Here is a 142,355-nt window from a genome sequence, read left to right as displayed (position 1 = left end):
CAGAATGTCTTCTATTAGCATGCAGGGGCCCTTATGTAATGAATATACTTTGCATGATCAAATTATAAGCCCGAAATTCAAAATATGTGCAGATAACCAGAACCACTCTGTCAACCCCTCTCACTTATCGCCTCCTGCATCGTTTTTTTTTTTGTTTCAAATCCTACCAGTCACTTATACTTCCATTTACATAATGTCCGATGAGAAAAATTTGTCAGAGGGATTGCAATTCATATCTCCGCTCCGTGCGCTCGCTGGCCCTAATACTTCAGTTAGCTACCTCACATTTACATTTCAATCAGTGATTATAGCCTCTCCTCCTCTCACCCCGCGGAAAGTAAATACAGGACTTCAAAATATTGGTCTGAGCTGCATTTGGCAGGGACCAGAGGGACGGCATGAATATTCTGTTTGGTACACATTTGCTGCAAGTGCATCCTTTAATAGCTCGCTGCTCTTTGTGCTGCGCACTGTGCCACTGAAACTGCCAGGAGCCTCAGACGTGCTAAAAGTGTCTCATTTTGGCTTAAAGTGGCCACCAAATGCCGTGCGACGCTGTTTAGTGTCCGGCGCACTCACTATTTACACTGATCACTCTGTTCTGTTTGTTCAGGCACAGATTCAAAGCTACTGCCTTATGTCTTCACACCCTGGGGTTTGTCTCTCGGTACGTTTCTGAAAATGACACTCCAGCGCACGAGCGCACTTCCTGCGTGTTTTCATACAGCTGCAGCGATTAAACACATCGGCGTGGAAAAGGTCAAGCGAGTGGAAAATGTGTGTTTTGTTGGTTTACTGTTAACCGCGACTGTGAGATGAGCGTTTGACATGTTTGTTCCTTGGTGTTTTCGCGTAGATGGCTCTGTTTAAAATAAAGGAACAAAATGCTGTGTGTGGTGTGTGTGTGTTTTTCAAAAGCTGACACCCACACAGGCAGCTGCTGATGACAAATGCTGGGCTCCCTGCAGTTGCACTGAAGCCTCGCACAGAAAGCAGGTTATATCTTCACTGTGCTGGAAGCCACAGTAGGAAAGTCTGCTACATTTGGAAAAGCTCACTTCCATGTCCTCCACCACTGGACGCCTGCTGTCTGTTGACTTCTCTGTCAGTGGTAACCCAATATCCAACCTAATGGGGAAAAGTCTGTCAGTTGATGAGTCATGGAGAAGCTCACGATCATTACTTTTTAATTGCTCTCCGAGTGAAGTTTTCTTCGCGTCGGGCCCGGCACTATAAGGTGAGCAGGGAACTGTGAAGCACGGAGGAGAATTGTTTGTGTGTTTTCTTGTTTGCTTGTTTTGGAACGGCTCTGCGACTCATCTATCACGGAGCGAGTAGAAAAAAAGAAAAAAAAGAGACAGATCATAATAATCACACTTTGCCACAAACTGCTCTCCGCGGCCCTCTGTTTTCCAAGTCTGGTTACACACATGTTGGCTCTGCAGAATATTCAATAGACATTTATAGGAAATAAATTAGGAGATGAATGCAAACCATATGGCATTCAGAGGTTTATTTGTAAAGCCCCTGCATCAAAGCTTTTTCCAGATCACACCATATTAGCTATGTTTTTCCAGTCCAGCAAAATCAGGAAGGTAACCACAGACTTCCCTGATGGGAAACATATGAGCGGCAGTTCGCCGAGACGAGGAGCCTCATACATGGACGAGGCATCATCAGGGAGCATCAGTAAAAACAATTATTCCCTGCATGTCTGGATGTCATATGTCACCCCGGGTTGACTTTTATAGGAGGGGAGAGCGGTGGAGCTGCGTCACTTCTTGGAGAAAACCTTTGTAGCCTCACAGTGCCGCCACCCCCCCGCTAGATTAACACTTCTTTGCATGTGAGGCAGCCTGGATGCCTGTGTGGGGTGTGGGCTTGAAGACAGACAGGGAAGCAAGCCAAGAGGAAACGCCAGTGCCCAGGGTATACACTTCCACCCCTGCATGAGGGCAACCCCCCCGACTTCCCACCCAAGCATTTCATATAGGCCAGACGAATTTACGGTTTCATGCATTTCAGTGTGACAGCAGCAGCCCTCCTGTGTGTGACGGCTCCAACAAGCAGCGGTCTGCTGACACCCGGGGTGGTTTCTCCTTCTTCGCTGTTGATCTTGGGCTCGCGCTGCACACGCTCAGAGGGCCTGCCAATGTCAGACATGGAGCTCCACACCGCCGAGAGTCCACAGCTCTTTACCAGGGAGGTATCATTTCTGCTGTGGAGGCGCAAGATGTCAAGAGTGAGCTTGGTTTGCGGTTGCTTTTCCAGAGCTTCAAAGTCTAGAGTCTGCATTCGATGCAGACTGTGGTAGGATCCGGTTCTTGTCAGCATAGCGTGGGGTCAGTCTCTCTTTCTGCATTGCGCACACACATAAGCTCCCTATGTGCTCAAAGTGATCAGAGCCTGCTGAGGGCCATCGGGGAGTTTACCTCGGGACAGACAGAAAAGCACTTCCAGGAAAAGAAAAGCCGGGGATTCCTGCTGAGGGAAAATGCATCAAAGCGCCTGACTTAAGGCTATAATTAGCCGCCGCGGTGTTTGAAATGTGGATGAAGTCTTTGGAGAAACTGAATTGTTTATTTATTTGTTGTTGTCGTCATTTTTTTCCCTCCAAATGAGTAAATTCACAGGGTTTGAGCGCGCTCAGGTTTGGCAGCGGTGCTGGGCGCAGTTGGTGTTCATTAGACGATTAAGACAAACATTAGAGGTGCCATGTCACAGAAAATTACTTAGTTTGCGGGAAGAAAGTGTTTAATTTTTCCCTTAGTTCTGTCTTTCAGGTTACGTAAGCGATTCAGATGATGTATGATATCCTAAACTAATACAAATGTCTCCTGTCTAGTAGTCCAGCCCCGCCAGCGCCCACGCTGCTGGCTTTCTTAAAAACCACGGCCTTCAGAAAAAACTTGGTGTTGTCCTCCCTTGAGAGAGAACAGAGGAAAAAAATCCTCTGTTCTGCTGACAGCTCTCCGCTTCACCAGCTTTTTTTGAATAAAACGATTTATAGATATTTAAAAATTTATTGATGTTTTCATGCTCCGTATGTGTGTGCGGAGATTTTATAATAAGGCACATTCGACAGCATGTTCCCCATTGTAAAATAATCTCCGGTGCCACGGATTTCATGAAAAGGAAAACATTACTAACAGCATGAACATTTTTTTTAAGTATGAATGATATTTGCACAAGTCAAACTGTTTCACAGCTCCGGTTTAATGTGGAACCGTGTTCCAACTAAGCACTGCTGTCAGAGCGCGCAGGGACCGCAACCATCGGCTCACATGGAAGTGCTTCGGCTCCGAGCAATCACGGCTCAGTTTACCTTGGCTACTCTATACGTTGCACCTTTGCAGCACCTCATCAACACAACGAGAAACAGAGAAAGTCGTTTCTTGGCAGCTGAGGAGCCGCCTCTCAATCGGTGGAAGCACGGCTGCCGTCGCTGTGTGGGAAACATGCGACGTCCCCCGTCGAGTTAGCTTTATCACATCTTTACGCTGCCATGTTTCTCGAAACAGGATCAAATAACATTTAACTCTTATTTTTTTTCTAGCAGATGAAGTCAGTATGCAAAAGCTTAAGAAAAGCCACCTCACCACATGGGAGAAACTAAAGATAACTCTGACAGATTTAAATGTGAAACAGGTATTTGCGTGCTGTCGAAACCAGAAGAAGTGCTTATAAATATTCTCGGAGTGATTGGATCCATAAGGTGGGTAAATTTGTTTCTGTTTTTTCATCTACAAAGGCAGAAGGCAGTAGCAACTGGTTGCTTAGAGAGGCCTGCCAAGTCCAATGATATTCTTGGGCTTAGATCAAGTTTCCCTAAATATGGACAACAGATTCGTGCTTTTAAAAATAACACATTTATATTGTGCCACAATGAAAGGAAGGATATTTGGAAATCATAACATGTTAACACTAAAAAATCCACAAAAAGGACTCCAGATGACAAGAAATCCGTTGAGTTTGTTACTGTGTGCGTCTCATCGTAGCTTCGTGTGTTCATAATAATCGGCAACGACCCACGGGAGAATTGACTTTAGCAAGGAGACGTACTGGCAATTTAACACCAATTTATTTAGCGTTTGTGACACCTAAACAATAACTTCATGTCAGCTACATGATAAATTCATGAATACTGATTCAGTCCTTATGTCAGCTTTCATTAGCCGCGCGTGCGAGCTCGCTATCACTTCTGGTATGAAGCTGTGAAAAAATGCATTTGCACAACGTACAATTGTCGCGGAGAAAAAACCAAGATAAATGTTTTGCTTTTAGTGATGTCATGCCTGTGAATGCATCTGCAACTCAGATGCATTTAAACATTCTTGGCACTTAAAAGTTCTCTATTGGACGTGAGACGCATGAATTTGATCAAATGTGAGGGAAAAGGCAGCTTATCACAACTGATACTTGCATTTTGCTCCACCAGTGTCCTTTTTCATGGCCTCTTCCAGTGGAATTGACACTCTCAAGTGTTGATGTTGCTTTGCTGAAGGAAGCAGCAGGATGAATATGGAGCTTTACAGGATTATTCAGTGTGATCTGATTTCACCAAATGCAATAAAAAAAAATTGGACCACATTTCATTATTCAGCAGAACAACTCTCCCAAACACAGAGCCAAAGCAAACAGAAAGCTTTTCATGGAGAAGAGGTGGGATATTCTGGCCAAGTCATTCACATGATTTTGATCTGACTGAGCTGCATTCCAAGTGAAAACCAAAGTAAATGAGCTAAGAGTGACTCGGAGCGCATCTTCAGGGAGAATACAAGCATCCGCTGGTCTTTGTGGGTAAAATGTTTAATGAAGTCACTGACTGAAAAGCAATGTTCTGGGAACAGATTTTATTAAATGCCTAAATTTCAAGTAGATTTAGATCTGAAACATCTGGGAAATGTAGCCTTTCTAAACAAACACCGCTCAAATTAAAGCTAAAGTTTGGAGCTTTCATCTAGTATCCAAGATTTGTCATTAAGGAAAAAGAAAAACAGCTCAACAGTTGACATACTTACACTCTGGACTGTATCTTCAAAGCAAGATGCTATATAAAAAATATATATATATATATATTTAAATCACAACAGCTGGCTCAAAGTGCTTTATATTGTAAGGTAAAGATCCTACAATAGCAGAGAGAAAGCCCCATCAGACAATCTCCTATAAACAAGCATTTGGCAGTAGTGGGAAGGAAAAACTCCCTTTTAACAGGAAGAAACCTCAGCAGGTAGGGGCGGCCATCTGCTGCGAGAAGAAGCACTCAGTGCATCATAGGAAAATCGCCAGCAGCCTAGATATATCTGAATAACTCAGGGAGGTTTCAGGGTCACCTGATCCAGCCCTAACTACAAGTTTTATCAAAAGGGAAAGTTTTAAGCCTAATCCTAAAAGTAGGGACAGCGTCTGTCTCCTGAATCCAAACTGGGAGCTGGTTCCAAAGAGGAGGGGCCTGAAAGCTAAAGGCCCTGCCTCCCAGTCTACTTAAAGTTGCTCCACATCATCGCCTCTGTTTGGTTTCCTGCGTGTGAACTGAGTTACGTTTGAACCATCGATTTCTTTTTTCACTGAATAATGTGACGCTGAGTGTCCCTTGAATTTCCCTTGATATTGTCTCGCTTATTTGCTCTTCCATTCGACTCCACTTGAACATCCTTTCTCCCCAAATAACAAGCACAAAAAGCACTGATCCTCATCCTTACTTAAACCCCTCTCACATTAATCATCAGTTCATCAGATCACTTGTCTTTGTGTTTGCCTCTCACGACAGATGAGAGTCACCTCCAAATAACGTCTTCATCGCACAAGTGCCGAGCGCAGAAAGTCTCACAGTTACCCGTTTCTTTAACCAATGTCACCATCTGACAGCCTTTCAAAGTCAAACGTAGCGTCTGCTTCAATAATTGAAGCTGTTTGTATTTCAAATAGAATATTTCATTTACAAAAAAAAGAAGAAGAAGAAGTCATATGTAGAGCAATACCGCTGGATAGACGGCTTTACATTAATGATAGAAAAGAGTTACTGCAGCAGGCGCACCCCCCACCTTTGAAACTGATTATATTTTATGATTAAAAGAATAAAACTAACTGAATAACCCTGAAAAACTCCAGTTTTTATTGACATTTTTTTTTAACCACAGTGGATTTTGGCTTGCAAACAACACGGGCGATTCTGTTATTGTTGTATTCTTTAGATCAAAGGAGGCTTTAATAAGGCCATTATAAATACATCTGAAAATTCACTCTGATATTCAGCAAACAAATCAATACAGGATGTGCACCATTCATTGGTCTTTTATTGCAGCACTGTAGGCCGTCTCTGAGGTACCACGGAATAATGAAGAAAAACCACGCAGGGCTTCTGTGCCCCCGCTGTGTTCAAAGTCAGTCATATCCATACTTTATAATTGAAATAAAGGTAATTTCTCCATCCATTTGAGCTGCGCCTTGCATTCTTCTGGTGTTGAATAAAATAAACATGCAATCATCAGGTGGCGTTTCTTAAAGAATAAAGACACAATTTGTGGTCATTTCATTAGACAGTGGCAGGCTTCGCTGTCCCTCCGTGCTCTGCTGCTGAACCCAGAGGTGAAGCTGCCCTGGACTCACTCATAACTGACTGGCTGACATTTCAGCCATGAAACTATGAATCAGCATGATACACCGTATTGATCTCTTTTACTACCAGTACATTTATTGAAGCCATGGCTCAGGTGGTGCTTGACCAGCACTTTGAGTCCTGGGTGCCTCCACCTGCCGATGTGCCCTCCAGAGTGACCCTGGACCCCAACTTTCTTGTCGACGAAAGCTTAGCTACAGTTAAAAACGGTAATATATTGGTGCAGACCAACACCATATCCTCATCATTTATTAAACAGCCATAGCAAAGCATGTCCCTTAACCTGTAACCTCTGTTACTACTGAAGCACGATGATGGCTGATCTGGCCTCAACGCCCCAGTCCCTCACCACACTTTATTCCTTTGCAATATTGATGAGCTTGTAGCCCCCTTAGTATAGGAGCATGGCCTAAAAGCCCCCTCTCCTGGACCCGAGACCAGTGTAAGAGGGAAGGTGAGTCCTGTGGGCACCATGGGTATCTGTGGGTTATAGTTGGCGGTAAGAGGAAGGAGAAAAATGTGAAACAAGCTTGATATTCCATGAACACCTGCATGAAAACAGCAGGATGGCATGAGACTAGAATCTGTTTGTTAAATTTGATCAATGGAACTCAAACATGGAGACATGGAAACCAGAAGCGCTTTCTTTATTATTCCTGATATATTATGAAACTTCATTTGTAAATTTGAATAAATAAGATGAAGTATTTGTCATTTCTTGTGTTTGTCAAGCATCAAATTGACTTACACAACTTGAAATTACTCCCCTTTGTTTTGCTTCCAGTCTCAGTTCCTGCTTTCTGTGATTACCATGTCATTTTGGTTCCCTGGATTTTATTTTTGGACTTTACTCTGGCTAATCTTGTCTTTGGTTACACCAACCCCCCTACAGACCACCATCACATATGGGAGGCCATAGCTGCTATGATGATGATTTTATTCTCATCAACTGATGACACCAACATAACACTACAATCAAATGAAAGGCCTTCCTCTAAAGTACAGTCTTAGACTTAAAGTAGTGGTGTCATTTATCTGGGGAAGGTAGCCATCTGCTGGACTATGTTCTGCTGAGAATCACTGAACCCTTCATGTAGATGAGCCTTTCATTCATATCACCTGCCTAAATATTGTTGCAGACATCTTTACATGCCTCCTTGGCATGTAGAGCTGTGCTTGTCCTCTTTCAGTGGGATAATGTAGCCTCTCACATGTAGTTGTTTTGGGAATCTAACACAAGTTCAATCTGTCTTGCAGTCAACCTTTCCAGCAAGTTCTTGTGACCATGCCAACATGGTCACCAACCTTATTTTCTTAACTTCCTATTCGATGTGGGGTCACAGTGGGGCTGGAGTCTATTGCAGCTGTCATATTGTGAAGAGATAGCCAGGCTATTGCAGGGCTTCGGGCTTGTCATGGTCCCGGGTCTTCTATTCACTTCAATTTTCTTTATACAGCGCCAAATCACAACAGTCAGTCAGTCAGTCACAACAACAGGAGCGTTATATTTTAAGGTAGACCCTACTTTAATACATATAGAGAAAAACCCAACAATCACATGACCTCCTATGAGCAAGCACTTTGGCGACAGTGGGAAGGAAAAACTGCTTTTTAACAGGAAGAAACCTCCGGCAGAACCAGGCTCAGGGAGGGGCGGGGCCATCTGCTGCGGCTGGTTGGGGCGAGACTCTGGCTCAGTGTTTATGGTTTTTGAGTATTTCTATTCTTTGTTTCTGTTTATTTCTGGTTATACTTTAGTGTTTTTGAGATCTTAGGTTTTGCACTGTGTCTCCTGTATGTTCCACGTGTCACGTCGAGTTAAGTTGTGTTTTCTTGTCTACGTTTGTGTCTCTCCCCAGTCAGTTGTGTCTCGATGTCGATGTTTGTCACTCTGGCCTCTGTGCTCCATGTTAGCTCTGTTTTTCCTGTCAGCCGTATCCCCTTGTCAAATCCGCGTCTCTGTGTTTTGCTTCCTGTTTTACTTTGACAGTCTGTGTCCTATGTCAGTGTATTCTGCTTTATTTCCTTCGTCTCGTTATGTCAGATTAGCCCCAGCTATGCTTCCCTCCTGTTTTCCATTCCCCCGTATTTAAGCCCTGTGTTTTCCTCTGTCCATTGTTGTGTCGTACCATTACAATGCTGTGTGTTTCCTGCTGTTCCTGTGTGTTTTCTTGTTTCTAGTTTAGTTTTTCAAGTGAGTTATTTACAGCCAAAAGAAAGCTGCCTCTTTTAGTTCGCCCTTTCTTTTATGAGTCCAGCGTTTGGGTCCTACATCCTGCCTGCCACATAGCAAATCCATGACAAGGCTAACAGAGAGGCAAACAACCATTCACCCTCACTCCCAGTTTCAGATCTCCAACTCACCCAACATGCATGTATTTGATCTGTGAAAAGAAGCTAGAGTACCCAGAGAAAACATTTGCATGTACAGGGACAACCTGCAAACTTCACAAAAAAAGGCCCCAGCCGGCAGATCCAGCCATTGCTACCTACTGCACCACCGTGCCTTGCCAACCTGCAAGACTCAAAGGATCTGCTGCTAATGTCTTTGTGCTTGATACCACACCTTCAAAAGTTTTGATATCTCTGTGGGTCAGAGCTGAGCTAAAGGATCATGGTGTGGTTTTAATGATGCATTTTGTTAATGTAAAAAATCATTCATTCCTACTTAAATCTTTTGTGGGGTATAGAGTTAGTTCAGTGGATAGTTCCTGGATAAGTACAGATTTAGATACACATTAATATTATATAAAAGGAAACAGAACTTGATGGCTATAATGAAACTAATCGTGTCACTTAGGAGATTTATGAGTGATCTACAGATCTTTGGGCCCATACTGATAATAATCAAAGCTGCGCTGTGATCCTGTTTGCAAGTTTTAAAGTGTATTATTTCAGCTATATTATATTAATATCAATAACAGCATTCACCCAGACACATTTTTTCTGTAGTATGTCTGAATCCTTACACTCCACAACCCCAGACAACACTGATTACAGTATCAGCTTCCTCCCTAACCTACAGCACATGACCGCTACACTCCTCACCTCACTATTGTGCGCTGCAGTGTATAATAAACCTTGTTTGAAGTACATTAACCTGCCTCACAACAATGGTAATGTGCACCCTGAGGGGGATACAGGCGTTATTGACTTCCTGGTCCTGGAATGTTTTTCTCCTCACTGTTAACTGAATTCACTTTTAGTTTGCAGGCACGTGCGTGTGAAGTGGATGTATGAAGGATCCCATTCTTTAAATGTATCAGCAAGGCCTGGCTGCTGATTGCAGTTAGGCCTGGAGTACATTCGGACCTATGAGGCGTTAGATAGCTGCAGTCCTCCAGCTTGAAAAACTTCCTGATTGAATAAACTGATGTTAAAAAAAAGGAATTTAATTTTATTGTCAAAATGTTACAAATATCAATCAACTTCAGTGGAATCTCAGAAAAGTCCAAATTTCAGTGGCTGAGAGGGAACAAAATGTTTTGATTCTGCTAATCAGCTGAGGATTTATGTTGTATTCACAGTGGCACCGTTTTACACAGCGTGAGTTATGTAAAATCAATGATACTGCATTGATCAAACTTTCTTGCCTTTACAAATCAATTTCAATTGTCCAAGAGGGAGTAGGGTTATGAGCCGAAGCTCCTTCTGCACAGGCGCTATCTCCAGCATGTTACACTTGTTAGTTGGATGATTTTGTACTTGATTCAGCTAAAAAATAAATAAAATAAAAGCAGCAGATGGACATGCAGCTATTCAAAGCACAGGTAGATTTGTAAAAATAAGCCTCCTGTCTGAGTGCTGTGATATATACTGGAGATATAGACATATTAGACATTTTTGTATAATGACGCTTCTTTGTGATTTGTGCAATAAACTAAAACTGTACAAATCTAATTACTAAATTTAAGCTTTATATCCCCTCTATGAGCAGCATGTTAGCACAGGCTGGTTGGATGCTTAGACACAGATGTTTCCACTGCCAACTAATTATTCCACTGCTCGGACTGAAGGACGCTCCAGCTACGTGAGGCCAGCGGACTCCATGAACAGCAAGAATGACGAAGGTGTGACTTGACAGGTGCAGCAGGGTCAACGAGACGGCAGGCCGCGCAAACACACGCTGCTCTCGCCGGTCACATTAAGTGGAAACACCTGAGTTACTTCGGAAGATCTCGAGAGTTCAAAATGAAACCAACATATCGAATAAAAACAAACAAAGCGTGGCAGGAAAAGTTGATAATTAACATCGTGATATAATCCTATAAAATTTTAAGTCAGCTCACAAGCATCCAGAATTACTTTAACCTGCATCTTTTTCTCATTTCAAAATGTCTACAGCTTGTGTTTTCTATTATAAAACGTCTATTTTTCCTTTTTTATCTCATGCCAATTTTGTCTCTTAATCAAGACAGGCTGGGCACGGCCAGGTGTGTGATTAGCTGGTGTTCTGAGTGAATGAGGCGTTATTTGTGCAGCATGAGGTCACGGACTGGTTGTCCTCCAGGAGACAGAAATCTCTCGTCTTCTCTACGGTAGTTGCTCAGCACTAAACAGCAAACAGCTTCAGCAAACTTGCTTATTGTCTGAGTTTCATTTGCTGTTGTGTTACGCACAAAAACAGTTTTGTTAGGATAAAAAAAAGACATGGTTTAGGTTAGAAAATACACGTTCACAAGCCTCTATTTTGAAAAATAGCACAAAGGGATCCTGCCCAAGTGAACTGGCAGTGAGACTGCCCCCAGCTTTGCACGTGGCTGTTGTTGCAGATGTGGTATAGGTATTTAAAAATGATCTGCACACCATTAATTGTGAGGATTTAAGACGATTTCTCCTTTGGGGTGATGCAGTTCACGATACTGAATTCTGATTTGGCTCTAACGGGGATGGTGAGTATCCAGTCGTTAAGTCTGACGTCACTAGCCGTGTCTGGACCTAAACTCTGCTGCAGGTCCATATATCAAACGATCACTATGGCATTACTGAGAGTTGAAAAACTGTCTAAAGTCTTTCATCTTTAATAAAATGATCAGCGTTCTGCTCTACCAGGTGTAACAATTGAGTTTAACATCCAGGCATCCATGAAAACGGAATTTATGACATTTAACGGAGTTAGAAGTTAGCAGGGAGTTAGCTTGCTAGCTTCTATCTAAATACAATATAGCATGTCCTGACTGCGGGGTTTTGGAAACAAATTAAAACGTACAGCTCTGTTATCACTTCCAACATAAATAAATACAGAAAACTAAACAGCAGTGACGTTTGTAGGGTTACTGAAGTTTGGCTAGCTGGTATATAATGATGTGCTACGTGACCGCTAGCGACACAGCTATGTTAGCATAATATAAACAAGCTAACTTTTTTTCCACTCGATAAAAGTTAACGTGAGTGTTCTCGGTGGTCAGGAACAAATGTAATCGCATGGCAGGATGCTGTAAAAGGACCAAACTTCAGCCAGGAGAACAACTGAGATAATCCATCCACAATACGAGGTTAGTCATTCATATGCATGGGCTGGGCTGTAGCTACATCCTAAGGTTTTAAAAACTGAGCTTAAATAAATGATTAGCGGTAATAAAAGCCGAGGGAGGTCAACAGTGATCACTGACTGTTTTAGGAGCTTTTTGAGATCAAATAGAAGAAAATACAAAACATTAAACATGTTAACAACACAAAAGCCATATTAAACGCAGACTACTTTAGGCCCGGAAGTAGGATTCGTCACGTCATCACTTAACGACCGGATTGTGGTTACAAAGAAACTCTGTTTATGGCTCACATAGAAACCCCTAAGAGAAACCTTTCAAGGTACCGAAGCTGAACTTTTCTCTCCAAAAGTCAACTGCTACCCATATTTTCTTCGTTTGGGTTCGGACTCTATTATCACCATTTTATCATCTGTCTGTTGTGCTTTTCACAGTCCAGAGCCATTCACTGCACGCTCCTACTGTGCAGACACAAACCGTAGCCTCTATAAAGTCATCGGCATTACATCACGTTAGAGTCAAGCTGTTATGTTCATCAGCTTCTTGTCATCGTCCTTTTCTCTTTGATTTTTGGATGTCATTTAAATAAAAACCAAAAACCACTGTCTTTTTTCCCCAGATGTTTGAAAATTAATTCCAAAAGCTCTTTGTGGAGTGATATAATTTCTAACAGCTTCAGCAGATCTTTCCTTGAAGCAAATAATCCAAATCTGCACAACATTTGGTTAATGTTTTTTTCCCCTTCTGATGGTTGTCTTCACTTATTTTCACTATTTCTATGGGTTTCAAGTCACCTTAAGGATAAAAAGCACATATTTATCCCTTTCACATCAGCATACTTTATAAAAAAAAACACCCTGTTGTTGTAAAAATGTCATTATCCTCTGAAAAGCATTAAAGATTCATGAACCTTCCAACAGAATGCAGTGCATTTGTGGAAAAACTATGAAGTACAATGCAGCTGCGCCACTGTGGAAAGTAAACTTTTGAATCAATTCACGCTTTTAGAGCAAACACACGAGGACAAGCTTCTGAACAGGTTAAATCCACAGAGCTGTTTATCAAAATAAGCAGCCAGTCCAGAGTGGTCAGCCTATTGATTTTCCTGCCAAATATAATCTGTTTCACCATCATAAATCTGTGTCTGACATCTGCACAAAGCCCCATTTTAGCCAAACACTGCCAAGTAAGGCTGTTTATTCACCGATGGCCTGATAGTCTCCATGACAACGCTCACTACAATTAGACAACTGTAATCCCGCCTTCAAACATGCACACAGTTAATTATTTCAGCACAAAGTGAGAGGCAAAACGCGTAGAGGGGAGATAGAGGCAACTGTGGAATCCTGGCCGGCTGCTGTCACTCCTCCTCTACAGTGTGTGTGTGTGTGAGTGTGGGTGTGTGTATACACAGCATAGCCAGCCTTTAATGAGGACTGAACCAAAACTAAATAATAGGAAATGAAGGATGAGAATGAGAAACAAAAACAAAAGTGTACAGAGAAGTCTTTGTTTTCAGTATGCGTCTACTGAATACACAAAATACCAGAGTGTCAGTTCACACAAATCACACACACAAGAAAACATTATTAATCAACTACCTCTATCAGCCATGCAGAAAGTTTTGGTTTCATGTGTGTCATGCTTTTACCACAAACAAAGGAATGGAATTCCACTTGTGGTGCTGTGTGAAAAAATAAAAAACCCCGCAGCAATCCGACAACAGCCATTTCTCTCTGGGGAACAAAACCAGGACCGGTTTCTGTGGATAATGCACAAACACACTGTTTATGATTTCTGAAAGGAAAAGTTTTCTGTCTAATTTCGGATTGTTTCAGGTCAATACTGCACTGTTATTATTATAGGTTATCATCTCATATATTTTGAAAAAAAATTTAAAAATCTGAAGACTTAATGATTTGCCTTGTTTGAAATTTGAGTACTGCAAAGTACTATGAAGAGAACTGTGTGCCTCAGCACTGGTTGAGGTCCATCATTTGTTGAACACAGACAAGATTTTTGTAGTGCAGACTTCCAGCTGTAAGCTTTGCATTAGCTGTTGAGAAATTACACCTGCTTTCATACAAACACCCCCATTTTCAGAAGTTCAAATGTAATTGGACAAACTGACTTTACTGCAGTTACAGCTTCCACTACAGCTGCTTTAATATAAAATGTTAATATAACATAAAGCAGTTTTTAAACATGTTGTTTTTCTGCTGCAAAGTCGCATATATTAACATTTGAGTCTGTGGGAACTGATTCACTGCTGGAACTACCCCCAAGTGGCCATTTGAGGAACTGCAGTTTTTAGCACTTTATTCTTCATTTTTGATTGGATGTCAATAATAATTGTTCCATCAACAACTGACAGGAAGGTTGTAAGAGTGTAATTTTACAAAGCTAACAAATGAAATATGAGATAAATGTTAATGAATGATTAAGACTATAATAATTCGGAGAGGATATTTCTCTTCCAGCAGTTTCTTAATATTAGCTAATATTGAGAAATTCCCATAATTCTTATCACAAGCCTGCTGAGGATTTCTATCAGCACTGTAGTGTCTCTTTCATGACTTTCAAGCATGTTAGAAAGTGGAAAACTAGAAAACAACAACATTATTGTTTCTGTCAGCTGTTGATAGATATTTCTGCTACTTTTTAACCTTAATATACTGCTTCAGCTGTAGTATCCGAAAGCACTTTGAAATCCTTACACACTATTCTTTCAATACTTACTTTATATTTATATGGAAAGATATTTGTAGATATATGTAAGGAAAGAGGCATTTTACTGGGATTTGATCATTTTGTTTACATTACACCAGTCTATGAATAAAAAAAAATCACTTGTAGCTTGGTTAAGGATTTGAAATGATGAATTAACGTTCATCATTGTGGTCTGTTCTGTCAGCCTGTGTTTTCTCAGTTGTTACCTGTGCATGCACTCCTGTTTTTCCACAGGATGCAGCGCCACATGCTTTCTTTCTTCTCCAACTTACTTCAAATGTTGACTCAGACAGCGCCCCGTATTCCCCGGAAGCCCTCAACAAGCACCATTTTCTCCCGCTCGTACCGTGTTAACAGAAAAAACTCATTTGCCATGTATTGTTAAAATTTTTATTAATAGCAATTTATGTCACTCAGACAGGGCCTCTGCAGAGAAAGAAAACATTTGGGCCTTGTACGAATCTATCACTCAAGTTGTAATAAAAATTTGTTCTCATGCAATATAAATAGGCCTCGAGTCTTTGGGTAGAGAGATGGGATCTGTTTCTGTGAAGGCGATGGGCTGGCTGTTTAGAGACTCCCCGTAAAACAGGTCATGCTGTTCACATCATGAAGCCTCAATCACAAACAAATGTTTTATTTAAAGGGCCAAAACGTTGTTTACTCCAGTCTGCTTACTCTCCTTCCCGTCTCTTCCTCTCCCGCCTGGGTGCGCTCTGTGTGTTCAGCACATTTGAATGCTGGAAGCATACTAAGAGGAAACAAAAACACTCCTGACAGGAAGCTCTACCCTGTCATGTAAAGGAACAAATAGGTGGGCATGTAGCTAAGTGAACAAATTGCACTGACGCAGTTTACTAAATGAAGTATTCAGGGAGTACAAATGTGTTAACCGTTGCAGAACTCGGGACTGCTGTAAATAACCTCGGCAGCACATGTTTGCTGAGTGGACAATGCGAGTAAAGTACAAGAGAAGTATCTACTTCCGCTGCATTTGGGATACGGGATGTTAATGTGGCGCTGCAGCCTGTTGGACTGTCAACATTTGTCGGGTTATTGTGAGCATGGTGAAAAAATATGCCTCGTCACAATCCTGCCTCTTGTCCTATTGACAACATCTGTGACCAAAAGCCAATTTTATTGACAAATCTGTTCAGGAGGCGCCTGCTGCCAGTGTTAAACTATTCATATGGTTCCATAATTCATCAGCGTTGCTGTCTCTGAAAAGAGACTTGCACTTGCAGACTTTGGGCAACATATATGGTTTAAAAGCAATGCTACTGCATTTAGATATATTATTTTAAAGAATTTATTTTGTATTTGATCTAATCCACACAGGGTCAGAAGTATACATACAGGCTCAGGTTTATGCATACACTTCCACCAATATTTGGTTAAATGTCCCTTAAGAAGTTTCCCCTCAACCAGATGCTTTTGGTATTTGCTTGGTTCTGGAATCATTCTGTCTGGATATCTGACCAATCTAATTCACAGAGTTGCAGTATACATTTAAATTGATTGGTTTCCTGGCATGGATCCAGCTCTTTGTCTGGCCATAAAACATGTTGGTAACTGCAAATTTAAGCATGCTTGAAGGTGTTAACCCTAGAGCAGGGGCTTCTTCCTTGATTGGCACCCTCTTGGTCAGTGATGAGGTAAAACTGGCTTCACTGGCTAAGTGATGCTCCAACAGTTTCCAGTTCATGGCAAGTTTGAGCCTTGGTGGTTCCTGGGTTGTTCCTGAACAACCTAACCAATTTCCTCTCATCTGAACATGAGAGTTTGGGTCTTCTATGGACTTTGGAAGTTGAGGGCTTTAGTCAGTCATAATCACTGACTGACTACAAGTTAATAGGCCTCGCCAAGTGAAAGGACATTGTACTTATTAAAATGTTTAACACTCTGTATGTATATATTTGAGCTTGTATGTAGACCTTTAACAATGTGTGGATTAGTGTGAATTCAAACTTGGGCACGCAGTTCTTGTTGTTTTAAAGTCATTAAAGATGAATGCTCTACGATCATTCCACCCTGGAAAAAGAAAAATTCAAAGCCCAAATGACCATGATATTCAAGCCCATGACACGTGGCTGTAGACTTCTCATCGCAGTTGTATATATATCGCTCTCATAGCAGTTATTTTAAAATACAGCTACTAGCATGAAGAGCCTCTTACCAGGCAACCAAAAAAGGACTAGTAAGTAATAATGTCAAGCACTTACCTGCCAGAACATTATGTCATTTTTACAGCTACAATTTGGACAAAGCCAAATTAGCTGTTTGTCTAAGTGAAGCTAAAACATTTAAACTAATACTTAAATGAAATTTTAAAGCAATTTTGGAAAGCTATGGGCTAGACTCTTGAATTAGCATCTAGGGGCAGTCGTTTTTGGGGGCTTCACCGACCTGTTGTGACTCCCAAGTTGTTATATACTGATTCTCAGTCAGAAGTCATAGGCTTCAACTTGTAAGACAATGTAGGTTATATGGTTAAAAGTTATAATTGAACTCAAAACTATGATGTTTCCCATAATGAACTTCCATCCTCGGCCTCACCTGCAATCTATTTCTGCCATTTGTAAGTTTTTGTCCACGTGACGGTCAGCACCACAGCAGAGAGAGCCAAAACTTGGACTGTACATGTGCTTATGTTCCACTTTACTTTGATGACATTCGCTTTCAAACACAAAATCTTCCCATCTTCAGCAAACGACATGCTACTCAGAAGCACATTAGAAGCGAGTGTTTCATTAGTGCGGCTGTTGTTGTTGTTCACACTGGAAGGCTGCTGTTTTGCATATGATGAGATGATTGTGTGTGAGGGAACGAGTGGTGCTTAATGTGGTGGACAGTGATCAGCGGCGGCCCCCTCCCCCACCCTCCTCACACCCCCTCTCAGGACCGCGGGCCATCTCATTTAACAACCCCCCCACACACACATTTTTTGGACAGATCGCTGCAGCTCTACAGTAAATGTGTCCTGCCTGCAACACTCACCCAACGCACAGGAGCATGTGTGCTACTGAGGAGTACTTCTAACAGGTTAAAACATCTAAAAAAAATCTTTTTTTTGTTGTTTTTTTGCTTATTTTGTTTGTTTGTTTGTTTGGATCCCCGTCAGCTTCCGCTGCAGCAGTTGCTAGTCGTCCTGGGGGTTATTCTCATGACTAATTCATGAGATGCTGAATTATGGCTGACAAACAAGAGAAATTTAAATATGACAAGCAATAAGCCATAAAGGTTTGTACTTCAGTGCAAACTGCAGAATGATTGGGGGGAATGGCGCCTTCGGTTCTTTGGCGCCATGTGAAAATCTGACAACAGCAAGTGACCACGTCAAATACAGCTATACACTCTGTTCCTTGAGGCTTTTGATGTGTTTGTTTTCCCCCCCCTCACCACCACCACCGCCACCCTGCCCCCACTCTAACAGAGAAAATATGTGTTCATAGCTGCAGGCCAGCAAGATGGAGTGAAAGCGACTGAAGGGGTGGGAGGGTGAAAACCCAGGCAGGGGTGCCATTCTGCTGGCCAGAGTCTGGCTCTTCACATGTCCTCCTCCAGCACTCACAGCAGCACCACACAGTGAGACAAAAGGTGAAGGGTAGGCAGGTCATCTCACACACACACACACACACACACACAACACTTTGCTGCGGAGAAAAAAACCCACCTTTTTTCTCCATCTCCCTCTTCATCTGCCTCTCTCCTCACTTCAACCCCATTCACCGACAGCAGCGCCAAACCAACCTGCGTTCACTCTCGAGCAAACGACGTGAAGGTTAACGGGCCTCTTATCCCGCCTGAAACAACAACAAAAGAAACGTGGAGTGATAGTGGCGCTTTTGAATAGTTCAAAAGATGTCGGCATGCATAAACCCCATGTCTGTCTTGATCACAAAGGAGGGTGACATGGGGGAAAATAGCACTTCAAATGATGCAACAAGACAGTGGCGACAATTTGCGGGGAGTTGCTGCAAACTGTGATCACATGTGTGAAACAAAGACCCCTTGACATTTGAAATAGATGGTTTGTTTGAGCTAAGATCAATGCTGTTGGCGAAGAAGAAAGAGGATACAACACTAAAGATTTTCTTTTTACTGTTTTTTTTAAACAACTTCTTTCTGCCTGATATGTACCTGCTAAGCAAACACAGCTTAACTGGATTTTTTCCCTATTACACTTCTTATTCTGCAAGCAGTTCCTCTACAGGCTTTGAGCAGAGCTTCTCTCGGGGCACGAAACATCAGCATTATTGTTTGACTTCCTTTCCTCCCATTTTCCACGATTTCAAAGGAGTTGTGTTTATATGATGGATCTACAGTATTGACTGAATGATTTCTATATAGCGTGAATATGCAAATATCTTCTCAAACGGTAGAAAATACATATCCTACGTGCAATTATGTAAATTGTCTTTGGTTATTCATTCAGTTATTCACACTTGTATTCGCTCATGCATTCATTTGCTATATTAGGGGCTGGCAGTGATGCCCTGAAAACGGCAGGCTCTCTCCGCAGGCTCTGTGGACAGACAATAGGCAGGGAGAAAATCCCCCTCTCCAGAGTTGTGCTGCAAGTTGACCCGCTTATGGCACGCAACGCCATATGGAGAGCGATTGCTTTGAAGAGGCCTGCACGGCCCTGCTCACCGATACACGACAAGGAGCGCACGTGCGTTCCTGCGCACGAGTACACACCCTTGACCTCACGCACACGTGTGCGCTACAGTTCCACTTTTCTTGTCTCCTGCTGAAAGTCGCACACTGGGATGCTGTTGCTCTGCTACGAATGCAGTCTTATGTTTCGGATCTTTTCAGGAAACAAATGGCACTCTGAATCAAAAGTGTCATCAAATCTCTGCTGCTTAGCAAGAAGAGAAATTAGGTTTTGACAAGCAATATTGGACAATGAGGAAAGCAATCTTCATGAGAAACACTGATGCGGTGAAAGATGGAGGAAAGACATGCAACTCCAAAGCAGATCAAAACAAAGTTTAATCGTCGAACGGTTCTGTTTCCTGCACGAGGAACAAGTAAACTCATAAATATGCTTTCTGGGCCCACATGGGTGGGTCATTGAAAGGATTGATTTCCACGAGGACTGACGTGAAAAATGTACGCATAATGTTCACGACACATGGTTCTGATCAGACTTTTGACCTCCACGTAACCTGCAATCACTAATATGGAGCTTGCTTCCATATGGGGAATGAGTGCTGTATTAAAGGTGACATGCAAAGAAAGAAGGCGAGCTTAGAAAAATAAGGCGCTGAACTGTACTGTGTCATAACTGGCCAGTCACACTGAGATATTTCCATTCCTGAATAGCTTCACTGTATAATGTAATGCACGCTCTGGTGCTGATATTGTGAGTGTGTGTGCATGTGTGTGCCTTAAGAAGGTTATTTTGCCATTTCTCCCACCCCTACCCTTCTCTCCTGTATCCACTTTAATTCATTAAAACTCGTGCATTAAGGTGGTATTGATTAGTAAAAGCATGAAAAGCAAAGGGGCATACGTAAGCGTCTTGACGAATATAGCAAAGCCTGTGCTTACCAGCTCTAAAAACCATGAAACAAAACAAAGCCCACAAAGTGATAGTGCTGTAGTGCAGCACTACACAGCATACACTGAGGCAACAGTCTAGTATAAAGCATTGCTGGAGGGTGAGAGCACGTCCCGTTGCGATACCCAGGGTGACTTAGAGATATGTTGAGCAGAGGAACAAAGAACAGGAAGGAAATGCAGACGGCACACGGAGCAAGGAAAACATTTTCAAACACGACAGCAAAACACAGCCTCCAACAGTCGTCTGGATTTACAGAAGAAGTTGATGAGTTCAGCTTGTTATTGGTCACCCGGTTTCATCCCTGGGTGCAGCATGTCTCATATGGGAAAACATTACAATGTTTAATTTGTAGTTTAAGTCCATGTTACGCATTAGTTACGCATACATTTTCTTCATATAAAACCACTGCTGGAGATCAGTATCTATCAAATCTGAAACCATTTTTTAATAAGGTAAACACTCTGTCAGCTGGTAATTTGGTAAACTAAAAAAGTAGAACTCAATGGCGCCTAAGTCATTTTAAAGAGCATACTATCAAATCATATGTTGACATCCACAATGTCAGAAAATAAAGTACTGTTTTGTATCTTTATTGGTACTCTCTATGGTATAGCTGTTGTACTATGATTACTTTTTTATGCCTTTGTTATTGATGGGCATGAAGCTAGAACCTTAAAGATGTAATGCAGCAGCTCATTGTAAATGTGATGCGCACAGAGATTTCTCCAGATTCTCAGAATCTTTGGACACGATTATGTTCTGTAGATGATCCTTCATGATTCATTTAGAGATTTAACACTGACCAACGTTATTTTGGAACTGGTCACAGTTTGTACATGCAGATTTTTGCAGACTGGTAAAGCTCTTTAATTCAGAGAAACTCTCTAACGCGCGCTTTTTAAACACAGTCATGTTTCTGACCCTTTTCTAATGAACATAATTAGCAACAAAATATTCCAGCCTTTTCTTTTAAGGTCTACTTACTTTTCTTGCTTTTTGTGCCCCCTCCCAGTCCCCACCTTTTTTGAGACATGGTGCTACCCTCAAAATCAAAATGAGCTAATATTTTTTGTGAGACAGTAAAATCTCTTAATTTAAACATTTCATATACCGTATTTTTCGGAGCATAAGGCGCACTGTCGATTTTTGAGAATATTAAAGGATTTTAAGTGCAACTTATATTCCGATAAATACGGTATATCTTCTATGTTCTATTGTGAATAAAATATGGGTTTATCGTTGCATTCTTTGTTTCATTTACATTTTCCACTGCAGGTCAGCTTTTTCGAAACTGCAGGTTGTAAGAGTGCAATTAATATTTTCCTAATTTGTTTTTTATATGTCCAACACAGAATATCTCCTGATGATCCACCTTTGAAATTCAGACGAAACATTGAAAACATTGAAAACATGGACCGTTTCATGGACATTAATTAATATATGAATAATTTAAATACTTTAAATACTCCCTCCACTATTGTGTAACAGTTTACCAGAGACATGTAAATGATCAATAAATGTTTTCTTTATTATCTTCCACGTATCAGAAGGATTGCTTTAGGAGCTCCTAAACACAAAGTGAGGGACATTTAGTGCAGGTTTAACCAGCTGATGTCAAGATCTTCAGTTTGAAGCATATTCAAACTTAAGTTTCTTTTTTTTTCTTTTTCTCACATGACCTATTGACATGTTGATATCGTCCATGTTCAAATGAATGAAGCATTACTTTTTAGTTTCACATTTCTCAAAACACACAAGGAGTGCTCGACTACTTCTAAATATCCGAGCTACACCTGTTAAATGATAATATCCACATCTTTCTTCAGTTCTTCACTTTGTTTGTGTTTGTGTAAGTCACTGTAGAGGGTTAAGCTAATATGAGCACAAACACTCCTTTCACTTGAAACTTGAAGCCATCTTTTGAAGAAAGCCTTTTTTTTTTGTTTTGTTTTTTCTCCCTCAATAAGTGCAAGTTGTCCCCATGAGCCACACGCAGGGCCTGAAATGCTCCACGCTCCATGTTTGGGTAAACTGCGTAACAAATTGGAGAAAAAGGCTGAAGCTGGGGAGACAGAGTAAACTCCCTCTTGGACAATAGCATGCTGTATTATTAATACAACAGCATAGGTCCCGGCATTGTAACCTGCTAAGATGGGGAAACATGCTCATCGATGATATCAAGGTGACTGAACACACACGGAGCAGCAGGCCAGCTGCTGTTCAGGCTGCACGGTGGGGTTCACGCTGCGGACTAGGTGCCTGGCTTCATAATTGGGAATTATTAAACAAGGCTCTAGCAGCGAGGTGATCATGAAATTGTATTTCCAGTCTTGAGGGATGAAAGCAAGAAGTGAAATGTTGGCGTTTGTTAGGAAGCGAGGAAAAAAAATTGAAGAGTCTTGTCCTAAACCTCCCATGATTCAATTTCTTTTAAGAAACAAAGGAAATGCATTTGGACAAGCAGGGAGATGGATGATACAGACTGCTGTTGTAAATTGTACAATGTTGTAAATTGTAATCTGGATAAATATTTCAGCAGCAACCGTACCAGCATGATGAAATGCGTGTTGAGATGTTGTCCATTTTTCTAAAAGCGAAACAAGCTAGCACAGACAAACTCAGAGTCAGCTGAGAGAAAGACCCAACGCGTGCGATGACAAACGACTCGATCAGTAACCGTGACGCTGACCGTTTGTGCACTTTTATTTTTTATTATCAACATTTATATTTATCATTCTGGCTAATAAACCTGATGTTTTAAAGTCATTAAAATAAAAATCATGCATTTTAAAAAAAAGCTGTATTTTTTAATGCAGGCCCATGTTTGACTACCTTTACTAATTAAATATTGTTAGAAGCCAGAAGCAAAGAGAAGGGTGTAAGGTAAGGCATAAAATAAAATATCAAGATGATATGTGGTCCCTCAACAAAGTCTTTACTCATTTGTTTTATTTCCAGAACTCTAAAATTTCCTTGTGATGGAAATGATAATGTGAGCCATACTAGCGGGCGACATGGAATTAAAAAAACAAACAACAACAAAGAGTATTGCATAAAACTTCATTTACATGTAAAGCTGATCCTGTGCGAGTGGAAACATGAACCTCCTGCCTGGGCAGAGCCAACCAGAGCTCACGTGGCTGCTGAAACAACACAAAGAGTACAGAGGAGACGAGAGTGTGTTTTACACGTCGTGCATCACATGCATTTCTACTTGCAGCATAATTGTTAATAATAAACATGTATCAAAAATGATATAAATAAATAAATTAGAAAGGGGCCACGTGGCAAATCCCTTTCTTTCCACGTTCCAGCAAGTGGAAAATTATTCAAAAAGTGTGTTCAACCTACATATATAAGTACCTTTCACACCAATCTAAGGTGACTGTGACAGTGAAAGCATCTCAAACTGACCCTGATGTAAGTGCTTTACATTTTTAAAGCTTTGTCTTCAATGACTTTATAAACAGTTAAGTCTGGCTCAGAATAAAAACTGTCTTTGGGTGAGTATAAAGTAAAGTAAAGGCAATAAGTGTGTGTGTCACCTACCTTGATCTCTTTTGTCTCTCACCATTCGATAAACAAAAAAATCTTTTTATGCCTGATGAAAGGAAACCCCAGTTAACTAAAATGGTTGAAATAAATACTTTCATAAACAGAAATAATTTTCCTTGAGCTTTTATGGGGTGTATTGTTGGGTTCACAGGGTGTCAATTTGTCCCTGACATATAAATATAAGAAAATTGGGTACATTCATTTTATAAAGGAGACTGTAGGATCGCACTTCAAATACAGGCATCACGGCACACGGTGGCAATATAAAAATAAGCAAATAAATAAATAAAACAACCAACAACCTTGCTGTGTTTAACTAAATATTAAGTTAAACTTTCTAAGGGGAGCAAATCAGAAAAGTGTGACAGCCGACACGCGTCTCTGAAATGAGTTCATCTCACTGGAATCATTACTTTGGAGCTGCGAGCCGAACATTTTCCTCCATTGCAGCAGTTTCAAATCACAATGCAATAATATTTTCCAGCATAATCTGAAATGATGTTGGGGGTGGGGGTGGTGGTGGAGGGGGTGGCTTGATGTGGCAAAGGAGCAGTGGATGTTAGTGATTGTCCTATATTGCTCATGCTTTCATGGATTACTTAATTATCAGCCCGTGCCGACGTTCTGCTCTGTTAATGGTAGGCAATATGGCCCTTACCTCACTTAAGGAATAAATTGCATTGCTTCATCTCGCTCCATCTTGTAACGAACACACCCTCCCACACGTATAAACATCCCTTCCTTCCTCTCTTCACTGCTCACGTAGATCATTTAAGCCGGAATGGAATAGTTACTAAAGCAAATTCCCAATGAGATCTGGCGTTTTCTCACAATAACAATTCCTTTAATTGGACACTTCTACCTATTTCCCCGCAACCTGTTTTATTCATCTTTGCAGAAATCGGGGATAAGATCCACATCAACACACGCTGGGTTTATGATTTTGAATCATGAAGAGTGAAACTTCTTAGAGAAATTGCTATTGCCTCAGTGGGAAGCATTGTTGTGAGCAGAGGTTTAGAAGATTAAAAACTATATATATCAAGTTAATCAGGAACTCAGTTAGTCAGAGAGTCGTAAGGCGCGGCGTGAAGAGAAAGGCACATCTGAAGGAAGGGGACTGAGAGACAGGCGATACTGTGGGAAAGTGACATCAAGATGTGAGTGTCATTATCAGAGGACATGGTGGCCTTTAAAATGACAAGGAAGAAACAGAAGCAGACCACCCTGCTGTAACAAAAGTACATTCTTTATATTTGCTGATGGCGCTCAGAGCGCTGTCACATCTTTCAGCGTAAAGATGTCTTTTCCCATCCTAGATGTACAGTCGGCATCAAGCGTTCGTGTATGCACGCATTCGGCAGACAGAGCGATACGTTAGCGTTCACTTGTATGAATACAAACAGTGAAGCCGAATACCCTCCCTCCACTTGTAAGTAGTGGTACGAGTACTACTGAGAGCTGCGCAGGTAGTGTGCAGATGGTTTACGAGGCCGTGTTTAGCTGAAACCTGCTGCTCGCTGCTGCCAGATCTGAGAGCACACTAAATCAAAACAATCAGCTGGAAGACACTAAAATGCTCCGTAGATTTGAAGCTTTGGGCGTTGTGTCTCTGCGGGTTCATCACTAAAAGTGATTTCTTCCACTTTATGCACAGGCATTTGATTCATTCTTATTGTGATCAAACCGATTAAAGCAGCTCCAAGCAAATATAGAAAAGAATCACGTACAAAAAGATTCCCCTAAGTGAGAGGCATATTATTTAACTTTAACATTTTTTTTATTACTGGTGCATTTGTATATGCAGCATGCTAGTGTTGCTGGTTTAGCTTTTTTTTACCTTTTTATGGGCAACTTTATAATTTAACGGATAAAAATGTATTATATTTTGCAAAATAATGCATACACATTATGCATATGTGTGTAAAATCTGCAACGCTTCTACAGGTGGTAGGGTTTTATTCAGTAAAAAAAGCAAATGCTTGGTTACATCCCATCACTGGTTAATTCAGGAAATATAATATTTTAATGGACACTCACAGTGAAGGAAAATGAAAGTTGATGTTAAAGGGATAAAATGTCCCCTTAGAGAATGCGCATATTTACAGTTTGTTACAGTAAAGTGTAATTACGCAGCATGCCCGTAAAGACAGCGGAGATGTGTGTCTGCAGAAGGTGGCAACGCACATGCACCTACAGCACAGCGAGAACAGTGAGAGTCTGACACCTCTCTAAAGAGTCCCGTCGACCTCATTGTGAGCTGCAGTCTCAACAGGAAGTCTCCTCTGTTTTACACTTTGACTCTCGTAAGATTGTGACTCGCAGCAAGGCAGCACAAACAGGCTCCTAAACCCTCTTAATACTTGTTGTCCAGGTCCGTGTGTTTTCCCCGCGCGGGCCTGTTCGGAGTAAATATCCACACTCGGATCCTTTGCCAGAGGATTATTGAACATTAATTACATTAGCATTTTCTCTCTGACAACAAGGTAGCGTCTTATCTGTGATCTTCAAACTGCGACTGGGAACTATTGATCTGGGCCATGTTGTCATTCAGATGATAATTAGGTGCAGGTGAGGGGTCAGCCTCCAATCCGTTTGAACATCTGGATGAGAGTTCCTCAAGGACAATGGGAGCCACGGGGTGCCGCCACTCTTTCGAGCCCCACGTGTCTTCATGTGCCTAAGTCCATTATACAAATTGTCTAATTAATTCCCACATTCCAGCAGTGTGGCCCAACAATCAATGCAGACAAAAGCACTGGGAAAGAGAGCCGTGCCAGAGCCCAGTGTACAGTTACAGTCCAAGCTAGAGGGGATGCACCTGCTGCAAGCTCTCGTCCTGACCTTTTTAATAGGAGAACACACGCATATACACACATATAGAGTTTAAATTAAGATCGTCCAGGAGAAAATGTACATCCACTTTATTTTAGCAATTATTTCACCTGTAATGGTGCAGAAACTGTATGATCAGGTATGACTGCACATATTATTTTGTGACTTTGCCTCTCTTTTTTTGACAATCTTATCTTCTTAAAGAGGGAAAACCATTAACATTAATCTGTAGAGATTCTGGGCTAACAACATACTGTGAGCGTGCCATAGCTGTAGAGGTGGTGCTATCACAGGTTACTCTTATCTATAATTAAAACTGTATTTTAAGGGACATGCAAATGGGAATATTAGCAGCCCTAATATATAACCTTCTCAGTGTGGTGGGGACAGAGTTGAAAAGAACCGTTTTACAGAGATCCCACTCCCCCCCAAAAAAAGTAGTTCACCTATTCTTTTTTTCATAAGTAAATAAATGTAATCTCCACGGGTGCATTAAATTCTGTCGCCGCTGCATTTATGTTATCATTAATGAGATGAATAATTCCGTTTGCACACTGCAGAAGTGCTTACAGCAGAACTTTGGAAGAATCAACTGAACAAATTGTGTTAGAAATTCCTAAATGATCTTGTTCGGAGTGTTTAAGAGTGGGAAAGATCTCCTGCCTCACAGCACTGTGTACCAAGCCTTGCATGCTTGACCACTTTGAATAACAGTTTGTTAATCCACAGTTCAAAGGAACCCAGGGCAGAGCAGGACAGCATCTGTTGTTCTGGAGAATTTTTTCCCCCGAAAGTATATATAAGCACAGGATATAAAAGAGAAAGGGTTCTTTTAGTCTGTAAATGATTATTGCCTCTAAATTATAACACAAAGAGCCCGTGGCCCTGTTAGCGAGACTGTGTGAGCAGTTGTCGCTACAGGAAACAGCTTATCGTGGTTTCTGTTAACATGTTGCAATGTAAATGAACAGCTAAACTGTACTTGATCCAAATGTGCAAATGCAAAACATAAATGTAAATCAGTGTGTGTGTGTGTGTGTGTGTGTGCGCCTGGGGCAGGATGCAGACAAACAATGCAAATATTGCCCCCTTGTGGTTCATGAGCACTCAAGGGTGTTCCAGCCAGCTGGGACAGCAGAGCCACAGTACCTGTTACAGTCAGATTACAGGAGCTTAAAATAAAGGAAGGTGCTTTCTTAACATGCAGTGGAAAGAGTGACAAGAGGTGTGTGTGTGTGTGTGTGTGTGTGGCTTTTTAGCTTTTGCATGAAAATTAAAATAAATATTTTCTTTCTGCAACCAAACCTGCATTTTAGGTCCCCCCCCTTTTTTTTTCATATCCGCTCGCTCCCTCTCTTTCTCTCATTAGAGCCGAGTAAATTTCAATGTCACTTAAAGTCACGGCTGTAATTTATTGGCTCCTTAATACTGACGGACAAAGGTCACGAGGAGCGCTGTGAGGCGTTCTATCAGGTTTATCTGTGCGGGTCATTAACCTTGACCTGGTGTAAATGCACTCCAGTCCAGGAAGGTCCCCCCACCCCCGTTCCACCCATTGCTACACATGCACGTTTCTCCATGCCCCCAAGAAGTTCCAGTCTGCGACAGTCACTCACTCCACTGCCCCGTTAGCTCAAGTGCTTTAAACTTGCCTTAATTGTCATATGGCAGCCAACGCAGCTTTCTTAATTGATCTGACCTTTCACAGCGCTTTCTAATTTCCAATCCCGCTTTCATTGTTCCATCTGGCACTTTTAAAGCGACATCTGGTTGACTGTACTTTTACCCGGTGATCTCTGCACAGATATTTTTAAACTTAATGTATGCTTCAACAGATGTTAGTTTTTATAGGTGAGCGAGGCGCTACGCTGCAACCTCCAACACCGACCCGTGCCCATAACACTTCCTCTCAACAATTCAAATATTGACAGCAGAAATTACAAGCCCAGGTCTCCGGCAAACTCTGTGTTATTAAGTCAGGCTCCTTGTTTTGCTTCCCCATTAGTCAGACAACAATTCAGCCCAGTCTTCTCTAATAACTGGCCATAAATAAAACATCAGCTTTCAGTTTATGAACAAATAAACAAGTCGGTGTCCACACAGGGTTTGTCTTTTGAGTGAGAAGGCAGGAATATTTGTTTAATAAATAATAAGGAGAATGCAGGCATTGGTCAGCGTGGACACTCTGAGGAAAGCAGCCGACTCTGTTGTACTGCACTGTCGGCTCCTCATATCTCCCATCAGAAAAAAAGAGTTTCCTTCATAGCTAAGACCCCAGTTGCTTCTTTTTTTACTCTTTTCTTTTTTTAAAAAAAAACTGTGTGATTAAAATGCCTCGCTGCAGAAATGTTATTTTGTAGATCCCGTCTACCATGGGGGATCTCCTGCCCATTTCCACTTCGTCTCCACACGATATCAATAACTCCAAGCTGAAATCTTTCCTACTCGTACATAATCTTGTTTTAACCCTTTCCCTCATTACTATCTTGCAGTGTAACAGACATGTTGTGGACTTCTACATCCCTCTCTTTGAAAACTTCATTTCCTGCTCTGATATTTTTCCAAAAGATAAATTTCCTACAGCCTGTATTTTCATGGGGAAGTGCTCGGAGATGGCTTCACTCGCAGGCTGTTAAATTAGCGCCATATAATCGACTGATTAAACGCTTATTGATTGCAGAGATCTGGATGATGGAGGCAGAGGATATGGATCCTCTCGCCCTTGTATTTCACTCTGTCCTCTGTTCGCGAGGAAGGATAGCACACAGTAAGTGAAAGAGAAGCCGAATCCATGGTTTCTTAAAAAAAACAAACCCTGACTGGTGCTACATTTTGAGGACTGACTTGGTTGAACTTTTGTCAATATTACTGAGCACTCGTCGGGATTATAACCAGCCGCTTTAATGGATGCAGATCTGCGATTAAACGGATTTTGTTTTTACAATTTTCCGTCTATCTGATGTCCAAGCATGCGCAAAATAGAATACAGGGATTGACACGCTGCAGGCTCAAGGTCAGAGTCTGCCGCTCCCCTGAAAGCCTCCAGCCACTGATAGACACGTCTTCCCTCGTGAGCCGTGCTGGAGCGAACACACCACAGAACATCTGTTCGCAAACAGCCCTGATGGAGCCGTACTGACACTGAACGCGCACCCGCCACCCACACCTCACCACCTAATTCCCCAGCTGGGGCCAGATGGCAGGCCGTACCGCTGCTCCCTTCTCTCCTCATCCAGGACAAATCATGAGGAAGAATGGCCTGCAGGTACCGCCCCAGGCGCGGCTGTGCCACTCACCGCTGACCACCCTCTGGTGGCTTCCAATGTTCCCTCCTGTCAAAAGACAAATTGTCCAACAGACTGCTCTTTTATGAATTCACCCTGCGGTCCATTTCTCAAAAGAGGTTAAGGAAAATCCTTGGCCTGAGCTGCTCAACTTTGAGACAGAACTCTATTCTCTGAAAAGTTAAGAGGCCTGGAGACAGAGCAAAGCGAGAGGTCCAGGAACAGGGGGCTATTCTTGAGTTTCTTCACAATGGCTGTCTGTTATACCGAGCCAAACTGGCAACGACGCCTCGCTACGGTCACCGTATGAGGCGCTTGACCTCTGAATTATGCACTTTGCTGCCATCATAAATACGATCGTAGGTGAGCACGAAGAGAGCGCGTTAAATTAAACATATACTTCTAACATTACCAGGCCAGTTTAAAATAGCAAAGCTAATTAATGGAAAGCAAAATAAAGAAAGACTCTTCCCATCTCCTTGCGAGTGTTTATTTAGTGTCAGTATGGGGAAGTTGAACCTAAAATTTGAAAATTTCAAGCACAAATGACTGAGGTTAACCGCTAACACTGCTTCAATTTCTTCTACTGTGCAATAACAAACACACGGTCATGGACACAGACACAAGCATCAATCATCAGGAAAACAACCAGTATCATCTTATCGTCATAAAAACCAGTTGTTCTGTTGTGTGATCCAGCAGCTGTTCATGTGCTCTCTCTGGTTTCCTTCACATGACTGTGGGCTGTTTCCTCTTGCTGGAGAGGGACGGACTATTCCAGCTCTCTAAAGTCATCTTTTTACAGGTGACCCGGTTAGGAATGTCATCACAGATCAGGGATAAGTGTGATTAATCGCCTCTGACACTCTTATGGCACCTTTTACACAGCATTTCATCTTAAGGCTGCACAGGAGAGATGTGTGGGAAACAATATATCTCTGATGACAGTAAAAATCTGCCTCACGGATAACTGCAATATCTGCTCATTTAGCCTTAGTGCTATTTTTGGGGTTACCTCAGGTTTGCTCTAGTTATAGTCATGCGGGGTTATTTTGTGAGAGCTCCAGAACAATAGATTTCCTTTCATCATTGTATCGCAGTGCAAATAAAGTTTCACAAGCAAATGTTTAGAGTGTAATATATAATGTCTGACATGGTATCTGCAGAGACAGCTGTACTAGAAGAGAGACAGTGAAAAAATGGCCACCTCCATGTTTTTGTTTGCTTGTCTGTTTTTAGTGTTAGTGATCACATCTGTACGAGGGACTTAAACAATAAGTTATCAATGAATGCTATGAAGCCCAGTTAGAAAAATGCACCTGCAGACAATATGATACAGATGCATACAAAGAAAAATAGATGCAACAATTTGCTGAAACATGTGCGAATGTAGTATATAAGGTAAAAACAGAGTTTGCAAAAGTCTAACAAGCTTTAAAGTCAATATGTGGTATGAACACCTTTATTCTTCAACACAACCTGAGCTCTCTTAGACAAGCTTTCTTGTAATTTCTTTGAGGGGTCTTCAGGAATAGTTCTCCAGGCTTCTTGGAGGACATTCAAAGCTTTTCTTTGGATGTTGGCTGCCTTGTTTTTCTGTTTTCTGCCAAGATGATCCAGCACTGCTTCAATACTCTTGAGGTTCAATCTCTGGTGAGACCAATCCATGACTGACAGTCTTCCATTGTGTGTTTTTCTATCTAGGCATGCTTTTACTGCAGTATATCTGGAACCATCCTCACCAATTAAATGTGCGATTAAATTGAAATTGAATTTATTATTTCATCAATTCTGATAAGATTCCCAACACCACTGGCTGAAATGCAGCCCTAAACCATGACGCAGCCTCCAGCGTGTCTTACAGACAGCTGTAGACTCACTGTTGTACCTTTCCCACATATTGATGAGTAATTTAATCAAAAATGTCAAATTTGGGTTAATCACTCTATATAAGGCCGTTTGTCACTGATTTCCATCCAGCTTGTTGATTTGGCATACCCAATTCTTTTTCTCAGTTTCCCTTGCTTAAGAATGGCTTCATGACAGCCAACCTTCCAGTGGGATCATTACTAATGAGGCTTTGGTGAGCAACAGATGAATCAGATGAAGGCCAAATGCATCTCTCAGGTTCTGTTATGGACATAACTGCTTATCTGCTGTAGATAGTTTTTAGGACTGCCACGTCTTCTTTTCTATTTCCTCAGCTTTCTTTAAGCACACACTGCACACCATGAGATATACCAGTATTTCAGCAAAACACTAAAATGGACTAAAACACTTTAAAAAGTACTACTTACGCCTGTCAAACTGTTTGCTATGCCATAGTTTTACCTCATTCCATTGAAGGAATTAAAGGTGTGTTTTGTGCCAGGTTGCTAGTGACAAAATCATTAAAAAGGTTTAAGTGGCTAAAAAAAGGAGCTACTTAATAATGTTCTCTGAAAATAATCAGGTACAAGGACTGGACTGAAAATGAGTGAAAAAGCAGCCAATGCCCAAAGAAACAGAAGCACCATCGAGACCAGTATCTAAAATACATAAAAAGCCCAGAGCAGCCAGTCTTTTTCAGCAAACATCCCTCCCGCATTTTCAGGGCTTACTTAAGACTGTATTAATGTAGCATCTCAGTGTGCGGGATCAGGGCACAACACGCAGTTCTTTGGCCGATAGCGGGGTCGTGTAGCTACAGTATATCAGGCTTTGGATACATTTCCAATAATGGCTGCAAGAATTATTTTATTTTAATTTTTATCGGTTAGCTGACATTAGAAAAAACAAGACAAACGTAATGGTTTAACAATGAGGCATTAGCAAGTTCAAATAAGCAGAAATAAACAGTCTGTTCCTGCAGTAGTTCTAGAGGTTCTCTGTGCTAATTCATTTGGAGATTCATCATAAGTGAATATTCTCAGTATGTTTATAAAACATGTCAGCATCTTGACCAAACCAAACATCTCGATAAGCCTCGTTGCCAAAATCAGAATTCGAACGTTATTGAATCATTGTTGTATATTTCGTGCCGATGCCAGCACACGCATGTGGAAAAAAGCTCAGCAGCTGGTTAAATGAATCATCTCAGCCGTACTGAGCTCTGGCTCTGATTTTAGCTCAGCGACACATGCATTCAGACGGTCAGCTGGCCTGCTCCAAAAAGCCACATGATCAAACTGCCTGTACATGATCAAACACGGCTCTCTCAGCTCTCTCCAGACCAAAGTCTCTTGACCCACACCAGCTGTCTGGAAACATTTGGACTAATATTTACACCAATTAAGAACTTCCATAAACATCAACTTTCAAGTAAAGCAGTACAAAAAAAAGAAAAAAGACTCACGAGTTATCTTAATGAGGCGATATGACCAAATACGGTCAGCTGTGGCAAGTTTTGGACAGCTTCTATTTAGATGTGAAACCGCTCTCAACACTTTAAGTGTGTTTACAGCACAAAAATCAGGGCGCAAAGGCGCACTTGACCACGTGGTGCGCTCTTTGAGAAAGAGGTAAAAAACATCTTGAACTAAGCAGGTCCCTGCAGGCGTACGATCTTCACAAATTGCGGTGCAGTTATTTATTGAGATTGCACTAATTAAAGCCGTGCATCGTGGAAGACGAGATGGAGAGGTTGGGGAGGGTGGGCGCATTTCTTCAAGCGCTCACAAGCTTAATGGTGCAAAGAAATTTCTACCTGACGAAGGCATTCCTACCACAGGTCAAACCTGCCAGCACCACCACCAGCAATTTAGCACTCTACTACAAGTGTTTACAATGCACTTTGGCACACTGACTTTTTTAATGTACCTCGTTGCTTTTTGTTTTGTTTTTTAATATTCAGCATGTATTTACATTTAGAGGGAGACACTAAGCCTGCGTGGCTTCAGACTGAGTTCTCAGGGCCACAGTGTGAGTTTGCCCCTGCAGAGCTGTGGCTGAAGCCCACTCACTGTCAGAGTGGAGCCAGCTGGCACTACAGGGAGGGGAGGGATGAAGCGAGGGTGGAGGGCCCGGAGGAGGGGGCTACTCCTCTGCCTTCAATCCCACATGATCTCACTGGTCCTGGAGAGTATATCAGGCAAAAGCAGCGTCATCATTAAAAGCCCATGCTGCAAATCTTTTTAATTATTCTCCTTCCTCCCTAGCCTTTTAATGAGAGGAGTATCCACAGATAATGCGGGTAATTGGACAATGGGATTCACTCATTCAATTACTGACCACTGAATCTGCTCCGGAGTTCATGGGTAATTCTCTTTCTCAGCTCTGGCTTCGGGGCTCAACGTTCTGCATCCTTGTAAAAAACAAAGAACACGGCTGGATACTATGTCGTTTAAATACATTTGCTGGACCCTGTCCAAAAAGCATATTACATTATAATTTGTTTGAACCATGAAAGGGCTGGGATCTAAATACTGTGTGGCAGGCCTATCCATAAAATCTTGCAAAGTAACCTCTGGTATGCAATACTGGCCTTTGCACTTAAACCACATTTTGGCGTTTTCAGTGGGAGACGTACACGTTGAGCGATCGGCTTTTGTTTGAAAGCTATTGAAATCTGAGATGAGTGTACTAGTCAATTTAATGGCCCGCTCTGAGTCTGGCAAAGCAATTTAGCTACAGTCAGAATGCCCAGTGGAATGACATTAGAGTTTCATAACGAAAGGTGGTGGTCATCAAAGAAATAATTCAACGTTCTAGTGAGCTCAGCTTCTCATAAAGACTGGAAACGAGGGGAAACCGCTAACCTGCTTCGCTCCAAACCTAACAAAATGTGTATATACCAGCACTTCCTCTAAGTTCACTAATTAACAAGTAATGTTTTCTGTGCTGGGCCAAATATTATAGTCCATTTAGAGCCTGGACTGTGGCTCTCTCTGACAAATAAATTTATATAAATGGAACAATTAATTTATCTAAAAAGCAAAGCCCATGCAAACTGCTTTAAATCTGCGTTATATCCAACAGCCAGCAGAGGGCGGCTCTTCGGGTTCCAACAAGAAGTCTGTTTGGTTTGAAATCCCTCTGCTATCTTAATATTAGACCTTTCGATCCCTGTTTAAGGTTTCAACCACTAATTTGAAGCCTTATTAAATGGCATTCATGCATGTCATCGATGACATTCATATTATACGCATTGGTATGCAAATAACTACTGTAAAGGCAGGCGGTGTTTGTTGGTTTCTCAGTCATATACACTGCGGTCTCCAGCCTTTTTTGCGCCACGGACCGGTTTATGTCTGACAATATTTTCACGGAAAGGCCTTTGAGGTGTCGCGGATAAATAGAACAAAATAAAACCAGTACCGGTACCTAAAAAAGAAGATTTATTCATAACACACGGGTAAAGACCCAGGGAAACCGAGTTAACGATAAATTGAAAAACTAACGATAAAAACCCAGAAAACCATAAATTTCACACTCGAGCCTCAACTCACGCGGCCCGGTACCAAACGAACCAGTCCGTGGCCCGGGGTTTGGGGACCGCTGATATACATCACTCACGTTTGGCTTTAAAACACTAAGATGGCAACTGCTCTAATGCTCAGTTTGAGGGTTCAAAATGGGACCTTATTAATAATAAATTAGCATGTCTACAGTCCACGTTTGTGGCCAGCTTGTAGCCATGGTTCAAACACTCTATACTTTGGCTGCCTGGGCGAACGAACCCGGGCTGCACAAACCATCAAATTTGTGGACGAAAATCGAGCAAGGCTAGCTGTTTCCTTATGCTAAGCTAAGCTAACCTGCATGACTGGACTCAGTCTTCTCACCTGACTCTCAAGAAGAAACGGCAACTATACTTCCCAAAATACAACTTTATAGATCTTCAAGGTAAATTATCTTCCTGCTGAACAACTCGGATCTCACACACAGCCCACAGTGACTTCTGTAGACAGATATTTATGGTTTTCCTAGCTGACATGGGACTACAAGTAGAGTAAACACTATTTCCTGGCTAAAAAGGGCATCTGCTTCCCCCCATCTGGACCCAGACTTAATGCTCAATTGAAAAAAGAAGAAGAAAAAAAACCTCTGGATAAAGGACAGCTAACTGAGTGAATTTCAAACCTGAAGGCAAAATCTACAAACCACAGCGAAAACACCAGAGAGTGGGAGAATTCCCCCACTGATCATCCAATTTGGTTGATAGCAGTGTGTGTGTGTCTGTGTAGGGGGGAGAAAAAAAAAGGGAAAACAGGGAAAAGGAGGAGAAGAAAAAAAATCTCACAGGAATCTTCCATCACCCTGCTTCTTTGCAACGTCCCACATTGATCCAGCACATTAATCATGAGCAGACAAACAGCGTGTTGTGTCTGTTGGTAATTGTGACTCTCAACCATACTTAGCCTATAGCTACTCTCAACATGAGCTGATAAACCACTCTATTACTGCAGCACAATGTAGGACACGTTCCGTCAGTGGCAGCTTGAGAGCAAAGAGCTTCCTGCAGCAATATCACAAAAGGCAGATTATCTGCGCTCGGTAATGGAATAAAACACATCCTACCGAGGAGAAGCTAAGATATTTTCTCAGTGGCATTGCTCTATTAGAAGAAAGTGGTCGAACGCAAAGTGTACGAGGCTGCCACTGCTAGCTTTCCTGCATGACGCTCGTGTTAACAACCCCCACCCTTCCCTTGTGAAATTCACACCTCCAGCTAGAGTCATTATCATAATTGTTACCAAATACTGTAACTCCCAAGTTTTTAATTGCTATACCATTAATTTCCAATCTGAACGCTTCTCTTGCACAGTCAATTTCATTTCTAAATTGACATCCCCACTCAAATGATTTCATATAAACACACTGATAAAAAAAATAAAAAAATATCTCAAGGGCCAAATATGCAGACAGAAGGTGTGTGTTTTTGTGTGTGTGTATCTGTGTGTGTGGGGGGGGGGGGGGTACAGTCGGGCAAACTATATCAAGAAATAGTCACTACCCCGAGGCTTTAAAACAAACGCCCTCCACATCATGCATTATCTTCTCTTCTGCACCACAAATAAACCGAGCTTTGCCTCGTTTCGTCTCAAGATAAAAGACCAGTCGTCGGGGTATGACGGTGAGGGCCAACAAAATGAAATAATAAACCATTCATTAAATCAAGCGCACAAGTGTTAACTTTTATAATAAAAGATTCTGGAAGTTTAATTAATAGCAGTCGTTAGCGCTCGTTTAGAACTTATCGATTTAAACATAACAATATGTTAAAATAATGTATCCTGCAACAGTCATCGCCCTCCCTCGACAGGGGCCTCTGCACACACCACATTGTAATCAACAGATTGTTAGACATGCATTTTCTCGGCCAATGACAAAGGCTGATCTATAGGGGTCGGAGGGAGCGTTGGTAATCCATCCATTGCTGCAATTTATTATCTTATTTTAATTGTATACACAAACATTGAGGTGATTTAGGTGACACTGTGGAAAGATGAAATCCGTTTATATTAAAAGGGTTGCTCACCCCTGGAGCCCGCTGCCAGCAACACCTTTCAATGGCTGCTTTTAACAACATGGTTATTGTTTTATTGATCAGGGTTTTATTACAAATTTGACACCCATGTTATGTGTTAATCGAACCGCATATAATTTTTTTGACACATATTTTACGAGATTATGACTGCAATTAATTTAATAACTATTATTTTTTCGGTGATTTCAGTCTTAACGAGGTTTGTGGGAGAGTGCTCCATCCGTCTTGGCCGTGTTGTCACTCACGCACGGCGGCGCAGTGCTTGACCTTAATGGAAGCCACGGAAATGGCCAATCGAGCCGGCATCCGGCACTCCCCCCCAGCTCATCGCTGCAGCCACCTTCTTTTGTTCTAGGAAGTGATATCACTATTAAGGAAGCCATTCACAGCCATATAATTTCTCCTTTCTACACTTAAAGGCTCCCAGCTTATGGGAAAATTATACAACTCACCTTTTGCTCAACAGTACTTTGAGGATGTGTCATTTTTCAGGCGGTGTACGTTTAACCTGGGAGGAGGGGGGGAAAAAATAACCATTTTCCACAAAGTGAAGAAGGATTGATATCTTTTCTTGAAACACAAATTATGCAACATTGGCTTTGCGCACAGTAAATCAGGGCAACACGGACGGCTGCTGATGGTACGTGGGCAGTTAAAGCAGAACGGGGGGACGGGGAACATAACAACACGTCAAGCTGAGATAAAGCTCGCACCTCTATAAAGGCAGACCCAAAAAAGGGGGCCGCTGTTGGTCAATAGGCTCCATCTGTGCCTCCTCTCATCTCACAGAAGTGCACATCTGCTGAACATGGCACAATTTATCTATCAGAAGAATTATTAATTAATAGTTCATCTCATCCGGTATAATTGAGGACAGATCTGGAATGCCATTAGCTGTGATAATAAAGGGAGCGATACCTCCCGCCCACCTGAGCACACGGGGAAAGCCTCCTCTCTGCTTCGGCTCTTTGTGGCCTTGTCAGCAAATGTATTCTTTTGCGCTGAGCAGTAGTTAACAACTTATAGGTTTGTCAAACCAATTTCATTCTTTTTAAATCTTCATAGCAATTATCTTTTTGCATAATCAGTTTCAGGACCTTGGGGGTCTACTGGGTCTTGTAACGTCTTTAAAATAATTGTTCAGATAGTAATTTGAAGTTTTGTGGAAATTGCTTAATAATCAGATACTAAAGTCAATATTTGGCTGAGGAACTAAGTTGTAGATGGAAAAGACTTCATGGGGCTCCGGCAGGGAAAAAGGAGGACCGGCTAAAAATAAAAAGACATCACAAGTTGGAGCCAATTCAACATAAAAGGCTGTATGTGTGCATGCTAGAGCGTTCCAGAACACGTGTGTGTGTCAGTGGGTGTCCGTGTGCATTCTCATTACATTGTAGCCATGTGTAAGCCATGCAAGAGTTTGGCCCGAACAGGTGCACTTTCAGGATTCTGGAGGCACGGCGCAGATAAAACAGCCCCATTTGAACTCACATTAATTCTCCATTTTAACACGCCATCAAAAGAAACACCAAGATATCAGTGGGAATAAAGCTGCATTATCACAAAACATTAACAGCTGTTGCGGACCTAACATGGCGGTTATCTACTTCGAGCGTTTGAAAGATATCCAAGTCAAAGGAGGGGAGGCCTTGATTTTATGTTTGTCCCAATTCCCTTGTAATGAGATGCATCTGAGTCTGTAGTACTGACAGTAATGAGAAAGATAAAATGACAATGCGTAAAAACAGAGCCGGCATATCAATGACTTGCCAGACGGAGCTCTCTCTTTCTGATGTATGGCGGGACAAAGCAAGCACGAGATCCATGAGCCAAAACAGCAAGGACAAATAAAAGAAAATACAGGTCTAACGCAGTGCACCCCTTGACTCCTAAAGTATATATGAATCACTCCCCTTATTATCACTCTGACACAGCGAGGAGCTTTGCTTTATGAATGCTACTTAAGGAGCATCTCATAACGTGCACTGACTAAACCCAATCATAATCTGTCTTGCCCAATAACAACAAGACAATGCTTTACAGAAAACATCTGATGTCATATCATCATTACACTAATAGCAATAGCAAGGACCCGGGCTTCTCTTAGCCCCACCCAATTATTCATTTTAAACGGCTTATTGGTGAGAAAGCGTCAATGATCAATTCAAGCATTTAGCCTGTGGAGCGGGGCTTGAGTCGGTGCCAACATTGATTATCTGGGGGAGCAAATTGGTCCGTAATAATGGGTATTTCTCATGACGCATGTGTGAAGCAGCAAAGAGTGTTCATTTTATTTGTTCAGTGTCAGCGTGTACTTAAAGCTCAGGTTAATCATCATTTATGCCAGAATGAATGTGATTATTTTCTGTTTCGTTATTACCTTCGTAACCGAGCGAGACGGGTTGTACTTGTGAGGCTAACTTAGGAACCTTTGGTACCACTACAACAAAGACCTGCATCACTGGGTGAAGAGTTGGCTAACATTTATGAACAGACGCACAGCCTTACAAGCAAACACACTAACGATGAATAATTCGAAGAAGTCTCAAAGCGTAGCGTCATGCCTGAAATTGAAATTTGTAGCACAGTGGGCAGCTCGTGATCCAAAAACTTGCCGGCATAAGTGGATTTCCCTGATTTTGGATGGCGTTAAATAGCAATACAGTGTCATCAAAGTCATTTACCTCCAGGTTCATTACATAAAGCTGCCCTTATTGTATTTTTCTCTTTAGTTTGGTAGTTGCTTTTATTTCTTTTTGGAACAGGGCAGGACATTTTATGTAATGGTACCATAAGTAGTTTAATTTAGGTTTAAGTATCCAGTTGTTTCCTGGCATATAAAGAACATGTTAGATCTAATTTTATGTAATCTCAATATAGTCTTATTAGTGCACCATAAAGTGCAACCCTATTTTCCTTCTACCCAAAAAACCCCACATTCACGAACAAAAGGAAGCACCTGCGATGAATGTTTCCATGTATCACATAGATACAGATGATAGGTGAAATTCAGTAAATCTGAAAAATGGTGGATTTTTATTTTTTAGTGCTAAAGACATTTATATTCTCATATTATTATTATTGTTATTTATATTATTGTGATAAACGTGTTTGATATGAATAAAAGCAGTCTGTTTACCTTTGTTAGCATCCTTGTTGGTATCCATTGTGATCAAACCAAAGCTATGCAAATTAAATACAGAATATTGCCTGAGTAAAATGAAATAGATTGCCTGAAACCAGTATAGAAGCCCTGAAATCAGAGCAATACGGCCTAAATGTTAATAGAAAAAAAATCTATTTAGCCTTTTAGTGGGTTGAATAACTTCCAGGCTTTTTACGAACACCCCATGGATCATCAGGAGGTCCCAGGTGGTTCCGTTGCCTTAGGAAATGCTCAATTCCTCCACTGTGGTGAGAATCCCCAGTTGGTTTAAGTCATATACTGTTAGACGCCAAGGAATCCAATTTACCCCGTTCCCATATTTCTTTGATTTCCTTTACTTTGTAAGGTCATTTATCTGAAATCTTAATTTGGAAACTGATTTCTTCCCTCTGTGACGAGCAGCAGGAGTTCCTCCCCCCTCACTCTCGACTGTCATAAAGGTAGGCAGGTGTCCTTAAAGATGTTGAAAGAATTGAATATAACAGACGTGTTCAATTAGAGCAAAACGATCTCGAAAATGAATTATTGTGCTCTTAATGGGCTGAGGAGAAAACACTCCCGGGAGAACACAAGGTGAGATCTGCTTTAAGGTACATCTCTTTAAGTGGTTCAGAACAAACTGAATATTTTAGGTAAAAAAAGGTGACAATCCACGAGCAAATTTAGACAGGTGATCATCTATAAACAAGCTATTTTTACAGCATCTTTGGCTAATAGGTAATAATATATTACAGCATGTTAAATATGTGCAACATTAACACACCTCAGTCAGTTTTTTCTTAAAAAATATATCAATATCTATATATTAATAATATAATAATATCCTTATATTATTATCTGATATGCATTCAAACAAAAACACCCATTGTCTCGTCACACAGCATAAACCAAGCACCCCAACTGTTTGTTTTTTCATCTGTCATCGCTTATATTTGCACCTTTTATCTCTGGGAGGACAGTGACATCTGCCCATAAGAGTAATCCCAGCACACCAGGATTACCCACTTTAAAATGGAGAGAGGGAATATGACATCAAGTGTCTTCTTTCCTTTGTGTTAGCCAAGCCTCAAGGTGACATGGGAGTCTGCTCTCATCACCAGAGCCAACTATGACACTTACTCTCCATGGGACTCATTAAGGGGCAAAGGGGACCTCTGCACTGGCAGCATGTTCAACAAAATAAAGACATTTAACTAAAACCGGAATAAAGAGAGAGAGGACAAAAAAATCAAGTCTTGATACAATTCCATGAAACACCTGGCGGAGCCACACACAAGCACGGAGGAAATGTTGCACTGCCCTTACAAGGTGATCTGGGTGAGATGGAATTAGAGCAAAAATGCTTCCCATGTGGCTGAATCACACTGCAGTAAGGTACCACCAACCAGTGATCAGGTACTTATGACATATTGGAAATCAAGAGATCAATATCATTAGAAAAAAGAAAGATTTTCTAACAAAAACTGCATTTACACATTTTTCAATAACATTTGAATTCAGTTTTATTTATAAAGCACTAACTCACATCAACAGTCGCCTATTATAAAGGCGCTTTAACAGAGAAAACCCCAACAATCAGACAAACTCTACGAGCAACCACCTGGCAACAGTGGGGAGAAAACTTCCGTTTTAACAGAACCAGGCTCACGGAGGGGGAAGCCATCTGCCGTGACCGGTTGGGGGTGAGGATAGGAAGACCGGACAAAAGATACACTGTGAAAAAGAGCCAAGGTTTAATAATGACAATGATTAAAAGTTGTGTGTATAGATTAGGCTTAAAATGTATTTTAAACATAATCTTAAAAGTAGAAAGGGCGTCTGTCTCCCAAAACTGGGAGCTGAAAGCTGAAGGCTCTGGCTCCCATCCTACTTTTAAATATCCTGGGAACCACAAGTAAACCTGCAGTCTGAGGACAAAGTAGTTTAATGGGGTGATGCAGTACTATAAGGTCTTGAAGATAAGATAGGGCCTGATCATTCAAAGCCTTGTATGTGAGAAGGATTTTTAAAATTTGGTTCTGGATTTAACAGAGAGCCAATCAAGAGAAGCCAATATGGGGGAAATACGTGTTCTCTTTTTAGTCCCTGCAGTATTTTAAATCAACTGAAGACTTTTGAGGGTATTTTTAGGACAAACCACTAATAACGAATTTCAATAGTAATTAATAAATGCATGGACTAGTTTTCAGTATCACTCTGAGACAGGTTGTTTCTAGTTTTAGATTTCTCAAAGTGTTACTGGAGGCCGAGGTAAAGCCATTCAGAGTGACTGGTTAGACACTGTGTTTCCAAGGTTTTTAGGGCTGAGTACAATAACCACAGTTTGTTTATTAAAGTTGCAACAATTCATTCCAGCTCTCAGAACCACTGTGACGCTAGCTGTTAGGCTGTAATTAGACACTAATGGCATACTGGCTAGTTCTTAAGCATTAACGTGATAGATATTTTTGTTTTGACTGGGTCAATTTTAAGGTTCATCTACTCTAACCTAAATCAATCTGTTTGTTTTAAGTTGTGTTGATTTGTCCCAACTACCCAGTGACTAAAAGGAAGTTAATAAGAAGGAATTGTTGGTTACCTGACTCATGTACCAGAGCTCATGTTCCTTACCACAGCGGCCTGGGTTCATCTCTGCCAAAACCCCTCTCTCTCCAATTTCCTGTCTACTCTACTCTGAATAAACACCTAAAATTCCCCCAAAGCATCAGCGCTTGTAATGAAGACTTTGTTACCATTTGAGGGTACTTTTTCCCCCAACTGTCTCCTTAAGAAAAGTCTTATTTATAGCATAATTTCCCTGTTTACCACTTAACAACTCAACCACTGGTAAACCACAAACAGCATATACACCAGTCAGCCACTGGTAAAGTGGTAATTTATGAGCTTGCAATGTTCTGTTATTACACTATGAGGCACCTATGGTAGCAAATATTGTATGTGGAGGTTACTTTCAAGTGCTGCCAAGTTACCTAACCAGTTACCTCTGCTACTATTGCTCCAAACCAAGCACCAAACTGGCAAAAACTCAGTGGCATAACAACGAATCCACCCAATTGACGTCTGCCACACTCCCCTTATTCCAGTCCTTTCAGGCATCAGGGGGGTGTGGAGGAACAGGTGATCTCACCAAACATCCCACAGCACACATAGGATCCAAGGCAGCATCCCAATACCTGAAACTACAAGACAACTAAAGATGTCCCAGAGCAGTTTGGTGGCACGAAAGGGAACTATAACAATGCTTTAATGCCATGGCTTATGAGTATAAACACAGTAACAATGAATCTACGTCAAGAAGGTGTGGGTGAGTATTGGTTCTACAAACTTTAGCAACTGTAAATAATGGAGTAGACTTTAAGTGCAGCAAATGAGGTCAGAAAGATGTCACTTGGACATAACAAATTTGTACCTGAACCTGATCGCACACTGTCACTGGGCTCAGCATTAGGGAAGGCTCTAATAGGGTGGGGTGTCAGCTACAGTGGCTTCTCTGCAGATGCAGGGCAGAGCAGCTCATTTCACAGAGAGCACATTTCAATGGGAGTCAAATTAACCACGTAACCCCTGGAACCTCTCTGACTGCATGATTGACGTTGACCAGCGAAACAAAACCTGCCGCGTCACCGAGAAACAACAAGCCCAAAGAGTGGAAGTATGGTGTTGTCACACTGTCACTGTGTGCTTTTTGAAGAGCACAAGAGCACAATCTCGATTAGTCTTTTGTCTGTCACATCGTATCATCATCACAGCACAAAGCAAACGAGAGGTGGAAGAAGAAAGAAGGCACTAGAAAACTCTTCAGGAGTTATATTTGCACTGAGTGCAGCATAGTGGGAGCTCGGTAGACAAATACTCTCACATCTTAATTTTTCAATTAGCATGACTCTTGTTCTCTAAACATATGCAAACACAGCGGGGCGTCTATTAAAATGCAACTCTAGTGTTGAGCCTAATTAGACTAAATTGGTTGGCTTGTATTCGGAGAAATTTGAATGCAGCTTCTTATCCATGCTTTACCACATGTTTTGCCCCAACAACAAACAAAACAGAACTCGCTGCCTCATGCATATGTGCCCAGCTTCGAAGGAGGGACTGAGTTAGCCTGTCTTGCCATTCTGTTCTAATGTAGCTGGGGGTTTTTTTTCTCTCACATTATTACTATAACATTATAAAATCTCTTTATTGTGTGTCCTGATTGCTTAATAATGCATTTGAATGGGGAATTATAGTTTTAATGTGATATTTCCTTTGATTATGTGATCCTCTGCACTTGCATTTTGCTTCATTATCACTTTGTAGAGGGAAATAACTCAAACTAATAAAATGTTGCTGACTTTGTACCAGTGATGTTTTGATAGGAGCAGATCTCCAGTGGGTTTTTTTGCCAGCGTCACTGGAATATTGGAGAGCCTTACAGCACAGCAGGCAGCAGGCCAAATGGACGCTGTGCATTGCAAAAGGGATGATCTGTCTTGGGTGCGCTACGCTTTGCCGATGTAAACAGCTGCCTCCACATCCTGGACAAGAAGACTATGTTGCAGCTGGCCGCGTGACGACCCAATCCCAAGAGCGGACCAGCGCACGAAGACGGTGAGTTGCGGTAACACTGTGTTAGACATTAAGCCACGTTAGCCTCAGTTGTGTGCAGCCACATATTTTTGGCTTGAGATAATCAGGTTTGTCATACTAAATGCATTTTTTATCTGTGATGCAATGGACCAGATGGCAGATGAAACAACGCTGAGAGCTGATGCAAAACGCAAAGGGAGTGTAAACGGTGGTGAGGAGAGCTCCACATGGGTTAAAGGAGGTGAGTTGTAGATTAGGTTTGTAGAAAAACAGCTCAGTGTCACTTTGGAGTTGTCACGTCTCTTAGAAATCTCTCTTGTGATGATCTGAGATAGCCAGTGCCATCCTTACTGTTCCATCACTTTGCTTGCCTTGTGCAGTTATTTGACTTTAGTGACTGTGAACAGCCCTACAGTTTGAGAATGATTTCCCCAACAAACCCCCTGTTTTCAAATCATCTACTGTTCTTTGTTAGTTGCTTGCTTACATGCATTCTTTATAGTCTGTAGGCGATTTTTTGTTGTATACTTCCAGTTTGCATTTAGATTTTAAACATGAAGTAAAATTATCTTCAGACCCACCGCTCGGAGCAACTGTGGTGTCTAATGAGTGAGCGCGGCTCAGTGAAACACTGGAACAAAACCTGAAAAATGCATAGTATGCCCCCAGGCCTTATTTCTCTATCAGTTAATGGTCATGGGCATAGACCAGCTGCACTTCTTACTTAATTCATTTGATAACCCGAGAGCATCATGCTCATTCTCAGCTCAAACAAGTTTATTTTAACTTGTACTTCAAATAGCAATCCTTGCCTTCTTCACTTCTCATTCAATCACGGAGACATGACATGTAAAAACACAAACAATTCTAATGAGACATAAAAGAGTCTCGCATGCTGACAAAAGGTGATAACACGAGACACCATGTTTAACTCTGTTATTTGATGGGAGCAGTTGTTTTTTAAACTAATAAAATCTTAAAAATGGACAATGCGGCCCTGAGCAATGTCCATTTTTATCTCTTCTTCAAGAATTTAGGGAAAACAAATACATTTTATTCACTCTCAAAAATTAATAAATCATCGGGCATTAAATCTTAAGTAAAACACAGAAAGGAGTGGTGAATATTTCATTCGGAATAGGTGGTGAAAAAGTAAACAGTCTGCTGCCAGCAGAGTAATTCATTATTATCTGTATTAATTAACGTATTAATTAACAATAACAACCCCTTCATTCCAGAAATTCCACACTTTTCTGGGAACTACCAGCACAGGCTAGATATGTTTTTATCTTTTCATTGTGTCAGCTGTCAGAATGGGATATGGCCAGCAGCGTTTCGTTTTTCATTTCCAGTTATGTTTATCACTTATTTACTATCTTGCTGAGAGTTCAATGCAAGAGTTGATCCACAAAGATGCGTGGTAACTTTCTATTATTGAAATGTACTGAAGTCATTTACAAATCTCCCAATTACTGGATTTCCAAAAATACACAGTTTACACAACATCAGTAATGTCTTTACTTGTGCTTATCAGGATGCAGATTTTCTGTGACTGATGGCATATATATATATATATATTTATTTATTTATTAGGGGTGCAACGATGCACAAAATTCACGGTTCGGTTCGATACTTTGGTGTCACAGTTCGATATTTTTTCGATACAAAAAAATGTTCAAGCCTCTTTAATTTGTCATTTATTAAAATTATAAATGTATATTTTAACTCAAAAGTACGGTTTTTAAATGTAATGTTGCTGAAACAACAAAATAAAAAAAATAAAAAATCTATCTGTTCGAGAAATCACTCATCTTTGGAAAAGAGAGTTTATTACAGAGAAATGGCTCTTTCCAAAATAAAAGCTATACTATCCGCTTCTTCTGGGCTATATTCTCAGCAGCATATTAAACATATCAGGTCCCCATAAATGGTAAATGGCCTGTATTTATATAGCTCTTTACTAGTCCCTAAGAACCCCAAAGCGCTTTACATATCCAGTCATCCACCCATTCACACACACATTCACACACTGGTGATGGCAAGCTACATTGTAGCCACAGCCACCCTGGGGCGCACTGACAGAGGCGAGGCTGCCGGACACTGGCGCCACCGGGCCCTCTGACCACTACCAGTAGGCAAGGGGTGAAGTGTCTTGCCCATGGACACAACGACCGAGACTGTTCAAGCTGGGGCTCAAACCGGCAACCTTCCGATTACAAGGCGAACTCCCAACTCTTGAGCCACGATCGCCCCGGAGAATCATGTGCTAACGGCTGTCTAAATGACTCTGGTAAAGTTTGTAGCATGCTTGCTTGTTGTTTTTGTCTGCTTCCACTTGTCTTTGCACTAGGATGATGTCGGAGTAAATGTACAGTGATATTCGTTGTGTTCCCACTAGTGCTGTCAGCGTTAATCTCGTTAAAATGACATTAACGCCATAACGCAGCAAATCTCCGTTAACAAGTTACCATGGATCGCCCCATGCGTGGGGCTGGACAGCGTCAACACGTTAACAAGCTAACTGCGCTAACGCACTAGTTCCCACCAGTTGAGCATTGCGTGGCACATCTGACATACTGTTTTACTTTAGTCCATGACGCACTTACCATCAGGGTCATGCTTCACATGAAAACCAAGATAGTTCCAAACGTCAGATCTGAATGAGGATGGGGGAGGTTCAATTTCGTCTAGTGTTGAGGCGGTTGTCATATTGCAACGAGCTTAGCTTCTGTCTTGCTAGCTTGCGCTGCGCTCAGTGGATCTGCATTCGACAGTGCAGCCTAGGCGGAGTAGTCGAACGCCCGATTCACTGAGCGCTCAACACAGACAGCATCGTCAGAAGAAAAGTTGATAAAATAAATAAAAAATGTTGTATTGTTCGATACATACTCATTATGACACCTATGTCCAAATTATAACTACAGCAGACTTAAGAGCATTAATGAAATCAAAAACAGAAGCCTACATGCATATATACTAAGCATCTGACTGTTTTGGTTTAAGGTGGCTGCTCTTTTAGAATTTTCTGCTCCTTGTTTGATGTTTAAAATGCGGCAAAATACTGTGACATCCCTAACACTAGACCATATAAACTATATCTCTTAGCTTAACTTCTTGATCCCCTTGAAAAAGTAGTAAAACTTGCCACTTACTTCTGCAGCATTACATTTTTATGGCTCCAGCTCCACGTCTGTTCACTCTTGGCTATTCTGTGACCATAACTACAAAGGTCCAGAAGAACATCTCCCCATTTTTTTAATTCTCATTCTAGTCTTACATCTGTATGCTAATTTTTAGCTAGCTCTGCACAGAAAAAGAAAATATTGTGGAAATAGCCTGCTAGTTCTGAAGGCCAAACTGATAGGCCAAAATCTCTACAAAAAGGAAAAATAAATGTGATAGTGAGAAGTTGTAGGTTTTACAAGGATTTAGGTGCTTTGTTTTAAAGTTTGTGTGTGTAGGGAAAGGATGGGGCAAATGAGCTAACCCTGCTAAAGCTAACCTACGCTAAAAGTTTCCTGTATCACCATTCACGATTAGTGTATGGACTTTAGGCAGCACGGTGGTTAGCAAGAAGATCCCGAGTTCAATTCCACCATCAGGCCGGGGTCTTTCTGTGTGCAGTTTGCATGTTCTCCCCGTGTTTGCGTGGGTTCCCTCCGGGTACTCCGGCTTCCTCCCACAGTCCAATAACATGCAGTTTGTGGGGATAGGTTAATTGGAAACTCTAAATTGTCCATAGGTGTGAATGTGAGTGCAAATGGTTGTCTGTGTCTATATGTTAGCCCTGCGACAGCTGGGCGACAGCCCCCCCCCACAACCCTGAAAAGGATGAGCGGTTGACAATGGATCGATGGATGGACATTAGAGTGATGCCCCTACTGTTCACCACCCTAAAGTACTATGAGCAGCTTTACACAAGATTACCTGCAAACCAGTGGAACCAGTTACCTCTGCTCTCTGTATTCTTGCACATATACTTGATTTTGGGACATCTCCAGTACTCCAGTACTTATTTCAAAGACTACAGTAGATGTTGTTTGTTGATTCTTTACTGTAGGATTCATTTGTTTAACATTTCATCTATTCGACAGAAAGAATCGAAAGTGAGGTTCAAGTCAGCAGCTGGAGACTTGATACCTCTACAGAAATGGAGCCTGGGGAGACAAGCAGAGACACCAAGGCTAAGCTGCCTAGAGAGCGTGACGCCTCCGCTGCCCCTCTTTTCTCTTTGAAAATGTACCTAAGGAGATCCTCCTCTGCAGAAACGTACAGCATAGACTCTCTTTCCTCCTCGCAGCAAAGCAACACAGGAGGTAAATGACACCAGTACTTCACTCTACTGTTTAAGTCTGTCTTCAGTGCCACTTCTTTTCTCGAGACGTCATTAAAATTGTTTTGAAATTAACTTTTTATCCAAATACAGCTTTTCTGCTGTTGAAATAAATGATTAATATGCAGGATAATTATGAAAATGACAAATTGCAAGCTTTATGTCTTACTATGCTGTGAGAATGCTTAAATATAGTTAATACAATCAATTATGAAAATGTCTGAATAATTTAGAAACTCAAACTGCAGCAAAAAAGAGAAATATTAATGCAAAAAAGGCCACAAGTATCACTACTTCAGATCCAGATGCATAACTGATTACAACACAGACTGTTTATGTTCTGATGCAATTCTTTTAAACTAAAAAAATTTAATAAAACTGTAATGTTGTAACAATAACCACTGTCTTAAATATGGTTTAATATGCAAGGAAATAGAAGTATGTCTTTTTATTTATTGACAATGAGAAAAGATGTGGCTCTTGTCTTGTAGACGCAGACACACTGGAGTAAACGTCTCACAAGTGATTACAAGCAGTCGAGATGACCAACTGGTCGCCCAGAGGATGAACGTTCAACACCTTCAACCTCTGGATGATCACTTTCAATCTCAGGGCAATTGCACATGTCACCTGGTGAGAGGCAACTTGTCTCCATTCAATTGCAGTCTGTCTCGGATGATTGCAATCACTTTCCGTCAGGCCGACAAAGACCGTGCACATCAAGAGATCGTGTGCAAGCTTCAAGTGTCACAGAAAAATAATTGTTTGCGTGTAATGTTTGATGAAGCACTCCGAAGAAATACGCAAATGCTTAAAGAGAAGGAACAACAGGAGGCAGCACAGATGCAGCGCAAACTCCAAGACCCAGAGAAAGAAATGGAAGCATTGCAAGAATTTATAAACACAGACAGATTGCCAACATGTTGCAAATAAGTGTGAATTAGCCAATGAGCACAGCTCATCTGCAACACATCTAAACTGTACTCAGGTTACATTCCTCTATAAAAGCCTGCCGAGCGCCTTTATCATTTTGTAATTAAACTGCCATCCTGCTGCAACTACATTGCTATGTGTGGAGCAATTATGAACTTTAGCCTCAAATCTATGAGGTTATGGCTGGACTCTGAAAGTAGTGCCCATGAATTTCTGTTTAATTTTGTGATTTGTGGTCTTTGCTGAGTTAAAAATTACAAAGTTATCACAGTTAATCACCATATTATTGATTATAGATACCAGCTTGACCCCATTCAGTTGCATGCTGACAGCAACTGACCACAGTTACAAAGCTGTAGCACTACATACAGAGATATAACTTGGACTCATTTCTACTTCCTACCATATTAAAAGGATATGATGATGAAATACATGTAGTTTGCTCATATGTTGCATCTTATCCATTCACGAGAGTTGTTGTCATTTAGGTTGACACGAGGTTGTTTGTTGTAAAGCTGTATTGTATTGTATGGGTCCATATGCTTGACAGTGGCTGAAATATAGATGTAGACTAAATAAGCTAATGTAGGCGATTCACAGACATAATGAAACTAGCAGCAACAACAGTGGGCACCCACGATTAGTGTCACCAGTTCAGTATGAGATTAAAAGTACAATGTCTTTTTCTCTTCCCGAGTTTTGATGTTCAATATTGATTAAGCAAAAAAGTCTATATCAGCGATCCCCAACCCCCGGGCCATGGACCGGTACCGGTCCGTCAGTCGTTTGGTACCGGGCCGCAAGAGTTGAGGGTCGGGTGTGAAATTTATGGTTTTCAGGGTTTTGATCGTTATTTTTTAAATCGCTTTTATCATTAACACGGTTTCCCTGCGTCTTTGCTCGTGTGTTCTGAATAAATCTTCTTTTTTTGCACCAGTACTAGTTTTATTTTGTTGTATTTATCCACAACACCTTAAAGGCCAGTCCGTGAAAATATTGTCGAACATAAACCGGTCTGTGGCGCAAAAAAGGTTGGGGACCGCTGGTCTATATTATATATTGCCAAAGCAGAGTTGCTCTTTCACCTCTTTGATATAAAATATCCCTTCATCATTTTATCTTTTTAGATTTGTGTCATTAGTGTAACAAGTCAAATTTTGAACTATAACCAGATTTTGTGAATTCTGAGTCCAAATTTGAAGAAATGACATTAAGAATCAGTTCACAGGAATGAGACTGACCCACAACCTGTCTTCTCCAACATGTACTTGAACTAAGATCAGATTGAAACCTCCACATATTTATATAAAAGCTTAGGAGAACAGTGAAGCCTTGCAGAGGGTATACCTTCTCTGAATTCTCTGCAGTGCAAGTCATAAGGTCGTTCCTATGACACTCTTCAGTGAGTAACTGTCTGCTCATGGTCAGTGTCATTTGATGATCTCACACTTCATAGCACCCATGGGGGAACCATTTGGCAAAGCATGCTGGAAAGACACATAGCATTGTCTCACTGTAACCACAACACACGTTGGAAGTGCTCCTGGCAAAGTATACAAGAGAGACTTCTGGTAATTGATTATGTCTCCAAACAGCTTTCCTGCTTGTCTCTCTGTGAGGGAGCGAGGCATGATTTCTTAAATTATGCATGTGTAAAGGAAGGAAAGGGGGCTTTTAAAATCTTATAAGATACAAGTGAAGCCCAGCTCTTATAGGAGCAGGGATGATTTATGTCCCGAGATATAATTTAAACGCTATCTATCACGCATTATTTCAAATAGGTCATTGTAAAAGTGTGAAGGGGTTGCAGCCCTTTATGAAGACAAAAAAATGTATATTGATTTAAAAGAAGAAAAAACACACTACTGAGTACATTATTTTCCTGATCATGTGTGTCTCTCTCAGTTGACTGTGCAGGAATTGTCTTGAACTGTCTCTTCTGTCGGTTCTACGATATGATCCACATGCTACCTGACTCCTGCAAGGGACTCGCCAATCACTGCTGCCCCAGCTACAAACACGTCATTACCACAGCGGAGTCTGCATCCAGCAGTGATGATGACTCATACATAGATTTGGATTGTGGTGTGTTTGGGTCCTGTCATGATGCAAGTGACTGCCTGGAGCTGGCTATGGAGGTTTCGGAAATTTGTTATCACTAGTAGGAAACTCATAATATTCACCAGTAAAAGCAGAAACTTACCATTAAACATGTGACGGTTCAGTGTGACGTGGAGGATTTCTAAGGGCTAAAACACAAATAAATACCAGTGTGATATTACAATGATAATAAACATGCATTATTTATCTGTGTATGCTTGTGTTTATGTCTCCTAAATATATGACAAGACCTGTGTACAATGGAGACTGCCTGTTCCACTTCTTTAAATATTTAAGTATTAGATAAGGTCTACTATCCAGTCAGGTACATAAGTACTTGGGCAAAGATATACTTTTTGACATTTTACCTCTTTACACTACTACAGTGGATTTAAATAGAAAAAAGGCAGACTTTCACCTTTATTTCATTTTATTTAACAATAGTACTTCAATAACTCTTCAGCAATTACATCCTTTTTTCTTTCTTAGTGTCCTGTTATCCAATTCTGAGAAAAAACGGAAGCAGATGCTTGATTTTATGCACCTGTGACAGGGGAAGTGACTGGAACACTTGAATATAATGATTGGCATGGTTCAACTATTTAGCTAAACCACATTATTATTATTAATATTATTATTTTTGAACTCTTCTTGCCAGTTGTTATAAAACCTTACATTATAGCAGTAAAAATCACCACCTACTCTAGATACTGTGTGAGTGAATGCCTTAACAGTATGAGTAATTTAGTGTTCTGCATTTCAGTTTTACAGTATATTCACTATGCAGCAAGACGGCAGCGGCATCGCAAACAATTCAACGGCCTTGAGGCCAGCAAATTCCACTGCAGCTGTGTTGATACACACTCTAACACACCAACAAGCACTCCAACTTCAACACGATAGTCTTTCTGAAGTATGGGAAAAAAAAATCTTGAAGCCTGTCCCCTGTTGAGCGTGCCTATTTCAGTTCAAGTGCCACTGGAAACACAGGAGCTGTTAGATATGGCATTTGTAGAACACTTGTCCTTGTCACTCCCCTCAACCTCTGTTCTCAAAGACAGTTCTCTCAAGTGGTAGATTACTGTTTGGATCTCTTCAGTCTGAAATATGTCCTTGTCACATTATGGGAAATGGACACAGGAGCAACGCTGCTATGCCAGTGAGAGCGGTATACAGGACAACATTGTTCTTAAGCATCATCTAAGCATCATCATCTATCCCGGAGAGGTCAGCGTGAGTGCACGGAGACAACACCGTGTTACTGGATTATGTTCAATTACTGCACCAAACATTTGTTTTCTCCCATTACATATAAAGACAGAGTAATCTCACTCTGCTAACGAGAAGACCATTGTAGAGCACTCCTGTTTTGCTGCTGCACACCATGGTAATGGTACTATATTGGTACAGTGCTGAGACTGACTCTTTGAAAGACCTTTCATTGTCATGTTTGCAGTTGTTGCACCCTGATCACTGTACAGAACGTGTCCCAGAAGTCAACTTCAGACAGTGTTTATGAGTCTAAACATCATAGCTGAAGGACAGAGTCATGTACCAGGTAATGTCTTAGTCAGCTAACCATACAGTATTAAAGCTGCTTGGTTACGGCTTCATGGCAAATTTTCTTTGTATCAATTTCACTTGAATATTGTTTTTGTTCCCAAAGTGATTTTTTTATACATCTTACTTTACTGAAAACATGTTTGAATTTAATAAAGTGGTTGATGTAAATGGTCAAAATAACCATGAATTGTAAACTGTAAAGTTAATTGTACAGTTGCAGCCTGTTCTCACTCCTGAGGCGTAATATGCTGATGGGTTGTCAAGTCCCGAGGCGTTCCTGAGGAACGCGAAAGGTCACCTTTTGCGTTCTTATGCTACGTGCCGGGTTATGGATGAAATCCAGTAGAATAACGCTCCCACGGTAATACACGTTCGAGCCATGTAGTCCAGCCCTAACCGGAACCTGTAACCTTAATCAGCACTTTAATGACGTTAGTAGTGTTTTCCAAAGCAATTTAAGTAAAACAAATCTACATGTGTAGATTCATTCCAAACGGTTCCCATGTTCACTCATTTTTCCGATGTTGTAATATAGGGACGTGTTGGGTGCCCGGAAGCGTAATATACCGACGATTTGTCACCTAGCGTAAAATGTTACGCTTTGGGAGTGAGAACGTGTTGACAGTTGCTTGAGATGCTGTAGGTAACCAAATGCATGTGGTACTTTCTGACCTTGAAGAGCTTTCTAGTTACGAGCATTAAAAACAGCAACTCATGACCTTAACTTTGAGATGAACACTTACATAGTTAACTTTAGCTTAGTTTGGACACAAGAATCACCTGATGAGTGCTACTTAAACATTACAAACAGCAGTTTAGCAACGATGACTGAATGATACGGGTGTGAACAGTGTTTACGTCACTCATCACATCGCTGTTAACTCACATGATGCTGGGCATTACGAGCACTATTTTGAGTATTTTCTGGCAACCTGACAGAGCGGATTTCAAAAGAGCCTTCTCTGTAACTGCATCTGCAAAAGAAAAAAAATAACCTCAATGTGACATTTGGTAAAGCCTGAATACCAAAAGCATGAGCTAAACAGATAAAGTCACACAAAACCCACAGAGGACACATAACATGGCGACAAAATTCAATAAACTCCTGTCTGAAGAGAACTTACACGTTCACTCACATTAAAAGCAATGCAGACAAGGACACAAAGACTTGAATCCCCTGATCCTTGAACATTAGCGTATTCCAGCACTGATTTCTCCATTCTACAATCTGTGTTACTAATGCTTACCACACTACTACTACCATGGAAATTATACCGGTTGATTTCATTTCAGATAAAAGTTCAAGTTTTCATGACTCACAGCTTAATAAGAGACAGCAGCACAAGGAGATTACTTTTAAAGGCAAAATATAAAATGTTGCAGTGCATTTATCAGCAACTCTTCTGCATGAATTAAAGCTGTACCCATGACATTGCTAACGATGTGTTAGGTACAGTATTGGTCAATAAGATTAAAGTAGCATAGGAACACTACTCTTCATAGAAGCCAAGACTTGATTGACTGGTAATATTAAAACCAGGTCAGAGAAACTACACAGATAATAACACAAATCCTCCAGATTTCTTTTTTTTAATATGATAGTTTAATTGTTTTGCTGAAAGTTGTTCTTTAGTCGCAGAGTACAAACAAGGATTAGTGTGCATTCATCCGCAAATCATCTGCACCTCCGGGAGGCTGTTTTATGTTTGCAAAACCAGACTGAAACACTTTGAAAATGTTCCAGAAATTTTTTATTTCATTTTTTATTTTTTGGAATTGAATGCTAAGACATGACGAAAAGGAGCTTTTTTTTTTTTTTTTTTTTTTAAAGAAAAGGGAATTAAATGTTGCTCCTTTATTTACATGATACTGCTTGCATTTATATTCCTGTGCCACAAATCTAAAAAAAAAGAAGAAAAACTTTTCATCACCCGTTTCATGCGCTCTCCTTGTAAGGTTTTGTTTAAAGCTCAAATGTGTTGTATTTTTAGATAGAATAAGTCCTCTGATGAGAATTAGGCTCTAAACCATGTGACTATGTTTGACCTCCTAAAAGCTGCGCAGGGCCTCAGACGGCACCGCGCAGACAAATAAAAGTAGATACTGCACATGCTGTGCAAAATTGCATGTTGCGGGTTACATCTACAGGGAGCACTGCTTGTGACCAATTTTCTCATTACCTGGTGCAGCACAATTACAGAGCTGAGTGCTCTAGCTCATACTGCTCCATAAAACCTATTGGAGGTCCTTTGTGGCTTTTCTAACATAAAGCGCGTCTGCATAAACAGATGCCAGTTTTAAAGCGAAAACATCTGCACATCTTAAACTCACTGGATCTCTTTCAAATTACCTGATGGCTCTGGGAGTTGCGCGGGCTTTAGGAACTCTAATGTTTTTTAATAACATCCAAATGGCCTGTCCTTTACTGGCCAGGTTCAAATGCCGTCCCATCCCGGCCGAGCGGATGTGGACAAGGTCAGGTGGTTTTCACTGCTGCGCAACACATGCGTGCACCTTAATGGTCACTCAGAGGATACTGTTAACCCATTAGCTTGCATAGTGCTCCTCTAGTTCCTGGCTTAAATCAAAACAGCTGGGAAGAGGGTCAAAAAGAAACAGAAATGCTGAAATGATTAAATGTGAAATGGGTTGTTGCTAACAAAACACTTCAAACGCCGCGTGCCGCTCTGCTGTTGTGTTTAGTGACACAAGACTCGCATTAGCAAAGTGATCTAATCGCGTGCTGCTTCGCCATGTTTACATGCATCTCTGCTCACTAATCGGATATGAGGTTTCTTCGCAGAGTTCGGGCCCTGATCGCTTCATTAGTGTGAAGCTGCTCTTCCTCCTGAGCACACAGCACTAATACCATCTCCCTTCAGACACAGCGCTGCAGCCCAGAGTGGCCTCCTGAGGAAGCAGCACCATTAAATATTAATGCCATGTGTTTAGAGGGTTTTTATTTCAAACAGCGGGTTTGTCAGCATCTTATGTGGCGTTCTTCAAGATTAAGTCCATGTGGAAAACGGGGGTCCCGATGCTTTCTGCAGCATTGTGCCTTCAGAATAATTTAGATCTGTTTTTCTAATGGTCTTTCTGTGTTAATATCGCCAACATTTTCCATGATTTTCTTAAGCAAATGGAGCATTTTTAAGTGGGCGAGAGTACTGCCTTCTGTACCTTACAGTGTGCTGTGTAGCTGTCATGAGGTGAAGAATGTTTGGGTTCATTTAAGTTGACATCACTGCAGAAATGTGTTTTTTATAAGCCTCTTTTTCAGTTCCACCCATGATGCAGAAAAATACCATAATGCCCAAGAAAATAACTTTTGAGCGTCTATGAATTACGACGCTGGAAGACAATCTCGAAACATAATCAAGTTCATACATTTCCTTTCTTTGTTGGACTGCTCTGATAAAATAGCGCGAGCTCGTCTAAACGTAATAAAAATCAATCAAAGAATTTGTCATCTGTCCTCATTTGTTCTATTGTCCTAGTTTACATGCCAATTTCACAATTACCCCCTCGAATGAACCTGACCTCGCTTGCATATAGGGAAGTGGCGTATGTGAGCATCCTCCTCAATTAGGTCAGGGCGTTAATAGTACAGCAGAAAACGAACACTCCCCACAACATCCTCCAGGAATTGCGCCTGACACTACTGACTGCCTTGAATCTATATTTGGGCCAAGTGTGTGGATGTGTGTCACCCAAGACTACCCGCCTAATCTCCGCCACAGAAAGTAAAGTGAGTTGTGGGCCCATGGGCGGAGATCGTCAAGACACAAAGGAATCTCCCAGCAGGCACAGCAAAAACCAGGCCCTGGGCAGGCTTTTATGATACCTTTCAATCAGTGGATGATTCCCAGCTGAAATGACAGGTGATTTGACTCAGCCTGCAATTAATGACCTCATTTTAACAATTAAGAGCAGGGGAGGAAGAGGAAAGCCCCCGAAAAAGACAACGAGTTGAGCCGGGGGGCGAGTTTTGATGCCTCGATAGTGCAAGACGGTAACGTCTCCGCGTGTCAAACGTGACTGGAGCTTGTTGTCGCGGCTCAGGTGACCTCCTCCTCTTTTAAGCAGGTGGAATCCTGCAGGGAGAGCACACAGTGATGAGGAGCAGGCATGGGGAGGGGGAGGCTGTGGCAAGGATAGGGCGAAGAGGTGACTGGAGGGTGGCAAGGGAATGATGGAGTGCATCAAGCTGTGTGCCCACCCCCCCAACCTTCTCCTCCACCTTCTCTTACCCCCACCCCCCACAGCATAGAGGAAATTAAAGAGCTGTGTAGCAGGAGGAGAAGAGGAGAGGAGGGTGGTGATTTAGAGCGTGGCACAGGGGGATGGGGACCCGGCGCATTGGAGTTAATTACTGAATAATGAGGAACAATTTATTGTGTTCTTGTTAGAGACATCAAAATGCTGCTGGATACTGCCTATAGAGAGGAGCATGCCTCTCTCACTCCTTGTGCATCGGTTAAAATGTGGCGTTTAACTCAAAGTCATTAAAAAGCCCCCACCTTGCTTTGCCTTGCCTTATAAAGTGGCGGTGTTGCAGGTCTCCTGGGCAGATGAGGGGTCTTAACACATTGCCCTAAAATACTTCCACTTTCCTCCAGGCCTTCTGAGTGTACACTAAAACCTAATGACATTACCTGAGATGGGCTTCTTCTTGTTTTCATGGCATGCCACAAATCGTCCTGATTTTTAGACACAGCTACAGATTAGTTAGCTTCCTAACAAGGGACGCTATCAGCTCCTAAGCTAGCTAATTAAGACACTGCTATAAAATCTCCATAAGTAAAAAGAAAAACGGTCTCCTTTTGATCTTCTAAATGTTTGAAAAGGACTCATTAACACAACCACCTTTTGCATTTCTAACATTACTAGAGAACGACTGCTAGAAGAAGGAATACCATCCCTGATGTCACACTCTGTCAGGTAGCATGGGCTGAGGTTAGCGTAAATTTTCTTCCCTTCCTTTATTAAACCTGTAATCCAATTTGTTTTATAAATTATATGCCACTTCTAATCCTAGAATACAGTGTTTGCTTATTGTTTTAGTAGTTAACTGGACTTGCCAACAATTGCAGCTTGCGTTAGTGTTGTTTCCTTACATCTGTTTTTTTGCCAACTTAACTTCAAGGCTGTCATCCACACTAAGTCTCATTCAGATCTCCACTGATATTTGTAATGTATAATTTGAAATTGTAGATCAGGAATAATGGTGTATCTGAGTCACATGGTAGCTCACAGGCTAGCTAAATGCTATATCATACCCTGCTTTATAGTCTGAACTAAAAATGACCAGTACTGTTTAAGACCATGAACTCTTTACGAAAGCATTTACTGAAGAAATAAAACAATTGAGAAGTAAGTTAATTTTGTCATAACCTTCCATACAAGTCAAACCAGTTGCCCCCTGCTGGCCCTTAAGGCCAATTCTATTAAGGAAACATGGAGTTGTAGCTACCTCAGTCATGTCTAAACTAGCAGTGGGGAAAAGAGGCATGAGCAGTATAATCATGTGCATTCCTGTGTGCCTTGGATGGCCCCAAGTTGGGAAGTTGTTCCTCTGACTTGGTGGTCATGTGCTTTTGAATTTTTGAATAGAAATATGTAAAAAAGCCATGAGCATAACAAAGATGTATTTTATACTTAAACAATGTGTCTACTGCAGTTTTCAGTACATAATAAATCATTACAGACTTACCTCTCTACCTTTGTATCACAGTTAGCTACTGCTACTACTTCTAACTAGTCTAGGTAACTGTGGTAGCTCTACAAGACAAAGGTTAGGACCTAACACCATATTAAAATTCAATTTTATCAAGCAATTAAAAGAAAATGCCACATATTTGTACTGTTAATTAAAAATGGCCAGCTATCAGCCAAACTGTTACTTTCACCTGCCAAATTTCTACTCATATGATGTCAACAAGTCAGCACTTCATACAAAATTTTTGCAGACAGAATTTTTACATGAATATTCTCATTCAGGAAACCATTTGTACCCTCAATTCAATGACACAGGAATGCACAGTAGCTATATATATTGATGTGGTTGTAATTTTGTTTGTGTTCACAAAGCACATTATTAGCCAATACACTATATTATTATTAAACTATATACTGGCAAAAATGGAATCCATTGGAGGTCCAGGGAGAAAACCACTGCTGACCAAAAACAACACAGAGGCTTGTCTCACATCTGCCAAAAACCATCTTGATAATCCCTAAGACTTTTGGAAATATATTCTGTGGACTGATCAGACAAAAATTTGAACCTTTTGGAAGGTTTGAATCCCGTTAAAACGAACACAGGATTTTAAAAAAACAACAACAACAACAGTTAAACGGTCTATGGTTGCTTTGGTGCTTCAGGACCTGGACAATTTGACTGAGAGAACCATGAATTCTGCTCTCTACTCGAAAATTGTAAAAGAGATTTTGTGGTCTTGGGTTTGTGCCCTGAAGCTTGAGCACACCTGGGTTACGCAGGAGAACAACGATATGAGCCACACCAGCAAGTCCACCTTTGAATGCCTTGAGTGAGTTATGGCTATTCACATTCAAAAACCAACCAACGTTGCTCAATTAAAATGATTTTGCAAAGAAGGAATGTGAAAGACTGCTTGTCAATTATCGCAAACCTTTAATTGCAGTTCTTGCTTCCAAAGGTGGCACAACCAGTAATTAGGTATAGGGAGGAAAATACTAGCACAGTAGCCTACACAAAGAACATGATAAACGTTAACGCAAAAGGTAGCAGCTAGTCTGAATATATATTAAAAGAAAACAGCCATTCCAATAGCTCGTTCATACTAGCTTTATGTGTTGACGAAGTTACTTCCTTTTTTGGAGCAGTGTTTGGCAAACCACCAGTCTTTCCCTTTGTCGTAGTCCTAGTGTTAAAACTCATCTATGTGCAAAGTCATTCATATCATACAGGCTTACAGATTACTCATGCAAGAGACTTGTAAATAGCTTTCATGTTGCAGAAGTTTCATGCCAATATTCTTTCATTATCGCTGTAAACACGACTCTTCACACCTCGATGATGCTTACTGCGTTCCTCGTAAAAATTGGCTGCGTATAACTTAATTTATCAGGTAAGAAAGTGAAAAAAGGAACGCTGAATGCAACTTGACTTTATTCTCCACCAGAGAAAGACCAAGGCTCTCCTTTCTTAGCAGCAACGTGTCAGACCTGCTATCGGTCCTTAGCAGAGTGTGAAGTATCCCAACTCTTTGATGTGTTAAATATGAAATCTGACCATAGAACAAAGCAGCTGTCAGCAACCAGCACGTGTCAAGAGCAATCCACGCCAATTATTATTGAATTTCTGTCATGCATGCGTCTGCCGTGCAGACACTGAGGTGTGTTACTGTATCGCAGTGCTAACAAAGACTTCAGACAGTCTTCAAAAATAAACATCACAGGCTTCAGTTGTCTATATCAAAAGGTTGCTGATGATCGTCTGCAAATACAAGCCAAGGCTCACCTTTTGTCCAGGCTTCATCAAGAAAGGGTTAAATAATTTGCTGCAAAACAGTCAGAAGCGTTGCACACACTGTACTGTGACCTCGAGAATATGGCTTTAACTTTGTCAAAGGGTCCCATATTAACAGCAACACAATCACTGGATCACAAATCACACAATGTAAGTTATGAGAGCTACATGCTGTGTCTCTGGTGACATTGAGGGAGAACGTGAGAAGGTGCTTGCTGAGTGTGTAGCCATGCTGTGTTGCCCAAATAGATACGTTCCATCTGAGAGTGATGCAGCCTTCGGAATGATCCCGCTAGACAGATGAGTGCTACTTGAATGTTAATGAGGGCTCCTTTAGACACGCATAAATTAAATGATTAGATGTCTGCAATCATGCAAGGTCCTTAGGTGTCCCCTATTTATGGCATTTGAAATGTAGCTGCCTTTATTTACGACATGTCTCCCCTGCACAGGCTTCGCCACCTGAGCAGCCCAATGCTTTCAAAAGACGGGTTTTTTTTAATGACCTGTAAATGAATCACTCTGGCAGAATCGTAAGAGAAGCGGAGCCCTGCCTCTTTTTCAAAACAAAAAGGGAAAGTGTGCTGTCCTCTGAAAGAAAAAAAAAAAAAAAGCTCGCAGATGTTTTGAATAAAAGCCGCACTCCAGACAGGGAAAGATGCAGTAAAACATTTGTTTCCTATACGCCGCTAACAGAAAGATACACTGTCGAGCCTCAGAGAGGGGCCTCAGAGGACTGGCACAGTCTCTGAACGCGGTCGCCTAACAATGAATCTTCCTCCTCTCCAGTTCACACGCTCTTCATTGTCGTTTTCTAGATGCAACAACAGCTATTTTCATCTTCATGATTGCATTAATTACAGCATAACTCACGTCTCTTGGCTCCAGTACTGTTTTCCCTGTAGAAAACAGCGTGTCAATGCTTCAACAAAGGAAGGGAACAGTACATATACTCAGCTGGCACTTCATTAATCAACATAAGAAATCAGCATGGCTTGTCACTTATCTAGCTGAGTCTGCTACTGAAGTTGTATTATATTCTCTTTAAATGATTCATTCGAGTTGGGAAGATTTTAATGAGATTTAGACTGCATTCATATTACCGTAATACAGCCAGATACAGTACATGCAAACACCTCAATATGTAGACATAAAGCCTTGCGATGGACAGGCAGTGAGCGGCTGCTTCACTGTTGAATCATCTTAAAGACTCTTCACTGTCCCAGGAAGACTCTGGGGTGCACAAGCAGCAATAATAGGAAGCACCTAAGTTACAGCCATCTGCTCTCAAGCCAAAGCCGAGGTTTTTTTGTGTGTGTGTTTTTGTGGCAGCAGAGAGAAGGGGCTAGAGAAATTTCTTTTAAGATTCTTGCTTTTTTCCCCCTCTATTTATTAGGATAATGAATTTCCGACTGCAGTGCCAGTTCCACTGAGCCTGCTTCTCGGCCTAATTCTCTGTAACATTTCCTCATTGCCGCTGGGGAACATTATATGAAGGCAGGGCTTACAATACCATCAATATGCCCAAGACGACAATCGGACGTCTCATAGATATTAATGGAAGTGCAAATTAAATCAAAGTTGGAGTGCAGCTATCGGGGCTATGATCAATGCCTTTTGCACAGTCAGATTTAATATGGGGTTTGTAATTTGAGTATCCAAACAAAATGTGCATCTTAATGGGAAAGATGAAAGTAATCCCACATGGGGAGAAAATAATACATTAGCTGCATTGTAATTAGAGAACTCAGAGTGCAATGTTTCCCCAGTATTAATGTTGAATAAAAGCCTGATATATTTACGATGTGGAGACAGGATGTGGACGTTTTGAATTGTTTTTAGACACCTCGAGTCGTCTTAGGAAGCATCTTTAAAAAAACAAAAAAGACTATAACGATGTTGGGTAAATGCATGCGTAGGAAACAAATACAAATGATGAAATAAACTGTCAAATGTTAGAGCAAAAAAGCAGACTTGTTTTTGTTAAAGCAGTGGGAGCACATCTGTGTTATCACAGTCATAATGAAAGAAAAACACCTCAGGTATGTTTTGATTTAATTATGAAATACTTGATCTGAATATGAAAAATCCCATGTTTTTTAAGCCAAGCTGCTACAACCAAACAGAACAGAAGTATGTGAAACATGATTTTGGTAAAAGGTTCTTAATAAATAGTGATTGAGCAAGTCTCCCCGCAAGCATTCAAATGAAATACGATATAATAATGCCTCACTTTTATTTATTGGCAATCCTTCTGAGTACACACACAGCAGCCAGTTAAAGTGACCCCATGTGAAGTCGGCAGGTAGCATGCAGAGAGCAAACAGCAAAACAGCTTTTCAATGAATAACACATGAGCCAACAAACGTTGCTAGACAATGATCCAGTGCGTTCAGCGAGTCAAGTGCAACACACACAATCACGAGAGAACACAAAGAGCTAATCAAACTTGATGCAACCCTTCGTGATCAAAATGAAACAGCAGCTACTAGTAGGCGCCCATGCTTTTGTAAAAGAAAGTTAACTTAATTAAAAAGATATGAGCTTTGTAATAATCTAGTTTTTTTTCTTCGTTGTAATTTTTGTTTTGAATAGAAACACTCTGACAGTTTGAGGAAAGTGCTTTCGCTTCTTGGCAGACACTTATACGAGAAGGTCAAAAGCACTCCCATGCGTGTATGCTAAATAGCGCTAGTAAGCCACAGACTATATAAAAGATAATTTTCAGGTCTAAAAAGTGAAGCCAATGTGGAATTGCCTTAAAACTGCATTCTTTCTCTCCTGGCGAACACAAGGTGTCTTCTGTGGTGGCAATAAAAGTCCAGTTGAATCAAACTCTAACCTGGCTCACTTGCTTTATGATCTTAGCAAAAACCTAACATCAAAAATCTCAATAAATGTTTTGTTGATAAGATTATGGTCTCATTTACTAGCTTCAAGTGAACTGAATACAATATGGTGTTTATTTCATAAATTATGATTCCTATTATGTGAAAATAGAACAGTAAAGCAAGGTATGGTTTTGGGTCAGTGTACTGGGCTTAAGTCACTCCAGTCAGGCAGCTCACATGCTTAGGTGTCTTTTTTCTTCTTTTCTTGTCTGATTTCTATTTTCTACATGCTAAGATGGCAGTGGCAATCAGCTTGAAAAACAAAATTTCTACAGAAAAAATAGGAACTTCACAACAAGATCACTGTGGCTTCAACTTTTTACGAGCAGTTTATGCTAGCAGACAGTTAGCTTTGCGCTTCACAAAGATAGCTTTAGCTTTGTCTGCTGAATATACTAAATATTTGCTGAAAATTTACAATAGGGACCCACTCTTCAGTGTAATGGTACCAATGGTTCACCTTTTACTAACAGTTTATGCTAGCAGACAATTAGCTTTGCACTTCACAAAGATAGCTTTAGCTTTGTCTGGACCTAACAAAACGCCCAACAGTATCACACTACTTATTTTATCAGTGTTATATTTTGTTTGCTAAATGATTAAAAATAAATAAATGTAAATATGATAAGTGGTTGTGTAAAACTGAAGTTAACTAATGCTAATTACCAATTTCTAAAGAAAATCTTTCTTACAGATATGGAAGGTACTGTGTCTACTTCATTTACAACTGAAGACATTTTCTCAACTTTATACTTAAAAACTGAGTGTCATTTATATAGCATTTCAAGTGTTAATAAGAACCACAAAATTTTAATTTTCACATGTATTTTGAATCAGAATTGCTGAATATTTTGACTGCAGTAAGCATTAGCACCTTCCATCATTTAATCAGTCCAATTAAATTGTTAGGGGTCATTAAGTTTAAAGTTTGCACAGCACTCCTAGCCTTTATAACGAGATAAATGTTGACTTTTTTTGTTGCACAGTCCTATCTCTGATAAAAGCATAAGGGGGGAGAACAACTCAATTTATAAGGGGTAACATTTCATCTTTGAACACTTCACTGAGTGGGTATGTAACAGGACGCTATAATCCATCAATAAAACTGTATTGATATTGTCGAATGTTAATATGTCATCCATAAACCCTTGGGCCCTCTTGTCACCAGGACACAGTCTGCTCAGCAACTCATACTGCCTCATGGTGTTGTTCAAGATCGACCCAGGTCTCCCACTGAACGGCTGCCGCTGTAAAATGTTGCATGCCGTGACAGAGCGGAGCATTAATCAAAGTTGATTTGAAGTGCGAGAGCGCAAGTGCCTTTTTTGTTGCTGGAGAAGTGTTTAGCACAACAGTGCTGTGTACAATGGGGTCCCACTCTTCAGTGTAATGGTACCAAAAGGAGGTCATAAATAATGGATTCAAGATCACTTACACCTCATGAAGCAGGCTATGGCATTCAAAGGGATCATGTTTTGCTGCTCAAATTATGGATTTAGCTCTTTTGGCTGCAATTGTAAAGGAAAACAAGACCTCTCCAAGAGGACTCTGAAACAGTTTAATGTGGTGCAAAACATGACGGAAAAACAACAGTTTATACACTGCCACTAAATGATGACAGAGACTGGCTGGAAAAAGCAGATTATTTTTGCTTTCTGGTGGGATGTTTTGATTTAAAATTCTCCTGGAATATGTCTCATCTTCAACTTTAGTTAACTTGAAAAAAAAAAACCAAGCTAAAACTTGAGATTTTTAAATTCAATCTTGCTTGTGTTAAGTAAAGATTTGCAGATGCAAACAGATACTGCACCTTCCAACCGTTTTGTTCTATCGCCTTTCCACTTCACGTAACTTGTAACAATTATCTGAATCTCTCAACAGCTGGACATGATTACATTTTTAATGCATTTGAAATGTAACCGTCCACTATCACACCACATTTAATTAAAGATATATGAGTATTTATTCAGTTTTTCTTTGACTGTCACATTGAGCTGTTTGCATACTAGAATTGGAGAGGTCTTCTTGCAATAATCTGCCCACATACATGTAGCAGCTCGCTGTTATTATCTTTAGATGATAGCAAATAATGTGACAACCCCTTGTTGTAAGTTTTTGTCCTTGCATCAGTGCTGCACCTGACTCTATGCTGCCCCTCAGTGGCAAAACAGTGAAACAGTCCTACAAAGGACAAACTCGTGAACAAATTCTACAAAGTCTCACCTCCAGATGCTGAGCCAAAGTTTGATATTTCACCAGAAAATACGAGGATAAGAATCCCAATAATTTCCAATGTGCCAATGCAGCTGGAGATAAATACAGAAGAGAGAGGAGATGATCAGATCTCACTCCATATCTTAATGGGATCCTCTCACGAGCCATTCCGATTAATGACCAATCTCACAATTATGGAAATCAGAGATTGGTCACTAACAGTGAGAACTTGAAGTTGCTCACACAAACAGCAACAGTGTCACATTGCAGAGAGCGCTAATTGGCCACTACTTTTCATGTAATTGCGGCAACCAGGGTCACCTCCTCTGCTAACCTCTCCTTTAAGTATTGTTTTTCAGCACACAAACAGTTAATGGAGCAATTAAGATGGTTCTCACAAGTACCACTTCTGGGGACCATTTGGCAAGAAAGAGGTAGAGAGAAGCGGACTGGTGACTGCTCGGTCCATCATGCTGGGTGCACGAGTCCTAGGCGAAATAGAGCGAGGTGCAAGACGTGCAAGAACACTCCCACACTGGTGTGACTGGTCACCGATGAAGCAAACGTGTAGGAGCAAATTTCTGAAGTTTTTAAGAATTCACAAAATATATCAGTTTACTGGTGCTGTCGGCAAAAACATCAAAACTACCTGTTATGCAGGTCTTCTTTGTCATACCAAACAGCGCACCAGGGCATGTGGCTTTGGGTGCCAGGGTGGTGGCAGCTGATCCTTTGGGTCTTTAAGGTAGCAGCCTCTGTGGATCAAGCTTGTTCCTATTTGCCTAATAGACAAATAGGTCAGGTCAGCGCCTTAGGAGTTTTTGTCACATTCTTGTCCCTGAACAATTTTTGCGTTGTGGCACATCTATGGGGAAGAGCCAGCCGCGTTCAGGGACACCAGGATGCCGGCAAACACATGATCAATATTATTCATTTCACATGTCAGTGGTTTTAATATTGGGACTAATTGTTGTACACAGCACTCAACAGCAGCTAATGAGAGGGAAAAAAACAGTCACACACAGTCTTTCACTTTAACATGCAAGGATAACTTCCCCCAGTTCATTACAATACAAAACCTTTTTACTTTTTATTACCCATTTGTATTTTTGACAGCATTTATCTGTGTTTGTGTTGGAGCAGATACAATAAAGTGTTACAGTCACAGTCATCAGTATGTTTAAGCAGCATCCAGGGAATAAAACACTGTAACAAAAAAGAAACTGTGATAATTTGGTCTCAATTGAAAGTAACGCTTGGTACTTTCCTGCTAAAAGAATTGGTAATAAAAAAAATGTTTATAACTCTTTCCTGTATTTAACATTGTTGCTTTATTTTCCTTTCAGTAAAACATTTTCTGCTGTTGTACCACACCGGACATTGAACTAAGCCTACAGTCTGCACAGAGAAAAAAAAACCCAAACTCCCAAAACTGATCTCACCTGTCCAGAAACTGCAGTTTCATTTAAACTGATATTACTGTTCAAGTCTCAAAGGGACATAATATGAATGCCACCTATTTTTAATCCCTGGAGAATGAAGAAGAGGGGGGAGGAAAGTTTTCATCTCTTCATCTAACCCTTCTACCACAGACTTTGCCCACCTTCTATGACTAAGTTATGCCCTGTCATGTAGTCAGAGGCATCAGATGCCAAGTAGACCACTGCAGCTTGCAGGTCTGTCACTTGAGCCAGTCTACCAGCAGGAATATCTGACAGCCAGCGCTGCACCAGAGGCCTCAGACTCTCCGAGTGGATGAGAGGGGTGTCAACAATCCCCCTGAAAAGAGAAGCAGACAAAGTGAGAGAGCGAAAGAGGAGGGAAAAGCACACACACACAGACACACACAATGAAATCAGAAGACATCACAGTTCAGAGCCAGGAGTGACAGCGTTGTTTCAGAGCCACCACTTTGGTGACAAAAATAAACCCAATTATCCTTTGCAGAAAGGGCATGGCATGGCATCTCTGATGATATTTACTGTGGGACGGGTGGCACTTTAATGACTGGCACATCTCTGGAAGAGCCCATGGGTACGAGGGGACGTGTGGTATAATTTGCACATAGCCTTTGGTTAAATACTTATTATATTTCCCCATTGAAATGTGCTACTTTGATGCCGAGACAGTATTTAGGCGAAGTTTATCAGAAAACCGCTGCTTTTAGTTTGCTGGTTGCACACTGGCATCTAATAGCGCCGTGTCACAACAAATGCCATTCTCTCCACTCCTCTACAGTCAAATATCACAGAGCTTACATTTGAATAAATATGTCAACATGCCCGCCTGCGCCTAATACGAGACGACTTCTGACTTTCCCCACAATCGCTGTGACAGTGACTAAAAGCCATGAGGCCTGAATCATTGTTCGATGTATCCTGGTGCCTTGATATGGAATTCCAACATTTGGCTAAATTAGCACTTCCAAGGAGCGTGTGACACCTTGGTTAACATATTCCACCTCAATTATATTTCTCTTCAGCTGCCCTGTTATCTGGAACCTTTCCTGGCAATCAGAGGTACTGTTTTCCCTCAGCCAATTTTCTAGATAATGCAGCTTATCACCGCTGCGGCTAAAGTTGCCAATGGAATCAGGCTCCAGTCAACCTCGTGAGCGCTAATTGTGTCCCTTTTTTATGCATATTTACCGACTGTCACTTCAAAGAAATCAGCGGCCCATTGAGACACCCGGTTAGCGAGGGTGGGGGGGAAGCGAATTGCTTCTTTGCAAATGAAAATTAGCAAACAAGCTGCCGATAAATAAAGCTGAGCGTGGCGCGTGTGTGAGGGCTTTGTTCTGGGGCTGTGACTGGGCCCGGCTCGCCCGGTGCCACCGGACGGATTTGCTCAGGGATGGCTGGGGCTAAGAGATGCTTCACTTAACACCCCCCCGCCCCCTCAACCACCACCCCTACCTCCCCTCCCGACACACATTCAAACAGCCCCCTTCCTGTGTTCTCCTCCTTTTTCTTCCTACTGCTCAGCTTCACAGACAAATAGATACAAACAAGGGCGCTATTGTTGCGCCGACACTTGGAGTGAGGTTGCAAATTTGATTCCCTAATTGAACAGAACAATTAGAGCAAGTGTTTGGTTGATTCATCCCTCAAGACGTCATCTAATTAAGCACTGATGCATTGTTTGAGGACTTAAATTAGTGCATCCCCCTCAAACGGGAGCTCTTCATATGAAAGCAAAACGGCGCTAATCACTGCCTCCTTTCGCAGCTTGCTATAATCAAAAGGTGGGCCGCTGTGTTTTGGAGGAAGACGAGGAAGGCCAAAAATAGGCAGTACTTACGGCGAGATGCAGTTGACGCGCACTCCTCTGTCGGCCCATTCAGTGCCCAGAGTCTGAGTCAGTTTGACCACACCGGCCTTGGATGTGTTGTATGAAAGCTGCTTCTGAGGATGGGGGACTGGACAGTGAAGGGTGGAAAGAAAATGAGTTACTGAAAAAAGTCACTGCTGTCCATTTCGGGAAGTGGCACGTGCCATTTAATAAGGCAACAATTACAGCATCATTAATAGTGGTATGCACTTTTCACATTCTTATTAAAGCCTCTTGTTGTTTTATCATTTGCCTTAACTGAAGAGTTTCCTTCTTACAGCGGGCCAATAGCTTCTACGGTGCACATTCCAGTTCCTGTGGTTTCTTGTGCACACTACATAAAAGCTCTTCCATTAGCTGCTGGGGACTCTGTGGATGATGCTAGGTAAAATTAATTGCTTATAATGTCCAGTTATGCTCTGTCCTCAGCAACAAAGGGAGGGAGCCATTTGTTTGCCTTGACCATCACAGATGCTGCACACTGCATGGGATGCCGGGACAGGGGCTCATTTTCTCCTGGTTGATTAATCATCACAAGGAAGGCTCCAAGTTACATACAACTTTAGTAGTTAACCTCATCACCCGCCGATCTGACTGCCAAATGGCTTCAGTGTGAGACCGGGGATGATAAATACCAGCCAGCTGCGGAGAGACAGAGAGTGGTCCTGAGGAGAAAAGGGCTGGAGCATCCTGCATGCAATTTAGGGATGTTGGAAAAAAGAAGACAAAGAGGAATAAAATTTGCAGTGTAGGTGTAAAAGCTGGGATGTGTTGAAGAAATAACAAGTAAAGGGTGGGACAGGAGGATGGTAGCCATGAGCAGGGTTCAGCGACGAGATTGCAGAGGAAGGTAAGGTTGGGTTGGGCTGGGCTGGATAAGGGTAGGCTGGGACCTCAGAGGAGCAGGCGAGGATGAGCCGAGCCCAGGGCTTACACGCAGATTGAAGGTGAAATCCGACTTATCAGGACAGGAAACACAGCTCAAAATGCCTAACAGCACTAATCCTTGCTCAAGACCTGATGATACGGCCGCAAAATACCATTCAGAAAATGCCTTCATCCTTTAAATAAACCTGCATTGATGTTTTTCGCCGTCTTAAAGAGCAGTAATCCCCAGAGAAGCGAAAAAGAAGTAGAAGGAGAGCATTTTCCAAAGCCCTCTTTAACATTCACCCTACTTATTGCCCGTTGCAAGTGGGAGAAAACATGCTCTTTATCAGGCACGCCTTTTAAATTTTGAATTCTTCTGAGCAGATAAGGAGTTCAAATGATGTACTCTTTTCCCAGCTGCTGTTGTTATGTCCATTTCTATGAAGGGCAGATCTGCAGGTATGAGTGCGAGAGTCACAAATCCCTCAAGTAAGGTCAAAACCAAAAAAGAAAAGAAAAAAAAAAAATCAAGATAGATATTTCCTGTCCGGGTGTCTTTGAGCTGCTGGCCGTCATTCAGAAAAAAATAGTTGTTGATGTTCAGAGAGTGTCTGTGTGTGTGTGTCGAGGGGGTGTTTGCAGGCCCACGAGCACATTCCATTCAGCAGATGGACAAAAAGCTGTCATTGTGCATTTTAATTGGACATTTACGGCTGCTTTTTGGTCGTCCACTTGGCTAGAACAGGTCCCATCTGATTACACATTATGACAATATTATAACAGATGTCCAGACCAATAAAGTAAATTCCTGAAGGACTGAGCGTAATGCGAGTAATTGATCATTTTCTTTATGCCGGCCTCTATTTACCAGCATGTTCCTGTTTTACAGATTGCCCCTGCAGTCGGGACTGGGGTCCATATGGCACGGCGCTTTACTGGCGATTTGACTATACTGCTGATGAAGTGTTGCAGTTCCTCTGGAGAAACCTGTTGGAGGAGGAACATTACACCGGTGCAGCGAATTACAAGGCTTTTACTAGGCTCCCACTAAACTCTAAAAGTGTCTTCTGCTGTTCAAACAAGGCCGTTGGCACAGGCTGGGGTTTTGCCGCGGCACAGGAACCCTCCCCTCCCAAGTTGGACCTCAGGTTGCCTTCCACATCCTCCAGACAGCTCCGCGGAGAGGGGATGTTTATTATGATGCAAAAATGCCTCGGCGAGATGCAATCACAACACTGCTACTGTATGCAGGGGTGGATGCATCTCTATAGAACTGTTTAACTGGGCTAAAAGTTGCCTAATCCTGTTTTAAAAGTGAAGGCTCACCTTAAGTTTCTCATAAACGAAGAAAACTGCTAAAAAAAAGACTTTGTTTGAAGATGAAAATCTAATGCGATGTGCACTCACCCACATAGCTGTACAGCACAAATGTATTTAACTCTCCCTTCCTCCCCCTCCTTCACTCTGCCCAACTCTCCACGCCAAATGGAGAGATTAAAAGCAGACATGGAGGGGCTCCAGAGAGAAAGTGGGGAAATAGAATCATCACTCACCTATTAGACTGGCCATGGAAGCTGTGTTGATAATCTTGCCGTACCCTTGCTTCAACATCACTCGACCTGCTGCCTAAGGCAAGGATTCGGAGGGGCGAGAGACACGTTAAACACCTTATTATTAAGGCCCTGATATGCCATGCCCAAAGCTGAGCACAGATCAACACAAAAACATGCAGTTTATCGTCGGAGACGGGAAAACGTTTGGTGTGGATTTGAAAGCGGCACAAAAAAAAGGGTGGGCGTGGGGGGGGGTTGTAGGTTGTACATATAGATGTCTCGCAGCAGCTCGATAATTTAGGACTAAATTTAGTTTCTACAAAGGAGCTCAAGCTGGTTGGACCATTAATTAGGTCACAGTCTTAACTAGTTTGGACAGAAATAGAGTGCTGAAGGAATACGTCACCGAGAATCTGTTTGGCTCTTTTTTACTCATATTTAACTGGGAATAATTTGTAAATATATTAAACTGATGGATGCATTTTTCATTTTAACAGAAAATAACGTTTCAGCTATGGGGTGTTTGCATGAACTGTACTCGTTGTGTGTGCAGAATCAGGATTTTTTCCTTCTTAAGCTTCAAAAACAGCAAGAAAACATGACCCGTCACAAAAGGACAGATAATGTGATTTATGTATGTCAAGTCTTCAGCTGCTATAGAGGCAGCTCTGTTTTAGATTTGCTTCAGTAAACATGTTCATTCAAACACTTTCCTATTAGTGAATCTGACTGATCAATAAGTGCACGATTCATTTTGAATTTGTCTCTGTTTATAGATTAGTTTTTAATTTGTAATGGAAATAAACCAACTCTATAAAATTAGTGCAGTGAGATGAGCGAAAGCTACAGTGGTTAAGTACATTTTCTGGCAGTTCTGGTAAACATAAAACCCGTTTGTATGCTACAAAACGTCTTCCTACCCAGTGTTTATCAAAGCAGAGGTGTATGTGAGTGAATCTCTTACAAAACTAATTAGGACCAAATCACTTGGAAAAATACTTGATAATATTTACTGCTATTGCACTACCCTCGCACAGGATGGGAGGTGACACACACCTGACAGCACATGAAGGTCCCCCTGAGGTTCACATTAAAGGTTTTATCCCACTCCTCTAGACTGGTGTCTTCGCTGGCTGAGTTCATGTTGATGCCAGCATTGTTACAACCAATGTGGATCACTCCCCATTTGGAAACGATGGCGTCGATCATCCTCTGGACGTCATCTGACTTGCTGATGTCAGCTGTTATCGAAATGGCATTGATACCTGTTTGAAAGTAACACAGGGGTGTACTGTGAGAAAATTCGGCATTTTAGATTCTTTGACACAAAAAGTAATGCCCTAAGTAATGTGGATATAGTGAGATCACGTTTGATCAAACATTTTATCCTTTAGTATGCTGCCATCTGCTGGTCAAGACACAAACTAATGACAAAATTCACAATGTGAAACTCATTTTGAATGAATAAACGCAGGGCATGCTTGTTTTCTCACAAATAAAGCCCGGTTTGAAGCGTGCTATTCAACAGTGATGCTGTCATAGCAGATTTTCCAGTTTAAGGCCAGCTTCACCACTTTGAGGCCAACATATTGTTGTGACTCTTACAGGTTTTCATTTTAATTTCTGGCTGTCATCGATGTCTTTGAACTTATTGCTCTGCACCGCAAGCAATCTTAAGACATCTGCAGTATTTCGGCTATTGCAGCGAACAAAAGCAGGGAGACTCCAGGCTGTTCAGCATCACATTCCTTTGGACTTCTTTAACAATTGAGTCACAGCAGGGTGAACAGTCCGAAAAAAAGGAGCAAGTTATGTTAAATCAGGGTTGTAATGTAGTTCTTCTTATTAACTTTAAGGAAAGTTTTAAGGAAAGGAACAACTTAAGAACAACAACCATAACAACAATCAAGTGAGTAAAGAAAGGAAAGTAACCAGTAACTTTTTTTCCTTAATTACTGATTACAGAATAAAACTGAACCACACTGTTTTAGGAGTTGTGGATTAAAGCCATCCTAGTAAGTGGACTTCATTCCATATTTAGTGGCGACTCTATCCCTAAATTCTGTCCCAGATATAAATTTTGTTGACCTTGAAGTTACGTGAGTGACGTCCATTCAATGAAACAAACACAAATGGAGAATGTAAAATCACAAGTGCGGGGGGGAGATGATGAAATTAACTTAATGTATACAAAATATATATATATATATATACACAATATATACAGAAATTCAAAGAATTTAGATTTGTAATAAAAGTATTTTCAGAAACCTGTACATGTTAATAATCACAGTCTCACATTGATTGGCTCACCAGTTAAGAAGGAGACATACAGACATATGCCATGATCCTTACAGTATGAACACTGACCATTCAGTCCTAGCCTATATAACAACCATAGCTTCATAATGATTACAGAACATCAGACTACTTGTTCTTATTGCTTAAAAATGCAGAATTATCATATAGAAATAAAAAACCTGAAGTTGTGCGCTATTTGAACACGTTGCCTGCCTGCAGCACTAAAGGACTCCGTGAGAGACGTCTGTCTCGCCCTAGCAGCACCTCTCCTCCCCTTCAATTTGCCTCAACATAAGCTCATCATATTCTGTGACATGATTTACTCTGAGGTGTTTGACGAGGTTAGTGATGTTGCCACAACACCTCACTGTCTGCCACAGTTATCGCAAACCGCGTCTCGGCTGTTTGTGGAGGTAAAATACGTCCACACATGACTCCAGTTACGCTCAGCCATTGTTGTGAGTGTGCACGTCAAGGGGCTGTGACACATTCATACAGCCATATTTCGCACATGACTATGAAAGGCGGAAGAGGAAGTAGTTCTGCTGTGTTCCTGTTAATGGTAAACTACATATTTACCCCAAATTACTAAAATATTGATATTTTAATTTGAGAATCAATTCTAGAACATAAATAACTGGTATCGGAGGAATCGGTATGTCAATATCGATCCGCACACCACTACTTCACAGGGCCAACCTGCAGTACCTTAATAGCCCACCAGGAGGCTGCAGACCACTTTGGGAATCCATTCTCTAAACTAGGATGGGCTGTGAAAAAAAGGGCATTCAAGTCAGTCCTTGTATGTTTTTTGTTACCTTTAAGGAAGAGCTCCTCAACGACTGTCTCAGCTTTTGCTCCATCCAGGTCTACCACAGCCACCTTTGCACCAGCTTCACCCAGAGCGTGAGCGAATGCTCGGCCTATGCCTTGTCCAGCGCCTGTCACATAGGCCACCTTACCGTCAAGACGCATTCGATCCAGGATGAAACGCCCTGTGACCCCACGGAAAACCTCATCATCTGTAATTTTACACTAATGAACGAGAATAAACAGGCAGATGTGATCAGTAAGTATGATGATGCCTGGAGAAACTCGTCACATCAATCATTACATGCTGTAAATAAAACGTAGTCAGAACTACAAAGTGGTAATCCATAAATCAATAGGATTTTGCAGGGAAGCCACAGATAGAATCAATAATGGCACAGTGAAAGAAGGAGTACAAGTAAGCAGATACAAATCAACATAGAAAAGCTCCTGCTAACAAGTGCTAACAGGTATATTTTAAAATAGGATTTAACTTTTCACCGTATGAAAAAACCTCAACACAGACCTTTTAGATCATCTGTAAGTAAAATTAACCACACTGAATAAGTGCCCCAAACATTTCATTTCATTCATTCATTTGTGTCATGATGAGGGAGATGAATTGTTTATATGGTAAACTCTTTCTTTTGATGGGGTCATGAAAAGAATTAAATCACTACTTGGTAGGTGAGATAAACTTGGATCCCGCTTATCCCTGAGTTGTGAGGTGTTTATATCTAGCATTTAATGTTATAGTATTGCTGATACTGTGAATAGTGAAGGCACGTATATCAGCTGTGACTGAGGGAGGTTAACAGTACCTGATGCCGAAAGCACTCAGCAGCCGGAGGTACCCGACGGATAAGAGTGAGGCCGTCTCTTAAAGGGACTATGACCTTTCAAACAAGGAGGCATTATTAGAATAAAGGTTAACCAACAAACAACTGACTGCAACACGAAAACATCTGAAACTCACCTGCTCTACTCGGGGGTCATTAGACACAAACTGGTTGAACTCGCGAAGGGCCAGTCCATTGCTATCTGTGGTTTCATTAAGATAAACCCTGGCTTTGAACAGCGAGTTATCGATACATATGACCCCTCGCAATCTGAGCATGTTGTTGTCCATGATAAATTTGTAGTAGTTGATGTAGTTGTTTTTGTCTGCATCGATGAAAACCATGTCGAACTGTTCACCGGCGGTGGCTAATTCCTGGAACAGAGACAACGTTATTACAAAACTGACCCCATGACCCACAGTTTGTTCACTTATTGACAAAAAGGGTCAGCGTTAGCCTTGGACTGTTCTGATTATGGAACGCATGTGACACGCAGTGAAGGCTAAGTGTTACCTAAATGTATTTTTAGTTTGCAAAACAGTTCATTGGACCTTCAAAAGGATCCAAAGTTGATCGATTTTTATTCACCTTTAGTGTCTCCATGGCATTTCCAGTCTTGACGTTAATCTTTTTACCATGTGGAGACTTATCAAAAATGGGCTGAGCAAACTCTTTAAGGTATGGCTCCAACTCGCAGGCCACTAAGCACCCGTCCTCTGGTAGGGCTTCAGCCATCGACAGAGCTCCATAGCCAGTGAACATCCCGATCTCTAGGACCCTTTTTGCTTGACTCATGTGGATCAGCATCTTCAGCGTTTGACCTGCCAAAAACAGATCAGAGATCATGTTATCACAATATGACTAAACCAGTAAAAAAGAAAATGGTATAGTGTAAGCAGCACATGTATGAAAGTCCCACCTTCAACGTGTCCAGTGATACATTCCTTGGGAAGCTTGAACATAGTCTTGCCCTCCTTGTGCACTTGATCCCAGTCATGAGAAAAAGTCTTTCTACAATGGAGTGTAATCGAATATGTTAATGCTTATTTCACACACCAAATGCTTGCTGTGCTTTATGATTATAAGTGAGGACTTACTTAAAAAGTTCTGCAAGCTGTTCACTTTCCTGTGTGGTCATTTTCTCCAGGTAGTCATCCAGGCCACTGGCGATGTCCAGAGCCTTCTGCAAGTGGCTTGTCAACTCTTCTGGAACATTCCCACAGGATGCAGCTATGTCCTGGGCTTTAGTTAAAAGGTCCACAATGACTTCCACTGGGGTGTCAGGAACTGGGGAGGATGTCATATGTAATGTTACTTAATGATGTCTCCATTCTAGTTTTATTGTCATTTCCTGCTCCAGTAAAATGATGCATCTCAGAAACTCTGAGTCGATGTTTAATATCAAGTAAATTATTCAGCTGGTTTTAAGAATATCAGAAAATTGAGGTAATGACTAATATGCATTATTCATGCATTATCCTTACAGAAACGTTTTTTTCACTTTCAGCATTTTGTGTTAGAAAAATAATAAATATAACTAAAGAAAAATCAGATAGATCAGAAATACTTTATTGATCTCCAAAAATCTGCAAATTATAGAAAGCATTATATTGTGTATACTTACTGCACAGTAAAGTCAATAAATTGAATAGTTTTTAGTGCTAAGTCACAGTTTCTTGCCTATAATGAGTCAGCTGATATCTGCACTTATCAGCCACTTTGGTAAGAACACCTGGTCAACTGCTTATTAATGCAGATATCTAATGAGCCAATTATAGGGCAGCACCTCAGTGCATTAGGGCATGTAGACATGGTCAAGATGATGAAGAACATTTGAATGGGGAAGAAAGGTGAACATGGCATGGTTGCTGATTCCAGATGGGCTGATTTGAGTATCTTAAAAACTGCAGATCTGCTGGGATTTTCTCATACAGCCAACTGTGGGGTTCACAGACAAGGCGCAGGAAAATAGAACACATCTGGTGAGCAGCAGTTCTCTGAGAGAAAATCTCTTGTTAATGTCAGAGGTTAGATGAGAATGACCAGACTGCTCAAAGTGGACACTAACTCAAACAACCACTTGTTTACAACTAACTAAGGCATGCAGAAGAGCATCTCTGAGTGGGATGCGCTGTAACGCCCCACAATAATCTTAATAAAGTGTCGCCTAAGTGTCAAAAGAACTACCTGAATTATTCAAATTATTAAAAAGTTTTAACAGGGACCTCCCAATAAAAGTAAGCAGTTTACTTAAACCTAAAGCACTCTACTCGAAATAAGTACTTTCACTTTTATACTTTAATACTGCACGTGTTAATATTTCAGGAAAATATTCCACCTTTTATTCAACTGCCTTATGCACATAAAGTTAACATAACGTTGAGAATTAAAATTGTGCATATGACACCAGCACACTAACGCATTATAGCGTAGTTTAATACACAAGTAATACAAATATGCACCGTTTATAGAACTGTTCTGCCACATATACGTTTGTTCACGTGTCTGTGTTAATATATCTTTTAAAATCGAAAAACTTACAGTACCGTTAAGAATTGAGATATCGATTTATCAGAACGGGAGTAAAAAAAAATGGCAATAGTCTTACCTTTTTCGGTTGACATGCTTCCGTTTTATGGGCGTGACGCTTTTACCGAGTAGAGGACGCTAATCTGTACCTGCGGAGGTAACTGAAGTTTCAGTTATATCACCAAAACTAGCTAATTGTTAGGTAAGGCGGAGAGACTGGCTTACACAACAACGACTCTTCATTATTCAACTGGTTCTGGCACGTGACAGCGGCTCCTGCCTGCCTCCGACCAGTGTCTGAACGCTGGTTATCAAACAGCTTTCCCAGCTCAGGGTGTCACTCTTTCTGAGAAGAAGCTGGGTAGTGAGTGGGTGGGTGGAAAAGGGGGGGGCGTCAGTGAGCCAGTTTGTGGGAGGGCCTGAAATGTCTGAAGTTCCTGAAATGATTTTGGCTACTTACGGCTGACTGCGATCCAAGAAGAGAGCAAAACTCCAACCAGTACCATTAGCCACACGTGTGTGTGAGATATAGATAAATAAATAGATACTTGATCCCGCAAGGGAAATTACTTCATTACAGCTGCAGCAAAAAGAATACTAATTGTGTAATCTACAATAGAAAAAGCATTGTAAAAAGTACCACAGGACCATACTGAATGCCTTATTATGTGGAATTCTATATGGAAGCGTTATAAAATAAGCTAATACCATACAATACTAAGTTTAAAGCACTTTAAAACAGCTACATCAGATACAGAAAAGTGAATAAATACATTGAAAACTATTTTTTTAAAAAGTTGATACAAAAACAACATTAAATGCAGCTATACCACAATGAAAACAAACAGTCACAATGTTATAAAAACAAATAAGATCAATGTTTCGTACTGGGTCGAATGCAAGGGAGTTTAAGTTTGCTTTTAAGTGTTGGTGATTGTCTAATGTGCAGATAAAGCAGATATAGTGAAAAAAGCAATGTCCCTAAAACTTAAGTAACTCTACACTTAAGAGTACCTATGTTAGCTTACACTAATGCAGAAAGTGGTTTTGAAACACATCCATGATTTTTTTTCCCGTGGTCTTTAGCCTGAGGTAAACCAGGTGCTGTGTTTCTGAGAACTGTCTGCAGTTTGTCAGATCATCACCTGGGGCGGGTGTGGCACCTTTGAAATGCAATTAAAAAGCCTCACTAGTTTTTTTTTCGCTCTAGATTTGCTCCGTTAGCTCAGACATGAGAAATATTTAAGCCGTTTGAAAAATAAAAGATGAGTTGTCAAGATCAGCCTTTACACAAAGTCTTTTACACATTTCAACCACTTGACACAAGTGATGATATAAGGCCGACATATGTTCCTCTTCTAGGTTTCGTAATGTTCCACTCTGTTACAGCAGCAGTGCAAATAATGCTTATATGTTTATAATGTTTAAAAGGAAAGAAGCTGTATTGATAAAGTTTATCTTCAAGGATCTGCACACAGCCTTTTGTTGGAGCAGTTTGACTACAAGTGCAACAAGTTAAGCCCTGGTGAAGTGAGTTTAGGTTAAGTGCAGTGTAAATGTTGGGGGCCAACTGTGAACACACATTCTGCCTTTCATTAGCTGGCTTGTAAAAAATGTAAAACCCTAGTCAGAGATAAGGCATATAAAGATTTTCTTTTTGCATATTTGCCACACATGTTACAGATCATCAAACGACTTTTAATAATAGACAAAAAATAACATGATTAAATACTAAAGTTTTATTTATTAAGGGGGAAAAAGCTATCCAAACCTACCTGACTCTGTGTGAAAGAGCACCCTGTAATCAACCATTAGTGATACCTGGCGCAGAGTCTTGCACATTGCTGTGGATGACTGTTTTAAACGAGAATGGTGTGTTTAAGGTCACGCCAAAGCATCTCAATTTGAATTTAGACCTCATTGCATGAACTGAATCTCCTTCAGGACTTTCTGGTAGAGAGCAGAATTAATGGCTCCGTCAATTACAGCAAGTTGATAAAGTCCTGAAGCTGCAAATCAGCCCCAGACCACTTTTTCCGAATAGTTTTGTCATCAGGATGCTTTTAAGATGTATTTATATTTGGTTATAAGCTTTTGCTAATACTCTTGTACAATGTTGAAATTGCAAGTATACATCCGTAGATTATAAAAGTGATCAGGCTTTTTTATCGTCAACAATACCCGTCCAATCAGTGAAACTGATGGGGGGGTTTTCTAATCTGGTGACAAACGAAGGCGATTTCTACATATCCTTTACTAGACAATACAGCAGTAACCTGTAGTGTTTAAATGTAAGCACTGTAACTGTATGCAGATGTAAATAAAGTTGCGCTTTGCATTTAGCTACCACAACAGAACAGGAGCAAATATAAATGCAAAGAGCAAAGTGGCATGTAATAATTTGAAACGAAACTTTTAAAACAGCTCAAAATATCATCAAACAAAGTGTTCGTGTGCAGTTTGTTAAACAGTGTATCTGTGAGCTAAATGTACAGTTGCTGTAGTTCCCACTAAGTGGAAAAAATGTTATTGTGTGGCCCCCGACAGAAGGAGAAAGATATAAGATGGGTACAGGACAGAAGAGGAAGAAGTGAGATCATTTTCAAAGGTAAGGACTGCTCAGCAGGAGGAATAAAATAATCTGTAAACGTAAATCCTACTTATAACATTCTAAGTAATTTCAAACCTTTTAAACCAGATATCAGATCGATTCATGATGTATTGCCAAATTATGTTTTTGTGAAGGGTTTTGCGAAACAAACAGAAGTACACGGATGTCGTGTTGTTCAAAGGTTGCATGAAAATGCTATACAAAGCAGTTTAGTACACTTCATTGACCATGAACACGCCAGTGTCATTTTAGGTCAATGTTCATGGTCAGTGTTCAGTTACATTAAGGGTAGCAGACATTAATGTATCTTTAAAGTGATGATTTAGAATTTATTTACTCACAAAGGCACTTTTTCATACTAACTTTATAGTGTCCATGAGTTGGAAATCAGCTATATAGCTTATGTAACATCTTATATGCTGATATGTTGAAGTTAGTTGGCTAAATACATAAAGAGCAGGAAACCTCAAAGCAGCAGCAGCAGCACAGGTCAGCTGATCAGAGCCAGGGAAAATCTTGCAGAACTCCCTCCTGCTTCATTTCCCACGTGCCAAATTACAATTTAAACCCTTAGTATACCCTTCTCCTCCTGACTAAGTCACGTGTTCGGCATATATTGGTGAAAAAAGGGCCACCTCCATCACACAGAAAACTCTGATTTTAAGCTCAACAGCTAATTAACACCTATTAATCTCCCTGAGCAATAAAATGATCTTTTTGAAGAAGTATTGATTGAGGCTCTGTGTTGTTTTTATTTAAACCTGATATTTCTCTATCAGTAGTGAAACCTTGAAAGCCATAAAAGCAAATGGTTAAACCACAGAATGATGTTCGTATTTTTTAAATACAAAAACGTTTAATCAGATTTTGTTTTGCCCATGTTCTAAAGTGTCCTACCTTTCCATTTGTTTCCTCTTACTTCATCTTTCTGTTATCTGCGGGGATCCACTCATTTCACAGTTACTTCCTGTTGTTTTTGGATGTTAGTTATTTTCTTACTCTCACGAGTGCATTTTCCTTTCTCTATTATTTCTCGCCCTGGTGTGTATTTAGTCTGTGTCAGGGCTGGACTGGGACAAAAAATCAGCCCGGGCATTTTGACTAGAGACCGGCCCACCAGGTATTATAGGAAAAACCATAAAGCCTTTGAATGAAAACAAACGTCGTTGTGACAGTGATGTACACTGTCTTGTTGGTACATATGTATCAATCTAATAAACTTAAACCTACACCATCCTCCCTATTCTGGTATTCTAAACAGTACTTAGCCGAAACCCAAAGACTGCTTGGTTGAGTTAACTTCCTGAACTATCTACAACATATGGTGGAAACCTGAAATTAAGACAGAAAAGACTAGAGGTGAGACATGACCATTACTGAATATTAAAAATAATAAATGACAGATTTAGTGATATTTTCATAAACTATTTATTTACCACATCAATAAACAGCATGGCAGGGCAAAATATTTTTTCTAACATGGCAACCTTTTAAAAGTGAAAGGAGACAGAAAGACAGGTGAGAAAGAATAAAAATTTAACTGACTTTTTGATGGCATTTTACACAAAGTACTAGTACAGTATCTAGAAAATGTGGGAAAATACTGGCATCTGAAGAAATTATGTCGGGACCCTGAAAAAAACTTACTATGTACAATAATGGATTTCTATAAATTTGACATCAGATGAAAACTTTGGTTGTAAGATTCGGATAATTATTTGTTAAAAGCTAGAAATTTTAAATGAGAATAAGAAAGAAAAGTATTTCTTTGTGCCCCCCTTTCCCTGTTAATGCCCTACATGCCCCCCTGGCAAAACTTTGCTAGACCCGCCCCTGCACAGTTACCAGCTGTCAGCTACATAGAAAAGGATCCTGGTGTAAGTTGTCTCTCAGAAACAGTTCATGGCTTTCCTTCAACCCATTCATGTCACCTGAAAGCTAAACCTGTTTCTCCATCACCTGTTCAGCTCTGATGATTCAGTAAGAACATCTCCTGGTTTCATCTTCATGTTTCCCTCTCACCAGATAACCAAACCGATCTCATGACCAGCAGCTTTTACAGCTCCAACAAACATCAGCTGATACTAGAAAGTAATATTAAATAAATTCTAACAACAGCTGATCAAGTTTAAAGGCGCTTCTGCTGTTTAACGCGACCTCCGCTAGTTTCCTCTTTCTGGCGCAAAGCGGGAGATAAACAAGCAAGAGAGACGGGACTTGTGGCAGAAACGCAGATCAGCTGATCACTGATCAGTTTCATGATTGAAGTAACAGCAGGAGAGGGAGGGGGGAGAATGAGAGAAGAAGAGGCAGCTGACAGCGTAAAGACACAGAATAACTCCAGCTTTGTGCCTTTTTTTATTGTAGCTGAAGTACGGGACAAATCGCGTTTATTTTCAGCTCAATGTGAAACGCGTAATATTAACTCTGAATACCAGAGGATTCCGTTTTTTATGGCACGGTCGGCAACTCTACTAACTAACCATATGAATAAAATAAAGTTCACCAGTAACATCATAGCACCCACCCAACTGTATAGAAACTCCGTCATGCTAGCTAGTACACAGTACGAGTTATTGTAACTGACTGTAGCACAACGTTAGCACAACGAAAATAAACTACACCTAAACTTGGTTTGACCCAGATAGACTGCAGGTCATAACTTCTTACCTGAAGCTCATTTCACCTGACAGTCGGACTGGCGGCCGCCTTGGGTCTCTCCACCTCCGCCACCCCTTTCCCCCATCCACCTGCTGGCCTCCACCACTTGCTAATTTTACTGAATCTGTGAAAGCTCCACCATAGCCACTACCAAACAATTGAGTTATTTTTACACGTCTGCCAGCATCTGTCCAATCCGCCACCTTTCACTGTTTACACGGTTACGAAAAAAAGACAACAACAACAAAACATTGGCCCATTTAAAACGAAAAATTACCATCGGCCCACTGGCAAATGCCCGGTATGCCCGATGGCCAGTCCAGCTATGGTCTGTGTCTGTTCCCTCATCGCCCCTTTTGCTTTATTTGGTTAGTTCACTGCCTTTTTCTGCATGCTCTTCTTGTTCAGCTCATATTGTCACAAGATATTTTAGTACCTACCCAGTAAACACCAGTATGTGGGCCCCACATGGGCTATGGGGGTTCCAAGTGGGGATGGGCTTACAATGGGCATCCAATCTGGGACCCACCTGGGTTAGCCAGGTAGGACCCACCTGAGCCAGCCCAGATGGGCTATGTTCTATGGGCACCATATGGGTAACATATGGGAAGTTGCATGAACAGGCAACTGAGTTTAATGACCTTAGTTAAGTATAATTATTAGTCATGTGTAAGTATAAACATGAATTAAGATGAAATAACTGATAATAAATTATGCCACAGGCAGCATATGTATATTTAATTAATAACAAAATATACATATAAAATATATTAATATAAGTGAAACACAAAGAACAGATATGACTTAAAATTGTAAGACGCTTAATAAAATAAAATAAATGGTTTTACATTTGAGTGGGAAAAAAATTTCACTCCATGTAGGAGGGTTAGGGTTAACCCTTTTTGAAATCTCGCGTTATTTCATGAAATATCACGAGGTTTTCTTGAACCCGTCCCCCCCCCATTCTGGAACATTCTTCATTTCGCGCCCTTGGACAAAGCTGACAGTTAAGCTGACAATTTTTGGATTAAGTGCATCTTTGAGCTACGAACTTATCTGCAGTAAGGGTAAGAACTTTTTTGACTTAATTTGAATCCCTAAGTATAAATGAAATGTTTACAAAGTTATGATGCTGCAAAGTAATGAATGGCACAAGTGCTGGCAAACTTTTTCCTAGCACTCAAGCAATGCTAAGCTAGTTGAAATTTTTACGTAATGTTGGATTTAGCCAATTTTCACAGTTTGAAAGCATTTTCTGGTGTCCTGTATACTGCTTAACTAGCACCAAAATTAATTACTGCGTGTACTTAACATCAAGTTGTACTTAAACGTTATCTTGGTTTTTCTCTATGATTAGTATTAATAAAGGACTGTATTAGACCAATTTAACGAAGTTCTAATTTTTTAAGAGGAATATGGGAGGGTATTTTCACTATCAGAGCAACCAAAATTGCTTTGGTGTTGTCTTTATCAGCTTCATTCCTCACCGCTAAGTGATGAGGGTAGGCCATGGCCATGAGCAACTAGTCCCCAGCTTTTGCCCCTGTGTCAGGAGCATGCACAGCAGTCAGAGAGGCAGATCAGTGAGCACTCTATTAATGTAGAAGACATCATCATTTTTCTTGCCATTGTTTTCATTTTTCCAGAAAAAGCAAATAAAATATAGGTGTTCTTGATTTGTTTGGGTTTTTTTTTTTCATACACACTTTAGTATGCAACTTTATGTGTGTAGTTGTTTTAGTGAGAACTTAATCAGAAATAGTGTACTGACTCTAGAATCTGCCTCTCACTGTTGTGCAAGCTCTGTACATGAGGGAAACTGATTATTTAAGCAGAACTGATCGGTCTTGTTAGGGCCACAGTGCCAACTCCTTTTACTATGATTGCTGTGGCCCTCCTTTTTTCCTTTTGTAATGTATATTTGGCTAGAATCTACACATTTATTTATTTATAAAAAAGAAAACCAATTGCTCTTTGGATGTGGTTCTAAAGATCTGTGATCTTTAAGTGTTTGTCTGGTGCCTGATTTGTGCATGTGCACTGTTATTTTAATTTGTTTCATTATGGCTTAAATTTGTTTGAATTTTGTGCATGCTCCTTTATCAACCTTCCTTCATGGACAGCTTGTGTGGTTATTGGCCAGGAGGGTTTGCAATGACCTCAAAACTTGAGATGTTTGTTGTTTTGATTATGACTTGGCTGACTATGGCTACTTATAAATTGCATAGTCACACTATTACATTAATATGTTATTAATATCTGTATATTGGTTTGATTTTGCTGTTGGACAGTGGAGTGAATAGTAGCAAGGGTTATGTGTGGTTTATCTCTTTCTTTATTTTTACAGACTTTGACATAAGAAGCAGTGTATATTTCAAAATTCATTTATATTCAAAATTTGATTCATGCCAGAAATATACTAGTAGGAATCTTTTTTTGAGTTTGTAACAATTAGAATTGTTACTTTATAAAGCGATGTCAGGGTCTTTTATTGTAATACAACAGCTTTTAAGGCTGGTGTAAGCATCACAGCAGATGTCTTTATGCCAAAGTAACTGAGGATAAAACACAGAAAAACATGAAGGAGATTTTCCTGGAGTGGCTTTTTAAATCAGATAACCTTAGAAATATTCTGCAGTTGAACAAAAACTGAAGAAAACCATGAATCAATATATGAACATTACCTGATGCTGCTGAAGTAAAGCAGAGCAAAGTTACAGAGGTTTTATTAGAGGTTTTATTAGAGGTTTTATTAGAGAACAAGCTGAGTTTTTTGCAATTTGGCATAATTTGGCACAAAAAAACAACTGACAACAGCGCTAAGCACAACCGTACACTGATGTATAATAAGCAAGGGAATAATGTGGAAAACAGATTTCAGATGGGGAAACTTTTCTCGAAGTACACTACGAGAGAGCTGTGCAGGAAGTGTGATTTTTCTTTTTTTTTTCTTTTTTTTTTAAAATTGTGGTGAAAACAAGACAGCAAGAGGGAATTAATGACAGTATTTATCAAATATGAAGCGTAGTTTGGATCTTCTTTTGCTGCTGGTTCAGTTAATTTTGGTTGGAGAGTGATGAAACCTGCATCATCAGAATTAGTGAGCTGTCGGCTTTCAGCCCTGACGGAGTGTCAGTGTACCTGCCCTCGGCGAAAAAGCTGACATCTCACACATTTTGATGCATCGGTTCCGCGCTTTGTGTTTACGTCTTTGTTCCTATATTTCTAATACACAAGTGACAGCCAAATGCTAAAGTGAATGAAATTTAAGAAAATGGCTTTATTAACCACGATTAATAACATGTAAATGTGCTTTGGATAGTTGTCAGGCCCCAATAATATTTCTGAGTAAGGACCTGTTGATGTAGTTAGTGTAACCTATCCAAGCTGTTACCCAGGTGACTGAAAAATACTACATTTTATCATTTTTATACATTTTATCTTTCAGAAAGCAATGGAGCAATCTGAGAGGACAAAGAGAAGAAAAATAGCTGCGAAAGTTGTTGAACATTTACGTCTCGTTTCACAGCAGAATGAGTTAGATCATCATCAGGACTTAATTTTTTTCTCAGATTCTTTTGAGAATAAACCCCTTGTGGAAGAGTACCATGATTGCGATGAACATGCTGGAGTCAGTTCACAAAATGAACAATCTGCAGACATTTTTTATGATGCTTTGGACTTTGACGTGTTTCCTGAAGACTCTGAAAGTGGGGTGTCTGAGTTTAATGAATTTGATCTGGACGATGACTGTTTCGATTCTGATGCTTTTTCAGACACACCAGATGATACAAAAGGACTTGCAGAGTGGGCTGCAGAATACAATGTGTCACATAATGCTTTGTCTGCCCTTCTTAAAATTCTTAGACAGAAAGGTCTTAATGTACCACTAGATGCTCGAACATTGATGTCAACTGCCCGCAAATGTAATGTGATAAATGTGGCTGGGGGATCATACTACCATTTTGGTTTAAAGAATTCAATTGTTGCAGCATTGGAGCTTTTAGATTTTGATTTAAAGAAACTAACAAACAATCTAACACTTAGAATTAATGTTGATGGTCTACCTTTATTCCGCAGCAACAATGTTAGTCTGTGGCCTATTCTGGGTAGAATCAAGGAGATCCCAAATTGTGATGTTTTTGTGATCGGGTTATACTCAGGTACAACCAAACCTTCTAATGTACAGGAGTACTTGAATGACTTTGTACAAGATGTAAGGGCAATTATACAAGATGGAGTTCAGTATAATGGTGTCCATTTCAGTGTTGCTGCTCCAGATGCATTCATTTGTGATGCACCTGCTCGTGCTTTTCTTAAATGTGTGAAGGGACACACTGGCTATTATGCGTGTGAGCGGTGCACTCAAAAGGGCATGTATGTGAATAGGAGATTGTGTTTTCCTGAAATTTCTGCTGAGAAAAGGACTGATGAGACTTTTCGTGCTATGGCCTACAAAGAGCATCAGGTTGGGGTGTCACCTCTGAATGAGTTGGGTGTGGGACTAGTCTCAGGTTTTGTGCTGGACTATATGCACCTTGTGTGTCTGGGGGTAATGCGAAAACTTATTTATCTTTGGTTAAAAGGTCCCCGAAAATGCAGACAGTCTATGCAAATTCTAACCGTGATTTCAGCATTCATGGTTTCTGTCAGGCAACATTTGCCTAAAAGTTTTGCAAGGAAACCAAGATCTCTCCTTGAAATTAGCATGTGGAAAGCAACTGAATTGAGACAATTTTTGCTTTACACAGGCCCAGTTGTTTTATTTAATAATATACCAAGCCAAATGTATAGACACTTTATACTTTTATCTGTATCTATAAGAATTCTTCTTAGTCCTGATTTGTGTATTGAGAACTGTGATTATGCAGAGGATGTTTTAAAGCAGTTTGTGAAAGATTTTGGTTCGATTTATGGTCTTGAATTTGTTGGTTATAATGTACATAATTTAATACACCTAGCTGAAGATGCGAAAAAGTTTGGACCTTTGGACAGTATTTCCTGCTTCCCATTTGAAACCTTCCTGGGTAAACTGAAAAAGATTGTGCGGAGGCCTCATAAACCTGTGGAACAAATTGTCAAGCGCGTCTATGAGACGCAAAGTATTCAGAAGAAAAGAAAAGAGAGGATGTCTGTTCCCTCTCCTCTTAAACAGCCTCATAACTCTGGACCAATAACAAGTGATCTTGGAACTTTTAAGCAGTACAGAAAATACACTGATGGACAGACATATGTTTCTTGCTCCATGGGAGATAACTGTTTCAATGTAGGGGGAAAAATTCTTATTGTGGCAAACATTTTACAGGATTGCCAAGTTGTCAAAGCACTGTGTCAAGTCTTTGAAAACTGTAATGCCTTTTTCAGCTATCCATTGGACTCAACATGCCTTGGAATTTACTTTGTTTCAAATCTGTCTAAACAAATGAATCTTGTATTACTTGATGAACTAAAACAGAAAATGGTGCTTTTGCCACTGAAGTCTGGATATGTGGCATTGCCACTGCTGTACTAGTTGGCTTCTTTTTGCTTTCTCACCAGCATGCATCCATTTGCAGTTGTTGATTTTCTGGATGGTGGAGGTGTATCCATAATTCCTTGCAAGTGGTTTACAGGACCAGCGGAAGATTCTTGTTTCTGGCCACCAGGGAGAGTCAATATCAATAAGGCTGTAAAGGATGGAGTTACTCCAGATGCAAACTGGTCACAGTACAGAGTTCGCATCTTGGGGAAAGCTGGTAAGAAGCATTTTTGTTTATTGCTACCAAATATTCTGTCATTAAAGACAGAACAAAAAATTTCCCTGTAATTTCACTAACAACATTTTGTTGATGTATGTCAAAAATTTACAGAAAACTATGAAAATGCCAGGGTGAAACTGCGGAGGTCTGAAGCAACCTCTGATCTGCAGACTGAGTCAGATTCTGGAAGCAGATTGGGAAAAGGGAAGCGGAAAAGGAGGTAATTATGTTTCTTTAAAACGCCTTAAAAGCAACAATTTATTGTGGTGATTATAAGAAAAACAAAAACAAGCTGACAGTATCTTTAGCAGACCATTACTGCTCACCAGATTTAGATATGATCTTAAAATAGCACTTTGTAACTTTTTGACTTTTAAAAATCAGTTTTAGACTCCTTTTGATGCCGGACTATACATTAATGTTTTTAGTTTGTAGGACTAACCAGTAACTAAATTGTTTGTGGGGTTTTTTAATATTTTTTTAAATTCATTTTAAGGCCAGTGATCCAGTCAAGCTCGGATGAGGATTGGGACAACGCTGCGGAACAGCCAGAGACCTCATCAACATCAGCAATGGAGAATAGACATTCAAGTGAAACTCCCCACCAGAACGTCACTCATCCATTTGTTCAGCTACCACCACCCTCAACTCCTTCACCTGTGGTTTCACAACCAGTTCCAAGACAACTTGTACAAGCCACCAATACCAGCATGTTTGTACGTGTTCTAACCCTCCTGGAAGACATTAAGGAGACTCAGAGGATCCACAGTCGAATGCTACAGTCTCTCCTCAAACAACGTGATGGACCAGTTGCTGCAGTATTACCCGAGGGTGCTGTTTTTCCTCTCCGGACAGTCGCAGACGTGGAAGCACTGGAACAAAAACTGATAGACCCTGTCTTCCTGAAAGAAGTGGTAAATAATAATGATGTAATGACAATAATTGATTAATGCCTCAATCTGCGTTTTATGCTAGCAGTTATGATTAAGGAAAGTTGGTGTTTGTTCAAACATGGTCAGTGCAATGAAGTGGCGGAAGGTGAGCTCCACAAAAGTTGCTGTTTTTGAAAATAAAATAAGTTGTACTTTACAAGTTGTGCCACGCCAAACCTTAAGAAATTACTTTTGGTGGATCAGTCATTTAGCTCTTTGCATTTACATCAGACAGTGTTTGACTTTGACTCTTAACTCTTTCTCAATCAAATAGCATCAAAATTATTAAGCCTAATTACTGTGTAGCTGTGCAGGTTTTCTTTTAGGTGTGACTGATGGTACTACTGTCGGTAAAATTATTGTCCTTGTGTGTCCTAAGGTTGCTGTTGTGGCAGAGATCGGAGGGAGCACTGTTGATGAAGCCACCAGAAGAATGATGGCCTTCATTATGGACAATGCTCTTTCCAGGCAATATAACTTCGTTGGGCGCCATGGAAAGCGGGAATTTCGAGGGCTTAAGATTTTTGAAGTGCTATATGGTAAGCTCATTAGTTGTAAGATATTTTGTTGATGTTTGAATAACAGATGCTCATTTCAGCTGTAGTCAGTCTTCCAATCAATTTATCAGAATCAGAATCAGAATCAGAATACTTTATTGATCCCTGGGGGAAATTATTTTTTGTTACAGTGCTCCATTTTAAACCAACATTAAGACAAGACAGACAATACGCTAACTAAGAATAGTACAATATATACATATATATACATACATACATACATAAGTCACTTATAAATAAATATTTGGAAAAGAAACATGTGTAGCTGTAGCAGCAAACAGTGTGTTAAGTGGATGCGTTGTACAGGGAGATGGCCACAGGCAGGAATGATTTCCTGTGTCGTTCAGTGGTGCTTTTCGGTAATCTCAGTCTCTCACTGAACGAGCTCACTGATTTAAGGTTTTAATACTTTGGTTCTACATTTATGTGAGATCTTATGCCATGTCACAGTATAAATATAAGTATGTAACAAAAAAAGAGAATTACAGCTGTGTCTTTAGATTCAGTAATATAGTCTCACTTTCTTGTGGTCAATATCTGTGCTTTACAGGCAGCTTGAAAAAAAATGCTCTTACAAGCCAGATTACCAGAAAAGAGGCAGAAAAGGCAGCATCCAAGTGGTTTATTGGTGCAAGAGATAGAGGAGGAAATCGCATGGCAAGGGCACAGTGTCGCGTGCAGGAGAGGTATACCTTAGTGACTCAGTTTAGATAGACTGTGGAGATTAAATTAATTACAAATACTGTATTATTGAGGGAAATTATGTTTGGGTTTTTTATGGGGGGGGGGGGCATCAGCTCATGTTGTTCTGGAGGGTGATGGCTGCTGCCAGGAATGACCACATATTTCTCTCTGGTTTGCAGCATACTTGAAGACAGCTCTCACTAAACCGTTTTTTGGTTCCTCACTGTGTTACGGTATGTGAACAATTTCCAGTTATGTTTAGCAGTTTGTGCAATATTCTTCTTTGCACAATCAGCTCCAGGAACTCCAGCCAGTCAAACAACTTGATCAGCACAACTTTCAAAACAACTCCAGTAGTATTGCAAATCTGATGTTATTTGTGAAAAAATGCACTTTTTTTTTTTCAGGACCAATGGATCACTGAATGAGTGAGAAGCTGTGTTTCAGTGCATTTCTTTTTCGTTTAAACTGTATAACATTGATTTGTTATTGTTTTGTGTATACTGGGGACCTTTTTTGTCAACATGTTCTCTAAACAAAAAAAATATTTGTATAGTATATAAAAAATTACTGTTATACTGCATACTGTTTTAAAATGTCATATTAATCAGTATTAATAAAAAAGATAAACTGACTTTGTTGTACAGGTGATTTAAATTTTAGCTTACTGTAGTATCCAAAATCCCATCTGGGCAAGCACACTTGGGGCCACCATGGAAACTGAGGACAAAAGTAGCTGGGTCCCAGGTGGGTAACCCAGGTGGGCCCCAAATATCAGACCCGCTTCTACCCATCTTGGTCCCACACTTGTTTATTGGCTGGGCCTGATTTGGGGCCCATCCAGAGCCCGTCATTAACCCATCTGGGCAAACACACTTGGGGCCACCATGAAAACTGAGGACAAAAGTAGCTGGGTCCCAGGTGGGTAACCCAAGTGGGCCCCAACTATCAGACCCACTTCTACCCATCTGGGTCCCACACTTGTTTATTGGCTGGGCCTGATTTGGGGCCCATCCAGGGCCCGTCATTAGCCCATCTGGGCAAACACACTTGGGGCCACCATGAAAACTGAGGACAAAAGTAGCTGGGTCCCAGGTGGGTAACCCAAGTGGGCCCCAACTATCAGACCCACTTCTACCCATCTGGGTCCCACACTTGTTTATTGGCTGGGCCTGATTTGGGGCCCATCCAGGGTCCGTCATTAACCTATGTGGGCAAACACATTTGGGGCCACCATGGAAACTGAGGACAAAATTAGCTGGACCCCAGTTGGGTTTCCCAAGTGGGCCCCAAATATTAGCCCTGATGCTCCCTATTTGGGCCCCACGTATGTGTGTTGACTGGGTACTTTGAGTCTCACCTTGAGTCCACCTCGGAGCTTTGTAACCAATGCCAAAGAAAGAAAATTACCATGTCAAGTGAAACCATTTCAATTCTGCAAAATGAACTATATCTATTTAACCTCCTAGGACCTGGCGTCCACATATGTGGACATCACATTTTGGGTTATTTAGACCAAAATACTCAATTTTGCTCTACATGGGCCTGATATCCACTTACGAGGACATTATACTGCTACTGTTCTATCAAAACTTTAAACAAATATCCTCATATGTGGCTCTTATTTTTCTTAAAAACAAAAATAAGGTTAAAAAAAATCTGGTAATTCTTTGTTTTTACGTTCATCAGGCCCCAATATGCCCAAATATCAAAGACAAATTAAAAATGCATGTCGTGGAAGAGTTCGGGTCTTAGGCACTGCAAAAACCCACTTCCTTAATACTAGATAAATACACTTATTTTTGGTGAAGATTTGCTTAAAACAAGTGAAATTATCTGCCAGTGGGGTAGGTTTTTTTTCTTACTAAGATTTCTTGAAATAAGAACAATATCTAGATTTAAATAAAGCTAAAAAATAAGACTTTTACACTTATTCCAGGTAACAAATCAGAACAATTGAAACTTAAAATAAGATTTAACCACTTATAGGCAACAAATAAGATTTTTTTTTTTTTTTTTTTTGTGACACATTACTTGGTATCGGATCGGAAAGAAAATCAGTGGTATCGCACATCACTACTGCTCCCTCATGTCCTTCACTCCGATTCAAACAGTGAGATAATGGACAGAGCCACTTGAGGGCAGCCAGGGGGGAGGTAGTGTGTGTATTTTTCGTCTGTGTAAAGCTTGTAAAACGTGAACATAACATGCATAATGAACTGGCATTAGAAAAACAAATTTTAACAAATAACCCATCAATTACTATGACTGTTGTAGTCGTCTTTACAATTGCATTACTACACAAGTTAAATGCAGACTTGGTATAAACCACCCCTTCAAACTTGGTATTGACCTCTACTATTCTGCCCGCCAAGAACTTCTTTCAGGTCTTTTTCCCAAACAAGATGGCCTGTTGGAGGTGTGGGATTTGTTTTGTTTTTGTTGCCTTAGCATTAAAGTCTCTTTTGAGACATATTATTACAATTCATAGCCGTAGTCCAGACTTTCGTGTGATATGTGGGATTGATGGTTTTACGGAGGAATACAGGAACCTAACCTAGTGCTAATACATTATAGACTATGTGCACATTAGCATATGCTACTTCCGGTGCGGAAACTCCTGTGGGGAGCTTTGTTTCCGGTGTCCTATTCGCGCCCTGTTTACGGTCCAAAACAAGTTAAGCAAATTAATGAATCAAGCGGCGATTTACATTTCTATAGATGTCTTGGGCATTTACCCAATATATCTGTAAATGATGTTCATCGACTTGTCGATATTTTTTCCCCCGCGCCTCAGAGCAAAACAGAAAATGGATTCAAATGTTATATTTCTCAGTATCTGTAAACAGCGGTCTCTCGTTTATCGCGGGTGTTATGTTCTAAAAATAACCAGCGATAGGTGAAATCAAGTAGCCAAATTTATTTTTTGACGGTGCAAAAGTTTCGTGGACATCGTGGACATACAGTACTGCACTTCAGAGTCACACTGCCAGCGATGGATGCAGCGATTCTGTACTGTACAGGAGAGACGTCACGGAGGAGATCGTCTGCAGCGATCAGGACGCAGGACACAATGTGACGTAAAAAAAAAGCATGCAAACTTGCACTAAAAAAATCTGCGAAACAGCGAGGTGAAAGGTGAACCGCGTTATAGCGAGGGACCACTGTAATTTTGAAGGTAAGTCACAACTAGGGCTGCCACAAACGATTATTTTGATAGTCGACTAGTCACCGATTATTTTTGCGATTAGTCGACTAATCAGATCATCATCCATTGGACGTACAGCGTACAGCTTATTGCACCAGCAGCATCTGGTCTTATATAACTATCATTAGCTTACAGCTTGAAGTGTTTGTGCTAACTAAAAATAAAGACAAGATGGTAGTTTATTAATTTTTAATGAAATTTGCAGATTGTTTCGGTGAAGTTTAATAAACTCCTTGCTTTCTAAAATATAACAGGACACTGGAGTATATTCTCCAGCGTCTCACACTTCTGATAATCAGCTGTCTGCTTGACAGTTTTAGCTGTGCAAAAAACTATAACTTTAATCTCAGCCAAACCGATTTACTCAGGAACAAATAAAATACTAAAGAAAGCCAAACAATAACATTTTTAAGTTATCTAAGTGACTTATATATATGTTTAACCTGACTAGCGAAAGACGGCGGTGGGTTTGAAAACGATTTGCCGGGAGTCCGGTGTTCTCACGGCTCTAGTTAGCCTTGCCCCCGCCTAGCTAACGAGCTAGTGGGTAACAGACGTCTCCGAAAACGTCGGAGCGCTTTTGAAAATATGTGGTGTCTTGATAAACTGAGCAGATATTTGAGGTTTACACAGCTACATTCTCGCCTGAAAATATGTTAAACGTTTATTTTGTGACCCGGAAAGAATAATAAGAGTAAAGTTAAAACTAACTAGCTGCCGCCATTGTTGACAGCTGCGCTATGAATTCTGGGACACAGCTTCTTCTTCTTCGGGGTTTAACGGCAGCTGGCATCCTTGTACATGCAGTGCTGCCATCTTCTGTTTCAGTCCGTTATTACACTCTTAAATCCTACTACTCATTCCTGCGTCCTTTGTGATCTTACAAAGCTTCAAACGATGCGTCGACTATTAAATTAGTCGTCGACGATTTTAATAGTCGACATAATCGTGACTAGTCGACTAATCGTGGCAGCCCTAGTCACAACATACCCTTCGTAAATACTAATGTATAGAAACCGTTACCAGCAATCATTCATTTTTTGTGTGGCTTTTTTCACGGTTTGTTAACATGCTGTGTAGGTGTGTACTTGACTAGCTGATATCGACATAATGGGGGAAACATCTGGTTTGACTATTCTTCACCTGTAGTTTGAATGCTGAACATTTGCCTGTTTAAATCATAAGACCAGTCACTATACAGAGATGTGCTTCTGAATGTGGACGATGTGTCTTCTGATTCTGTAATGCAGTTCTGCTTGTGTTGAGTGATGTAAACAACTGATCGATTTAAACTCTTTAAACGTCAAAATTGATCATTAGATTTTTTATGACACAACAGTGGTGAGTGTTCCCACCTTCTCCTCTTTGTAACTTAACGCGATCTTTCCGTTTTCGAGTTTTGGACATGATTTTGGAGTATATCTTCGCAGTAGCGTTTGACGGCAAAGTAAAGCTACCGGAAATGTACAACCCCACATGCGGTCTCAAACCAGAAAGTTAGCATTTTCTCGTGCACAGGGTCTATTTAACTTTTTAATATGAACTAGACTATGGAACACCAAAGTGTTAAAATGTGTCATTTAATTTTTATTTTACATTGTATATTTTTTATAATATTTTATTAAATATTTATTTCACTACGATTTTTTTTGTAATAATAGAGACACTTTAATTTTAAGCACCTGTTTAAGCAGCAGCCAATGAGCGTTCAGTTTCCCACCCACTGACCCTGATTGCCTGAATAAGAAATTCAGTTGTTAAATGACCTTCTGAAATAAATACACCAATTTGAAAAACCCATTATGAAACAAAAACAGACTTTGGGAAGAAGAGATTTTGGAATATAAACTCAATGAATTTAATAAAATGTCTCAAAAAATGTTCTATAATTCATAAAAAAAAATTTAATGTTACTTTAGCTTCAAGTGACAACAGACTAAAACAATCCTCTGGACAAATGCTTATATTGATCAAGATTTTGCCCTTCTTATCCCTTTATCCAGTTTATTTTGGATTTGATTGAAATTGTTAAAATACTTTTTGCCCCAGTTGTGTCTTTACAAACTGAGTCCAAACTAAAAAAAAAAATGATAGAAGATTACATGCTGCATCTTCCCTCTCAGATTATTGCCCTGGGACCTGTAATACGTCATACATGTATGAAATTCGAGTCTAAACACAGTGTTTTTTAAACAATGGTCAGCCAAATTAAACTTTAAGAATGTGTGCAAGTCTCTTGTAAACCACAATCAGCTGCTGGAGTGTTGTCAAAGTGAAGCAGGAAACGAGCATCCGATATTTGTAAATGAGAAATGACTAGGTCCTGTTTCAGAGGTTGCTAATATGGAGCATTTGCAATCAAATGTTGTGGATTTTTTGGTGATTGAAGATGCTATACATCATGCCGTTAGAGTAAAGTGGCTTATTTTACATGGTAACAAATACATCTGTGACAGGTTTCAGAAATAAATATACCCTCCAACGATTGACTTTCTTATTTCAAGGAAAAAGGTGAATGTTTCTTATTTTGAGATAATTTTTTGTTTTACACTCTATCTAAAAGCTATTTTTGCTAGAAATAAATGTAAAATGGTTCATTTTTAGATTTACAGACTAAATAAGAAAAAAAGTAATATATACTTGAAACAAGTCTAATCATCTAACACATGAGACTGGAAACTAGCTTGTAATGTTCAAAACAAGATGGACAGGATAATCTGGCTAAATTTAAGACAATAAATCTTGTTAAGCTACAAGAAATATGCAGTGGGAGGTTAATAGCAATAAATAGTCTGGATTTAAAAGTCTGTTTCTTAAACAAATGTTATTCTATGGGCATAAAGTCACATATTACAACACAGAGCCCTGTCAGTCCTGTCAACAGACTAGAAACAGATCTCAACAGATCTCATTGCTAAACTTCTACTGTTGTCTTTCATACCTTGCAAGTTGCCCTGGGGCTGTGAAACTCTATGAACTCAGAGTCCATGGAACCTGTTTTGTAAAATGGCTTGGTTAGACAGTTACAAAATATGACATTTTAAAGAAAAAATAACCCATCAGCATTTCTCTCTGCGATTAATCTTCCTGGACATAAAGCCAGGATTCTGGAGCTGTATTTACTGGAGCTAAAGCCTATCTATTACTGTACCGGAGAATAAAGATGCAACAAGTTAAGGCTGAATTTGTTTTACAACATCTGTATAGCTTCAGTAACACTCATAAAAGATGTGTTGGTAGATACTGATAAAGTCTTCAACAGGTAGAGAAGAGTTCAGCAAAAGAAGTTTCTCATGGAAAGTTCAACGTGAGGATGCCTCGGGCATTTCGTAAAAGATTGAATTTGGCCTGCAGGTCTCAGTGCCTGCTTTAAAACTGATTTGTAAAGGAAACACTGAAGGAATTTAAAGGCCGGTCAGATAAAAGCAATAGACAAGTTAGAGGAAAAAAATGTAAGCCTCTCCAATGACCTTTCACCAGTTCCCAGAATCCAGCTGAGCACCTGAGCTCCAAACACACAAATGAAAGAGCGCAGAAGCTGTTCTGCCCAACATTTCACTTAATGCTGCTTTGTCCTTTATTTGTAATCCGTCTATTATTCTAGGGTCTATACCAGGGGTGTCGAACTCCAGGCCTCAAGGGCCGGTGTCCTGCAGGTTTTAGGTCTAACCCTGGGTCAACACACCTGAATCAAATGATCAGTTCATTACCAGGCTTCTGGAGAACTTCAAGACATGTTGAAGAGGTAATTTAGTCATTTAAATCAGCTGTGTTGGATCAAGGACACATCTAAAACCTACAGGATACCGGCCCTCGAGGCCTGGAGTTCGACACCAGTGGTTTATACCTTTTAATATTAAGTAACTTGAGGCAACTGTTGTTGTGATCTGTTGCTATATAAAGGAAGGGTTCCAACACAAGGACGAGGGGACAGAAATGTTTTAAAAAAAAACAAACATTTTTAACAGGTTTTAACAAAAACTTTGCTTTATAAATATGGGGCAGTCTAGGCCAGAGGTCAGCAATCTGCGGCTCGCCACATTTCTTTAGTCGCATGCAGCTTGCGAGCCATGGGTTAGAATTAGAGTTAACAGTAACCCTATTAATATATTTACTACATGTGTTCATTTATCCTCTTCCGTTTATATCTGCCACCCTTCCCCATCACCTGCGTGTCCTGCTCTTTATCTCTTCTTATCTGGTAGGAGGAGCTATAATGGCTCTTTTTCATGTTGTGGTTTGCCAACATCGGATCTGGGCAGTGACCTACCAGACCTTCATGTAGAAAAACTGAGACGTGCTGCTGTAATTGCATTTCTTTACGTAATATTAAGATATGTCAAGGATTGAATGTGTAAATAAAGTAAAAAGTAAAAAGTAAAAGTAACCCTTACTACCCAGACCCAGGTAGTGTTACCCTTTTCCCTGGGGTGGGGAGAAGCAGTCCGCCCCGTCTCCGCAACAGCAGGGAGACCCCACATTCCAGACCCCAGTCGGATGGCCAACTCCTCCTCCTAGCCCCTCCCCCGCTCCAGCAGGCCGCAGAGAAGGGGGTGTGTGAAGACTCCAAACCTCCCTCCGCCCGCTCATATGTAGTGTTGATGCATGTGTGTTCTAAGGTGCATTTAAAACCCAGGAGGGCATGGAGCTACCTGACAGAGAGCGGCAGGTAAGCGCATAGCCCCTCCTGATAGCCCTCAATGTCTACATGTATTTAATATTGAGAGGTGGGCAACGACGCCAGGGGTGAGGTTGTACACCCTGATGGTCTTTTGGATACCGTGTAGCGTGCCCACCCCCAAGATCCTATATGTATGTGTAATGAGAGTGTGAGTAATGTGAATGTCTAAGTTGTGGGATAAAATTGAGGCACAGGCAGCCAAAAGGGGACGGGGGGGGGGGGGTAGCCTCCCTTGCACCCTGGTGACACACCTTTACCCCAAGGCCCTGCATGTGTGGGTGATTGTGGTGGAGCGGGAAAAGGGAGGCAGCTGGAGATGGGGAGGGAAGGAAGGGAGGGGCAAGTGACCCCTCCCTGGGGCCAGCTCCCCCGCTGACCCCAGTAGGCACCCCCATACTCCGCAACCCGCCAGGGAAAGGGGGTCCAGGCCCCTCCGGACCGGGGCCTAGTTCGGCATCGCCACCTGGCCCCACAGAGCCCGGGACAGCCCACCCGACCCCACCACAGAGAAAACTGCACCCACCCCGTCATCCACTCATCTTCCAGACTACACAAGACAATAGACGCTCAGGCTGAGATCTTCCTCTACCTCTCCTGTATCTCCCCCTCCTGCAGAGTGAGTTCCTGAAGAGAGGAGACCTCCTGCAAGATGTGACAATCTCCCCCCCCTAGTTGAAGAGCCCCCCAGGTGGCTCGATGAACCGGCGGAACCCTACGCCAGGGCTGGGCCCCCCATACACCCACCCGCCCACAACCCCGGCAACACACCAACCGGGACCCAAGCCACCGAGGCCCAGCCAGGGCCCCAGCCCAGAGACGGAGCGACCCCAGAACCTCACGCCCGTCCCGGACCCACCCAGGGGCAGCCAGGCTACCAGGTCAGTAACCCACATCCGTCAGCACAGACCCTCCCCTAGCCCCGCTGCACGCAGCCACAAGGAAACCGTCACCTAAGAGCCAACAGAGCTCTTAATAGGCCATGACCGCTACCCCGGGTTGAGCCCCCCAAGGAAGATGCTCCTGGGGAACCCCCTGACGCCCTAAGCTTGTCCCTACCCCCACACAAATCACATCAGCAAAGATGGGACCAAACTATAACCCCCCCACCCCCATTAGGTGATGGAGCTGATCAATGGAGCCCAGAGCAATTGATCTGATGTGGTGGCAGAGGCTGTATCAAGACTAATGTAATCTAATAGATAATTTCTATTTGGTTAGAATTAAGATTATTTTTCTTTTTCCAGTTCATGAGGACTGTTGTCTTGGCTATGCATAGGGCAGTGAAAACCATATGGGCTATATTCTTTTCTGTAGTGACATTATCCAAGCTGCCCAACAAACACACTAAAGGGGAAGTTGGAATGTTACATTTGGCAGTGTGAGCAGTTGTTGGTAGACGTAAAGCCCATCTTGAACATCCGATGACTTGTATAGTGCACTCTATGTAGTATTTTGTATTGAATTAATTGAAGACTGGGATTTCTAATTAAATGAAAGGTTTTTAAGCAAATTTGAGACCAGAAGTTTTGGTCTAAGTTAACTGATAAATCCGCTTCCCATTTTGTAATAGGAAGTGATATTGATTCATCTGTTTTAGAAAGCATTCTGTAAATTTTGGAAAGTAGTTCAACTTGACCCAGTTTGAATTTCTTTTTTACTATGAATTTAATTTGTTGATATTCTAAAAATCTTTTCTTGTTGATCCCATATTGTGTAACTAGTCTGTCAAATGGAATAAATTCTGTTCCTTCTATTATATGTTCTAAGTATTTGATTCCTTTACCACTCCAATCTGGAAAGTTTATCATATTATTGTTTTGTAATATGTCAGGGTTGTTCCAGATAGGTGTACGTTTGCATGGGATTAATGAAGACGCCGTCAATTTTAGAAACTCCCACCATGCTGTCAGAGAAGAGCTGATGCTGACGCTTTTGAAGCATTCATGTCATTGGATATTTGAGCTGATAAATGGTAGGTCTGAAATCTCTAGATTATTGCAAAGTGCTTGTTCTACATCTAGCCAAGGTTCATCTAAGAAGGTATGTTTTAGCCATCCTGAGATAAACTGAAGCCTGTTGGCTAAGAAGTAGTGCTGAAAGTTAGGTAGTTCTAATCCTTCTTTATCCTTGGTCTTTTGTAGTGTTTTTAAGCTTATATGTGGTGGTTTCTCTTTCCAAAGGAATTTGGACATGTATGAATTAGAGATGGCACGATACCACTTTTTTATGTCCGATACCGATACCGATATCATAAATTTGGATATCTGCCGATACCGATATGAATCCGATATAGTGTTTTTTAAATATCTTGCTGCATTTTGTATAAGTTCATACTCAAGTTTAAAACAACAACTACACTAAAGCTATTCTGTTATACCTGTATGCAAAAAAAAATATTTCATAGTTCAGCAATACTGATCAATCTAATAAACTTAAACCTACACCATCCTCCCTATTGTGGTATTTTAAAGAGTACTTAGCATAAATATTAAGCAACCTAACTAATAGGGTTCCAACTCCCAGCAACAACAAAAATAAAAAAATAAAAAATAGGGAACCACCCCTCACGCTCCACCTCATGATGCTTAATCGACGTAATCAACCTTAATTTGATGCAGTGTGAAAAAAAATGCACAGAAATCAATTATTTTTCAAGAAATATTAAATAGATTCAACATCTTTCTTCAACAAAATTGCAGACTGCACAGATGGTACCTTCCCAAAGGGAAAAAGTACTATAGCTTACTAGGGTATATATATTAGACTTAATAGTTACTATATACAGTAATTGACTTCTATTCATTTTGCATCAAATTAAAACTTTGGGTGTCAGATAATTATTTATTAAAAGCTAGACATTTTAAATGAGAATAAGAAAGAAAAGTATGTCTTTGTGCCCCCTTTTCCCTGTTAATGCCCTATCGGCCCCCCTGGCTAAACTTTGCTAGATCCGCCCCTGCACAGTTACCAGCGTCAGCTACGTAGAAAAAGATCCTCGAGTAGAAAGTAATATTAAATACATTCTAACAATAGCTGATCAAGCTTAAACGTGCTGCTGTTGTTCAGCCGCTGGTTTCCTCTTTCTGGTGCAAAGTGGGCCAAAAACAAACTAGAGAGATGGACTCGCGACAGAAAAGCCGATCAGCTGATCGTTAAGCAGTTTCATGATTGAAGTAGCAGCAGGAGAGGCAGTCGCTCCATATATCGCTTGTTAAGCTTAACGCAGGAATGCTTTACATTCAGAGATGGACTTACACACTTGCTTTACTTCTCTCGGGATAACTTTGTCGGAGATGAAATGCTGGGTTGCTAGCGAAGCTCCACATGCTATCCAGACCACCGACAGGTCCCCATGCCACAGCCGCTCTATCACGTGATGCATACTGCTCTGACGTGCTAACGTTCTGAGGTGAGTTAAGGCGTGTTGCAAGTTTTGTGAGGTGCTTTCGTGATATTTAATGGATCGGATTACATTTTTTATTTTTCTCCGATATCCGATCCAGTAATTTAGGTCAGTATCGGACCGATACCGATACGTAATATCGGATCGGTCCATCTCTAGTATGAATCTAGAGATCTGAACCAATCTTATGGCGGTTTAGTTGGGATCATTGAGAATAAATAATTTATTTTTGGTAAGACCATCTGTCACGTCCGGTGTCTCCCTGCATCTGAAATCACTCACATAAGACGCAGACCTTCACAATAAAACAGGAACTTACACATGCAAGGACACAGACTAAGAAACGCGGACCTGATACAGGAACACACGGGCAGAACAGAGTAAACACTAAACAGAGGAAGAACAGAACCAACAATCACACTAATAGAAAACACAAAACGCTGGGTCAAAAGGACCCAGGACCATGACACCATCATTTAGTGGCAACCCTTCCCATGAGTGATATGGGTAGACATTTCCATCTAGCCAGATCGCCTTCTACCTTCTTTAAAAGTGGCATATGGTTTAATTTAGTTAGATCTGCAAACTTGGGAGAAACATTAATACCTAAATATTTTATATTTCCCGATTGCAGTGGTGAAGAAGAAGAATTATAGAAGGAGCAATTAATTGGGAGGACTGTAGATTTTCACCAGTTAATTGAGTAATCTGATATTCTTGCAAAAGAGTTTATCAATTCAATCACCCCAGAGATATTGGTTTGTGAGTTTTGGAGAAAAGGTAGCACATCATGTTATGTGTCATGTTATGTTCCACATTTTTGCATTTTATGCCCTTAATTACTGAATTCTGTCTAATTGCTGCTGCTAGTGGTTCAATAAAAACTGCAAACACTGAAGGGGAGAGTGGGCATCCCTGCCTGGTGCCCCTCAGGAGACAGAAGCTGGAGGACGTTTGGTCATTTGTTTTGACACAAGCTGTTGAGGAATTGTATAATATTTTTAACCAGTTAATGAAAGAGGATCCAAAACCAAATTTGTGTAAAGTTCCAAATAGAAATTTCCAGTTAACTCTGTCATATGCTTTTTCTGCATCTAAAGAAAATATTGTAGTTTCAATGTTTTTACTGTATGAGTAGTCTATCAAATTAAGTAATCTATGTGTATTTGTTGATGAGTGCCTACCTTTTATGAAACCAGTTTGGTCAGGATGAATTAAGAGGGGGGTTATTTTCTCTAATCTCTTTGAGAGAGCTTTGCAGATTATTTTGAGGTCTACATTTATAAGGGATATTGGACGATAGCTTGAGGGATATACAGGGTCTTTGCCTGGTTTTAGCAGGAGATTGATGTGGTGAATCCAGTTCCATTGCTTGAGTGTCTAATAATTTTGGAAGAGCTATGTTGTCTAAAAACTGATCAATTTCCTTTTTAGATGGATTTATTTGTGGTGAATACAACGTTTTATAGAAATCCCTGAAAATGTTGTTTATTTGTTTCGGGTCATATACTGTGTTCCCAGATGAATCTTGAACAGCACATATAGTTGCTTTTTATTTATTTATTTTTAGCTGGTTTGCTAGAAATTGACCGGATTTATTACCATGTTCATAATTCTGTAAGCGTGGTCTTTGTACTAAGAATTTTTTTTTTTTTAATCAATTATCTCATTTAATTCTAGTTTTCTTTTGCGTATTTTGTTCAATGTTTCCTGATCTTGGTGGGACGCGTAGGCTTCTTCTAGAGATTTGATGGTTTTTTCTAATTCCTGAATATTTTTGTTTTCTTCTTTCTTTTTATGTGATGAGAAAGAGATAATTTTACCTCTCATCACAGCTTTCCCTGCTTCCCATAGAACAGAAGCTGATGTTCCGGGAGTGTCATTATAATCTAAATATGAAGTCCATTCTTTTTTAAAATATTTAATAAAGTCTTCATCTTTAAGAGTGATGTATTAAATCTCCAGTTTTTACTTGGCGTAGTATTATTCTTGTGCATTAGTGTTAAAGATACAGGACCATGATCGCTGACAGCTATAGGGTGAATCTCAGTGTCTGAAATGTCGCTCAGCAGTGAGCTGCTGACCAAAAAATAATCCAGACAAGAGTAAGAGTGATGGACATGTGAGAAAAAAGTATATTCCTTACTGGTGGGGTGAAGTGAGCGCCATGCATCGCAAAGACCAAAATCGCTCATATACTGTTTGATTATATTTGTGGACTGCCAATTACGCTGAGTTCCCGCTGTATTGACCCTAACCATTTCTTCATTTAGTCCAAGGTTGAGGTCGCCTCCACGAACAAGTGTGCCATCTAAGTGTTCAGAGAGTGCACTGAAAAAACCGTGAAAGAATGAGGGATCATCAACATTTGGACCATATACACTTACAATACATAGCTTTTTTTTTTATCAAGTATAGATAGTTTAATGATTAAGAATCTGCCCTCTGGATCTATAACTGTATCGAGTACTGTGAAATTAATATTTTTATGTATTAAAATTGCTGCTCCCCTTTGTCTAGAATTATAACAAGCTGAGAACACATTAGGAAACTCAGGTGTTTTAAGTTCATTCGAACCTCTAAGAGGTCTGTGGGTCTCTTGTAATAGGACAACATCTGCCTGTAGTTTTTTGAGTTGGTTAAATATTTTTAACCTCTTTTCTCTGGAGCCAGCTCCATTTACATTCCATGTAACAAACCTTAGTGCGCCCATAGATGTCTGTGTATAACTAGGGGTGTATGCTGTGTGTGTCGCTTCAACAGGTGGAGAGAATACGTCACTTGTTCGTAAATAAAGAGAAGGAGAGAGAGAAAAAATGTGTGGCTAGATGCTCCCTGAGTCTGACTATGTGTGTGCATACAGTATTTACTAATATGAATAGGCTTGGCTTAAGTGTGTGTATCCTGTACGTCTGTGTGCGCTGTCTGACTGATGTAAATGTGCTGCCGTTGAGCGCATGATTGTGCGTGATCGTGCTGTGCGTATAATGTCAAAATAAAGGATGTTGTTTGTGGATGAGTCTGGAAGCAGGTGATCGAAGCAGTGAAAGAAAATAAAAAAGAAAGAAACCAAGGACAAGGGTGAGCAGCATAAAAACAAGGGGGAAAATGAGAAGATGCGATATAATACTGGTAAGTTAAACAGATGTTAATGCAAGTTAGTCTGAGTGGATATGAAAAGAGTGTAGCGGATTCTTATCTGGTGTGAAGTTAATACAGCCACGGAGTGATGTTGGGGTCGCGGTAAAGCTGTCCATCCACGTACAGCCGGTCCACAGCGATGACAGTGCGGGAGCCCTTCTGGATGAAGCCGGGTCGGATTGGGAAGAGGACCCTGCGTCGTTACTGGATCTCTTTTGGGAACTGGTTTTGTTATACTTTTTAATACAATGGAAATCTATGACTGCTGCATTCTTCTTGCGAGGTACTTCCTTTCAGTTTTTTTGTTCTAATTTATTTTTTTTTAAATTTGCTGGTTATGGTTGCTTTTTGAGAAAGAGCACTACAATACCAATAAATAGCAAAACACATTCATTATTGCAGTGGATCCAAGTCAACTGGTTTTATTCATGGCGCTGCCCACACCCAGTGATGAAGGGCTGTACTTCGGAATCACACTGCTGTGAAAGTACTATTTGTATAAATATGGATCACAACAGGTAGTGCATACCCCAACAAATACTACACACAGTTGCACATTTAAGCAAAAGCTTTTACATGCATTTCTACATGTGTGCATATATACAAGCAGAGGAGAGAAGTGTTCTGTAGTAATGCTATAAACTCTAACCATGGTTGCCTCTGCATTTAAAATAAGAAACCACAGAAGGCCCACATCCTATGATCAAATAGGTCAACTGCTGAATAAAGTCTCAGATATCATCGCATGCTTTTCCTAGTGAAAAGTGAGTTCTAGCAATCCAGGGGTGAGAAATTTTAATTGTAATAAAACTTTTAAGCAACTCAGTGCCAGCAAAAGTGTGATACGTGAGTTTCCTGTTGCTAAAAGCATCAAAGTAAAATATCTCTCTCACAGGTTTTTAGCATTGCATACACTTAAAAACACCAAAGAGTAAGTGTATCTTTTATTTTCAACAATGCTTATCTTGCCTTTGTACCGATTTTATTTAGATTTAGACTGCTCTGAGCTTTTTGTTTGTTTGATTATAGTGGCCATGGAGCACCTGTTTCGAAAGCCACAGATACACAGCAGATAAGACTGAAGCCATCTTAAAATGAACGATAATCTTTTAAACAAGAGTGCATAGTTAAAATAACCCTCTACTGCATAGCGTTGCCCTGAGGCAACAAACCACATTTTCATGCCTTATGGTGGCCCTTCAAAAAAAACCAAAACTTTTTTTTCAAACAATTGGGGGGGGCTTTCTGCAAGCTGCACTACATGAGAGACATCTCCATTAGGAGGCAAGATAAAGATCACTATTTTACATGTTTATAGTGAAATAAATGTATATTAAAAATACTTGTATGTGCATGAATATGTTAAGAGGCATATTTGATTGTTTGTTCTACTTTTTTAAATTTATTTATACAGTAAAACTGTTAATTTTCATTCGTTGCCTCAAGGCAACACTGCGCAGTTAGCCCAATTTTTTTCAGGCAATATAATGCATTTGGATATGTGTGTAGAGATGTGTTTGTGTGCATTTATATGATCATAGTCAATGTTTTTTACTTTACAATCTACTCATAATTATAGGAAATGGATGTAAAAACTTTTTATGCAAGGAAACCAAGGGAATGTGCACTTTCTGTCCTCAGAAAGTGAGGACAGTGAGCTTTCAGGGAGTGACAGTGAAGTAGAGGAGTGGATCCCTGAATGAGGTTTGAGGGACACTTAGGAGCTCAGGGGTCAGGGGTCAGTTGGTAAAGTAACTGTGTCTGTGTGTGTGTTAGTGCCCACATAGCAAGCAGGTCTGGCCAGGATCTGGTATCAAGCCGGCACTTTGAGTAATCTGGGAGAGTAGAAAAGCGCTACATAAAAATCAGTCCATTCACTGTCTGAACAGAGTTTCGGCATGTTACTTTTGCACTGTTTTGCATGTTCTGGCACATGTTGTTATTGCATGGCTTGATTAAGGTACACATTATGCTGACATCTGGGGCCAGAGCTGAAACCGTTCTGGGCCAGCACAGGGCCAGCAGTGTGTCTACAACTGGCCCGTGGCTGCACACCACCTACAGATGGCCCACATACCGCAATGAATGACAGCCCTTTGGTGGCCCAGATCAGGTTTGCCAGAGGTAATCCACACATGGGCCAGCACAGGACGACCAGGGTGTCTGAAACTGGCCTTGTGCTGGCCCATGTGTGGGCCACCTCTGGCAAACCAGGTCTGGGCCACCAAAGGGCCATCATTCTTTGCGGTATGTGGGCCATGTGTAAGCACATTGTGTGGGCCTGATCCCTGCCATACCAATATTGCTGTGTGGGTGTCAGTGTGTGTGGTCATGTATTACTTATTGTTGTGGGGACACATATTTGTTTACACACTCATATTGTGAGGTCTCGCCTACTTTATGGGGACAAATTGCAAGGTAAATCATTCAATTTTAGGGTGAAGGCTTGAGTCAGGATTAGGGTAAGGTTCAGGCAGGGACTTGTGATGGGTAGAGTCAGGATAAGTCTCCAGGAAACCCCATGCACACGCGCGCGCGCATGTGTATGGGGTTAGGGTCAAATGTTGGATGTATTTTGGTGTTTTATTGTTTTGTGAAATGTTTACATTGTTTATTTGTTGTTTATTTATTTGTTCATCCTTGTTGTACTAATACAACTTATTATAGAATAACTTGGCATTTTACTACCCTTGTTGCACAGTGTTGCCTTGAAGCAACAAACCAATATCTGTTTGGGGGTGGACAGGGTGTCAAATTTATGATTGATATATTATTAGAGACCCTAAAGCTCCCCCAAAATAGAGAGAAATATTTTTTTCCCCCAAAATTAAAAAGTCATGCAGTAGAGGGTTAAAAGAAGTGTAAAAAAACAACTGATTGCAGCTTAAAAACATATCTTCTCAACTCATGGATCATTAGAGATAAACTGGTTGAACTCATAAAGCCCTATTCTAAGATCAATGGCGTGTCCAGCGGGGTGGCCTGGGGGGGCACAGGCCACCCCCCCAACCAGACTGGCCACCCCAGGTGCCACCCCAAAGGCAAAACAATAAACTTCAATCAAATATCAAATGTCCGATTATGTTTTCACGGTGAAGCTCAGATATCCGAGTGTAAGTGAATGCAGCATCGGCTTCTGCACTATGTGCATCATGTTAGCAAAGGTAGGAGAGCCAAGCGCGAAAGACGGCACTGCAGGAAACAATTTTTCGGTGAAAGAAAATGAGGACAGAATAAATGTCCTGGTAAGTAATATTAAGTTTGTTGAGTTTAGTAAACTTCGGTGAAATTAGAATACCAAGGAAAAAATAACACTTAAAGAATTATTGCAGCCGTCGAATATTTCAGACAGTATGCTACTGAGGGCAGCTAACATAAGAGTTATGAGTTATAAGATATAATCTAAGTCGTAACATTGCTGTATGGGGCTGCAGATTTGGTTGCAGGTTAACATAGCTGGACTGGCCATCGGGCATACCGGGCATATGCCCGGTGACTTATTTTTTATTTTTTTTGTAATGGCATGAACAATGAGAGGTGGTGGATTGGCCAGATGCAGGTCGATGTGTAAAAATAACTCAGTTGTTTGGTGGTGGCTATGGCGGGGCTTCCACAGAGGCCAGCAGGTGGAAGGCCTCTGTGCAGGGAAGGGGAGGCAGGAGGAGAGCCCCGAGGCAGCCGCCAGTCCGAGTATCAGGTGAACTGAACTTCAGGTAAGTATGACCTGCAGTCTATCTGGGTCAGATATAAACCAAGTTTAGGTGGAGTTTATTTTCATTGTGCTGACTTTTTACTGTCAGTTGCAATAACTCATACTGCGTTCTAGCCAGCTTGACGGAGTTTATATACAGCTGTGTGGGTGCTATGATGTTACTGATAGTGAACTTTATTGTATTCATAAGGTTAGTTAGTAGAGTTGCCAAGGGCTCCTTAAAAAAAATGGAATGGTCCCTCATTCAGAGAAAATATTACACGTTTCGTATTGAGCTGAGAAGAGACGCAGTTTGTCCCGAACTTTAGCTAGAATGAAAAAAAGACACAAAGCTGGAGTTATTCTGTCTTTATGCTGCACAGCTGCTTCTTCTCCTCTCATTCTCTCCCCCTCCCTCTCCTGTTGCTACTTCAATCATTAAACTGATCAATGATCAGCTGATCGGCTTTTCTCTCTCATTTATTTATCGCTCACTTTGCGCCAGAAAGAGGAAACCAGCAGATGTTGCGCTAAACAACAGCAGCACGTTTAAGCTTGATCAGCTGTTGTTAGAATTTATTTAATATTAATTTCTAGTATCAGCTGATGTTTGCTGGAGCCACAGCTGTAAAGCTGCTGGTCATGATGTCTGTTTAGATATGTGGTGAGAGGGAAACATGAAGATGAAACCAGGAGATGTCCTTACTGAATCATCAGAGCTGAGCAGGTGATGGAGAAACAGGTTTACCTTTTAGGTGACATGAATGAGTTGAAGGGAAGTTATGAACTGTTTCTGAGAGACAAATAACCCCAGGATCCTTTTCTAAGTAGCTGACAGCTGGTAACTGTGCAGGGGCGGATCTAGGAAAGTTTTGCCAGGGGGCCAGGTAGGGCATTAACAGGGAAAGGGGGGCACAAAGAAATACTTTTCTTTCTTATTCTCATTTAAAATATCTCGCTTTTATTAAATAATTATCTGAATCTTACAACCAAAGTTTTTATCTGACGTAAAATGTATAGAAATCATACATATACCAACAAGACTATACATCACTGTCACAACAGCGTTTGTTTTCAGTCAAAGTCTTTATGGCTTTACTACCTGGTGGGTCGGTCTGTAGTGAAAATGCCCAATTTTTTTGTCCCAGTCCAGCCCTGCAGGTTAATACTGGCAGTGTCACCATGCCAGCTGACTGTATTTCATCATCAGCCAGTGTTGTTCTTTATCAATATTACCAAAGTAAGGCAGCATATAAAGTATTTACTTGCTTTCAGGTTTTATTCAAATGTTAGTCTTTTCATTTGTTTCCCCACTTTTTTCCTGTTTCAAAATCAAACACCAGTTTGTGAGAAGATTATCTTCTTTTTTTAACAGGCAGATAAAGTTTTACATTGGCATTGGCTAATTTGTCAATTGTTTGTTACAAATGTTCGTATTTTAATATTCAAAAATGTTTTTGCCCAAAACATATGTGCACTATATGTCAGTAAAAATACTATGCAAATATTGTTTCCTTGACTGCTGAGTAAACACTGACAAAGCACTGATTACATCTCTTGTACTTTATCAACGCAGTATCTAAAAACTTTGCACCGTAGTGGTTAAAATCTCATTCTAATAAGAGTTAAAAGTGCATTTGGTTATTAGGTTTATAGGATTATTGAATTATGGTTAACGGTTGGTAGAATTTTTTTTTAAACATTATCTGCCACCCTTCTCCAAATCTGTGCCCCTACCTGGCCCCCCCAACAAAAATTTTCTAGACACGCCACTGTCTAAGATAAATAGTTATCTATACCTATAACCTGCATAATCACAGAAAATTGTTGTTGCTGATTAGTCTCTTCTTCGTGATATTCTTTTCAGGCCTCATCAAACTGCTCATCTGCAACAGCTTGAAGGGGATTATTACAAAACTGACCACGTGACCCAGTTATTCACTTATTGAAAAAAAATGTCAGTGTTAACTTGACATGTCTTTGTAAACCAGTGTTTACAAATATGAGCCTGTTCTGATTGTGGAAAGGATGAGACCCATCACAAAGGTATTCTTAATATCCAAAAAGGACCCAATGCATCTTCAGAGTACATCAAATTCTCTGATTTTAACTCACCTTTAGCACCTTGATTGCATTTTCAGTCTTGACAGCGATTTTTTTTCCATGTGGAGAGCCATGGCCAGAGCTCTATAACCAGTGAACATCCCCATCTCTAGGACCCTCTGTGCTTGACTCAGGTGGATTAGCATCTTCAGTTTTTGACCTGCCAAAAGCACACGAAAGATCACAGCAAAATGTTGAGTCTGTTCATGGACATAGCATTTTCTTTGTCAGTCTCACTGAAGACTGAGAAGTCACTTGGATGAGTGACAAAATGTTTCTCTTACTGAAAACGCTCCAAACAGATCAACAGAATCAACAGTGTGGGATCACTGAGCATACATCACGTCTTAGCCTTGCTTTACTTGATCCAGTCAAATTAAAATCGAAAAGAACTTTAAGTGGTTAAGTGGTCAAGCCATTTATTATCAAGGAAACCATTGGGTTTACATGACTACAGTTAGTCAAGCCTCTCAGTTTAATGGGGGTAGGGAAGTTTTAGTTGCAAGATTGACTAGTGTATGTGTCAAGGTACTGTACATCAAATGCAGTCTTTTTTGGTTCACTCACTCAGTTGTGTGTTTCCTGTTCTGCTGCTTGAAAGGTTGACATGGACATTAAAGGTGTTCAACAATAACATGAACTATAAAATGTAACAACAGTCCTGTGAAATAGAATTTTCAAATATAGCTCAAATAATATCGCACTAGGAAGTGCCAGGTTTTTTTTTTTTTGGAATCCAATACACAGATTTCTGTCATGCAGCAACATGTTGGGGTTAGAAAGTCAAGTTTCACATGCTGAATATTAGTTCCCTTATTTGCTGTTGAGCAGTTGTGTTTATAAAGGATTTCCTTGAAGTGCATGTAGCACTTGCTGTATTCATTTTGTCCTGGTGTATTGTCAAAATATCTAACATGGCTGTGAGCTTACGCTATTCTTACTCCATGTTAAGTTGCAAAGCAATGCCTCTTTCCAGGACTTCTTTCTCCATTTTAACCATCAGATACATAGAATATTCCTGACAGGAAGAAGATTAGAACTGAGCGAGTTTTGGTGAGCTTGTAAATCCTTCCAATCTCAACGTTTTGGATTCTTTTCTCGTTGTATTTGTACTTCTGTGTATCCTGTAATTAGTGTTTACAGAATAAGTCAGGTTGTGTTTTACAATGTTGTTAATTAGATTAAGAAAAAAACATTAATACTTAATCAGTGTTCTCAGTCTAACATATTCAATGCCAGTGCCATGTTGTTTGATGCCTTAAAACTTAACCTTGAAGTCAGTCAAACCTGTTTTGAAAAATGTCCTTGTTACCACATGACTGTTTTTATATAAAAACCCAACAAAAACTGCACCTTCATCAACAGGAGCAAAAAAGTGTGCATATTCCAAAACTGTTCAACTGCTGTATGTATTTATTGTGGTTAAACTGTTATACATACAGTTAAGTAATGTCATACTTTATTCAAAAAGCAGGTGTTACCTCAGAGTTACGCAAAATGCGTGCATTGACATGTGAAGCATCTCAAAAAGCTCCTCCCTTGTCCTAAGGGCATTCTCTAAACACTGCTATATGTAAAGGCTCCTAAGGCAGGATGAACTTGTCATTTGCTTTGTTCACACCTGTAACTTACAGCCTACAAGAATGGGAAAAGTTCAACCAGAGGAAAAAGATGTCAAAGAAAAGACAACTGAGTTTAGTTTAGTGCGGGTCAAAAGTACATGGAAGGGCCAACTGGGAAAAAAGATCAATAAGGACAGAGTGGACAGTGTCTCGGCTGCAAAAATGTGAGTACACACACCGTAGTCTAATTTACAGAAATCACAGGGAAAACTGTGATAAACCTTTAATCGTATTTTACGACTGACCTCTTTTTGTTTGCAAATTTCTTTCATTTTCTTCAGTCTAATGCTCTTCTCAGTAAATTCTACACTGCAAATTATCACTTAGTTAGTTTGATAGTAGTAATCTGATATTTGCAAATATTGCCGAGTTAAATTATAATTTCTGCATTATTTAGTCTTTTCTAATGGCAGAAAGTGCCACTGGTATTTTTCAGGAAGTGGGATTTAGCCAGAGGTTTGTGGCTAAATTCCACTTCCTGAAAAATACCAGTGGCTGCTTTTGGCTGCAATTCAAAAAACCCATTTTTCTTTGCTTTAAGTCACACATCAGTTTGAAATGTAACACTACAGTCTTTTTCTGTAATAATGCATTACATATGATTACATAACACAGTTTTTTTTATTGATAAGTACAACATCAAGCATTTTGAAGACGAGCGTTTTAGTGCTTTAAACTGTTTGTATCCTGACATAATAAGATTCCTGCTTGGAGATAAGAAACAAAGAATGCTGTAAATGAGGCTCAGATGACACCTCTGTCTAATAAAGAAGCTATTTATTGTTTTTAATCTTGCATAGTTAGACCAAGATGATGGACAGGTAGATGACGTCTCTGTTCAGAAATACTTTAATTGTTACTGTTAACTGTTATTAACTTACAGTCTTTTTAATCTCAGCCCAAATACAGACCAAAGGTCATCGTAGTGTCCTGTGATTATAATAAATACTTTTTTGTGTCTTGTCTGGCAGCTGTGAAAATGTCACAGAGAAGGGTACAACCTGGACAGTTATCAGTCCCATTGTCTTTACTTACAAGGTAACTGAAACTCAGGGCTTGCTGGACCCAGGCAACGACACCCTCCTTCTGGGCCACATCAATGACCCTCAGCAGCTAGAGGACATTAAAAAATCAAACAAGCCAATCAGACGCTTTGTGGTGGTTGACCAGGCAGTCTTTCAAATCTATGGCTCCAAGCTAACTGAATACTTAGAGGCCAACAATGTCTCTTACAAGATCTTGGCTCTACCCACCACTGAGGAGAACAAATCTATGGAGACGGCCCTGAAGATCTTAGATGAGGTCAACAACTTCTCTCTTGACCGACGAACAGAGCCCATCATTGCCATTGGTGGAGGCGTGTGCCTTGACATAGTGGGCTTTGCTGCCTCACTCTACAGGAGGCGCACTCCTTACATCAGAGTCCCAACCACACTGCTCTCCTACATCGATGCCAGCGTAGGGGCAAAGACAGGGGTTAACTTTGCAAACTGCAAGAATAAGCTGGGTGCCTACATTCCACCTGCTGCCACCTTCCTTGATCTATCATTCATACAGACTGTTTCCCGACGACATATCTCCAATGGGCTGGCAGAGATTTTAAAGGTAAGGCAAATTTAATTTATGATAAAGTCTGTACGTTGAAAAAAACCCAGCAACTTGTGCTAATCTCATGGGCCATAAAGGTCAAGTACTACAGTCACACATGTGCCATTTATAGCAGAGAAACTAGTCCAGAGGTCACTAAAGATGAGTGACCCCGACAGCAGAAGTAACTCCATGCAATTTTTGTCGGTTTTTTGCAGATGGCTATGATGAAGCACGGCGGCCTCTTCGAACTTCTCGAGAAACATGGCTCTATGCTATTGAACACTAAATTCCAAACTGATAACAGTGTATATGGGTGCAGCACCCTAAAGGCTGCATCACAGGCAACTCGCATAGCTATTATGACTATGTTGGAGGAGCTTGCCCCAAACCTTTGGGAGGATGACCTTGACAGACTTGTGGACTTTGGCCATCTTATCAGTCCAGCATTAGAGATGGTAATGATCACTAATGGCAAATACAGCTGAACCCTTTGTATCTTTTGCTGATAAAGTTTATGGAGTATGTGCAAAATATACATTAACGCTATGTAGAGCTTTAAACACTTTTGAGATTGTATATATATATATATATATATATATATATATATATATATATATATATATATATATATATACACACACACACACACACAGATATCTTAAAAGTGTAGGGTTTCACATTTTCATTCAGGTTGCAAATGATATCATCTCACCTTTCTCTTCCCCGTCCAGAAAGTTCTCCCGTCTCTGCTTCACGGTGAGGCAGTGAACATAGATATGTCCTATATGGTTTATGTGTCCAAAGAGAGAGGTCTATTGACAGAAGAGGAGAAGCAGAGGATCATCAGCTGCATGGTGAGCCTGGAGCTTCCTGTCTGGCATCAAGAGTTTACTATGGAGCTCATACAAAATTCTCTGCAGGACAGGCTGAAACATTCTGGCGGCCTGGTCAGAATGCCTCTCCCTGTAGGTCTCGGGGAAGCAGGTACGGATCCTGTTGCTTGATTTAAATGTACTTGTCACTGCTACAAAACACGTTTTTTCCTTCCAGAAAGAAGTAGAAGTCATTGCTTATGTATTTGCAACAAAGGCGGAACTGGAAGTTTCACATTTTTTGCTGCTGAATTAACTGTTTGAGTTGGTCTTTTGTACTAAATATTTAAAAATTTTGCTTTGCTCTTCTTTTTATTGCAGAAATTTTTAATAACACATCATATGAGATCCTGCACAGAGCTTACGAAAAATGGTGCGAGGAACTGAGCACCGCTTCTGAGAGCAACTGTGACCCTTAATAGTGTCATCCTACAACCCCCTCAATACTGTTTTTTTTTTAATGTTTTGTTTTTACATTTTTAAGTGTGTAGTATTATGTACTGTACTTTTAAATGTTTCGTACTGGTAGGAGAAACTGGTTTATAGCATTGGTCTGCTGCATTTTCAGAAACAGTCACATTGTGAGATAACTATTTTTGTATTGATAATCTTAAAGCCTGTAGAAATGGCCTATAACTGTCAGAATTATTGTTAGTGTGTGTTCCTATTGTTATTATTGTCCTAAGTGTTCTCATTGTTGTGTGATACAGTCAAAAATAATTTTTCACATAAGGGCAGCAACAGCTAGCAAATAATATAAGATCCACAGAAATATAAGAAGCCGCTTACAGCTTGTGTTCGTTGCTTGTTATGTCTGTCAAATATATAAGCGCCATTAAAGATTTTTAATTGGTTATCAGTGGAGTTTGTGTTTGTAACAGTTCACTCGTGTTTTACCCTTAAAACTTTTTTAATAGCATTATTTCAACTTTAAAATTGATTTAACATTTATTAAAAAAAATTAAATGTTAAGTGTATTTATTTGCTTATTTCATAGCAAACCTGATATGCTAAAAACGTCAACATCAAGGCAAATGTAGAAACAGCATCACACAATCTTACCACACGTATTTGTTTTTTTTAAATGAATGATTAAAAAACAAACGAATAAAAACACAAAATGCCGTTTCAATCCTGATACTGTTCCTGATCCTTTCTTCTGGGAAAAAAAAGGTGCAGTTGGAAATATATGATTTGGAAAGTGGGGGAAATTGCATTTTTGTCAACATCAAAATGCAACACAAAAATCTATAAAATGCACATTATTGATTAATTTCCTCTTCCTCTGTATGTCCCACATTTCCTGATATATCCTAATACTCCAACTGCCACATCCTTACACCAGCACCCTGGCATTAAGTTTTGTTTATGATAGTATGACTACTTATCTTCTTTAAATTTCTCATTTTGGCTGAAGATGCAATTACAGGTTTTACTTAAACAATTTATGGATGGATGGATAGGTTAACGTAAAATATAAACTGACTAAATATTCAATTCAATTTTAATTATACAGATGCTTAATAATGTAAGGCACAGACCCTTCAATAAATAACATTGCAGTGATAAATACGTAACCATGGGTGCTTTTTGACAGAGGAGTTGTTTAAATGGCCAGTAGTTCTAAAGAAGTAAAGTAAAGCTTGAGGGAGAGATACAGACCAGCCCGTGTTTATTCGCCAACACTGAATGATGTTAACTGGCATCCTTCTACAGGCTGCTACTTCTGCTATTGACCCCCAAGCCATGCCATTGTATCATCAACTATTATGTAATTACTTCCTCACTTAGCCTACAAGCTATATATAAAATAAAAGTCTATCCTGATTCCTCATTCATTTTTTGTAACAAGTATTTTTCTTTCATTCTTAACAGTAGTAGTTTCTTTATTTAAGTTCAGTTCTTAATTTTAATGGAAAATTCTATTTTTGTAGCTTTTAAATAAGTTTATAACTTTATAAAAGAAATCAATGAGTGTGAAAGTTTAGAAGTGAATGGTTTTCTGTTATTAGCAGGGATTCATGTTAGGTTCATGGGTGATTCAAGATAAGCCAGGTGTGAGTGTGAGCACAAATGGTTGTCTCTGTGTTTTAGCCCTGTTATGGATGGGCTAAAAACACAGAACAATCAGGTGTTGCAATAAGATGCAACACAAACCGAGGAGCACATTGCAGGCCTGACAGCAGGAGGTCCATCACTCCTCCGAGACATCATTTACATTGCAATCTGCATTCATAACTGTACATTCCAAACACACAAATCTCTCACATCTGAAATCCAGGCTGCATCTTGCTGCTATACATCATCGTTCATGTGATCTGGACACCCCAGAGGCTTAAATATTCCCTTAGCAAGTGGCACACAACCAGATGCTTTTAGCAGCCGCCAAAAACCTTCTGGTATAAGTCTAGCTGGATATCTGACCACTGTTCCTGAGAGATTTGGCAGAGCTCATTCATAGGACACTGAGAAAAAGTTTACACAGGTTTATTTACAGGTTGCTAAAAGTGCAGAGAAAAAAACTGTCTGAAATGCAGTGGCTTCTAGGCTGCATATAAGTCTGTGTACACACACACACAGTCACATTTACTGGAGGTGAGGTCTGCAGAGAAACAGAGATTAGAGCAAACTGACAGGAAGCATTAACAGCAGGGATGGCAAAACAAGGCTTATGAAGCTCTGATCCCTTTTTCTACAACTGTGTTAAAAACTGGCCAACTACCCCAAGCTTCATTCATTGCACTCATGGTGGACATCTACTGGCAACAGTGGTTGTTGCACAGCCAAATCTGACTTCATTTGATAGGTCGTTGTTGTTTATACCCAGCACTAAAGACATCTGGCTGAGTAATTCCATCTATAAAATAATAATAAAAAACATAAAAAATATAGTGAAATGGGTTTGTCATTGATTGTAAATTACATAATTGACATGGAGGATATTACATAATGCAATGAGGCAGTACGTATGACTATGTTGTGATGTGTTTATATACAAACCCTGCCCTGATGTCGTCAGTTCATTGTTTTCACCCACATTCCTTTATCTCATTTCCCAATATTCATCTCACCATCTTCCCATATTTATTTCCCAGTGAGTAGGAAGGCAACTCTTGAATAATATGCCACCATGAGTATATTATATTTGAATAAATATGGAGAATAAACTAATTCTGTAGCACCAACTGTAAATATTCCCACACTTGGGAACGTTTCATCAATGGCTCTATTATTGAAAAGTCCAAAATACACCAAAGCAAAAGCTATTAGTAACGCTCAGTGCGCGTAGCACAAGATGTGAAACAGTGAATCAGTCATCTTAAGTACACCGAGTGTAGCTCTGGCCCACTGCTTCACAATAAACAAATTAAAAGCTCCATGGTGCTGAAGGTCAAAAACTCTACTGGGAACTTCTGATTGGAAAAGGGAGGAAAACTTTCATTGATTTTTATTCACATATTAGACACACAGGCTGTGTGTGCTGACTGCACAGGCTCAGGCTGAAGCAGTGCAGCGCCTGGCCCTTTTTCAGGTACCACTAAAGTTACAATGTCACTATTAGATGCCAGTAGATTGCAGTCAACTGAATTCAATTCTCTTAACCCTCCTAACTCCTGTAAATCCTGCATTTGTAACTCTGCAAAAAGCTGACAAACTGAGAATAGACTTAAGTAACAATGAGTAATATTTAATTTCTTTGACAGGTGTTGTTCAACACACCTATTTACAACGTGGCTGTGAAGATCTGCTGGCATCTTCCGGTGAGTTACTGTGACACCTACAGACCATCCACCTCACACCTAAAAACCTGTTTGTGATGAAGTGTAAATACTTTGAGAAAGCCTCTCTTTTGCTTTGCTTTGAAGGCTTTGGGAATTTGAATTCCCAAAAGATTTAGAAGAAAAAGAAGCCAAACCTTTTCTGAAACTGGAAATTTATTTTATTCATTATGTTCACATAACCTCTAACTGAGGCTACGTCCACACGTACCCGGGTATTTTTGAAAACAGATTTCTCTGTGCGTTTGCACCTTTCGTCCACACGTAAACGGCGTTTTTGGTCACTGAAAACGGAGATTTTTAAAAAATCCGGCCAGGGTGGATATTTTTGAAAACTCCGTTTTTGCATTTACGTGTGGACTAGAAAAACGTAGAAAATGCAGCATCAAAGGTGTGCGCATTTTTTGACGTCACACTGTGCGTTATTGTTTCGGTGAAATGAATTTCTACGATACTGTTACTGTTAATTGTACTCTCTGCAGTGTTTAAATGCTTACATATACACACAGTTACTGTCCCTCCACACATACGACTCGGTTCTGCTTCTATGCCCCAGCTTTGTTTACTTTTTCCCACCGAGGCTTCTAGACTTCTGATTGGCCAACATTTCTGCACGGTTAGGAATATATCGCCACCTGTTGCTTTGGCATGTTCCTAGCAGCGTTTTCCTTCATTTCTGCGTTTACGTATGGACGGGATTATTTTTTAAAACGAAAACGGAAAATCTCCGTCTTCAAAAATACCCGTGTACGTGTGGACGTAGCCTGAAACTGTACCGATGTGGGCATTAAACATAATTAATAAAATGAGGGACAGAGTTTCAAGCCTGAATCCTGCTTAAGTTTCCAGAGGCCATACCTCCTAAATTTCAGTGATTCGCAATTATTAACAGTCCAGCTACAGTGTTTCAATATTTCTGTGATTCTTTAAATAGCTTTAAAAGATAATTCTTCTAACTTTATTTTACCTAAACTCCTCAGCAATGCCAGAAATGACATCCAAACCCTTAAAGAGAAGCAGCAGGAAGCATAAAGCTCCAAACTGCTCACAGCACATGAAGTGGTAATAGAGGTAGTTCCCCCGTGTCCTTCTGGGAGCTTCCTCCTTGCCCCCTTTTGAACATGGCCTCCCAGAACCTCAGCATACTCTCCAGCATTGTCACAAAAGCCACTTTGGCTCAAGTCTCCAAAACCCTTAGAGACATGGAAAGCCAGGACATCTTCTCCTTTTCCATCAGAGATGACATGGTCCAGACTGTCCTGAGGGAGATCAGAGAGAAATATCCAGAAGAAATTCTACTCAACAAAATTGCAAACTTTGCACCAGAGCTTCTCAGAACAATTGTGGACGTAGCAAAGAACACCATATGCAAGATCTTCAAGCCCCCTTTTGGAAGTCCACCAGTGTCTGATGTTATTCCAAATGAAGAACCTTCTTCTAAAGGTCTGCCAATGTCTAATGTTCTTTACACTGAAGAACCTCCTTTTGAAACTGAGTCAGAATTTTAAAGAGTCCTTAAGGGTTAACTTCACTAAATCCTACAAGGACTAAAAACATTTGTTATGCACTGGCTGAGCATTTTATGTAGGCTAAAAAATCATGCAAAATATATTCAAATAGTTGAAATCATCTAAACTATCACACCCCAACATATAGCATAAGTGAAAAAGTGAAAAGCAACTATAATTGCTATAGACAATTATAGCTTGGAGTGTATGAAGTTGTAGAATTCCATTTGCAGAGATAGGCATTATTGCTAAACGTTCAAGGATGCATAAACCATCACAATCAGAAGCACATATTCCACGTTTGTTTTTTGTCCTTTTTACTAATATTCAAAAGAATATTCTTGCTAACTTTGGTTTCCAATTAAATGTAATTTGGTGTAAACAATGAAAAACTAAAAGGGAAAACACGTTTCCAAAAGTTGAAGAGAGCACTGAAAAAACGATTTTACAAAAAGAAAATCGCCACTTCAGAGGGACCTGACAATGAGAGTGAAAGGCAATTATATGCCTCTTCGTAGTCAATGCTAACTGACAATGAGGTTGTGCAGGATGCTGCCATTATGTACACTTGGGTTTTAAGGGGTATTTATTATTTTCTTCTTTTTTTTTGGGTTGTATGGAAGCCCCAAACGCAATTTCATTGTTCTTGACAATGACAATAAATAAATAAATACTAAATATACTAAATGAAAGATCAGCTGTCACTACCAGTGATGTCAGAGAGCCCCCTTGACACGACAAAGAAAACGTCTAGTCAGAAATTATTGGATGAGAAACTTGAAGACTTGGCAATAGGACACCACGAACATGACGAGATAAAGGCTGGTCATCCGATCACTGATAGCGTGTTGTCAACAAATATCTGTGAGAGAGACACGGAGGATGATGTGGTGTTAAAATGCTCAATCAACAATCTCTTTATTCCATACGACACTTTGAGCATTACGTCCGGATGGGAGATTTGCATAGGAGGGTGTCCAGCCAATCTCGAAGTGTCTGACCGTTTCTCACATTCTTATAGTTTCAGCCCCCTCCAAACTAAGCATGCACATTATTTCTCTCTCTCAGTGAGGCTAAGTTACGACCTTGGCTGTCTGTGCAGTATGTTTTGTTCTTTCTAATCAGACAAATAAAGCCATGATTCTCTGCAAACAGTATTTCTTATACATCAGCAGTATAATGCATCATAAAACAGTGTATCATCCCATTCCTGTTTTTTTCCTCAGAACAAACAATTAATTAAATCAAACAATCAATCTGCTGGTCCCTCTCTAGTTTAAACAACAGTGTTTTCAGTAGCTTTCCACTAGAAGATGGTCCCCTGTTATCTACTTACTCCCAGGCAAGCGTGAGCGAGAGTCTACAGCAGTCTTCAACTAACTTTAAACATCTATGAAATAGATAAATGTATTTTCATGAATAACAGGATATTTATTCCATGTTTTTTTTTGTAGTTATTAACAAATATGACATGACACAGCTTACCTTTCTCGTTGACTCTTCTGCACCTGACAATGGGAGAGCAGATTGTCACTTGTAACCAGCGTGATTTAGATGCTACAAAATGAATCTTGGGAGCTGAGTTTGTATACTCATAACTGTTCTTAGCTAAGAGATTCTTGTATAAAGTAAAATTAAAAATACTTAAAATACAACCCTGAACATTTGAAAAATATCAAATTGTAGAATTTCTATCACAAAGCTATTTATAATTGCTAAAGGTTCAAGGATGTATAAGCCATCACAACCAGAAGCATATACCACACGTTTCTTTTTTGGTGCATTTGTAACAGAGTCAGAAAATAGCTTAATGAATTTCCTCAAAATTGATGTGCTTTGTGAATAGTTGGAGCCACCTGGTGGACAAATACCGCAACTGCAACTGTTAAGGTTCCAAATTGCATCCACGGCACATGCAAAGGAAAATACTCCCAAGCTGGTGGTAGGTGCTTGTGAGCAATGCTGTTGTCAATTTTGTATGTGTATTGATGAAAACATTCTCATAGTGGCAATTGTCAACAAATGTATTTTGATTTTTAAGCAGTACTAGCATGTATCCTGAAAGTTACAGGCATTTTGATGCATGGGTAGTAATTTTATTCACGAGTAGCATTTTTAGTTAGCATGCTAAGCTAATACTCGTTAGCTAGTTGGGTGCTTTTTGACTTGCATTCAGCTCTAATTTTTCTCTATGAGATTGTAATTGTTCTAATTCTTGTTAACAGAACTGAACGTTGCAGTTGCTTTTCACACTGTTGACGACTGTGTGCTGTTTTTTTTGTACCAGGTAGGCGCTGTTAAGTACAAGTTTTAGTTGATGCTGTTGTATAGAAAGAAAATGATGAACAATGATGTTTGTTTTATTATAGAAGAGCTGTTTTTATATGTTATTGTTGTTGTAGGTTAGGAAAAAGGAGATATGATGTCTCTCATCTCTCAGTTACCATAGGGAGAGAGGTAGATAAATAATACTGCCACTATATAATCACAGGTTTGGTTTCAGCTAGAGCTGGGCGATATGAGATTTTTTCATATCACGATATGTTTTTTTCATTTCAGGCGATAACGATATATATCACGATATAAGCCAAATAACTATATTTGTAAGATTTAAATGTGCCGTTGCTCACAAGTAAAATGTGAAATAATCAGCAGCTTGTTTTTATTTAAATATTTATTTCCCATAATAAGTTCAACAGGGTAGATGTACTTAAGGAACATGAGACTTTTTCAGATAAATAAAGGCAAATATTACAAACTACACAAAAGGCAGCCGCTAAAGCGTTTAAGTTTCAAAATAGAACAAACGAAACAGACTAAATTGTCAATTCCACTTAGAAACAAAATATTAATTCTAAAAATATGTTTTACAGAAGAACAGGCAAAACTGACTAACTTTTGTCAATATCAAATAAACTGAGAACTAAAAGGAAATTCTCAATCTCTCCTTGTTGTATAGCTGAGCTTTTCAAACAGTTTTAACAGTTACTTTAGTCTGACAAAAGCCGAATGACGAATTAGCGCTTTCAGTCAGAGACTGAGGCTACGTCCACACGTACACGGGTATTTTTGAAAACGGAGATTTTCCGTTTTAAAAAATAATCCCGTCCACACATAAAGAGAGAAATCAAGGAAAACGCTGCTATGAACATGCCAAAGCAGCAGGTGGCGCTAGATTCCTAACCGTGCAGAAATGTTGGCCAATCAGAAGTCTAGAAGCCTCGGTGGGAAAAAGTAAACAAAGCTGGGGCATAGAAGCAGAACCGAGTCGTATGTGTGGAGGGACAGTAACTGTGTGTATATGTAAGCATTTAAACACTGCAGAGAGTAGAATTAACAGTAACAGTATTGTAGAAATTCATTTCACCGAAACAATAACGTGGCGCAGTGTGACGCATGCACCAGTTTATTGTATTTCCAGACTTGCTTTCGGCACAATTTACAGTGCATGCTACTCTGTTTTTTGTCAGACTTGAAATAGCCGAAATACCTTCACACTACGGAACTTCTATGGCTCTTCCGTTCGACAATCTCTCCGGCGTTGGAACCATCATCTGTTTTCTCTTCGGTCACGCTCGGTTGATTTTTCTAGTCGGCACACTCATTTCCTCGATTACGCGCTGCTTCCCAAACAAACATACGTGCGGCTTGGCACTTGTGCTGTACGTAACAAGTCACGCGACGTGACGCTGCGGCTGTGATTGGTTCGGCTCTGCGCTACTTAATTTGGATTGGCTGACTTTTTTTTTTTTTTTAAGAGGACAAGAGCGGCGAGGTCTATCGCGATAGTTTAATTTCTCTATCGAGTAAAAGTTAGATCGCGATACATATCGTTATCGTTCTATCGCCCAGCTCTAGTTTCAGCTAGAACTTTTAAAGAAAGACTTTGTTGATGTTGTGTTGTATAAATATATATTCATCTTTTGTTAAGTGTTATGTTTCGATAAAAAAGGAAAATACTCCCAAGCTGATGAACTGAATGTTGCAGTTGCTTTTCACACTGTTGATGACGACTGTGTGCTGTTTTCTTTGTACCAGCTGCCAGAATAAAGAGGGAGCCCAGAGTAAGGGCAAGTCCAGTTTCGCAGTGCCATCCTTTCTACATGGGCATATGACACCACATGCACCATAGACTCACAGAACAGCAATAGTTACACATTTTATTTATAGGCAATATATATATTTATATACATATACACATACATATATATATAAATTATTGCTGTTAGTGTTTACTAGTATTAACAAGATTAACACTCCTTCTTCCTAGCAGTTCATATCTCGCGATGCAGGGTCCGCTGTTTTGCATGTCTTCCTCCACTTCTTCCTATCCATGGCGTCTTCTGGTGTAACATTCGCAGCCTTCATATCATCTTTTGATTCGGTCCATCCAGTGATTTTTTGGTCTTCCTCGTGGCCTGTTGCCACTGTCTAATTGCTGGGCTGTCTTTGCGATAGAGTTTTTATCACTACGGGCAACATGGCCATACCATTGGAGCCTCGCCTCCCGCATCTTGTCTGTGATCGGTGTCACTCCCCATCGTTTCCTGACATCTTCGTTTCTCGCTCGGTCTAGTCGTATGAGACCCAGAGGCCACCTCAGCATCTTCATCTCCATGGTGTGAAGGGCTTGTTCGTGCTTAGTCATCGCTGGCCAGCACTCTGACTTACAGTTTTGTTCCTCAAGATCCAATTGGTGATTTAAGTGTTCCAGAAATTTGAGCAGTGTGTTTTGCTGATTTCTTTACATTGACACAGAAAGGTGGTAAGGAGAATGGTATTTTGTTAATGTGCTAGATGGAAGTTTGACTGGGAGGCTAAGGTTATGGAAGAATCACAGATGTACTGCAGCACATCAACTTCCACGAATTGTTTCTTTATATCTTTAATGTCAATTTCTTCATTCAGACTAATTTTTATCATTCTCTGCAAGTCCTTCTGCCTCTTTCCTATTTGATATCAAAGGGTTTTCAGTAGATTGGTCACTTGCCTTCATCATTCTTTGGTCTTAATGACCAGTGGGCAAGTGTTGAACTATCTGAATCTATCTGAATTGAAGAGCCACCTCCACAGGACAAGACTCAGCAGTCCATCTGCATCTTAAGGATAAAGGACACTCTTTCGAGGATGACAATGTTCACATTTTGGACAGAGAGGACAGATGGTTTGAAAGAGGAGTGAAAGAAGCCATCTATGTCCACTGTGAGCGACCATCTTTGAACAGAGGCGGTGGTTTACAACACCAACTGTCTGCCATCTATAATCCAGTTTTGAGTTCCCTCCCCAGACGCCTTAACGCCCACTCACATCCTGGGCCATCTGACCTCAGGAAATCGCATGATAAGGTGGGGCCAGGTTTCACAATGAGCTCACCCGAAACCCTGGCTGATTGGGACCCACACCCATTTTTACACCTTGGCTCAGGCGATTAGAGGATCATCAGGGGGTCCTTTTGTCCCTCTGTGAGGGGATTCTCCCACTAGGTTTAAATCTGGGACTCCCCACCATTTGACCTTAGAACTGAAGAAGCTTCTCGGATGAGAGGTGAAACGTCTTCAAGCAACTTAAAGAAGTCCAGACGCTTTTTTTTTTGCAAGCTCCTTTGACAACTATCTGAATCAAGTAATTCTGATTTGATGTTTCCTTCAGCAAGATGTCTGACAGCACTGGCTCTGTGATGGTTGCACCATCATGAATCAGAGCTGATTCAGGAGGGGGATCTAATAACCCATCTTCAGGTGCGTCTGAAGCAATGACTGTAGAAACATGGACGACGCGACAGCTCCCCAAAGATGACGGCAAAACGTCTCTATCGTCCCCTGGTGCCTGGCTGCAGTATAGGTCATAAACCCCGCCTTCTTCTGGATGAATAATCTCAGTTCTCCTGACTGAAGTTTGTATAGCATCTTGCTATGCGATTGCATTTGTCCCTGACCACCAGAATCCCTCACGTTAATTTTTCATCGAGTGGAAAAAAACTTGGCGTTCATCCTCCAGCTTCACTCTGTTAATGTTATGCTAACATAGCTGTGTCGCTAGCAATCACGTAGCACAACATTATATACCAGGTAGTCCAACTTCAATAACCCTGCAAACGCCACTGCTGTTTAGTTTTCTGTCTTCATTTATGTTGGAAGTGGTAACAGAGCTGTACGTTTTAATTAGTTTCAAAAATCTCTCAGTCAGAACATGGTATGTCATGTTTAGGTGGAAACTAGCGAGCTAACTTCCTGTTAACTTGTAACTCCGTTAAATTTAATAAATTTTGTTTTCATGGATGCCTGGATGTTAAACTTAATTGTTACACCTGGTAAAGCAGCAACGCTGATCATTTTATTAAAGATGAAATAATTTAGATCATTTTTAACTCTCAGTGTTCTTTGACTTTGGGGCCTGAAGTGGACGGAGTTTTGGACCCAGATTACTCCGCGAAGCTCCTCACTATGGCAGCCGTAATGCTCTGACAATCCATCAAGCAGTGCGGCTTACCAAAGTTGTACTAAAACATTTTTTAACAGATTTCTGCACGCCCAAATCGGTTCGAGGTCAGTAAGCACAACCAGAATTCATACATAAGGCACACTCTCGATTTTTGAGAAAATTAAAGGATTTTCAGTGTGCCTTATAGTGTGGAAAATACGTTATACAGAAGAAAAGAATATATCGCGATATATATCGTTACTGCACGTGCTTCAAATTACCGTACTTTCTGGACTATAAGCCGCTACTTTTTTCCTAGGTTTTGAGCCATGAGGCTTATACAAAGGTGCGGCTATTCTGTGGATTTTTCTTCCACCACTAGGGGGACTCTAACCAGAATTAGAATAAAAAACAAGATAGATGAAAAATCAATGCAAAGAAGAATACCCTACTTTTTCTTTAGCAGATAGAACACGCACAACAAATTACCAACTGGTAACCATTTTCAAATCCTCGCCCCTTCATCATGGAAACCACACGAAGAAGTTCGTATGATGCAAGTTTTAAGTTGAAGGCCATCGATCTTGCTATCCAGGAGGGAAACCGCGCTGCTGCACGCAAGCTTAGCGTCAATGAGTCTATGGTGAGACGTTGGAGGCGACAGCGGGAAGAGCTCATGCAATGCTAAAAGTCGAGAAAAGCTTTCAGAGGACATAAAAGCAGGTGGACTGAACTTGAAAATGTCCTAGAGGAATGGGTGAACACACAGAGAGCAGGTGGCCGAGGTGTATCCACTGTACAGATCTGACTGAAAGCCAAAACAATCGCCCGCGAAATGAATATTAAAGATTTCAAAGGTGGGCCGTCATGGTGTTTCAGATTTATGAAACGTAAAAACCTGTCCATCAGGGCACGGACCACTCTCTGTCAGCAACTCCCCCCGGACTATCAGGAAAAAGTTGAAAACTTCCACAAATTCATTGAAAAAAAGATACAAGAAAACTCCATCGGACCAGACGATATAATCAATATGGATGAAGTACCTTTAACATTTGATCTGCCTCTGACTAGGACCGTTAACAAGACAGGTGCATCATCCGTGTTGTTGAAAACAACAGGCCATGAGAGGACGCACTTCACCTGCGTTCTGGCATGCACGGCATCCGGACAAAAACTTCCACCAATGGTGATTTTTAAGCGCATAACTATGCCGAAAGAACAACTCCTGAAAGGCATAGTGGTCAAAGTTAACACCAAAGGGTGGATGATAGAAGGTCTAATGAAGGAATGGTTAACAGAGTGCTATGGGAAGCGCCCGGGAGGATTTTTTCACCGGAAAAAAGCACTGCTTGTTTTGGATAGCATGAGGGCCCACATCACAGATTCTGTGAAAGCAGCGATCAAGAAAACAAACTCCATTCCAGCTGTGATTCCTGGAGGTACAACAAAGTTTTTGCAGCCACTTGACATCAGTGTAAATCGGGTATTTAAAGCTGCACTACGGGTTGAGTGGGAGACTTGGATGACAAGCGGTGAAAAGTCATTCACAAAAACTGGCCGCATGCGAAAAGTATCCTTTTCTGATGTCTGTCAGTGGATCCTAACAGCGTGGAGTGCTGTGAAAGAATCCACCATCACCAATGGGTTCCGAAAGGCTGGACTGCTGCGCGAAGAGAGCGGCGCACCTTCAGAGCCAACTTCACCGGAGGATGACAGTGACACGGAGAGCGAGAATGATGGAGACAGATGTGATGAAGCGCTTCTGAGCCTGTTCAACTCCGACACTGAAGAAGACGACTTCATGGGTTTCAGCGAAGATGATTAAAGTGACTTGTGGTTTCAAATACAGGAAAAATGGAGGTAAATAAATAGCGGTTATTTTCTCTTGGTTCTGTTCCGGTTTAATAAGCAAAGTTGCTGCCGTGTTAAAAGGCATTGTTCGGAAAGAATCTGTTCAGGTACATACTAGAGATGGCACGATACCACTTTTTTATGTCCGATACCGATATCAGAAATTTGGATATCTGCCGATACCGATATGAATCCGATATAGTGTTTTTTAATCAACAAAACTGTTTTTTTTTTAAATATCTTGCTGCATTTTGTATAAGTTCATACTCAAGCTTAAAACAACAACTACACTAAAGCTATTCTGTTATACCTATATGCAAAAAAAAAAAAATTTCATAGTTCAGCAATACTGATCAATCTAATAAACTTAAACCTACACCATCCTCCCTATTCTGGTATTTTAAAGAGTACTTAGCGTAAATATTAAGCAACCTAACTAATAGGGTTCCAACTCCCAGCAACAACAAAAATAAATAAATAAAAAATAGGGAACCACCCCTCACACTCCACCTCATGATGCTTAATCAACGTAATCAACCTTAATTTGATGCAGTGTGAAAAAAAAATGCACAGAAATCAATTATTTTTCAAGAAATATTAAATAGATTCAACATCTTTCTTCAACAAAATTGCAGACTGCACAGATGGTACCTTCCCAAAGGAAAAAGTACTATAGCTTACTAGGGTATACAGTGGGGCAAAAAAGTATTTAGTCAGCCACCGATTGTGCAAGTTCCCCCACTTAAAATGATGACAGAGGTCAGTAATTTGCACCAGAGGTACACTTCAACTGTGAGAGACAGAATGTGAAAAAAAAATCCATGAATCCACATGGTAGGATTTGTAAAGAATTTATTCGTAAATCAGGGTGGAAAATAAGTATTTGGTCAATAACAAAAATACAACTCAATACTTTGTAACATAACCTTTGTTGGCAATAACAGAGGTCAAACGTTTACTATAGGTCTTTACCAGGTTTGCACACACAGTAGCTGGTATTTTGGCCCATTCCTCCATGCAGATCTTCTCGAGAGCAGTGATGTTTTGGGGCTGTCGCCGAGCAACACGGACTTTCAACTCCCGCCACAGATTTTCTATGGGGTTGAGGTCTGGAGACTGGCTAGGCCACTCCAGGACTTTCAAATGCTTCTTACGGAGCCACTCCTTTGTTGCCCGGGCGGTGTGTTTTGGATCATTGTCATGTTGGAAGACCCAGCCTCGTTTCATCTTCAAAGTTCTCACTGATGGGAGGAGGTTTTGGCTCAAAATCTCACGATACATGGCCCCATTCATTCTGTCCTTAACACGGATCAGTCGTCCTGTCCCCTTGGCAGAAAAACAGCCCCATAGCATGATGTTTCCACCCCCATGCTTCACAGTAGGTATGGTGTTCTTGGGATGCAACTCAGTATTCTTCTTCCTCCAAACACGACGAGTTGAGTTTATACCAAAAAGTTCTACTTTGGTTTCATCTGACCACATGACATTCTCCCAATCTTCTGCTGTATCATCCATGTGCTCTCTGGCAAACTTCAGACGGGCCTGGACATGCACTGGCTTCAGCAGCGGAACACGTCTGGCACTGCGGGATTTGATTCCCTGCCGTTGTAGTGTGTTACTGATGGTGACCTTTGTTACTTTGGTCCCAGCTCTCTGCAGGTCATTCACCAGGTCCCCCCGTGTGGTTCTGGGATCTTTGCTCACCGTTCTCATGATCATTTTGACCCCACGGGATGAGATCTTGCGTGGAGCCCCAGATCGAGGGAGATTATCAGTGGTCTTGTATGTCTTCCATTTTCTGATAATTGCTCCCACAGTTGATTTTTTTCACACCAAGCTGCTTGCCTATTGTAGATTCACTCTTCCCAGTCTGGTGCAGGTCTACAATACTTTTCCTGGTGTCCTTCGAAAGCTCTTTGGTCTTGGCCATGGCGGCGTTTGGAGTCTGACTGTTTGAGGCTGTGGACAGGTGTCTTTTATACAGATGATGAGTTCAAACAGGTGCCATTCATACAGGTAACGAGTGGGGGACAGAAAAGCTTCTTACAGAAGACGTTACAGGTCTGTGAGAGCCAGAGATTTTCCTTGTTTGAGGTGACCAAATACTTATTTTCCACCCTAATTTACGAATAAATTCTTTACAAATCCTACCATGTGAATTCATGGATTTTTTTTTCACATTCTGTCTCTCACAGTTGAAGTGTACCTCTGGTGCAAATTACTGACCTCTGTCATCATTTTAAGTGGGGGAACTTCCATAATCGGTGGCTGACTAAATACTTTTTTGCCCCACTGTATATATTAGACTTAATAGTCACTATATACAGTAATTGACTTCTATTCATTTTACATCAGATTAAAACTTTGGGTGTAAGATTCGGATAATTATTTATTAAAAGCTAGACATTTTAAATGAGAATAAGAAAGAAAAGTATGTCTTTGTGCCCCCTTTTCCTTGTTAATGCCCTATCGGCCCCCCTGGCTAAACTTTGCTAGATCCGCCCCTGCACAGTTACCAGCGTCAGCTACGTAGAAAAAGATCCTCGAGTAGAAAGTAATAATAAATAAATTCTAACAACAGCTGATCAAGCTTAAACGTGCTGCTGTTGTTCAGCCGCTGGTTTCCTCTTTCTGGTGCAAAGTGGGCCAAAAACAAACCAGAGAGACGGACTCGCGACAGAAAAGCCGATCAGCTGATCATTAAGCAGTTTCATGATTGAAGTAGCAGCCAGAAGAGGCAGTCGCTCCATATATCGTTTGGTAAGCTTAACGCAGGAATGCTTTACAAACATTCAGAGATGGACTTACACACTTGCTTTACTTCTCTCGGGATAACTTTGTCGGAGATGAAATGCCGGGTTGCTAGCGAAGCTCCACATGCTATCCAGACCACCGACAGGTCCCGCATGCCACAGCCGCTCTATCACGTGATGCATACTGCTCCGACGTGCTAACGTTCTGAGGTGAGTTACGGCGTGTTGCAAGTTTTGTGAGGTGCTTTCGTGATATTTAATGGATCGGATTACATTTTTTATTTTTCTCCGATATCCGATCCAGTAATTTAGGTCAGTATCGGACCGATACCGATACGTAATATCGGATCGGTCCATCTCTAGTACATACATGTACATTTGCAGTGCAAGATTGTTCTGTACATGCAGTAGATATCTATTTTTTCATCATAGATATCTGCGGCTTATAGCCGGGTGCGGCTTGTATATCTTTTTTTTTTTAATTTTTAAAAATAGAGCGGATGCGGCTTATATACAGGTGCGCTCTATTGTGCAGAAAAAATTAGGGCCAAAAAGAAACAAGCCCTTCAGGCAGACGCTGCCAAATGTGTAAAAATAACTGAAGTGTTTGGCGGTAGCTATGGCATAGCTTCCACAGATTTAGCAACATCAGCAAGTGGTGGAGGCCAGCAGGTGGATAAGGGAAAGGGGAGGCAAGAGGAGGAGAGACCCGAGGCGGCCGCCGGTCATAGTGGCAGAGGAACTGAAGTTATGACCTGCTGTCTATCTGTGTCAGATATAAATAGAGCAGGGCGATATGGCCAAAAATATTTATCACGATATATATTTGAAAATTTGCGATAACGATATAACCGACGATATAATTGATGTGAGACAAAATACAACTCCACAACATTACTAGCGCAAAAAGACAACCTTCCATTTATTTTCACTTAAACAAGAAGCTGGTTTTTATGTACATTAAAGCTTTATAAAAATGTAACAGTGCAAATGCAAATTCCTTGCTGAAAGTTTAACCAAAAGGCATTTCCAGTAGAAATGGGCTGACATATCCTGAGCATAACCATGTATAATATCCACTGAAGTTAAAAAGAGGTGCTTTGCAACATTAAACTGCAGTGTGCAGTACGTATTTTTCGGACCATAAGGTGCACGGGATTATAAGGCACATTAAGCGAAACAAAGCAGTCAGATAAATCAAACTTTATTAAACTCATTCTTCTTGCTTCCTCCACTTCTGTACCATTGATTCATTAATGTTGAATTCTCTGGCAGCTGTTCTATTCCCATGTTGTTGCAGTATAGTAATGACTAACCTTGTATTGTTGATGGATTATCTCAGTTGTTCTCCTGACTGAAGTTTGGTCCGTTTACAGCATCCTGCCATGCGATTGCATTTGTCTCTAACCATGAGGAGCCTTCACGTTAACTTTTATAAGTGGAAAAGTGTTAGTGTTCGTCCTCCAGCTTCACTGTTTATGTTATGCTAACATAGCTGTGTCGCTAGCAATCACGTAGCACATCATTATATACCAACTAGCCCAACTTCAGTAACCCTACAAACGTCACTGCTGTTTAGTTTCCTGTCTTCATTTATGTTGGAAGTGATAGCAGAGCTGTACGTTTGAACTTTTTCAGAAATCTCTCAGTCAGAACATGCTTTATCATGTTTAGGTAACTAGCGAAACTAGCGAGCTAACTTCCGCTAGCTTCCTGCTAACTTCTAACTCCGTTAAATGTAATAAATTTTGTTTTCATGGATGCCTGGATGTTAAACTTCATAGTTACACCTGGTTAAGCAGCAATGCTGATCGTTTTATTAAAGATGAAAGAATTTAGACAGTTTTTAACTCTCAGTGATGCTGCAGTGTTTGTTTGACCTGAAGGATACGGAGTTTAGGACCCAGATTACTCCCAGATTTAAGAGCATTTTAGTCTGACAAATACGACGGCCGCTTGCATGTTCTGCAAAAAAATGTTCTTTGTCGTGTATCTGACGGACAAACACCAAACCAGTTCCACATCACTGAAGTTGCACCATTTTTACAAACCAATTCTGGTTCATTTGTTTCACTCAACAATCGGCCATGTGCGTATGAAAACAAAGGCACTGCGCATGAGCGTTTTACTCATATTCTATCGCGATATTTCATTTTCCTATCGTTGCCTAACATTATACCGGTATTACCGTGAACGGTATAATATGGCCCAGCCCTAGATATACACCAAGTTTAGTTGTAGTTTGTTTTCGTTGTGCTGACTTTTTACAGTCGCTTAGAATAACTGGTACTGCGTACTAGCTAGCATGACGGAGTTTATATACTGCTGGGTGGGTGCTATGAAGTTACTGATAGTAAATTTTATTTTATGCTTAAGGTTAGTTTCTCAAACTCCTCAAAATCTTAACAAATTGTGCCAATCCTTACATGTTGCACCAGGCTGATTTATCATCAAAAGTGGAGAAGTCTGTGACAGAGGAGACAGAAGAGCAGCAGAGAGAGATGGAGCCAGAGAAAAGAGCAGGAGAGAGAGATGGAGAGATGACTTTATGTCATCCATGAGGGATGCATTTGACATATGTTTCACATATTATAGCCCAACAATTTACTTATAGCAATTTAAATCCGAGCAATCAGTTTTTGGCAAATACCGTAAATCACTTTTTGGCAGACAATCACTTTTTGGCACAACACCGGCTATTGCAGTTAATAATACAACAGCTTCTTGCCATTTTTTGTGTTTCTTTTTATCGCTGTGTAACTGAGTTCAATTGAAAGCCTGCATGCGCTAGTACCTCTTGCCACAAGTTCCCAGAATCCTTTGCGGTTTTACCCCTGAATGACGTCACATTTTTGGTGGGCCGGTCTCTAGTCAAAATGCCCGGGCCGATTTTTTTGTCCCAGTCCAGCCCTGACCACGTTGATGTTAAATTGGGGTGTAACGTCATCATAGCGGCTTTGACTGGCAGCTGCAGTCACGGAGAAACTTGCGTATCTCTGTTTGGGAATAGCAGTTAGAGCGTAGGCTCTGAGAGGAGGGCCAGCGTTCATGCTACGAAAATACGATCGACTGTTTTAACCTGACAGCCTGAGGTGTTCTTCAGTAAACTGGACTACCCGACAGAAGGACCTGAGGCCCCGCTGCACTTTTTCGGTAAGTTAAACGTGTTTATAAGCTAATCCGTTACTACCGTCCTTAGCTAGGTCCTGAGACCTAGTCTGCAATTACCGTTACTGTACTTTTATTACAAGTATTATACTGTAAAAGCAACAGGCTGCACTCTGCTTCAGCTCCTATGAAGAGCTGATTATTAAATATGTGCAAACAGCAGCATGTTTTCTTTCTCTTGCCACATCTGTAAAGACAGTAACACCAAATTTTAAAAAAGAAGAAGCTTGCACTTCAGTAACTCCTCATTAATCAGTAACGATGGATTAAACAGTGGAACTGAAAAAATGTAAGACAAGAACTTCAGATCCTGAGTGTGTGGGACAGAGAAGGATCAGCTTTATTTCAGATTTGAGAAATAAACTTTATATTTCAGTTTGTGATGATTCTGTTCTCTTTGACTTAATTTTGACTTATTAACTCAACATTTTGAGAAAAGTAACTTGAAATTTCGAGTTAACGCTGCCAATCAGTAATCTACGTGAATGATGTCATTTCCTTGTTACCTGGAAGCTGAATTAAGCCCTCAGGTACAAATGCTATAGCTAAGTGATGAAATCACTATAAGCTAAAATGATGAAATCCTTGTGTTATTAGCTGAATCACATGGCGTTACTATCAGCAAACGTACCCACAAAAGCGCCAATTTGTTGCGATCCGGTTTTGAGTGCACGTTACTTTGGGGTAACAAGAAAGTGACTTTATTCATGTAATTACTGATTGGCAGAGGTGACTCCAAATTTTGCCTTTTGAGAAAAGTAACTCAAATTTCGAGTTATTAACTCGAAATTTGGAGAAACATAAGTCGAAATTTCATGGAAATAACTTGAAATTTCGAGTTATTGATACTTGGGTTTTTTTGGGGTTTTTTAGTGGCGGAAACGGGCTTCCATACATGAATGAATTGAAGGAAAGTTATGAACTGCTTCTGAGAGACAAATAACACCAGGATCCTTTTCTACGTAGCTGACAGCTGGTATCTGTGCAGGGGCGGGTCTAGCAAAGTTTTGCCAGGGGGGCAGGGAGGGCATTAAGTAACGCGTTAGTGTAACTACATTATTATTGTTGTAATGAGCACGGTAACTAGTTATTATGCCAAAATCAGGAACGCATATATTGTTACTGGGATTTAGATAGGGTCATTATTCGTTACTTCGTGTGTTGCATTCGACTTACCTCGTAAATCTTAACATGGACCTGGGAATGATGTCACACTCTGGTTAGCCTTGTCAGAGAAGTCGGGATTCCAATATGGCGATGCCTTTGAAAACGGTTGTTTTGCTAGCCCTCTACAAGAACAAATTACTACTAAACACATATGCAACTCATCTGCAGTCTGGAGTTACCTACATCTTACTACTCGGATGGCAGAATTTTGCGATCAAAAGCACCACGACTGCAGTTTCCGTGTTGGATGTAAAAAGCGCACATGACGCTGTGACATATGCTAGAATCATCCTGGCCGGAAATGACGGTCCAGGATTGGGGTTTCTCTCGTGGAAATATGCACATTATTTTTCCTTTCTGTTGGTAAAAGACAAGAATATTGTGGTGAACTGTACTCTTTGTGGAGGTTCTATAACTCTTTCAACATCAAAGACCAAGTTAGTTGAAAAAGAACCTGAAGGTAACGTCGGTGACTCTAGCTCTGCTGAGCTATTCCAGCAAAACAACGAAAGCTTGATTTCACACAGCCTGCTGCACAGTCCATCACCCAGCCACAGCTACACAGGCTGATTGGCAGGTATGTTGTGGAAGACATGAAACCCATCTCAATGGTTGAGTCCCATGCTTTCAGACAACTAATTAGTCATATACCTGGGCGAGGGAGAGGTGGGAAGGCACCATGCAGAAAGTCATTTTCCAGTTACCTAGACCAAGAATATGCCAACATGGAGTCAGAGCTCAAAAATACACTTGACAAGGTAGACTATATCCCCACATCAGCAGACATGTGGACTGTGCATAATACTTTTTTTTCTTGGTGTGACCACGCATTGGATAAATGCACAAAACATGAAAAGTGAGAAAGCAGCGCTGGCATGCAGGCGAGTCATAAGTATGACAGTATTGCATCTGAGCTGAACAACATTAATTCATCTCATGGCCTATCATTTAAAATCACATCAACTGTAACGAATAATGGCTCCAATTTTGTCAAGGCTTTTAAAGTGTACCAGCCACCACCTGAGTCGAATGACTGAAAATGAGGAGGATGAGGTGACTTCTGTTTCCATTGGGGATGTGCTGCAGAATGGTGCTGATGGTGCAATTTTTTTACCGCCACATCAGAGATGGATATCGCACACAATGAATCTTATCTCTTGCACTGATGTGGAGAAGTGGCTATTGTCTGAAGCTGCAACAAACACGATCTACAGAAGTGCCACCACATAATGTGTAGGGCTGTGGAACAAGGCCAGTCGTTTCACAGTGGCTGCTGAGATTGTGGAAGACATTATTGCAAAGAAGCTACTAGTACCTTGCACAACAATGTGGAACTCGTTCTATTATGCTCTGGAGAGAATTTCAAAGATACCTTTGGTGGAGCTGAACACAATCTCATCCACACTACATTTGAAATGTTTCAATGAGAGGGAGCATCAGTGAGTACAGTGCGGTCATGAAACCACTTACTGTAGCACTGGACATTCTTCAGGGAGAAGACCATTGTTTTTATGGCACACTCCCACCCCCACTGGAATTGCTGATGACCAAGACTCTGGCTATAAAAAATGGTCTGCAAATCCTTGTTGGGCTACCAGATGCAGTTGTCCAGGTAATTGATGATATTTTCATTTTTTTTTTATCTTTAATGAAATGTATTACTCAATTGCTTTTTATATTGTTGTTGACTTGGCTGTCTCTGACCACTACTGTGTGTTTTTTAACATCACCGGTTTTATTCAGCGGGAGACCTCGGTGCGAACTGTGAGGAGGCGCTATCTAACCTCTGAAGTGGCTGCAAATTTTACCAGGGTTTTAGACGAATGCCCCCCTGTGATTTTACCTGCACCCTGCGATTTGATTTTTAATCATTTCAACAGCAAACTGAAGAAAAGCCTTGACTCCGTTGCTCCACTCACCACCAAAAAGATTAACGTAAAACATGCATCACCCTGGAGAAACGAAGAAGTCAAAAAACTCAAAAGAAATTGCAGGGCAGCAGAAAGGAGATGGAGGAAAAATAAAAATACTATCAACCATCAAATATTTTGCGAGCAACTTAAAATGTACAATAATACATTAAGGAACTCAAGAAATTCATACTTCGCCAAAATAATCAGTAATAACAAAAATAATCCCAAGGTCCTCTTTTCCACTATAGATCATTTATTTAACCCTGATTTTAACAGCTCCCAAAGAACCCCCACAGACTCACTCTGTAAGCAGTTTGCAGACCACTTCAGGGGAAAGATCAGCGCCATCAGATCTGATATTTTATCTAATCGCGATATGTTTGTAAACACATCTGAGGGCTCGATTGTACCTGAGGAGACACTGGACAGCTTTGTCCTGGTTAATGCTGAGAACCTTCAGAAAGTTTTCTCCACAGTGAGACCCACCACATGTCTTTTAGATCCAATCCCTTCTTCACTCTTTAAAACACTTTATGGATTTTTTGAGGCTGAGCTTTTATACATGATGAATTGCTCTCTTCAGTTGGGTGTCTTCCCTGCTGCCTTTAAAACGGCGGTGGTGAGGCCCCTTCTGAAGAAGAGCAATTTGGATTGTAATGATTTTAATAACTACAGACCTGTATCCAACTTACTATTTTTAAGTAAAATCTTAGAAAAACTTGTTTTTACTCAGATTAATGACTTTTTGAATGATAGACAGATCCTGGAGATATTCCAGTCTGGATTTAGGGTGAACCACAGCACAGAGACTGCTCTCCTAAAGGTTTTAAATGATCTTAGATGTAACTGGGACTCCCAAAAGCTCTCAGTCCTGGTGCTACTGGATCTAAGCGCAGCCTTTGATACAGTAGACCACGCTATTCTTTTAAACAGACTGAAACACATGGTGGGCCTCTCTGGTGCTGTACATAACTGGTTCACTTCCCATCTCTCTGACAGAACTTTTATGGTGAGTATGGATACATGCTCCTCTAAGATCCATAAAACGACATGTGGTGTGCCTCAAGGGTCGTTTCTAGGCCCTGTACTTTTTAATTTGTATATGCTCCCTCTCGGCAGTGTCATCAGGAGGCATGGAGTGAACTTCCACAGTTACGCTGATGACACGCAGCTGTACATCTCCGTGTCTCCTGATGACACCAGACCAGAGGTGGGACCAAGTCATTGTTTTGCAAGTCTCAAGTAAGTCTCAAGTCTTTATCCTCAAGTCTCAAGTCAAGTCTCAAGTAATGTCAGGCAAGTCAGAGTCGAGTCTCAAGTCACTGGTGTAAAAGTCCGAGTCAAGTCACAAGTCTTAAACTTTGAATTTCAAGTCCTTTCGAGTCTTTAAAAAAAAAAAATGAAAAAAGAATGTTGCAGTTATGCTAAATGTAAATATTAGACCATGTAATTTTTAAATCTGTGTTTTTCTCAACACATGACAAAATAGTGAACTTAGAAAATATACACAAATTGTGAAATTGCACCTCTTTAAAATGCAGCTCAATTAAACCTAGCTCCAAGAATAATTTTCACCGACAGTTCTGAGATAAGCTGCATGTTATTCTTGGATGCGCTTGTAGGACCAGCTTTAAAATCGCATGACAAAAATATCATACATATTAAAAAAAACTGCATCACCAACGTAGCCTGGACAACATTTGCTAGTTAGATGAAGTCAGCTATCTCATCGTAGCATATTTATATGCATATTTATAATTATACGGTTCTTGGAGTGAGTGCATACACTCATGAAGTTTAGTAACTTCAGGTCACTGCAACAAGCCCAGGTACAGTTTACCGACGGATGGGTACAGGACCTTGAAATTCACCGTGTAGAACGAAAGACCATCGTACGTATCATAAGTTTACCAGTCTCACAAATCGTCGTCATAAATACACATTCGTTAACCGTTTATTAATATAACCTTTGAGCTCAACGGTAATTAATTAGTAGTGGAAATAATTTCTGGTTCATTACAGAAATGTAGCAGTGACAACAATATTGTATGCTGTAATCGTACTGGGCAATTAGTGATACAAAACAACTGTTTTATCCTGTGAATAAAAGTATATGTTTTTGTCAATGTACCATAATAACAGAGGCGAAACGCAATATTGTGTCAGGACAATTTACTATTTATGCACAATAAACAAAGGAGCATAGCGCGACAATTTCTGTTCAGCGCCAGACTTGCTTGTAACCTATATCACCAATTGTGTTATGAAAATGACGTATTAACTACTAAAAAACACTGACCTTCGTGTAAATGCTTGGAGCAGACTAACCTGTGAGCTGGAGTGTTCTGGGACGTTATATTTGGTCTTTGAATGGCTGCAATCCAGGCCATCCGTCGCGTCTTTGTTACTTCGGAAACATGGCTCGAACAATTTCTCTTCAACGACGTAATCCGATAACAACCGATCTCTTTACCCGTCGGCTTCCCGTGGCTGTCATGCGACCGGCTATTGCAGTTAATAATACAACAGCTTCTTGACATTTTTGTGTTTCTTTTTATCGCTGTGTGACTGATTTCAATTGAAAGCCTGCGTGCGCTAGTACCTCTTGCCACGAGTTCCCAGAATCCTTTGCGGTTTTACCCCTGAATGACGTCACATTTTCAATCTCTATATAATATGCATGTTAAATTTTATATTTGGGGTGAAATGTCAAGTCTTTTCAAGTAAACCGGTTCAAGTCCCAGGTCATTGGTGTAAAAGTCCAAGTCAAGTCACAAGTCTTAGAACATTTTTTCAAGTCAAGTCTAAAGTCATAAAATTAATGACTCGAGTCTGACTCGAGTCCAAGTCATGTGACTCGAGTCCACACCTCTGCACCAGACCAATGGATGCCCTTTTTAACTGTGTCTTAGATATACGATCTTGGATGGCAGAAAACTTTTTACAGCTTAACCAGGACAAAACTGAAGTTTTAATCGTCGGTCCTGAGGCTCAGAGAGAGAAACTCTTGTCTAAATTAGAGGCATTTTCACTATGTCCTTCGCTACAAGTGAAAAACCTGGGTGTTAATTTTGACTCTGAGCTTGGTTTTATCCCACATGTTAAACATGTAACCAAAATTGGATTTTATCATCTAAAAAATATAGCCAGAGTTCGCCCTATTCTCTCTCGGGCCAACACGGAGATGCTGATGCATGCTTTTATTACCAGTCGCATTGATTACTGTAATGCCC

The 142,355-nt window shown here is 40.5% G+C and overlaps 4 protein-coding genes across 12 annotated transcripts; 3 read left to right on the top strand and 1 right to left on the bottom strand.

Annotated features, from left to right (window-relative positions):
• Positions 1-31,352: 31,352 nt before the first annotated feature.
• mdfic2 (MyoD family inhibitor domain containing 2) lies at positions 31,353-52,718 on the top strand (the record flags this gene model as incomplete). The annotated part of the gene is made up of 5 exons (XM_082534728.1): positions 31,353-33,796; positions 45,066-45,311; positions 45,444-45,531; positions 49,385-49,606; positions 52,462-52,718. Exons 3-5 carry the CDS (start codon positions 45,444-45,446, stop codon positions 52,716-52,718), a joined length of 567 nt encoding a protein of 188 aa, XP_082390854.1. The 5' UTR covers positions 31,353-33,796; positions 45,066-45,311.
• A 15,196-nt stretch (positions 52,719-67,914) lies between these two features.
• Positions 67,915-112,576, bottom strand: LOC309705975 (uncharacterized protein). 4 transcript variants are annotated; one of them, XM_082532103.1, is made up of 12 exons: positions 79,295-79,448; positions 79,149-79,230; positions 77,638-77,827; positions 77,460-77,551; positions 77,129-77,361; positions 76,678-76,914; positions 76,523-76,597; positions 75,710-75,926; positions 73,647-73,855; positions 72,591-72,663; positions 70,138-70,255; positions 67,915-68,616 (listed from the first exon to the last, which is right to left on the bottom strand). In XM_082532103.1, the coding sequence occupies exons 2-12, from the start codon at positions 79,162-79,164 to the stop codon at positions 68,421-68,423; spliced, it is 1,656 nt and encodes a 551-aa protein (XP_082388229.1). In that variant the 5' UTR covers positions 79,165-79,230; positions 79,295-79,448; the 3' UTR covers positions 67,915-68,420. The 4 variants fall into 4 exon arrangements, with proteins under 4 accessions (XP_082388229.1, XP_082388228.1, XP_082388230.1 ...); XM_082532102.1 differs by having other exon boundaries at positions 79,149-79,218; XM_082532104.1 differs by lacking the exons at positions 79,149-79,230; positions 79,295-79,448 and adding an exon at positions 112,492-112,576.
• LOC309705980 (uncharacterized protein) lies at positions 85,244-93,591 on the top strand. 4 transcript variants are annotated; one of them, XM_082532117.1, is made up of 8 exons: positions 85,244-85,408; positions 89,897-90,076; positions 90,191-90,299; positions 90,576-90,993; positions 91,391-91,550; positions 92,119-92,254; positions 92,432-92,485; positions 92,660-93,590. In XM_082532117.1, exons 1-7 carry the CDS (start codon positions 85,264-85,266, stop codon positions 92,454-92,456), a joined length of 1,173 nt encoding a protein of 390 aa, XP_082388243.1. In that variant the 5' UTR covers positions 85,244-85,263; the 3' UTR covers positions 92,457-92,485; positions 92,660-93,590. The 4 variants fall into 4 exon arrangements, with proteins under 4 accessions (XP_082388243.1, XP_082388242.1, XP_082388244.1 ...); XM_082532116.1 differs by having other exon boundaries at positions 92,432-93,591; XM_082532118.1 differs by lacking the exon at positions 92,119-92,254.
• Positions 94,373-117,417, top strand: eevs (2-epi-5-epi-valiolone synthase). Of its 3 annotated transcripts, none has more exons than XM_082532114.1 (6): positions 94,373-94,671; positions 114,114-114,265; positions 115,073-115,706; positions 115,907-116,146; positions 116,423-116,675; positions 116,885-117,417. In XM_082532114.1, the coding sequence occupies exons 2-6, from the start codon at positions 114,123-114,125 to the stop codon at positions 116,980-116,982; spliced, it is 1,368 nt and encodes a 455-aa protein (XP_082388240.1). In that variant the 5' UTR covers positions 94,373-94,671; positions 114,114-114,122; the 3' UTR covers positions 116,983-117,417. The 3 variants fall into 3 exon arrangements, with proteins under 3 accessions (XP_082388240.1, XP_082388239.1, XP_082388238.1); XM_082532113.1 differs by lacking the exon at positions 94,373-94,671 and adding an exon at positions 95,425-95,430; XM_082532112.1 differs by lacking the exon at positions 94,373-94,671 and adding an exon at positions 112,767-113,532.
• The last annotated feature ends 24,938 nt before the right edge of the window (positions 117,418-142,355 follow it).

Source organism: Aulonocara stuartgranti (genome assembly GCF_965226115.1).
Source record: "Aulonocara stuartgranti genome assembly, chromosome: 5".
In the NCBI taxonomy this organism is placed as follows: Eukaryota; Metazoa; Chordata; class Actinopteri; order Cichliformes; family Cichlidae; genus Aulonocara; species Aulonocara stuartgranti.
This window is presented reverse-complemented; position numbering and strand designations above follow the sequence as displayed.

Excerpts from the sequence above, each read along its gene's own strand:
- LOC309705980 (XM_082532116.1), top strand. The coding sequence starts at position 85,264 with ATGAAATATCACGAGGTTTTCTTGAACCCGTCCCCCCCCCATTCTGGA. Across the intron at positions 85,409-89,896 it reads CGAACTTATCTGCAGTAAGG|TTGTTGATTTTCTGGATGGT; the intron begins GTAAGAACTTTT and ends ATCCATTTGCAG. Across the intron at positions 90,300-90,575 it reads AAAGGGAAGCGGAAAAGGAG|GCCAGTGATCCAGTCAAGCT; the intron begins GTAATTATGTTT and ends ATTCATTTTAAG.
- eevs (XM_082532114.1), top strand. The coding sequence starts at position 114,123 with ATGGGAAAAGTTCAACCAGAGGAAAAAGATGTCAAAGAAAAGACAACT. Across the intron at positions 115,707-115,906 it reads GGCTGGCAGAGATTTTAAAG|ATGGCTATGATGAAGCACGG; the intron begins GTAAGGCAAATT and ends GGTTTTTTGCAG. Across the intron at positions 116,147-116,422 it reads TCAGTCCAGCATTAGAGATG|AAAGTTCTCCCGTCTCTGCT; the intron begins GTAATGATCACT and ends TTCCCCGTCCAG.
- LOC309705975 (XM_082532103.1), bottom strand. Across the intron at positions 77,552-77,637 it reads CAGCTTGCAGAACTTTTTAA|AAAGACTTTTTCTCATGACT; the intron begins GTAAGTCCTCAC and ends ACTCCATTGTAG. Across the intron at positions 70,256-72,590 it reads TTCCATGGCCAGTCTAATAG|TCCCCCATCCTCAGAAGCAG; the intron begins GTGAGTGATGAT and ends TTCACTGTCCAG.